Genomic DNA, 144,179 nt, shown 5'->3' with positions numbered 1-144,179 from the left:
GAAATACTTACAGTCTACCAGTATACAATTGAATCTCTGGTATCATTTCACGAATTATATGATGGTGTTTCTACTTACATATAGAATATGTGTGTGTTTGTATTTGTGTTTATATGTAAAACAAAGCTCTTTAAATAATACTGAAGGCAGGCAAGTTTTAAAAGGACATTTTAGGCCTTAAGCCAAAACTGACATTCCCCCTTAATTATGTGAAAATCAAAAGAATGTATTTTAATGACAAATTATGAGAAAATCATGAAAACCATATTTTCTTTCAAAAGCATGAGTTACAAAATTGCTTTTTCCTTTATGAACTGTTCATGTCAATATCTCCAGACAATCATTCCCTTATGCTTTTATAATAAAACTCTGCTTTTTTGAAGCTCGTTCCATTCTACTATATTACTCTCACAATCACATCTGTCAGGATCCCAGCCCTCACATTTGTTGAAATCTTGGCACTTAGCTCACAATTTCTCTATTCATAACAATTTCTGCTGTCACCCTGGGAGATTTTAAAAGCCACATGGACAACTCATCCCGAATCCTGGCCTCTCGATTTCTATAAGTCCTCATTCCCAGCGAACCTCTCTTTGGTCATTCACTCTCCAAGGCAAACACAGGCCCTTGTTATCTCTGAATTCTTCCAACATTCGTATTGATATGTTAAGAATTTTTCTCTCTGATCATCACTGGTTTTTCTTTTATTTATTTTTTATTATTACTTAACTAACTACAAACCTAAAAGTCATTACAATTGAAAAATTTTTTGATTTGTTGATCCTTCCAGCGTCTCTCTATAATTAGTCACTCTGTAACTTCACCTCCCTCCACCAAGTTAAAATCCTGTGGAACATGATTCTAACCAAGGCATCATACCTAACCACCTGTTTCCTCAGTCTTCGCATTTTACCCATTCGAAAGACCCCACATTTAAATGGTCCTAATCACCATCTTTTTACAGCCCTGACTTCTGGCATTTGAGCCCTGCTAGAGAAACACAAACAGCAGGGAATATTGACATCTTTATATAAATTAATAAACCACCAGTCTTAATGGAACACTCAGCACTTCCTGTTAAGGAAGTCGTGCCATAGTCATTGGTCAAGCCACTTTCCTGTCTCCACACAACAATTTCAAACCTTCCGCGTTGTCCTCAAATCACCAGACTATCACGGAAAGCTCATGCTCAGCAGACAGCCTCACCTTGCACGACAAAGCTAACAGGTGAAAGGAGAGAACTGCCATCAAACCCATGACCTTACCTGCACTGGTCCCAGTCTCTTAGTATCTCCTTGCTTTTGTTGATATTAGATCCATTTCCTTTCCACGCTCTCAGACATTTATTATCAATGATCCCTCCTCTAACTCGGGCAATTTCTCCTCTCGGAACACTCCTCTCACCCCTAAACCAATGAACTCTCATAATCCTTTAGATCTCGGTTTCAATGTTTCTTCTTCACTGAAGACTGACCATCCCCTCCAATGTAAATCAGATTCCCCCGCCTTTCGGTCTGATTTTACATCAACTGTATTTCTTATTTCTGCACTTTAACTGACCACTTCTCATAATTCGAAACTCTATTTAAGTGCTTATCGAATTAATGTCTGACCTCCAATACCGTTAGCATTACAAGGTCATCATCATGGCACATAGTAAAAGCTCGATAAATTTTTGATGATGAATAAATCATAATGGAAAAAAACACATAGTTTGCACTGCGTGCCCAGCACTGTATTTACAGACTCGCTTATATAGCAATCTCATCTTCTTCTTATAAGTGAGAGACCTGAGACATAGGGAGGAGTAGACAGAAGAGTTTGGCTCCAGAGTTTATGAGCTAACGACGACATTCAACTGCTCGTGAATGGATAAAGTAAAATCATTATAGTATGTCTACTCAAAAAGGCAAAAAGATTAGAGTATAACTGTGATGAGATTTAGTTCATATTTTTATGATACACAGTATAACTCTGCAGTGGCAAAGCTGAAGCACATCAGAAGTCGAGGCTTTTTCGATTCTCAACATTTGAAGTGTGGAGAGGGTATGTATGTCTTTGCATTCATTTCGTGTGCTTCGGTTGCAGTCTACTTTTTCTTAGTAGATGGACAACATTCTAAGGTTAGGTTAATGGTCATGGTGAAAAAAGGAATTAAAAGAAAAGAAAATTCTAGAATATAGGACGCTGGTCTGTTTGGAAAGTATAGCAAATTATTTTTGGTTGACATGAACCCTTTGAGTTGGAGCAAATGGGTGCACTACAAGAGACATGGGGATGCTGAGGGCTGACTGGCTACTGAGCTATTTAAAAAATGCTGGAAAGAAAGAGTAGTTTAATGGTGGAGGCAGGGAGGTGGCGGAGCAGTTACAGAGAAAGAGAAAAGTCACTTAAATAATATCCTTCTTCCAATCCTGGTTTCGCCCCACTAAATTCTTTAGAGCTGAATCTACATAGGAAATAATCCTACTCATTATATTTCGTTTTTCACCAACATTCTATAAAGTATTGAAGAACTGAATATAATATCTGATTCAATAATCAAGAGAAGAGGAAGCAATTTTCAACAAAGCCATCCTCCATGGGAAAAGAAACACACTTGAGAGAATACAAGAAGGCTTTCAACTCAGTGGGAAAGGGAAGTGAAAGCACTTCATTGAAGCTCATTGTAGTTTGTGCACAGTCTGCCTGCCAAGAAATGCTCATTCAATATAGGGAAATAAATTCCCATTCACTAATAAATATCATCAAATGCAAAGTTGCTTTACACAGGGTACAAATATCTCATAAAACGTTCATGCCTTAATGTAGTTCCCCCAAATTATATTTTATCACAAGTCTTTTTTAGTTATTCTATTGTTTTCTTCGACTTTGACTGTTCGTGGTGCAATCACGTGTTTCTGAATTATTTATATTTCCATGAGAGAAGATCATAATTCTCCATCTACCAAGGTTGTGCAGTGTGGGTATATTTAATTTGACATGTTTTGTACATATGGATAAACAGGAAGCAAGAAGACCGATGACTTGTCATGTTAACCATCAACACCCATCCCCCCGTCAGCCAACGCTCAGGTGTCATCTCTCGACCTGAACACTGACCCAGGAGTCAGAAAAATAGCGCAAGGGTTGTATTTTCCAATAATGTACTGCAGACCTATGACAAGCTCATGGCCGAGTAGTAAAACACTTCTTAACTCTCAGGACCATCAAACAGGATTAAGTGCTTTGAAATCCACAGATAACAGGTGCTCCAAAGGCTGGAGAGCTCACCAGGTCACCTGTTTCCCTCCAGGTCACTCACCTCCTTAACCCTGATGTCAAGAGAATATTGATGAGAGTCGTGACAGAAGGTGCTGCTGATAGCAAAAAAAAAAAGGATGCAAGAGAAGCCTATCGACTTCTCGTATACAGAATTTATGCTGGGATGCTAAAAATTCTATAATGATCTTTAAAAAACATTAGGCATTTTATCACTTGCTGCAATTTTCAAAATTCTTAGAAAATTCTCATCAAATGATAAAAGTTGGTTTGACAAACAGTTCCTTTCACACTAAATTTCTCTTAGTAACATGTTATTAGCCAGTTTTAGGAAGACTCTTTTTTAAAATAGTTTGATGAAGTATAAATAATCACCCAATGAGATAACAGTACATCCAAATAGGGATTTAAAAATACCAAAACTGATCTAAAAATAGCATCTCAATGAGGAAAAAATCCAAGTTGAATTCAGCAAATGGTATGACATTAGTTAATAGAAGTTCACTGATTTATAAAACTTGATTACTTGAAAATCCATAAAAAGTAGTTATGAAATAATCTCATTTTTAATTTAAAAAGACTATCAAATGTTTCTCTGAAATAAAACATGGTAATAAAATAAAATTAGGTTTGAAAATATGACTTCACTAGTTTCAAAAATTCACTTATTTGGCATTGTACAGCAACATGTCTGCACTGTAGCAGATTCCTCTCCCTAGGCAAACAGTCTTCTAGATCAATGGCTTTCAAAATGTATTTTTTAATCCTTAGAAATTTTTTTACAATAAATTCAGATTTCTCCTCTTTCTCCATGACAATCTGAAGTGTACCTTAACTGCAAAACCTCTGCATTACTGATAACTCCACCAGCTGCCCGCCACTCTGCCTGACTCGTGTTTTGGTGAAATAATGGTTCATTTAAAAACTCATTTTCCTCATAGGCATTATAGGAAAGAAGAACAAATAAAAAGATCATGATATTGTAAAAGAGTGTTTGTATCGTTAGCTTATCTTTTAAACAAAATGTAAACATAACGTGGTAGAGTAAAATATTTCGCACAGTGTTGAAATTTTAAGCGTGTTAAAAAAAGGTGGAGCAGACCATTGCCAAAAAAAGAGACACATTGACATTTTCGTCTCGTTATAAAATTAATTTGTATTGTTTGTAAGAAGAAAAATACAAGGACAGAAATTGCCTAAGCAAAATATCTAAATGTGGGAATGAATGTCTTTATATGTTAGCCAAACTAATTTACATGTTTTTTTCTAAATTCAGTTGAAAGGAAAGATAAAATTCCAACTCGATCTTGAAGCAGAGTTATACTGTGCAATGGATAGCAAACGCAACTGAGAAATTCTGACCAAAAAAGAACAGAAAGGCTATACCACACAGCCAGTGCAGTGGAGAATGCTGTGGGGACCTGCCCCGCAGAGGTAGCCCAACAGTAGAGGTACCTGCTGACATTGTTTCTCTCAGGATACCACATGGATGTCCAGCCCCAAGGGCAAGTCAGACCCTCAGCGTTCTTCACTCCGGAAGTTGCAGGAAGAAAGAAAGAAAGAAAGAAAGAAGGGAGGGAGGGAGGAAGGAAGGAAAGGAAGAAAAGAAAAACCTTCTCTCCCTCCTTCCCTTCCTTCCTTTCTGAGGAAAAACCTCAGGTTTATTTTGTACCTCCGCGAAATCCCTGATTACAGTAATGAGATTCGAACACAGATATACTGTTCCTTTAACCCCATGCTGAAGTAATTGCCCAATCCTGTGTATGCTTTGAACTCTGTGACCACATCTGAAGACATCGGGCTTGAGATAATGCTTTAATCTCTACTCCACTATCTAATTTTGAGAAAAGCAGTCATGTTAACTACCTGCATTAGTTTCTTGTGGCTGCTGAAACAAATTACCGCAAACTTGATGACTTCACATCACTTCTACTCCGTTTATGTGTCTTCTCCTCCCTTGTTTCACATCCTCCCTCTTATCAAGGCCCTTGCCATTGTATTCAGGACCTGCCTAATGCTTCAGGATATCCTCCCCATCTCAAGACCTTTTCCAAATAAGATAACGTTGGCAGGTTTCAGGGCTCGGGACTTGATGTCTTTGGGACCATTTTTAGCCTTCCGTACTTCCCATCTGTAAATGTGACACCACCTATATAAGAGACATGTGTCTGGAATACCAAATACGAAGGAACTTTTTCCAGTAAGAAAGTTTGCGGATCTATTGTGAAGCCAGTGCTTGTTCAGCAGTTTGCCCCACACGTTCCCCCATCTACATCTGCGTTTGTACCTCCTATAACCAGACCTGAAGCAAATTATAATAACTAATGCTCATTCGAAGACCAAATCATCATTGAGAGATTAATGAATAGTAATTATTTTTCCAAGATACTGTATAAGTAAAGTGTAAGACTTCTAGGTAAAATTGTAACATAAAATCCAAGTCCCTACTGTCATTTGTGACAACATGGATGGACCTCGAGAGCAATATGCTAAGTGAAATAAGTTAGACAGAGAAAGACAAATACCATCTAGGGGAGAAAAATGACACCAAACTCATAGTTACAAAGAATAGATTGGTGGTTGCCAGAGGCGGGGGGTCAGGATGTGCCAAATGGGTGAAGGGAGCCCAAAGGCGCAAATTTCCAGTGATAAAATAAGTCCTGGGGATGTATGTGCAGCATGGTGGCCACAGGTGACAATACCATATTGCATGTTTGAAAATTGCTAAGAGAATATATCTGAAAAGTTCACATCGCAAGGAAAAAAAACAACCTGTAATTCTATATGATGATAGATGTTCACTAGATGTTAACTAGACTTATTATGGTAATCATTTCACAGTATATATCGAATGATTATGTTGTACACCTGAAACTAATATAATGTTGTATGTCAATTATAATCTCAATTTTTAAACATTACAAAAAAGGACACTCAAAAGATGAACAATAGACAGGTCGATACATTTAGGTAAAAAAATAAATAAATAAATAAACAGGTGATTTAGTATCTGACTTCCTATTCTGTTCCAGGTTACAGGGCAATAGCCTTGTTAGTATAATAATTTTGGCATTTAGAGGTAGTGACCACATGGTGAAAGGAAAGAAAACTTAAGATCCTGAAAGATAGAAAGCTGGGATATATTAAGTCTAGACTCTGAGCTTACCACATCCTCATTAAAGAAATAATCTAGAAAAAAAATTGCCCAATAGTACAGGAATGTAACAAAGAAATTTGATCCTAATAATTGTAATCACAGGCTGCATCTTAAAAATGATCTTGAAATTTAAATTCACATAAATGGCATGGCATGGGACGTCCCACACAGGCTACTGATACTTCTAGTATACATGACAGAAACAAAACAAGCCTATACCATAGAAATATATCCTCAGGATAACCACACACACACACACACACACACACACACACACACACAGCCTCCCTAAAGATAAGAAAACCAAAATAACAAAATACAATAAGAAACACTCAATAAGGAAAAGTAGGTATAAGATACAATGGACAGTACAATTAGCCTCTAGAAAATGCAAAAAAATAAAATGGTATGATAGAGATTGTATAAAATTAAAAATCTTTAAAGTGATTAAAGCATATAGAGGAAACATTACATGATTCCATATAAAAGGACAAGCATATCTGAAAAGAGATCAAATATAATTGTTCTGTTCTTCAAAAACCGAAATATGGAGTTACTTTAATAAAAAAAAAAATGTTGATGAATGGGTTAAACAGGCTTTTAAAAGCAGTTAAAGTGAAAAGTTAGTTTACTGGAAAATAAATCATAGAAAATTACCTGGCATGCACAAAGATCCCAAAAGAATTTTAAAAAGAAAGAGAGAGAGAGAGAAAATTGTGAAGGTAAGAGGCAGAGAGAATATAATTATGAGTTCCAACATACCGTTAATAAGAGTTGCAGTATAAAAGACTAAAGAAAATGGAAAAAAGCATATTAAAGTAATAAAGACTGAAAAATCTCCAGAATAGTAGAAAGAAAGCATATTGAGTCTCTTTCAAGAAAATAAAAATAAATCCACATCTGGACCGACAACAGTAAAACCATAAAACAAAAACTAAGGAGGAAAAAAATCTCAAAAGAAACTATCGAGATAATACATGCTACCTACAAAAAAATGACAATAAGACTTCCACAAGCACCAATAAAAATCATGAATCAATAGAATTGTATATTTAATGTACAGATATAAAATGTATCTACACAAATTTCAATACCCAATCTAAATATCATTCAAAAGTGATGATAAAATATATGTATTCAAAAAAGCAAAAATAACAAAGTATATTAACGAACTTGTTAAAATTTAATGCATAATCACTAAAATAATGGCAATAGCATATTTAAATTTCAAGTCAGACAGATAATAAGAGGAAAAACTAATTTTATCAGTCTAATAAAGGGCACTTAAAGAGAATAAAAAGTAGCAAAATTATAACCTAATTATAACCTAATAAAATAAAATACATTAAACTGAAAAAATTATCAGAAAGGGTAAAATCCACACAGTGGGAAATGTTAACACAATTGTCTCAGTAATTAAAAAGAAGACAAAAAATAGGTAAAAACGTGAAAATTTTGAGTAAGGCAAATTAATAAGCACAATCTAAGTCCTAATAGTACTCAACAACCAACAATGAACAGATACTTTTTCTTGCATGTACATATGTGCAATATAAAGCTGAAGGTGAATTTTAAAAATATTTCTAAATAGCACATGGTGCAAGAAAGAGATCACAATAAATGTTTATAAATATATAAGATTAAATAGTGAGGAAAATATTAGTTATCAATCTTTTAGGAAGAAGCTCAAGTATATTTAGAGGGAAATATATCTCCTTAAACAATAATAATAGAAAATAAATACATAAAGGGAAAAGACAATATTAATGACTTAAAAGTTCACAGTCTGAAAGTTAAAAAAAAAAGACAAGTCAAAGAAACGAAAAGAAAAAAATGTAAGACATGTTATGTCTTTATTTTTATTTAATTTTTATTTATTTTACTTTCTTTGACTTACCTTTTTTATATAAAGAACTTATACAACTCAACTACAATAACAACAAATAATCCAATTTAAAAAATATGCAGAGAACCTGAACAGACACTGCTTCCCAAAAGACATGCAAATGGCCAACAGACATATGCGAAGATGCTCAACTTGACTAACTATTAGGAAAATGTAAATCAAAACCACTATGAGATATCACCTCACACCTGTCGAAATAGTTATTATCAACAAGACAAGAAATAACATGTGCTGGAGTGGAAAAAACCAAAGTACCCTACCATAGATAATTGGATAAAGAAGACTTGGTATATATATATATATCTATATCTATATATATCTATCTATATCTATATCTATATCTATATATAGATATCTATATCTATATCTATATCTATATATAGATATCTATATCTATATCTATATATAGATATCTATATCTATATATAGATATCTATATCTATATCTATATATAGATATCTATATCTATATCTATATATAGATATCTATATCTATATCTATATATAGATATCTATATCTATATCTAGATATAGATATCTATATCTATATATAGATATCTATATCTATCTATCTATATAAAATATATAGATATCTATATCTATATATAGATATCTATATCTATATCTATATCTATATATAGATATCTATATCTATATCTATATATAGATATAGATATAGATATCTATATCTATATCTATATATAGATATCTATATCTATCTATCTATCTATCTATATATATATATATATATACCAAGTCTTCTTTATCCAATTATCTATGGTAGGGTACTTTGGTTTTTTCCACTCCAGCACATGTTATTTCTTGTCTTGTTGATAATAACTATTTCGACAGGTGTGAGGTGATATCTCATAGTGGTTTTGATTTACATTTTCCTAATAGTTAGTCAAGTTGAGCATCTTCGCATATGTCTGTTGGCCATTTGCATGTCTTTTGGGAAGCAGTGTCTGTTCAGGTTCTCTGCATATTTTATATATATATATATATACATACACACACACACATATATATACATAATGGAATAACACTTGACCATAAGAAAGATGAAATACTTCCATTTGCGACAACATGGATGGATCTTCGAAATATTATGCTAAGTGAAATAAGTCAGATGGAAAAAGTCAAGAACCACATAATTTCACTCATATGTGGAATATAAAACTAAAAGCAACAAACAAACAAATAAGACAAACAAAGAAAAACTCAGACAAAAACAACAATATGGGGGTCAATAGAGGAAAAGGGAAAAGAGGGGTGGGAAATTAACGAGGGTCAAGAAGGTCAAATATATGGTGACAAAGAGAGACTTGACCTTGGGTGGTGAACACACGATGCAATATACAGATGATGTGCTATAGAATTGTACACTTGAAACCTATATAATTTTATTAACCAATATCATCCCAATAAATTTAATGGAATTTTATTAACCAATATCATCCCAATAAATTTAATGGAATTAACATAAAAAACATTAATGAAATGAAAAAAAGAGATAGAGAAGTTAGAGAAAATCTATGGCCAGTTATTTGTGGAAAAACCCCATATCTACCTGGAAGAAGGTATTTGCAATCCATACCAATAACACTAAATTACGATCTGAAATATATTCTAAATATACTGCAAATCAATAAGAAAATGAACAACACATATGTACAGACAACTAACAAAAGAGAAATCCAATGCGACCAAACAAAATATACACTTGACTTTAAAAAAATTTATTTGGGCCTCATTTATTATTTAAAAAGAAATCTAAGAGAATCAAAATTCCAAGTTCGGCAGAGAGATCCAAGAAAACAGTACTGAGGAAATAACCACCGAATCTGAGAATCCAGAAGTCAAGGGCGACCTGTATCACAGTATCGGTAAGTAAAATCAGTTTGTAATTCCTTGAAAAACAAGTGTGAAGAAAGGAAATGGAGACAGCGTAATGCCTTTCTTAAAAACCTCAGATGATCCAGAAGGAAGAGAGATGTAGTAATAACCGAAGGCAGATACCTGCTCAAAGCAGGTTGATTTATTAATTTTTTCCACTACATTGTTTTATTGTGGCTGAACTGTGAGCTTGTTATTAAGCTGAGAAGTAGCCACGAGAGAGGAAAAACTCCTTAAAGTAAGAAAATAGATGATAGAACAATACTCTAGAGAAAGCAATCAATTGCACCGACGCAAAGTTTAGCCTTGAGCAAAAGAGTAAGGAGAATGCCTTAATTTTTAAATTAATGTGTTTGGAAGGACACGAGGCATGCATGAAGTTGAAGATATTCAGTAAGAGACAGGGGGTCTAACGTTAGGTGCAGGAGAAATGATTTAGATATGACATTGTGGAGATCTAAGCAAATGCCGGCCAACAACCACATTTATTCACGCAAAAAATATGTTATACAAAAACTAAGTTAAACATGGGCCACCATGCCCATCAGGAGGTCACAGTCTACCAAGAAAAGTGAGTGCTGTTCACACATAACTAAGATAACTAAAACGCCATCCATTCCTTCTATCAATATATACGTAGCATTTTGTTCTTTTCTGCTTTCATTTTATGAGATCACATAGCCTTCTCTGATCCTCTTTCTTCCCAATTCTCTAAAGGGTTACATGAAAGCAGGAATCATTACCAAACTACCAACATTAAGCTCGGGCTCCGTTCCACAGCTAGTGGTCTCTACAGCCGCTCACCAAGGGCTGAGGATGATTTGGGCTAAAGGCATGAAAGAGGAAGAGGAATCGTTAACGTCATTTTATCCCTTCTCCTTCTGGACCCAAACATACTTCACCTGTAGGAAGAGCATTATGAAATGACCTTTGTCACACAACCAAAATATTTAAAGATGGACAAAATCAATCTTATGGACCATTTCTCAAAATCCTGTCCTTGATTATATAACATTAACAATTATGTTTCGGGAAGGTAAAAGTTTCAAATTTTTACTCTTCGACTCCATTGAAGATTATTTGAATGCTGATTAAAACTTTCTTCTTTTAGATTTATTTGAAAATATTTATTATAATTACAGTTTATATCAGCTCTGGTTTTCAGCGATACGTGTAGAAACCAATGAAATTATTAGCAATTATGATGAGAATAATATGTATTTTTCCAAGACAGTATGTTTTTTCATGCAGCTGCTAAAGGAAGCAAATTTTTCACATATTTTGTGTCATTTATTTTAATTTTTCAGAATTAAAATCATTTGCTCAAACTCCAAAGAAATCGTAATATAGCTAAGGTTAATTAAAACTTTCTTTTCTATATTTAATTATGTTTTCTTCTAAAGAATAAGCATCATTCATCAGTTAACTTCATTTTACGGTTGGCACATTACATAAATTCACTGAAGCAGAAGAAAATGTTTAAAGAGTGGGAAAAATAAAAACCCAGAGCACACGGTCTTCAGACATGCCAAGTCTTTTGCTTTTAAAAACCCCGTCACCATTTCATTAACATTCTTCTTTTTAAGCACTGTAGGAAATATAGAGTATATGCCCGATTCCCTCCATTTCTGGACTATGCTCTAACAACGTGTATAAATTCATTTCGCCGCTGAGAGTGACAACTTGAATTTCCTTAATATATAGTTATTTTCTCTGAAATTAAGCAATTAATAAGCCAGCAGCTATGTGAATCATAAATTATTCATACTTACTTTGCCAATGAACATTAATCAATTATAAAGAGATACAGAAATTAAGACCAAGAGAAAGAATCAACCATAGCCTTTTAATATTGAGACTCTGCTAACCCAGTGTCTTTAAACATATTTGATTTGTATAATAACATCAATATGCACAGCTATGCTTGCTTCTCAAGTTTCCAACAAAATAACCAATTTATGAGTATACATATGCTGTCAACCAGTGACAAGAAATACTCATCAAAATTCTGTAGTCTTTGACTAAAAGGGCTTATTAGAGTTCTTTCAAAAGATTGTGCCTCATCAAATATTTAGTATTAGCTCTCTTGGCTTCCCAAAGAATTGGAAGCACACTGAAAAACATCTTTAAATTCTTTCACAGTTTGAATACCAATAACTTTATACTCATACACATGAAATTATAATGATCACAAAAGCAAAACATCCACCTGGACAATGGCCCAAGGCAGTCAGCCGTGAGGCACTGCGTCATTAGCAGACACCGAATCTGCAACAAATTCACCACTTACAGTCAGTCATCTAATGAGACGCTTCGCTGTGCTTATCCCCAACATATATGATATATAGATTAAGTCAGTTTCTATTCTGATTAATTGAGTTAAAATCGGTCGAGGAAAGAGCTACAGTTGCTAGCCTGCATCTTTATGAAGAGTAAAGCCATAAAATAATGTGTCTATGAAGGGCAAATAGAGACTTCGATGGGGAAACAGAATATCCCTGAGTGAGAAAAGTAGAACAGCTATTTGGTTGTGCTGTCAATCAAATGCTGGCATCGAGCGTTAACCAGAAATAGGCTCGAAACTGTTCTTTACTTGATGCTCTGCTTGCTTCTCTAGAACAGGAAAGGGCCACCAGCAGGTATCGCTGGGTGTATGAGCTCGCTTTTCCTTGGAAGCTAGAAGAGATGGAGGAGCTGGGGTCATAACATGGAAAAATTAAGAATATCTGAGTCTTCAGTAAAATTTATTTTTATTTATTGTGCCCTTGAGCATCAGTAAAGATATGGCATCTTTTCCCTGACCTGACGTGATGTGTGGTAAGCCCAACAAGGGAGCCAGAGAAGTATCCCAAAACTCCTCAATAGGGCTGTAGAGACTGTCGCTCTTTGGGGTGAGGGAGGAGCAGACCCAGGACAGCGTTGCTGGTGCTCAGAGAGGTCACTGCTAGTAGCAGTTCTCATTCAGCAGGCATAACACCGCAAACCCCCAGAAACTCATGCCCCACGCAAGAAACCATGTTAGTCCCTTCTCACAAAATCAATCAACAGATAGACGGAGTCCCTAATACACACTATGACTAAGCTAAGTGCTACGAGAAATGTGACAAAAATATATCAGATGTAATTACTATAATGGAAAGGAGCCTGCCGTTTAATTAAGAAGTTAATTTCTATTAAGATGAATAACAATACTCTACAAAAGGATCGGTTGCGTGCAATAGGAGGTGATTTATAAGCACATTCAAGTTTGAGAAGCCTACCTTAGACGTTTTCATAAGAAACATGGTACTTAGGTCAGTTGTTAACCTAATGAGTAGGTCAAGAAAATGAAGACCCGTGGGCTAGGGAATTTCAAACGAGTGGTCAGAAGAGAACGTGGTCTGGGTAGAGCTCAGCTGGTCCACTTAGCGAGGACATAAGATTTTATTCAAGAGTGGCGAAAGGTACATCTTGAAATGTAGAATGGGTCTATGTGAGAGATGGCCGGAAAGTTACATTGAGGAAACCATCACACACAGTTCTCCACACCAGAACCTGTCTTCAAAAAACCACACCTCATATCACTTTCCTCAAAACTTACATCGTCACTAAAACGGTATAATTAGCTCATCTGTATAACCTTATTCTGGTATTTACCTTTGGCTACTTCATTAATGTGCTTTAAGTAGCCGTCTACAATGCACATTTCTTAAAGGCAGGAAATGTGTTATATTCTTGAAAAAAATAATTTCACTAAAAGAAACACAGATTTAGGTATATAATAAATATTAACTCTCACTTTGTGAATTAAAAATGATTTCTTGAAGTTTTTTATATTAAAATTTTTGGACTATGTATAAGAGAAATGAATGAATAATTTCAGAAAACGATTTATGAGCTGAGAAGCCCCTGTCTCCGAGACCGACTTCACCCCAAGGTGTCATCCACCGCAGCGTTTTCCTGGGTCCCCGTGCTGGCACGTGAACTTGACCAGTGTTCAGCAAGGTTGACTTAGTGAACAAACGAGTAACACTCATGCAATGCGTTGCAGTCTACCTAAGCGTCTTCAGTTAATCCTCCAGGGGACTTGTAGGTACTAACCTCAGTCACGACAGACACTAAGCACACGGAGAAACATCTAAGTTTCAAAAAACACAGATTCCCAGGCTCGCCTCGGACTTTCTGAATTAGAATCTCTATGGCTTTTCATTGCGTCTCAAACATAAATGTGTATTAATTTCTATCCAGTTCCAAGTGATGCTGACGGTCCGTGGCCCACAAAATACTAGGAATGAGGTGTCAGTTAGACCAGTGATGGTGTATTGTTACAAAGCTCCTCTGGGCATTCTGAGGTCTGGTTACTGAGATTTTTTTTCCAAGTTATGCTCAGGCCATACTCCCAGAATTCTGTTTCAGTTGGTCCAGGATGGAATACGGGTCCTGACTTTTTCTTCTAATATGCAGCCCAGGTTGAGGACTGAGGCTGCAGCTTTGCTCATGATGCGTATCTACGAAGTAGGAGAAGCAGAATAGCGCTGGGGTCTCGTGCAGTGTCCATGCCTCTTCCAAACCCCCATACTATCTTTCTACAGACTAAATAGATTTTCTGATTGCCTCCCTGACTATCCAAATTAAGTTTGACTCTGTAAGTATCTGAAGTATATAATAACCACTAGGATATAAAATTCTAAAAATTGCATAGTAAAGGACAGGTGCCTGATCAGAATATGAACGTGGAAAACATGAGTAATCGCCCCCAGGATTCATTAGTAACCTCTCTGAATCTTTAACAAAGCCATCCCCTAGAGATTCCAGAAGGTAGTTCTATACATTCTCTGAGAAACCACTTCATCACCTCTGGGAACTGCCCCTTTCCAACCTCTCTCTGTATTTGAAGAACACACAATGCCTCTCACGCCCCAAACCCCCTGCAAAATTCTTTCTAATAGAACTATTAGTGAAATACTTTTCTCTCGCTTACATTTTTACCCTTTTTGTAGATAACCCACAAATATTTCTCCGAAGAATTATAGTCACCCATCATGATGAGAGAAAAAAAAATATAGGGCATCCACAGGTGCACACCATCAGGTTTTCAACATAATACGGCAGGCGGTGAAGCGCAAAGATTTCAGCCGAGGTCTCGGCCACTAGATGCCGCTGATGTGTCTGGAGGCCTAGGAAGTGAATTCTACAGGACCATAAAGGCTCACATCTTGGAAAATAGTAAAATGCTGTTACTATGGTGACCAGCTGAGATTATGGATAATGAGAGTACCATGTTTTCCACTCTCCAAGGAGCTATTGTTCTCCACATATTACTCTACACTGAACATTACTGACCTTCAAAATGTATCAAAATCATTGGTACTTTCTAAAAAAAAAAAAGGGGTATTTCATTCAGTACTTTTGTGTGAGTGAGACGCTGTACACATCAGGTGTTCACACACACACACACACACACACACACACACACACACACACAGGAATGGAACCTATGCATTTTTCTTATTTACACACAGAAGAGTAATCGATAAAATGGCCTTAATAGTACATGATGTCATAGCTTCTACAACTTTATGTTTCCAAATTCTGTAAAAGTCTTCATCTATAAAGACAGAGGAATTGAAGAAACTACTTCAGTACTTATCATTCTGTAATAGCATCAAATATGTAGCTAGAAATAATTGTAGGCAAGGGCACGTTTTCGGCGGAACAGGGATATAAAAAATTTCCAGTTTAGTTTGAGAAAATATTAAAATAGACAGTTATTTTCCTCTTAAATCTAGTAGTGAACAGGAAAATGACTCACGGGAAAGTAAAAATCTTTTAAATAAAACAGTTTGGAACAGGTGTTAAATGATGCTAAAAAGGATCATTGATATCTATTGTTTATTAACTAGTTGTTGATTAATGATGAATCTTTAATATTACTAGCTCCAATAGAAAATCCATGAAATTAAGGTTCATATTTGTATATTTTTAGAAAATTAAATGTAAGTGAAATGTTCACCGGACATTGTTCACTGGTCTATAAGAATATCTCACAAAATTTCCCCCCAAATAATTACTTGAACATGCATAGCCCAAGGAAATAAAAGTTAATTAATATATCTCAAAATTCAAGCAAGGGAAGAATTAATGACCAGATTTTTCATGTCAAAAGACTTTACAGGATAACTAATGAGTCTGAAAAGTAATAAATATGTCATTTTTCATAAGATATGATGGGTTCTCATTATCCCAGAAAAGTTCATCCCGTCATTCCTTTTAAACACTATCGCCAAGCTGCATAAACATAGAGTGGATTTGATATGCCATCTCCGTGGACCTGGTCTCCAGTGGCATTAAGTGGTTCATAGAAATCATAACTTGGTATGTAGTTCTGAACAGCAGTTGCACCATTTAAAAACAAATAGAAGATGGAGCTGACAAGAAATTTCTGGAAATAAATGTCAAGGGACATCGTTAGGATACTAACCTAGTATTCAAGGCATAGATTCCCCAAATGCAGGAAATTCTGAAAGTGAAAGTTTGTGGCCCCTCACATGCAGCTGTCACCTCCATGAAACGTAATAGAGACATGCGACGGACTAAGAACAGAGGTGTGATATACCCCACAATGTATGTTACTCCCTGTGCTAGTTTCACAGGGCTGCCAGGACAGAGCACCACACACTGGGTGGCTTACAACAATGAAAATGTATCGTCTCACAGTTCTGGAGGCCGGAAGTCTGAGATCGAGGTGTCAGCCAGGCCATGCACCCTCTGAAACCCAGAGAGGAACCTTTCCTCGCCTCTTCCAGCTTCTGCTGCTTCGCCAGCAGTGGCTGGCATCTTCCCGATGGCAGCTGAGCACCTCCAGTCTCTGCCTGATCTTCACAGGGCGTTGTCCCTGTGTCTCTTGTCTTCACATGGCTTTCACTGTATGGGGACACCTGTCATACTGGATTAGGAGCCCTCCCTACTCCAGTGTGTCCTCATTTTACCTAATTACATCCACGATGAACCTATGTCCAAATAATGTCACATTCTGAGGTCCTGTGGGTCAGGGCTTCAACGTATTCTACTGTGGAGAAGAGGAGCGCAATTCATCCCGTTCCCAGACTATCAAACTTGTCCAAATACTTACTGAGGACATGGTGAGTCCCCAGTATTAGAAATTAAAGATGAAAGTGAAATGACTATTTTGTCAATTATATTTTGATTAGATTTCCCAACAGCGAAGCTAATGAGATTTTCCTTCGGAGGTCAAGAGGAGCCTCGGATGGCTTTTGCAAGTGTTCACGGGAAGAAAGCAATATGCAGTCACATTTCCAGGAGCCTAATGACAATCAGCTGTGTGGCCTGCCAGTACCACGAACTAAACAGCTTCAACACTGACCCCATCATCTTCGTTTTCCGACCAGACCCGTTTGCGTGCTAGGATGACTCATCGACACCATCGCCCAGGCTCAGAAATCAGCCTTTTCTTACTTCTGTTAACATTCCCTTTATGAGGCTTCTTGTTCACTTTCTCGTTTTATAGTCCCTCTTCATGTCCAGAAACATCACTCTTATTACCTGTCTTAGTACACTAGCTTTTCCAAATGGCCTCTCAACTTCTTTTCAGCATATTTACATCATCGAAGCCCAAATCTGATCAAGATAGCCCCTTAAATAAAAATCTTTTCTTCCTCCCATTGGCCCATGCAGTAAGGTCAAAGCCCTTTGTCTAGTATCCAAGATCTTCCACGACTGGTTTCCTACTTCCATTTCCTGTCTTCATGTTGCTCATCATATTCAGAACACTATTTTCTTTTCAATTTATTTTTTTTATTTTTTATGCCTACAGCACCCGGTCTTCCTAGGTGGTCTCCCTTCCAAGTACTAACCAGGCCCGACCTTGCTTAGCTTTCAAGATCACCATTTTCAAACTAAAGTAACTGCCATTAGCCTGAGCATTCCCCAGTCATGCCATTACTCACACTAGTTCCTTAATGAGAATGCTTTTATATCATATCCAAATTCTGTTATTCAATCATAATAATTACTATGTTATTTAACAATATGAAATGAGAGACTGAGCTGATTTATTGCAGCCAAATTATATACTTCCAAAATCCTCAAAACCTATAGCTTTCTTTACTATCTCCAAGATATATCAGAAATATATTTTCAGAAATCCACAAATTGAATGAGTAATATCTATGTTTTCTATTATTAACAGGAGAAAAGCATGAATGTGGAGATTATTATTTAAAAAACTAGCATGTTCTTCTTTTATAACAAATTATTCACATTCACAATCGCTCTACTCTGAAATATTCCATAGCAAAATTCTTCAAGAAAGTATAGCAAAGAGTAAAACGTGATTTGTTAACAATTAGATTTCCAATTATTATTGTGCTCAGGTAACTATGTTTATTAGTCCACATAATATTTTCATATTTAATATGTTTAATATGATCATGGAATACATACTTGATGTAGATTAAGAGGAAAAATTAAATTTCCAGTTACATGTTGGTAAAAAAAAATTTACAGTTTAGTTTTTCTACAATCAAAATTATTGCTATTCCAAAAATTTTTTTTTAACAAATGTTAATGGTCAAAGTCTGATATATTTCCATTTTAGTATAATTTTTTCGAATCAATCTTTTAAAAAATTGTTTTGTTTTTAATATTAGAAACAATAGAAAACTTTGTTAATTAAAGATGAGAATTTGGTAAGTGATTTTTTTGATGAAATTATATTAATACATAAAAGAAGTGTTTTATTCTTTGGCATTTTGATATTATAGAATGGGAAAAAAAATGGTTTTCACTGAAAAAAACTCTTTGAGACTTCTACTCAAGATGGCAAATAAATATACTTTGGCATATGCACTATGCCCCAAATACATAGTAGTGATTGATAAAATATTAAAAGATAAAATCAAAAATTTATCCAGGCTCAAAACCAAGGTAGACATTTCCATAAACCAGTGTCACCGGGAATCAGGACAGGAGCCCAGGGCAGCTGGACCCCTGGATGGCGCAGGCACAGTGGCAGCTTCTGTTTAAGCTATGGGCTCAGGCAATAGTCCAAAAGAGAATAAGAAACTCAGAAACAGTTGACCTGTATTATACGAGGTTCTATGCAAAGTACGTTTCAGGATCACAGACTCAGAATTAACTTCATCGTATTTTTATCATATTGCTTCTTCGCCATTCACACTTTGGGGCCAGGGATTCATTACCTTCTAAATCGGATTGTTTCACGTTTGGACATCTTTAACTGAGATATATTGAAAGTTTTTCTTTAAAAGCAAAGGAAGGTCCTTGAGTCAGAATTAGTTTTTGTTCTATAAATTAATAAACTTCAGACATAACCTACACTGTTAAATGTTTAAGAAATCAATAACATAACATAACTATAACTTTTTGTGGGTATGATTTGAGAAGCAAAGTTTTCTGCTTTGTGTATTTTTACCTCTGTTTTATAATTGAAAATACATGGAGCCAATTAATTGAAGATAGAAAACTTTGTTGTTGTCGTTCTTTTTGCTTTGTTTTGTTTTTGTTTCGTATTTTTGTTTGGCGATGTTCTGCTTTTATCCTTTCAAAATTTAGAGTAAAAAAAGAAAACAGTCTGATGCAACATGACATCTTTAGAAAGGGCAGTTAAATTTATAGTCTATGAAATTGTATTAGGCTTGGATTTCAACTAAAATGTTCTATAATTGCTTAAATTTGGATGATATATTAGAATAAGCTTCCAAAATAAGCTTCGCTCTTTAAAATATATAACTTCGACAAAAACACACTGGTGGTGACAAAGTATACGCTTGGCTGAGAGACGACTCATATACTTAACAAAAGTCTCTATTTACTCTTTAACTCAAATTGTACAAATATAGAACATATCTCACGTGGGGGACTCAATGAAATCACCAACCAATAGCCAACGTCTTAGGGCCTCGTAAATTAACTAAGCCATATCATATGCTTTTCACATTGCAGTCTTTTGATATTTTACTACATAGTGAAGGTGCAAATACATACTATTTATAAAATTCCATGGTCTGAAATTTAAATACAAAGTGGAAATATTTTATACTATATATTATTTAACTACCCACATTTATTTTGGAAAATAGTTGTGTTTTAAGCAAAACAAAAAACAAAAAACTAACATGGGGCAAAGTTTTGACTTACTTTGAACTCTCCATTATAATAAAAGCTTAGAACAAATTATGAACTAAATACGTTAAACACAGGAAAAAAACCAGAAATTACAAGAAATAAATTTAAAACTTTTACTGTATTATAACCAGAAAAGCTACTGAAACGTTTTCTCCAATTCATTAAGTTTACAACTTTTTTGAACTCTTAGAACTAGCAATACAATATGTGAGCTGGCTCATGATTGGAAATGAATGGATATTTAAATGTGAGCTCGAGGCAACCTGAGGGTACCGTGATGGCCTTACAAATCTAAAAAAACATAAAATTGCGAAGAAGATAGATCTTACCAGTTATTCAATGTAGGTCTCTAAAGCTATGTTTCCCAATTCTTTGTCTTCTTTGAGCTTCCGTAAAAAGATTTCAAAAGGTATTGTGGGCTAACATAAAAAATGTACTATTGTGCTTGAGATTTCTTAAGAATATTATCTCCTTAGAAGACAGAATCGAATACTAAGTTCGGTGAATCTGTACATAGTCACTATTCTAAAAGAGCAGACCTTTGGATCTGTACCACCTGACAATTTCTTTGTCCAAGCCACACTAAAAACAGGTCTGTATATAATGGACATGTTAAGACTGCAGGTATGGCAATGCAAACGAATACAGCTCTAATAAGGATTTCTCATCAGCTCCTGACTTATGTTATATTAACATATGAAAAAGCTATTTAAACATTCAAATTAATACATCATAAAACAATGACAATGCTTCATACAAAATATAGTCTTCTTAGAATCACAACTATGCACAATAGCGGATGACTATCCCCATTCAAATTGCTATCATGAATATTGTATCAAATGAGAAGAATAAACTAAAAGTAAAATTAGAATACTGCTTTATAAATTACACTATGTCAAGCTAACAAATGGTAGACTTGTCATATTGAGCAACTAAATGTCTAAAGGATCATTCGGCACTCATAGGGTAGGAAGAAAAAAAACATTGGCTTTGTTGCCTCTAAAGCAGTTGCTCGATTTTTCATACTGTCATTCTGCTCTATTAGCAAAGCCTAACACAATTAGGTATGAATATGCAGTAATAACATGCAAATTGTTCCTCGCAGTTGCCCTAAGGCAATAGTCTCAGCCTTTCTAAGCTTGATTCCCTCTACATCATTACAGGCTTGGCATAATTCATCAGCATAAAAAATACCTCAGCCTCATTGCATGTGGCCAGCTAGTAAAATCCTCAGTAGTTGTTACCCACTCCCCCTCGATGGGTTTGTTAGCGATGCTGTCCCCAGCTCCCTGCCACTCCTGCACTTGTACATGTTTCCCTTGGGTAATGTTAGACACTACATTTGAGCCTGCCAGAACAATTAACCCTACTGTTAATTAGAATGAAATGTCAGGCGCACAGATGGTACAAGCTGGCACCCTGCCATCCCGCCAACTGCTGCTGAAAGCAGCTACCCCACTGCTGACAGCTGCTCAGCCATGTCCCAAACCAGCAGATGTCAAAACTTTCCAGCTGAGGAAGGTTAAAAAAAGCAAAGAGGAGGGGTTTCTCATCCCAGCAGTGATGATGACTGTTTTACTGCTATTGTATCCATTACCTGGTGTCATACAGTACCAATCAAGAGGAAGTCTGCAAGCAGAGAGACACAAATTTAAAATAATGATGCTAATAATCATAACATAAATAAACACAATATGGCTATCATTCAGTACAAGTTATAAAAATGGCACAGGCAACAAACAAAATCACTGAACTTTTCAGTAAGGTCTCCATAAGTTGAGCAACGTATTTTAACATACGTTTTCAAAATGAAAAAAAAAAAAAAAACATTCTAACATTCCCAAATCGAGTCACTTAAAAGCACACAAAATATTTTCTATCTAATCTTCAGACAAAATGTTCGCTTTATTTTTAGATTTCACATCTAAGAATAAAGTTATTGCTTTTTTTCCTGGTGTCTTCTGTTTGTAATTTATAAATGTAATTTGTGAGATGATAATTTGTTTCCCTTTTATCCTCATACACACCTAGGTAGTCACGAAAAAGAGATAGAACACTATCCATAAAACATATCAAAAACTAAAATATGGTCTAATTAGATAATGAAATCAAAACAATATCATTTTGGTTAGAAAACAGCTTCAGAATTCCAACCTGAATACTGCGTTAATTTTGTGCTTAAAAAAAATAGCGATCTTATGAGTTAGTTGGAAATTTGTTATTCTAAACACAAGAGCACTGGATCATAAACACCTAATGCTGATTTTTTACTTTAGAAAACAACAATTTTATGTCTGCTTGTTACTAAACATGGGAAGTGTGAAAGTAATCTCCTTTCAATTATGCTATTTTGAGTCATTCTCGTTACAGCGTGAATACAGGTGGATATTATAACTTAAATGGCACAGGAAAATTGCCATAAAATTTAAAGTTCATGTTTCTGCTATTTCTACTTCAACCAGACATCATGTATTGATAAAGCTATTCATTCAGCATCATTTAAGTATGCACACATGCAAAAGAAAACGCAGTGTAAAAACTTGTTGAGTATTCGAAAGGAGTGAAAATCACACAGATGCCAACCATTCCCTCTAATTTGGCAAAATAATCATAATACCAACAGATATATGGACCAAGGACCAGCGTTCTTTTGTCATGCATAAACAAAATTAACTTATACTAAGAAGAGATTTATCAAAAAGGTATGAAATGGTTCACAGTACATTAAACATTTTTTTTTTTAAGCCGAAGAACTGACTTGCAAAGTACGGAGACAGCTCAGGGAACTAGGTGGCAGAAACAATGGCCAACGTAAAATACTGAGACGAATCAGCTCAAATCATTTCTTTTTCTAAGAGTTTAAAGTTCAACTGGCCTAGTTTGGTTCACATGCCCAAGGTAGGCCTATGCAGTACAACTTAATTATGATTTGAACAACACCGAAACAAATCCATAGGTTGCCATTTTCAGAAGAAAGCCAAGTGGATTCTATGTGTCGAATACAATAGCGACAAAGGTGACCAGCATACAGTGAAGTCGGTGCTAAAGGAGTCTATGAAGGCACTTGATGCAAGCTTGCTTAATTCTACAGAGATGAAAATAAGCAAGAGGATAGGTAGGTACAAAGTTGAAAATAAATAAGATTTTGCACATGGTGATGAGAAGCCTGGCTGATTTGAGCACTGAACCTCTCACCAAACAAACCGATACCGTTAATGACAGTGACGACTGACACTGCTAAAAATCTACTAATTTCTTCTACTAAGTACTACATTTCTATAGCATCTTACTGTCTATAAAATACTTTTTCAGCAAGATTCTTTTTTGATTCTTACAATAGCCCTGAGAAATTCATGTTATACATATTCAGTGACTGTTATAAAGAATCAGGTGGCATGTAATAGATACATTAGAGTCAACATAAACAAAGGCTTTGTTGCTAACACACACAAATAATTTTATATTTCTCCAAGGCAGGTTTGCAGAAAGCTAGAATACCTTCTAAATGAGTGTTGTTTTCCTAGCAGCAACATAAAAGCAGTCTTTTAAATATTTCCTATTTTATTATTTTATTCCAAAAACATTATTTGTGTAACTAGCAAATGTCAAGTCCAAGTGCAGATATCAGGAGTAGTATGGAAATGAGATATAGCCCTGCCCTCAGTAAACTTAGAATCTAATATGGAGAGACAATTATAAACACGAGTGTAAAGATCGTTCGTAATTTTTAGAACAGAGTCGGAATGAAGTATCATGGATACAAGAGGGTAGTGGTCAGCTCCTACCTGGCGGCCATCAAGGAAAGCTCTTAGGAGTGATATGACGACTGATATATTTGAAAATCAGTCTATTTCAAAAAATTCACAAAATATTACAGCATACAAAAGAGGGCAAGAAAGATATTTGTGAATTAAAATAAATATAAAAACTCATCAAAAATAAAGCTGCTCCTAAAATGCATAAATAATACCTTATCCAAAACAGTGAAATGTTTGTGGTTTGAACTCTTCTTTTTATAAAGTGTCTCTTTGAAAATAACATATTAAAATTAGGATGCCACTAAATTTAGTCTAGATGTTCAACTGGAAAATGTCTCAATTTCAACATGTTGAGTATAGAATGACACATTAAGGAAGCACAGTATATAACCCTAAGTGTTCCTAGACTTCCACAGAACTTCCAATGTTGAAAAATAATATATACAGTACAGATACAAAATAATATATACACGTATACGTATATATGTATATATGTGTATTTCAATTATGTGTGTGTGTGCGTGCGTGTGTGTGTGTGTATATATATATGTGTGTGTGTGTGTGTGTATATATATATATATATATATATATATATATATATATAAATAAATAATTGAAATTATGGATATGGCCAAAATCCTTTTGAATATTTTATTGAACAAAAAGTGAAAATAACACTTGCCCATTCAAAATTAAAGTATATGTAGGTATATATAAAATTGTATAATTTCACTATATTAGAATGTTCACTAAAATTAATCATATTCTATTTATGTACATATATATTTGATTTTCTAGAAAAATGTATAATTACAATGTGGTAATCCCGTGTTTTATGCAATCGATTTAAAATAATTCACAAAATGTCATCACAATAAATTAATTTAAAAAGTAAATAATAATAATTATAATTCACAAAAGGTTACTTTGGACATAAATACCATTAGATACTAGAGCGCTGAACATTTTTAAACTCATAAACATATAGCTAGTTCCAGTCATATCATTCGACCTCAATCAGAAAGCACGTAACATACTTATTCTGGAACTTCTAATTTGGTTGCTTTTCTCTTAATCAACTCTCTTTTACAGACAATGGCTTATTCTTTATCTACACTCACTGGTACTCAGGGTGTAATTTTCAACTTTCACCTTCCATATCCTACCAATATAAAATTTGTACTTTGTCCAAGGTTTAAATATACAAGTGAAATTCATTGGTTATAAGAATTAATAATAACATCCTACATTTTATAGTGTTCGAAGCCTATGAATCGCCTTCACAGATAGTATTTCACATCATCTCTATGACGCTATGACACCGAAGATGCTATCATCCTCACTTTTCAGTGAGTTTCTCTGGATAACACAACTAATAAGTAGCAGAGCTAAGACCAACCCAAGGTCACAACCCAAGTCTAACGCTCTTTCCAATTTAACGTCATCTCCAGGTTGCCGGCCTCTGGCCAGCCACGTGACAAGGAATGGAAGCAAAAGTCCGTTGCTTAGTGTCACAGTATTACCACTGTTTTGTCAGTTAAGCCTATTTTCATTTATTGGAATCAAACGATAGAGACTGGCCTCTCGGAAGCAAAACACACAGTCGTCTATTTTTCTCAGCAGCCACGATCGAAAGTCAAAGACCTCTAGATAGCCTGGAAAAAATGAACCAGAGATTGTTTAGTGAACAGTTGGAAATATATCATGGTGTAGGCATTACGTATTTAAACAGATATAACGTAGCTTCTGTTCCTTGAAGACTTAATAGTGCAAATAAACGATAAATTCTTTATCAGAATAAATAAATTCTTTATCAGAATAAATACAGATAGGCATCAAAAGTTATGCCTATTTAGAAAAATAATAAAAATATCGTCAGATAAAGTAAAATATCCTATTTACACAAATCTTTCCTCTCCAGTCTAGGAACTCATCAGTTGGGAGACAGCAGGAGGGCGAGAGAGAGACAAGTATAGAGAGAATTAAAGGAAACAAACACACAGAGTGTCTCTGTGATCGACTCTCTACCGAAAACATTATTTCCCACAAATACCTAAATTTCATTTACATTTTGTTTCATGAATACATGAGTTTAATTTGTCACATTGTTTTAATTCCACTAAAGGATTATTCTCTTAAAAAAATAAAAGGTGTTTTATAAAAATACCAATACCTCCATGAGCGTTAAAATACTATTATTGCTAGTGGAATCATAGAACAGTATAACTAGGAAAAAAATTAGCTATTGCTTAGCACAAAATCCCCATTTTAAATTTGATGAATGCTGACACCTTGAACTCGAAGCTATTTCCTTAAAATCACAAAATCCAACAATGTCACAACTGAGTACTCAATCTTTTCCTGAAACTCCATTTAAGGAAAATAATAATAATAATGATAATAAACATTTGCAAGTGCTCGCTTGGAACTGCCAGTGCTCTGAGCTAATCCCATATATCATAACATGAAACAGTGTTACCTGCACAGGTTTTTCATCCTGTATTGAACAGAGAGGAGTAAGTAGCCTTTAGACTCCGTTTCAGGAAATGAGAAGGACCAGAGGATGGATTGACCCTAATTCCAATGAGAAGAGGTTCACGCTTATTTGTGTGAGATGCTGGGGTTTTTCCTAAGATTTAAGAGCATTCTTTTACAAGCCTCCTTTTAATGTATCTGTCAATACCATTTATCCCTAACCTCCAGCACCAAGGAAAAATAGAGTGATGCACTTTCTTCTGTGATGAAATAGTATAAGAATCAATGGCTTGAAATCGTTTTACATAATATCCTCGTTATATGTTAGAAGTTCTCGACAATCTGTAATATTACTTATACATGTACTTCATTTTTAAAAATTATTTGTAAGCTTTATTAGATATCATTTTTAGAAAACTCACAATTATTCCAAGTATTCAAATGCGTGAGAAAGGAATAATCTATAATTCATATCTGTGTTAATGCAGACTGCTGCGCCATCCCTCTAGCCAGTCTGGATTACAGTGGTTCACCTTATTTCACGATAAGCAGATGGCTCACGGATTCCATTCTCTCTAGCATGCTCACTTTCCATCTCAGCCTGACAAAGTTCTTTCCAGCCATCAAAGTTCAGACTGAATGCCACTCCATTATAAAGCCTTCCCAAATTACCCTTCTAGAAGTCACTGGCCCCTCTTTAAAGTTTAATTGTAATTTATTTGAGACTCTCAAAGATTTATCTCAGATTTTAGATTAGAACTCTTTATGGACGTGTTTTATCTCTCTTCCCAGACGAGAAGACCTTTGGACAAGGAACACCGTACTCTTATCAGAGAACCAAGGAGAGCGTGTTGCATACATTCTCAATAACTATGTGTTTATTTTTGAAGGAATGAACGCGTGATGAGTGGAATCCAAGGGGAATGTGGAGAAAAAAGAAATAGGGGAGACAGTTTCGAATGGGCTGGAGCAAATGCCTTGAGAGTCTCTTTTCTGTTGCCTCACTTTAGTGAGTTAGTCAAATCACTAAAGATTATTCCCAAAGTCAGACTTTCACATTAAATGCCTACCTATATTTGGATCATCAGAAGACAGAGGTAAAACAAACCTGGCAGAAAGTCTTTAAAGAAATTATCCAAAGATATTACATACGATTTCCATTTGCTGGCCATAGCTATAAACCCTTATATCACGTGAGGAGCAAGGAACTAAAGCAAACACCGAGCAACCACTGATGTAGCATAGAATGAAAACGTTCCACATTCAAATTCAGCTTTCATTAGCGCCTACAACTTTCACTGGCTTTCAAGGGACAGAAACATGGAAGAGATATGCCAGGCTCTGTGGAGAAAACATGGCGGTCCAATGTTATTTATTTGTTTGTTTGTTTGTTTTCTGCAGCTACCTCTTGACTTATGAGATACGCTATTTAGCTTCTATTAAAAGGATCTAAAATATACTTAAACTTTAGAAACAGCAAATAAGCTTACATATTTTAAATACACTTCACTTTCTGAGAGTGAAGCGCTGTGTCAGGCCTACGTAGGGAAGATGCAGAGGTGTGGGCTCTTGTCCTTATGGAGTTTACAGTCCAGAGATTCAACCGCCGTTAATTAAGAAACCATACCATTGAAGCGTTGGTACATAAAGAAAAACAAGAAGCATTTGGGTGAGCATCGAAATGAGGGGTAGGGTATAGACTTGAGGGTCAGGGAAGGTTTCCTCAAAGAACTGACACTGGAGCTTAGTTTTGAAGAATTTTACTATAGGTCTTCTAAAATTACCATTTATAATGTCTATATAAATGAATGAATGATGGATGGTTTAAAGTGGTACAGTTACACATTGATTTCTACTTAACCTCGGCTTTAGAATGTGTTTCCTTCGCTCTAACAGAAAATAAATCAATTGTTGAAAACACATATCAAACAAAATATGCATATTTTCATTAGTTCGTAGACCGGTTACCTAACTGGGATGCTTGTATTTTTGCAGGGTTATTTATGAACAAGTGCAGAGTGTTCGCACTGACATTTAAGCCAAATCATTTTGCTAGGATGTTCTGATATATTAAGAGGAGGTTTAAGGGGCCATAAAGCTACATGTGTAAGTACACCCCAACTGCTGACCTTACAATGCACTTAGTATCTTATACTTCACTAATGCTGTCTCTACTACCACGAGCAATTTATTCTGCCTGGTGTTCCACAAGTGCTCATAAATCAGCATTAGACCCTTTTTACCGAGTTGCTGATTTTAAGCCAGCACAGTAAGAAGGAGCATTTGGATTCAAAGTATAATATTGGCACACGTATTGATTGTAATTAGTCTAATTAGTTCATTACACTAAAATCACACAGATCATTTATTACATCAAACCTAATGGCATGTGATCGAGGATTTAATATGATAATGAAATAGATCAATTATTACTCATAAAGGAAGTCATTAACAAGTGTAAACATTGTCAAGCTGAATACCATTACAAATTATGAAGTCATGGATAAGACAATTTGCATATACACACTAAGATTATTTTATAGTCAATCTCTTTTACAAATAAATATATTTTCATTCTTAAATTCCTTTTCTTGTTATGACTATTTTAAGCTATGCATAACATAGGTTGGAGGTTTACATAGGTTGGAGGTTTAAATACTTATGACTCTACCTGCAGAATTCCAGTGGGGCTGATGTTGCAAAACAAAATGAATATTGTTATCTGAAACTAAAGTCTGTTTAGATTTCTCTTTTTTCTTCGCCTTGAAAACTAAGAATTTGTTTATTTTGGCAGGTGAGTGGTCGCGGCTTAAACATCAATAAACAAACCACTAATGACAGTTCTCGAAATATTTGTGATACCAGAGATATCGTGCAGGCTAATTGATGTGATTTTTTAAAATCTTTAATAATAATAGCAACAAGGAATTGTGCTGAGCAAGGACCAAGATATGTGCAAAAAGGTTTTAGATCACAACACTGCACACTCATTTATTCATGCCTTTTCCAGCTCTAACATTACAAGGACGTCTTAAATGAAAGCGGCCAACAGTGCGCCCTGTTCCCAAGCCAGCGCATTGCGATTTGTCATTATTATTTGTTTGGGTCCCTTCACTCTGTTTTAAATCCATTTGACAGTAGTGCACATTCGAGCCGTTCAGAATTTATTTTTCTGGTGAGATCTGCTAAGGTAGTATATAAAATATTTCCCTGGTAGCCAGATATAATATGATCTAATTGTCATTCCTCAAATGTTAAACTTAAAACAAAACAAAACAAAACAAAACAAAAAAACGCGGGTTCTGGAATTCTACACCACTTCAGCGAGTTCACAGACACACTATGACAACTCGTTATTGACGATGCTGGATACAAAATCTAAATTTTATATCCATTATAAATGTTACTGGGTGGTAAACTCCAGCAGCTAATAAAATAATAAAATAAAATAAAATAAATTCTGCCTAAAATACTACCTTATTCTGTTGTCAAAATAGCAAACCCAGAAACCAGCTTCCATGGATTCATTCCTGGGTCCTCCATTTCACCGCGTGCACCCAGAGACGTGGTGCAAAGAAAAGGTGAGTTAATCCTTATAAAGAACTGAAAACAGTGTCTGGCAGGCACTAGGCACTCAGACACTAGCTCTTATTGTCATGAAGAGGCAGGACTGATATGTCCAGTTGTGACGCTTGCCTGGTGGGGCATTCCCCAGGGTGGGCTGCAGCGAAGTGGGCCGGCCTCTGCTCAGCCTCAGGCTTTGCTCCCCGCATGGGGTAAGGCGAGCATCTCAGCGGTGCAAACTCTGAAAGCTAGTCTCCTACCAGACACTCACCTTGGTGCATCCTTCTTCTAAAAACTAAACTGAATACTTCCTTTCACTGGTTCCTCTCACTGAGGGGAAGAAAGTCAAGGTCGAACTCCTCCTCGTGGCCTTTCTCAGTCTTCCCCCACCCCACATCTCTCTTCAACATCAGAGCGCTGTAGAGGTACCAGGCATTGAGCTCCTAAGCCTCTGGGTCATCCGCATCCTACATCTCTTCCCTTATGGCTTCTCCTGTTCCTCCCAATCGATCCCTAATGATTTTTCCAACATCTACCTTCTCCAAATGCATTCCTTTCGATATGAGCTACAGAGGTCCGCGCAAATTATTTCCTCTCTCTAAACTTTAACTTCTTCTACAAAATGGCTTTATGAAGAGAAGATGAACATAACATAGAATCCAGCACAGAATAGGTGCTCGATTAACCGTACTTGCTGTTGTGTTGTCAGCTTCATTGTTATTCTATCTAGAAAGTGAAAGCCTTTCTTTTTCACCCAAGACACAGTGGAGTATGCTCTGGGATCAAAGCATTTGAGTCCTTGGGTAGTAGGTCCCCAAGTCCTCAGCAATGCGTTGACAGGACACTACGTGTGGGCAATAGGGAGGCGGTGCCTGAAAACTCTGTAGCGGAAGGATTTGCAGATTGCCTTGAGAGAGGGAGCTCAACTGATGATAAAGAGGCTACTCAGTGGAGGGGAGAGCAATTCATTCCAAAGGCCAACAAGGTTGTCAACAAGGTTATCCTGCAAACACACGCACACATGCACGCACTTCACGGGTAACATTTAAATATAGCCAAACCCTATGATCTTAAGAGCTGCGAACACCCTAACCCGTCACTGGCTTCTGAAGCATAAGCAACGTACCTACAGACGCGTCTACTCGTGGACAGCACCGCCACCTCCTTCCAGGATCTGTCACACAAGCACTGCGCTTTCTCTGTCAAGACCACAAGCTCTGGAGAATTAGTCATGGGGTTCTTTGTTTTTAATTCAGATAAGCTGATTGTTGGCTTTTGAAGCGGAGTGCACAGACCTGTTGGCAAGTAGAGAGGAAGCCCCCGAGGAATACGCTGAAGGCCCCGAGCGAGCCCAGCCAGAAGCGGAGCGCTCACTGCATAAACACACGCAGGGCGCCTTAATTAATCCATCATTAACATCGGAGGCCGCTCTGCGCCCACCACACCTGGCTTGACAGCTGGATTGAAAGTGCCGTTGACAGCTGGTGCTTATGCGCTTGGTTGAAGTGCGGGGGCTGACGATGGGCTGGGGGCCGATGATGGGCTGGGGGCCGATGATGGGCGGGGGGCTGGTGATGGGCTGGCAGAGGGAGCGAGCGCCCCGCCGAGAGGTTAGATGCTTGATGAAGGCAATGGCAGTTAATGAGAGTATTTTTTGCTGGAGTTTGGGGACCGGCGTGACAGCATTACAATAAAATGTACCTATTTGACGATCGAATACCTAACACCGCTAAACATTGTCAGGTCATGCAAACATTTGGAAAATGTCTCATGTGTTAAGAAATAAGCTCCCACCGAGCAGTAGTTTTAAAATTCAATGGCCAAATAGAATCACTGCAGGTCCTAGTCGCCAGGGGGGAGGGGTGCCAAATATCCCATAAACATCGAGGCAGTTCTGTCCAGCCCCTGGCCCCCCCTACATGCTCACCGCCGAGCTACCGAAGGATAGAGTACGAGTTTAACCCCGAATGACCTTTCCCTAACTCCACGGTCAGCACTCTATTTTAGGGTCTTAGGTATTTCTAGCTCTCGCGACAACCTAAGACGATTAAGGGACTTAGATTAGTGTGGCGGGATGGTTTTTCCTACAAGTTCACAGCACTCGCATTTACTTGCTACCGTAATATAATACGAACGGCTGGGTCAGCTGCGTCTCCGGGATCAACAGGCTGACAGCGTGGTTTCTCTGTGCCCTGCCCTGGGCCGGGCTCCGCTCAGCAGCTGCAGCGCCTTCACGGGGCCTATGAAATTAAAGTTAACGCTTTCGGGGCGTTTAGATCCTTGGCCGCTTGGCTTCTGCAGTGTTCTTTCAAAACACGCTGCCTTTGTTTTTCTGTCTCCATGATTTCATGCGCATTGTCCCGACCCGTTTTCCACGACTCAAGTCAGATATGACCTCCAGGAGTCCCGAACGTCCTCTGGGCTACATAGAAGAACGTACGTGGCTTCAGTTGCGACTGTGAGTTTCTTAAAGGCAAGGGACTCTGTCGTATTTATCTTTTGCCAAGCACCGGTCAGGAAATCTATTTCGCGAATAAGTTGGCTAGAATAGAACCAGGTCCCAGCTCTCAGGACAGTGTGGCTTCCTTTGTCCCCAACCCTGCCCTGCCCTGTCACAATATTTTACCAGCTAAGAGTCAGGAGAAGAGACTGAAAAGGTAGAAAGAAGAAAGCCAAATCTACCCTTTAATTTTCCTCTCCCTTTATTTATAATAGCAGATACCAGTTTTAAGTCTTTATTAAGCACATTTATTTTTAATTAATGACTCACAATCAACCAAAGAGGTATTATTGCTCCTTGCAGGTATTATTTCCTCACGTGTTTCACAGGTGAGGAAAATGGGACTCAGAAAGGAAAGCGAGTCACTTTTTTTAAGGTCACAATGATAAAAGGTGATAGAGTTTTGATTTTATAGAGCTCGCATTTTTTGAAGAGAGAGCGTGCGGTAGAAACCATTTTAGGCTCTCTCTCCCCGTGAGCCATGTACTCCTCCCTACTCCCCCGTGATGCAGGTGCTAATATCAATGTTACCAAGAAGGAACGTGGGAACAGAAAGGGTCAGCACTGCATGTGACAGCTGGTGGGATCTGGATTTGAACTCGAGCCGTCCAGCCTCGACACTTACCCACCACGCTGGGACAATCCCAGCACCCCCGACATCAAGGTCAAACTTTTTAAGTTCTGCGTGAATTGCCTCAGACAGAGAAATCGCAGCGCTGTGTGCTGCGGTACGCACGTGTGAGCACGTGCTCTAACTCCTCGATGACGCGGACCATGGCTTTCCCGTCACCGTGTCTCGTCACACAGCATCTAACACTAAGTTTTATAGAGTTGGTTCTTGATAAATATTCAAGACATTACACTTATGTGCTTTGCCTCAATGCCACAGAAAGCTGTTGAGGGGCAGTTCTCCATGGATGTCTCGTGTTTCTGCACATCTTAGAGAGGACCGATGTCATTTATTCCACTCTATTCTCATAAACGTTTGCAGAGCAAATGGCCTTGAATGACAGACAACATCTTCCTCTACAGTAAAGCGCAAGCATGCTTGCGGCATTAGAGACACATGCATCTCCTCCATAGCAGAGATCAGGTCTGTGTGCTGCTCGTTATAAAACCTCCGGGTCCTCTTCCTGTGACACAACCCATAGTTACACAAACATCCACCCGGACCCTATGTGGAACTTGGGGGCAAAGTGGCTCATGCTACTTGCTGGCCATGAGTACTGAAGTCCTTTGTTTCTAACTGAAGACTCTTGGGTCTTCTGCCAGCATCCTAGGAACTGGGTCAGGCTAACTTTTTAGCTTGTAAGTAGGGTAAAAATCTCAGACCCTTCAGTTTTGACAAAAACAACCAAGGCCATGGAAATACGTTTCTGCCGGTCTCTATGAGTTATTTCTAAAATTATTTCTAGAGAGATTTAAAAACTTTTTAAATTGTTGATTCATGTGTATTTATCTCCTAGTAAAGAAATTTACTGTCCAAAAGAGTCTATAAATATTATTTAAAATAATATTGATTTTAAAAGACCTCAGGGAACTTTTAAGCTATCAATTGATAAATCATAAGGAATTCAGTAAAAAATAAAATGAAATTTCAATTATCATTGATTAGTAACTACAGCTGGTTAAAATAATGTTTTAAACATATCATAATATATATCGAAAACTATGATTCCATCGATAAATGTCTGTCTGAATGGGTAAAACTCTAGCTTTCCTTTTTCTGTGACATAATATCAAAAGACTTAGGTTAGTACCAAAAGCAGTATTATATTTTGAATAAATTCTTCATTCATTCATTCATTCATTCATTCAACAAATAGAGCTAAGTGCCAGGCACCGTGTTAGGACTCTGAAGATTGATAAGACTCGCTATAGTAGAGCAATCACTATGTATGTCTTAAGCCAAATCTCTTAAATTCTATGGACCTTAAATTCCTTATCTATAAAAATATTGAGTTGCATTTTATAGTCTCCTCATCTTCAAAATCATATAATTTTTCTATAAAAATTTAAAAGACTATGTTTGAAACATGGACCTAAAACCATCATCATAGGCCATGGAGCGCAACTCTAGATCCTAAAAAATTAGAGATGTTCAAATATACTCACAATTTTCAAACAAAAATCTCATATGCATTACCTATGCATTACCCCTTTACTTCAAAAAAGTAAATGGATATCCCATGAGGTTCTATTAGAAGGGACCACTGACACCCTCCTCCTCAAGATTTTAGAAGATAGAGGTATTCTGTTTCGTTTCTAACGGAGAAACGGTAACTTCATTAATTAGTGAATTTAGAAGAAACAGACCTTGCCTGATTCAGTCCCTTCTGAGAACCTGTACCCTTCTGAGGACACTCCCACGTCTGTTTCTCCATCGTGATATATCTACAAAGGCAGAATTTACCCCGAGGGAACTTGCAGTAGTACCAGAGAGGTATCAGTTTGAGGTAGGTATGTGCAAAAGGAGAATTATTAGGAAAACAAATTGGCTCAGATTTCAGCCGTATTCCCCCAACAACTTTTAAATACTAAAGCCGACATATCCATCTTCATCCATATGTCTTATTTTTCATTTGTTTCACAACTCACACAAAAGCAACGTGTGGATTTTAGCAGCCTCAAACTCCAACAAAAACATGTTTTTTTTTCAAAGTGTACATGGTTTTGCCCTCCACTGTGAGAAATGCGTGAGTTCAGAAACAATTGTTACAAACCATCTAAGAGCCTCAGAGGCCATCTCTGCTACAGATTTACCGGAAAGGCATCTATTGCATTTCATCTTAATGCCTGCATTTCTATAGTTATTGTTTCATAATTGCTTAACTACAGTGAAAGCATATTTAGATATTTTAAAAGTACCAGTCATTCGACTGAACTCGACCCCTCGAGCAAGCGCACATCAGATAAATGCTGGATGAGAAAATGTTACCGTTGAATTAATGATTCAAATAGTCAATGAACGAGGAGTCATTTACGGAATTCCACGTTTTCAGAGAATAAGAACCCGCCTGTTTCAGAAAATCTTGTATTTCGCACATCACTCAGAACAGAATGTTTTACATACAGAGATAAATATTCAATAGATGCTTGTTGACTATGCATTGAAGTAGGTAAAATAATACATAAGCTTATTCTCTCCTCATTGTTTTCCTCAACGGGTCACTTTTTTAATGGAACATGCTATACATTTTGGACATGTCTTCGAGTCTATATACACCACATTTTTTTCTTTTAGAGTAAACGTTAGGAGAACAATCAACATGCACAAGTGACTTTGTTAGAGATGACGATCTATAACTCGGTAATACTACTGTTGTGGCCACAATAAAAATAAAAATAGGTTAAAGGAATAGTGCTTCACTATTGAGAACATCCTTGTATTTAAATAAACTCTGTGAAATGTCTCTCTGACAGAGGAAGAAACTGAGGTTCAGAGAGATTAAACGATCAGTATTTCATGGCAGGTTGATTCTTCAGCCTACTTCATTTGATGTCAAATTCTCATTATTCAACACCGTGACTGCGTAAAAATAGATTTGTAATTAAAGAACTTTTATAACTGCAAATAATTATCTATCAGATGCCTGTCAGATCTTACATTTTTTTGCATTTGTTGAACTTCTGTGCTGGAGGGGGAGAACAGGGTGACTGTAGGTGATGTCTGAGTACAGCGCAAATTAAAAGGACCAGGAAGAATCTTGCTGACAAAAATTCAATACAAATGAAATGGAACTAATTCAGAAAAATAAAGGAATCATTTTCAGCAATGCTTTAAATAATAATAAACCACCCTTAAGGATGTTTGATCTTTAGAACTAAAGTTCTCAATTGTAGAACTCTTTTTAGAATGCAATTAGCATGTCATCAGGATGTTTCGATTATGCCCAAGAGTTCACTGCAGACTATACAGAGAACAGACAAGAGAAATGCGAATTTTTTTTCTTTCAACAAAAAATACACGGATCATCTACTTGATTAAAAGTTTTAATCAAAAAAAAAAAAATCTTTAGCAAATAAATAGAACACATCCTGAATAGATTAAAACAATGCCTCACCTAGTTTACCATCCGAATAGTTTCCAACAGTATAATCACATCTCATTTACTGGGTACTTAAGGATATGATAAATTAATTAAGATTATTTGTTTAAAACTATGCCCAAAATATACATTAATCTTACTGTATTGATACATTTAGTTCAGTTTTTTGCTTTTAATGTTGAAATTTTATTGAAAATTTCCACATAGAGAAAAAGTAAATGTAATTCTATCAAATAAAGAATGGAATAGAAAGATATTGGGCAAAAAAGAATTGATATTTTCCTTGCAGAGAGGAATTATATATTACAAATATATTTACCCACAATTGGATAGTGGGTTTGTTTTTTTTTTTGCCATTTACAATACATTATTTTCCTCTTTCCTTCATTTATTCATATTAAACCAACATTTACTGAACATCCATTAGTAAGCAATAATGAGTAAAAGGAAAGAGAGACAAAGTAGAAGAGAGGGTTTTAAAAAAATCTAATGTGCCAAAGGAATAGGAGAAAGACATATATCAATAATGAAGAATTAATAGGAAACCAGGGCTCCTAATATTATTTTTTAAGTGATGTAGTAGCTAAAATGAGAAAATACTTGACTGCACAGGAAAATCACCAAGAAAATGATATGTGAACATAATCTTGATCAGTAAATATGAGTTCTCAGCAGGGAATAGGGATCAGTAGGTCACAAGCACAGAAAGACCATATATAAAGGCACCAGGCAGGTTCAGGGAAGAAGTAAATCAGTGTTGTGTTATATATATATACTGTGCAAAGTCAGGGTTAGCGAGAATGAAAGTAGGTAAAGTAGAAAGAGCCTCATTTAGGATTACATGGTCTATCCAGCTGAAAATCACAGGAGCTTTTGAAATAAACTAAGATCAACACCGTGTTTTAGGAAAATCACTCTAAAGATGATGGAGATAGAGACATAGCAGAGACAAGATCTCAGATCTCAAAGGCCACTTAGAAAGTTATTTGTTCTAGAAGATGAGAGAACTGGGACCCAAACTAATACAGTAGCTTCGAGCTGGAGATGGGCTCTGAGATATATTTAAAAAGAGAATAGAGTTGGGGTACGGATATGGCATATAAGGAACAGAGAAGCATCTGAGATAATGGCAAACTCTTGAATTTAGATGATTCTGTGGTACCGTTTTCAGCAATAGAAAATATAGAAGGCCAAAGAAGCGTGCTAAACTGGTAACGAGCTCCATCTGAGGCCGCATTTAGGAAGGCCTTGGGCTAAGCACGGAGATACATGGAGAAGGCAGATGGATAGACTGGAGGAATCTGGGAGAGCGAAGATGATGCTGTGTATTTCCTGGGCCTCCTACATGAGCGGAACTGGTGACAGTCCATGAGACCATCCAGCACAAGTATCCGGAAGGATGATTACCTAATCACGGGGCATCTCCAGTTTTAAGGCATGCGTGAAGAAGAGCCCATGAGAAAAACGGAAGGAACCTCAAGAGGAAGCAGATTCAAAGACAGAGAGACGTTCAGACACATTGAGACCAACGTGTCCAGTATTGCAGGACAATGAAGAGATTGGCACTGGAGAGCCTCCAGTTAAGTTACATTCCACAAAAAAAAAAAAAAAAAAAAATGCAGTTGACGGAAATTCAGAGTAGGAGGGTCCATTTGGCACATGGATCCCAAAGTAGCCCTGAAAATATAAACAGGACATAGAACATCTGAAACCCGAAAAGAAATTCTTCCAGCATCTTCATTTCTTTCACATTCATCTTTTCAGCAAGGTTTCTGATGACCGGAGTAAATCAGAACCATATTTTTATTTTCCATTTTCCTGTTGATGCCTTAGTCCTCACGTGATGTTTTTGAGTCAATTCCCAATATTGCTTATCCTAAAATCAATTTCAAAAACTTTTCCCAAATCAGTAAGAATGTGTAATTTCCTCCATAACGGCACTAAATACATTAATAATGATACCAACTTAAATTTTATGAGATGTTATAAACTACAAAACCTCTTCGTGAATGACGTCATCTGATATCTTCAGCAACTTAAGAAAACAAATGAGCCAAATATGTGTCTTGAAGGTACTAAGTCCGACTTCGATGCTGAAGCTATTTGTTGAAAATCACATGGTTGAAAAGGACCTGGGCTTGTGCTCGACCAAACTGCCTCATAGATATCTTTAGCCCAGAATATAAAACTCCTCAGCAAATTATAACTTGTGAATTTTTACTGTAAAATAGTCTTATTTTTATATTCTCAAAGAGAAAATATATTGATCGATTTTCTCTTTAATAATCAATATATTAACCTTTGCTAAATAGCATGTTAGATATATGAGAAGTGTAACACTTCTTTACACAGCAAATCTATTTTATTGTGAGGAAGCCCAGGGCATAGGGATTAAGAGTCACCCCTGAAGCCACACAGATGACTTTCAAATCCTAGCTGTGCCCCCGTATAGCTTTAATCATGTCACTTAAGTCCTCTGTTCTTCAATTTCCTCATTTGTAAGATATGATAATGCCAGTAACAGTACCTACATCATAAGTCCGATGCATAAGGTATTGCACCTACAGCACCATGTAGGCATTAGCTATTAGCTGTTATTATTCTTTAATGAAGTCACACCTTTCCTAATGAAGTCACACCTTCTCTTAAAGAGAACACGTTTTGGCCTTGTGACAATTTGTGATTCTAATGGGACTGTAAACATCTACTGAGCAGACCTAGGGAATGAAAGAATCAGGAATCAGAATAGTAAGTTTCTGCCATCATTATCAACACAGTTGAAAGGACTTGAAAGTACTTGGCTATGGATTACTTGGAGGTATAAGCCTAAATCTCAAATTTTTGTTTACTTCTGTTCTTACGAATCAGATACATTTTTAAAGGCAAACACATACATTTACAAGAGCAAAGGACATGAATGAACACTGTGTCGAAGAATAAAAAGAAAAGAATATAAATGACTAATGAAAGAAATAATGTTGAACCGTGACTAAGCTTTGGGGACTGTGACCCCAGGTGGGCTGTGAGACCTTGGCTGGAAGACCCCACAGACCTTCCCACTTAGGGTGTTGCTTTTAACATCATTCTGCTGCCGACGATGCCGGTCAGGCTGTCTCCCTTTTCAGTATTGCAAATTCTTGGGAAATCTCTGCTCTGCTTTCCATTAGATGTCCGCCTTGAGCAACTAAGCGACCTAGGAGAAGCAAGGTGATGCAGGCATTTTCAGGATGCTGGAAACCCCACTATAAGCATGATGGGCAATTCCATATAAAGGGAGGTAGAATGGAGAAAGACAGACAACTCTCCCCCAAAATTCACTTTAATTCGTTACACAGAATTATTTGAGTCCATCTGCTTATTTGCATAGATTAGTAGCATAAAATCACTTGCTCAGAGAATATTTTTAATCCCCTTCAAAGTGTTGTCAATTTGCTTTGCAGAAACTTGTTTTACTAGCACTCCACTCCCCTGCGACACCACAAAACACCAACCGAGGTTGTCTCTTTCATCACGCTCTTGCCAACATTAAATAGTATAATTTAGGAAAAAAAGCAATTTCAATTTGACAGGTTAAAAAATGATAGCCATTATTTTAACTTTAATTTTATGAATGTTAGATACCCCACAACCTTCTAATAATTTCTTCTACCATCCACTCTCCCACTGTGGCCTTAGGCAAGCTTAAGTCGGTTTCTTATACTTACAAACAAAATTTGAATAAGAAAGTTAAAAAATGTAAAAACATCAATCTCGGTATTAGTTTAACTAGTGAAAATTTGGAGACAGGAAGTATGCATCAATAGGAAAATGGCTAAATACAGTTTTTTAATGTATACAAAGAAATGATATATTTAAAAGTACATTTTTGAATAATATTTAATGGTATGAAATATGCTCGTGGTGCCATCCTACCTCAGTAAAGACAGAACCCCGAATGTCTGTCTCTCTCCCTTCCCTCCAACTTCCCTGTGTGACCTCTGGACATGCTGCATATCCTCCAGAACCCATGAGTAATATTTTTTCTTTTTCAAATTTCCCTGATGTTTGTTGCTCAGTGAGTTCCACAATCACAGCAAATACCACTCCAGTCATGAAACTGACTCTAGGCTCCCACAAGTCCTAGGGGCCCAGATGAGATGGCCCCAGGCCATCTCAGATGATAGCATCACTATCTAAAGTCTAAGACTTACAGAAAACAAGCCCATACATTAGAACAACAGGAGTCCGGGGCAGGGTGGGGGTGGGTTAGGACAACAAAAACGCAATAGCGTAAAATAGCCTTTGAAGAAAATTTCTCTGAGATGAAGAATGTCCTCGGTCTGCAGACCCACTGACTCATTCACATCTAGAGTATACTGAGGAGAACAGATAACCTCCTAGGCATAGAGTCGCAACATTTGCAAACTCTACAGATAGCAAGAAAATCTCACACACTGCCGAGAAGAAACACAAGATGAGTACAGCTGAGAAAAATACAGCTGAATGATTCTAGGCTTTTGAATGATGCCTGGCATTTTGCAGGTTAACAGACAGTAGAATAACAACCACAGAAAATCCCCAAAGAAAAGACTACAGGTAACACAAATCAACACGTCATTCATCTTTGAAGTAAAAGTGAAATGCTTGAGGATACACAAAAATCCAAAGTATACACCGACGAACTCCATATAGGCAAAAAAATATATTAACCAACTTATAAATGAACCCAATTAAAGACATCATCATGAGGGGCAGTGAAGCCTAAGGGATATAGCAGTGAGAAAGGACTTTCACATCTATTATTATACATATATTATATACACGATTATGTCTATACATATTTTACCTCAAATATTAAATCTAAATGGGTAAGGGTAGACTGAAAAGTATAATATAAATACTAATTAAATGCTCGTAATGATAAAGGATATACAATAAAAAGCACTCATCTATCTCAGGCAAAGACGTCAATTACAGGCATTGAGATGGAGGGAGAAGTAAGTTTCCTATAGAGCTTCGTTTATTTGTGTGGTTTGAGAGGAAAAAAAAGGAAATAAAACATGTGGAAACCAAGTGTTACGAGCTGAATCGTATTTTCCTAAATTTCATATGTCGAAGTCTTAACCCCCCATCCAATGTAACTTTTTTCAGAAATAGTGTTGTTGCAGATGTAACCAGTTAAGATGAGGTCATCTTATAGGGTGGGCTCCCTATCCCAAATAACTGATGTTCTTATAAAAAGGAAATGCTGACACAGACCTGGAAACAGAGGAGGAAGGCAGAGAGCGAGGCCATGCATCTCCAGCAGAGCAGAGGCTCCCAGCAACCCCAGAAGCAAGGCCTGAGCAGTGGGTAGAACCTCTCTCGCAACCTCAGAAGGGACCAGCTCTGCCAACACCTTGATTTCAGACTTCCAGACTCCAGAACTAAAACTCCGTTGTTTGAGCCACCTAGTTAGTGATCCTCTGTGACAGCAGTCCTAGCAAACTAACATACCAAGTGAGACACTGGAGAAGAATAAATCGGTATCATGTTTTCCACTAATAGCAGAAATATGTGTTCCTGATTATATATATAAAGAGAGAAAGGAAAGAGTAAAGATTAATGGAATTGGAAGGAACAAAAAAAAAGAAAAAAGATAAAAAAGGAAGAAAAAAATGACGACTTGATTAACAAGAAATAATAAGGAAGAGGGAACAAAAATGCTGAATAAAATCAATTATATCATTCACAGAATGAAATTCTTTCATAAAAGATAGAAATTCTACTTAACTTTTTCAAAAAATAGCTGTACTTTATTTATAAGAAACATGTTTGCATAGACATTAGAAGTATTCAATATCATTGGGTTCTTCTCCTTCTCTTGGCCAGCCCCAGGCCTCTTGCTGCTCAGTGGGTCACATGACCAGTTCCAGCCAACCTCCTGTGAACACGGGCCCAGCTTTCTCTTCTGCCACAGGGAACACTGACACCCCGAGTTGAGATGGCAGAACCGCAAGATTGAAACGAGCCTGGATTATAGAGAAGACGGATGGAGGGCAATTCAGTGGGAAAGTCAAAAAAAAATTTTTTTTAATTGGCCTAAGAGCCCAAAATACACTCTTTTTAAAAGTCTCCGAAATGTCAGGGTTAATGTGCTACTGAAACATAGTTTTTCGTATCTAGACTGATAACACACAAATAAAATCCAGCAATTAAAAAAAGATTGAAAATAAAAGGATGGACGAAGGCTACCAGGCAAATGTAGATAAAAGAAAGCAAGAATGGATATGTGACGAGGTGGATTATGAGCCCCATAAAGGAAAAAGAATGGCATTGTATAATAATAAGAAATCACAGTTAATGAAGGAGATAGAAGCAGATTTAAATAAACACATACATCAATAACATGTTGATATCATACATTAACAATATGGTAGTTTAAAAATATAAAATAAAAACTCTTGACAGTGTGATAAAGTGTTGAATAAAAGAGTATGAAACTTTTGCATATCTCTCAGAATTTGACATATCTAGTAGACAAAATGTAAGTAAGATCCATAGAACTGGATAATAATTGATTTAATAGGTATATCCCTTGACTGGAAACTATACTTTTCCTTTACATGTTTAATTTGGTCACAACCTAAAGCTTAACACGTTTTAAAAGGTTACATTCTCTTTTAATAATCTATTGAAATTAAAAACTAATAAAATGATAACAAAAATCATATTAAGAATTTGTTGAAATAAATTGTAGGAGGGAAAATAAAAAAGCCGTAGCTTGTGAGAAGCTCTTCTCTCATCATGAATATCAACAGAGCATTAGCCCATGAAATGAAGATACTACCAATACCGCAATACATCCTATCTTCGAATTATCTTCTACATTTCCACAACATCTAAGATAGATGGTGGCTTAATTTCTTTCTAAATGGAAGAGGAAAGAGTTTGTTTCCTTGCAAAGCCCTGTAATAGCCTAGCTGAGAAAAGAAAACTTACATACAGACAACACAAGATACTTTAACTCGGAAAAAATCCCAAACCAAGTTACATTCTAAGCCTGAAAGATCTCGTCCATACATCATTGTCCTGTCTCGATGTAATAGGATGACCATACATCTCGGTTTGCTCAGGACGGTTGTGGTTTATACCTGTTGTCCAGGGGTAATTATTAATAGCACTCCCTTTTGCTTTCAAAAGTGTCTCCATTCGGACAATAAATTTTATAGTACCCCTATGCCGCAGTGATACAGCCCATTGCTTAACAGAATAGGGGGCTCTGGGCCTTTTCTATACAAAGATTTGTGAGGACACTTAGGCCATCTATGAGCCTCTTTTAACTGTCCTGAATGAAAGCACTGGAAGTAGTATTTACGACCATGACCCAATTAAAAATATCTTTATTAAAAAGACGGTAAGGAAAAGTTATGTTCTGCTACACAGATTTGATTGTTCTAGAGAAAATGATAATAACGTAACAGGGAAAATATAATATGTCTTTATTATATATAGAAAGCATATTTTTCTAAACAAACAAAAGCTCATCCATTCAAAATCAACTAGGTATAAATTGGAATATAGTTCATGTCATTGTGATAAAAAGGATCAATATCAGTTAGGTCACCTTATGTATATTAAAAAAATTATAGTAGATAAGTTGTGAAAGCTATTGATAATATCTTAGGTAATATGGTACCTTCTTGATTCTATTTTACACCATACTGGCCATCATTTTTTGGTACATATATTGACTTCTACAGTTTACTTCTATGAATAAACCTCAACTGATAGATTTATATCATAATCATCCCTATGCTGTCAAAGTTCATATGCTAATGTAAAATAAATTTATTCATTATTCTATTCTCAACACACGGTCAATATACCACGAGCTTAGAATACAAGCCATATCTTTCTGTCTACTTTCCTTTGACCTAAGAAACTATAACTTAAGCTGATGCCTAGGCTATGGCTGACTATCTAATATTTCTATTGTTTAACATACACTATCTGCTTTCCACTTCACTTTCACAATGCCTACTATTACTTAAGTTGTCTTTTCATTCTCAACCCCCAATGCAAATCTCTCTATTTAAAATAATTAAATAAATGCAATTATTTTCCTTGTCGGTTATTAGATAACCTATAATATTGGGATTGTAGTTGACAGTCATTTGGCATTTCCTCATTTTTCTTTATCTGCATTGAATTGATTAGATAGCTTTAGATACCTGTCAATTTGTATAGATAGATGAATTTGTCTTGAATCTCTGTCAAATCAATGCTTAGTCACAGAATCTCGCTTTATTTATTTGTCACAGAAATCTATATAACATCTTTCCTGAGAGATTCAGTTAATTAGCAAGCATGGGGATGATTATTAAGTATTGAACTTGAAGTCTATCATTGCTCCTTGTCTCCTTCTGGTGGTCCAATTGACCGTCAAAGTAACTCTGATAGCAATAGAAATTGTAATTATAGATTATTCTCAGAGGAGTAGGAGAGCTTTCAAGGAATATAAGAAATTTTATAGATTTTTTAAATATGCAATTTCTAGAATTCAAAAATAAAAGTTAGATTCTGTCCATGGAAATTTGAGAAAATACAATAAATTTAATTTTTAAAAAATCAAGTGATCTTTTTAATAATTAAGAAGTTGTAGATAAGATTAAATATAATTTCAAAAATATTGAACTTCAGATTTAAAGAAGTCAGTATGCCAGAAATTGAAAAATCGACCAAATTCAAAGCATCCAGTGCCAACATTAAAAGTATACCCAAATGAAAGAAAGAAAGAATGAATGAATGAATATATGTATTCATTTACATATATATACCTTCAATATTCTGTAACTGGCTGAAAACTTTTCACTCTAAATGAGAGATTAAGTAATTTTCTAATATTTCTAATACAAATAATTCTTTGTAGAATTATTTCTGTATTGCATTCATAACATTAAAGCAAATGACCTTTAAAAACTTTAATATTTTTAGATATTTAATTTCTTTCGGTCATAAGGTTTTTGAGATTCATGTCTCGTATCTCCAGTGACATCAGTAGAAAGGAACATTTATTTACTGTACTAACGTGTAGCAGAGGGCCTGCAAGAACAATCTAGAAGCTGGAAGTATTGAAAAATTAGAATGTTAAATTATAAAATTTCAAACCTTCAACTGTAAATCATTCATATTAACATATTTTTTTAATTTCGGCAAAAGTTCAAACATATTCTTGCATCACAGACATTCTATGATGATGATTTTTGGCCTCCACCTTAGTTTTAGCCAAATACTGATTTCAATATCCAGCCATGTGACATGGGGTCAGCAAAGTAACTTCCTTCAGAGAATAGCAAGTTCTGCCAAGCAGATGACTAACCGATGCTGATTGGGCCATTCCCGGTGTAAGATGCCATTGCTGGGAGAGTGAACCATAATTAAGTCTATTTGGCAACATGGGGCTTAACATAAGCAACTCCATTTTGGGCCTGTTGTCTTTTTTTTTTTTACAAGTTACCTTTTGCATAGCATACGAATGTTCCACTATGTGAACATGAAGGAGAAGCATCAGAGAGTTGCTTCCACATACAGATTGTGCCAAAGACAAAAGTTTCTTAAGTTACCTTAATAATTAAAGTATCTTAAATTATATCTCAGGTGTAAAACTTTAAAAAGCAGTACGTACAATTTCTATTACAAAGCAAAAAGAAATAGTTGATAGAAACTCAAGAAAAGCAAACCGAAAACTGTGATTTAAGGTCGTAGAAATAAATATAAGGAAAGAGAAAAGCAAGAATACTTAGCATTAATTTAAATTTAAAGGGAAAAGATAAAGCAAGATAAAGGACTGGCCATAAGAATAAGCAACAAAATGGAATTTCACAAACACTCCGTGAAAGGATAATTGAGAAAAAATAGACCTAATAAACCAAGAGGGACACGAAATTTATTATAACTAGAAAATGGCTAAAATAGTGTGAAAAGCATTTCGTATCAGTCTTTAGGTAGAAAAAATTGAAGAAATTACATCTGTAGTATTAGAAAGAATTGAAAAACTAACACCAAAAAAAGGCTATGAAGTCAGATAGTGAAATATTTTTAAATTTTGAGAACATATAAATCACCCAGCTATCACATATTACCAGGAGGATGACATGTAATCTAAGATAGAGGAAAATTTAATAATGTTTCCATGGGACTAAATTTTTATTGTTATAATCATCATATAATATGTCTGAGCATCAACAATATATTAAGGCTGTACTTCAGGTAGAAATAGCCGCTTCTGTACAAATTTACGATTCAAGCTGAAAAACAAAGCACAAGAGAATAAAATACATTTGGGGGAAAATCTAGAATATACCACGTAAAGGTGATATTGTTATATTAGTCCTTAGAAAATATTATGAAAAATGAAGGCTCTATGTGTAGAAATTTTGAATTGAAAATAAGCTAATGAAATATGATCATTTCATTCTCATTTAGTTCAGATCTGAAATATTTTCTTACTACTCAGTAACCCAGGATAACCAAATGTAAGAAAACCATCCATTATGAACACAGAGGAGTAAATGAAGTACTTTGGGAGGGAGCTGCCCTCCAGATCGCCGAGGCTCTATTGGTTTAATTGCACCCCATTGTCCTAAGTGGTCCTTTAACAGGAGGGAGGATGTAACACAACTACAAGGCACTTGACATGACAGGAAGCATTTTACTCATCTGAGAGGACACTTACAGATTCTGCAATGATAACAGTCGTCTAGTATCACTTCACACAAACACCTCTCTACATTCTATGTATTTCTTCACTTTTAAATTTGTCACTGGAAGAAAGGGTGATTTTGGCACACTTCAGAAATGTTCAGAGAGCAAAAGGTATTTTAAAATGAAATTAAACTTTAAGCTAACAGAGTTGTTCAAACTGCTTGAAAGCAACGATATCTTCTGTGGGCATGGTAGTGTCCAATGTGAAACTGTGTGTGTGTGTGTGTGTGTGTGTGCATTTTGAGATAGAATGGGAAAAGTGATCTGTGTCTATGAGAATTTACATACATTGGGAGTAGCAGATGTGCATGAAAAAAAAAATGCCTTGTCCCTGTCCCTCGGTCATTAAGAAGCAAGACACTTTGAAGTTCTAACCTCTTTTTGATCACAATAACTCTTGGCTCAGAATCCCTTCCAGGGCACAACTGAGCCGCCTCTGCTGGAGGACGCTGCCCCGTTTGGGACCAGGTGGGCTGTTTCTACCTGCGCTGCCTGGAAAGGCTTAATGAACACTATTCAAAGCAGCAACCAGCACCTGTCCATGGAACTCTCTAGCCCCTGGGACTCTACCTCTAAAACTCCTTGTGCATATGCGTGGAGCATGCGTTTTAAAGTGTTATTTACATTAGCAAAGATGTAGAAATGAAAATATGTGAAAATAGTCGAGGACCAATGAACTATGATATATTCTTACAGTTAAATGCTAAGTAGCCATTATACATAGTGATATAGAAAAACATGTAATGGCATTGAAAGTATCTTTAAGTGGATAAAACTAATTATCAGTTAATTTGCTGAGTATTATTCCATTTTGTTATATCTGCATATATAAATGGGCAAAATAAATTATAGGAAAAGAATGAAACATACTGACAAGTTAAAATATTATAATCTACCTGAGAATAGTAAAATCAGAGATGATCTTTATTCTTTGTGCTTTTCTCTATTTTTCATATTTTAGAAAAGAAATACATGTAATTCATCAAAATATTATGTATAGATCTTAAAACTTGGTATCACAGTTCTTCCCAAGCAGGGTACATTTTTGAGAAAATAATTTGATGAGCCAAAGGAGGTAGAGGGTGAGAGCTTTCCAGAAGCCCAGGACACCATGTCATGAGCATTCAAGATCGCGAAGGCAAATGCAGGTCACGAAGAGAGAGCTTTGGTTTGTTCTTGAGAGGCAGGGGGAGAAGAGGCAGACAAGTGGTATGTGGAGGCCGCCATGTCAGAAACTGGCTAGTGGAAACCCTCCCGAAGTGCACCAGCTCAGGGACATTTTAATAATAAGATGGCTAGTGTTCAAGTCGATGGCTTACGTGCATTGCATCCGTTCCTTCCCAAAATCTTCGGGAAAGGTCAACATGCTTGTGACTACTATGTGCAAGAGTCAGTGTGTCAGGGTGACTTCAGAAAGAGCGAGTTTCCTCTCTGACAGTGTGGTAAGGGCAAACCAAAGCTGGCACCCCGCTGCCCATCCCCCACTCCCCCCTCCCCCAGGGTGGAGGGAGAGAGATCACAGGTAGAGGGAACTGTGAGAGCCTAAGCCGGAGAAATTCACAAGCACTCTGCGTGTGCTCTGTATTGCTTGGAAACGGAGTGCGATGGGTGAGCAAATTAACCTTGTTGGCCGTTAGGGACCGCCAGCCCAGTGGATCCAGAAGGTGGAGCATCAAACCAGAGAGGATGACTCTCTAGCCTAAAAGATCTAATGGAATTTGCCCAGCTAGGCTTTGGACTTGGACTTGCTGGGGACCCACTGCGCTGTCCTTTCTTATTTCTCCCTTTCAGAATGGGAATGTCTATTGTATGTCGGTCCTACCGCAGTACTTTGGAAGAATTAACTTGTCTAGTTTCAGATCCGCAGCTGGGGAGTAATTTTGCCTCAGGTCTCACTCAGATCTGATTTAGACGATATGCAGATATGATTTTGGACTTTAGAGTCTAGAATTAATGCTGGAATGAGTTATGACTTTTAGGGATCTTGGGATGGGATAAGCATATTTTGCATGGGAGAAAGACATGCATTTTGGAGGGCCAGGGATAGAATGCTATGGATTGAATCGTGCCTCCCCAAAATTCATATACTGAAGCCCTAATGCCGACTGGGATGATATTTGGAGATAGAGCCTTTAGGAGATAATTAGGTTTAGGTGAGGTCATGAGGGGGTGCCCACGACTTTCTCAAGTGAGAAATGAGAAGCTTCAGCAAAGATCGGTTACTCAGTTTGAGTAACAGCGACCTGAGTTTATATGTAAGAAACTTGATAATCCACAAACTCTTGATCTTGATAATAACTGGAGTAAGAAATGGGCTTGACTATTTTTTTGGAGGAGGTTTATAGAATATTTTGAATTCTTCCCGTCACTACTGATGTGTAATTAAGTGACACACCAATGTAAAATTAGTCTTTCAATACAATTTCCCAAGAGTAATTATATATAATTTAAGAGAAATAAGAGTTGCTTCTACTTTAAGGTGGTGATATATCATACCATCACTTATGATTCATATGATAATCATACCCACTGCATAATAACATCAAAATGTGTGTTTCTAAGCAAGAATGCTAAGTGGCATGGTATACCGAGCAATTAAAATGGAAACAGTTTCCAGTAAAATGTCTGATGTTTGCAAAGAAAAGTGAATTTTTAGAGTCTGATAGAAGATGCTTCTCCGTAGGTTTGTCACATTTCTGCAGGTCTCGTGAAGTGAGGCACCAACTGCCCTTTGCTCCAGGTCATCTTCTCAAGGACGTATGTATAACAAACAACCTTGGAAGATGCAGCATCCCCATTCAGAGCAAAAGACAGATTTGCTTGCAATCTTGAGGGCTAAAGATGTGTCTCCCTTCAGAGCAAAGGGTTCATGAGATGGCCCATTATAAGGATTTGGGTTTCCTAAACTGAGGGTGCCTCGCAGAGTCACATGTAACGTATATGACACATATAGGCATCTCTCTGGACCATTCACACTGTACCCGTGGAACCAGGGGGCAAGGAACTGATGCAAACATGCCAGTGCCCATGTCGCTTACTGTCTATGAGCAGCAAAGGTCTGTGCCCGACCCAGGACTTCTGGCCTCCACGAAACTGCCACAGGCTAACCTATTAGATTCCAAGGAGAATAAAATCTCAGACCTTCCACACTTTCAACAGAGTCAAAGGGTCAAGAGAATCTATGACCACTCGTGTATAATATTTTAATTGAGGTGGGTCTCTTAGCATTAACCACTTGATAATAATCGTATTAAAATGTGTCATATGTCACATCATGCTAAGGAAACTGGGTTTGTAGTAGCCAAGGAGAATGGCCCGCTGGCTCAGGCTCTCCTTATTCGGTGAGGATTACCAGAAAATTGATATGAGAGATATTTCTCTAGAAGGACCATACTTTTCTCTGATTCAGCACCAATCAGAGAAGACCCCTTGCTCCTTCAGTATGTTTCGTGGGGGTAATACACATAGAATCTGCAAGGAAGGTCGAAAGTTTGATTCGTTATAGCTCTGTCACTTTCAACTCTGTGCTCTAAACCAGCTACATCTCTCTTGTGGCCTGTTTTCTACCCTCCAAAAAAATTAAAACGATGCCTGCCTTGCATAGTTCTTATGAAGAATATACATATAAAGATGATATATATGAATGTAGGTATGTATAGATAGATCGAGAAATATGTATATTATATATACATAAGTGTCATTTAACTCAAGATGGTCGTCTTTATCCCTATCGCTTTTATTAATTAATACAAATCATACCTACAAAAATTTGAATTCAGATTCAGGGGATTAATCAGTCTATAATCTTATTTACATTACCATAGGGGTTAATAGTCAAGAGTAAGCACTAAGTTTAAGCTGATGATGGTTTCTTAGAGTTTGTTGTGCTGAGTTTCCTGGAAGTCTCTTATACATGTGACAGATTTCTCATCATGTTCACAAATTGCAACTTAAAAAATAATTTAACTCATTTATTCAGTACACATGCAGCAACTGAGGGGAAAAATATGACATACATCTTTGCTGTCAACTGTGCCAAATAGACACAAATAATTACGATAAAATGTGGCGACTTTAATCCATCTGCCTCTCTATTTGCATAAGGCCAGGATATAAATAAATAAGTAATTTGTAAAGCTCAGACATGAGGATAATGACATAATGGAGGGAGACACAGATTGCTGTCGAAGCACAGGGAAAAGGATGACTCTCTCTGTTTAAGGTAGAAACCCATGAAATGATGGGCTTGGGAGATTCCAACCCCTATGTTCTTACAATTGGAAAAAAGTCCCAATCGACTCTTCATCCCTCTATCTACAGAGTTGATTTAGAACTACTCAGAAAGTAGATGTATGTATGGTAAGGGTCATCTCTTCACTGTTCTAAAAGCCCTTATGTTTCTAAGAAATAATTATGGTAGCCTTTCCCTCCAATACAACATGCCTCACCCTTGTCCTTCTATTTTTTTTGCTTTTTTATTTTTATTTTTTATTTTATTAATTTCAAGTATACAGCACATTGGTTAGACATTTACATAGTTTATGAAACGATCCCGCTGATAGTTCTTTCTCTCCTCTGGCCCTCCACCTAGCCAATACTTTAATGCTAACTCTTGTTCTTGATCCCAATCTCTCCCTCTGTCTCAAGCACCTTGGTCCATTATTTATTTTCTCTCTTGGTTGCAAAGGCTCTTAACCTAGAAACAATTCTCTTTTTAGGACACCAGTACTTTCCTCAAACGGCATGCAAACTTTGGTGAGTACATGTAATACGTATTTTTCTGGAAGTGAAGAAATTTCATTAGGTAATCAAAGAATATGTGACACGCACACAAAGTGAAAGTTCGTTCTGGTATATGTTTAATTTCTCCCTCTCTCTGGCCCTTTCTTTTCAGCACATTTTATGAGAGCATAGCCCTCCTCTATCTACTACTCTCTTTTTCGCCTTAACTTCCTGCAAAGCTTTTTGGAAAAGGAGTAAGTGCTCACTGCAATTATTTATTATTTGCAACTCATGCTTCGGCCCACTACTTTCTGGCTTCTGGTACCATAGCTGTTTGCTCAAAATGCTCTTGTTAAAGCTACATGTTATTTAAGTGACCAAAGAAAAGAAAAAGAATGTTTATGCAGTCTTATCTTATTTGATAACCGTGTGATATTATTTACTACCCTCTACTCTTTAAGACACTCTGATGCTCTGACTTTCAGGCACCACCGATCTTGGTACTTTCCCACCTTTGTGAGTGTCTTACCTCAAGGTACTTTTGTTATTCGTGATCCATCCTTGAAGCACACAACTTTCATTCTTACAGTCTTTCTGGACAAACTCCTACAAACCCAATCACTTCAATCACTTGTAATCCTGATATCAGCTTAGTGAGCCTTTCCCCATATTACAAAGGAAGTCCAATGCCTTATATAAGATCTGTGAATTCTTAGGGGGTTAGGTTTTCATGGGAACATCTGGCTGTGAGCTCCTGGTTCTGCTTGATTTAATCTCATTCATATTTCATATTCTTCAGTTATTCTAATCTCACTGTTTTAGATGTGAAACTTAGCTGTTTTGCTCCCCTTGATTTTGCCCAAAGTGATTTACAAGGGCAGATGCGAGCAGCAGTTTTATCGGACGTTGTTATGTAAGCTGTGTGTGTGTGTGGTGGGGGGCGGTGGTACTATTTCTCACTGGTCACCTTTCTGTGCAGGCTCTGGTTTTACACCATATTCCTGAGAGCACACTCTCATCCTCAAGATCATCTCCTCATCTCTCTTCTTCTCTGTTTCAGGCCATCTCACTGTACTAGACAAAGTAACTTAACTTTCTATCCCAAAGTAACTTAACTTTCTATCCCACAGTCAGTTGTGAGTTTAATTTAGCCTAAGAGAAGATGAGTAAATTGGAAGGGAGCTCAAGAGAAAATATCCAGACCGAAGCATGGAGGGAAATCAGGAAGAAAATGCAGAAATAAGCGTAGTGTTATAAATAACATTGAAATGAGCCATATATCAAATGGCAGGATCTTAGATATTATAACATATTCAAGGGGCTACGAAATAATTTTTCATCGAACAGGATCAGACTGAGCAATCTCGACTGGAATAACTCAAAAAGATTTTTTTAAAGTTCTTACGTCATATAAAGTAATAATAAGCATAAAGTATATAGCTGGCAAATATAACAACTATGGGAAATAATCTCATAAGAATTATTTGTAATGAAAGATATAATTTTAATATGTCTTAAACGCCTTATAACCTTACGTAGTTACTTCTTGTTCTTCCCAGTATTTAGGCTCTGTAAAGTCGCCATAAAATCTGAATTAGCAAATACTGAATCATTTCCTCAGGACGAAGCTCAGGGTTGGGTTTCTGTGAGCCTCTGCTCACATTTTTATCAACCTACCAATATATAACCTTTGTTTTATGTGTGTTTACATTTAAAGGCATTTTATTTGATATACGTTGTCAATTAATTAACAGCCCACAGCTCTATAACTTTCGCCTTAATGAAGCTAATCTAACAAGCATATTTTCTCCACAAGGCACATTATGGTGTTTAGGCACACTGCACAAAACTTCGTCACTATGCCGGGGGCCATCTTAAGCAGAAAAGTCACCAACAAAAAGGACAAAGTGGTGGAAAACATGGCACTAAATATATTACCGTAAAAGGACACTTACTGATAGCATGAGAGCTGAAGTAAGAAGGCGGTGTCGCCTGGCTCCACCTCAACTGACGACGTGCACTTCGGGTGACTAAAATTTTTTGCTGCTCTGTATATGTGCATGTCTGCAATTGACTAGTGGGTATTGAGTTGGGGTTTGAATAAATTTTAGCAAGTAGGGGAATCCACAAATACAGAATCTGTGAATAAGGAGAATCAAACACATGTGCATGACTATACACACACACATATATATGTGTACACACATATATAATTTATATTTATATAATTTATCTTTAAATTGTTATAATTTGTATTTATTATGTATATTGTAATGAGGCAGGTAGAGATTGACTCACTTTCCTAAACGAAAGAAGAAAGAAACTTTGGCAAGGGTGCTCTGTCCCACACCTCCATCCCAGCACCCCAGTCCCCGAGGCTCTGATTTTCTTTGTTTCTACAGAATTTACCTTTTAACAAACTCTATTCATTAGCTCACTCGTCCATTCATTCATTATGTTTATTATTCAGTTTCTGTCTTCCTCTGCTATGCTATAAATTTCACGAAGACGGGCCTTTGTTCTGTTCACCGATGTATCCCAAGCAAAGAACTAGAAAGAAGGAAATTAGCTTTAATCTGCCTTTCCACTCAGCGGCTCCTGATGTCTGCAGCCAGTGCCGCTCTGCACAGAGCACAGTTAACACAGGAGCAGTAAAGCAGCGGGCAGGGCCTGGAAAAGTAGTTAGAGACTCTGGTGCTGAGTCTTATTTCCGCTCTTCAAGCAATCTCACTGCTCTAAGCCCTTGTTAACTCTACTGAAGAACAGAAGCGACGCACATCCTGTGCACATCACAGAGTCACCACTTATCAACGAACAAGGCCACGCAGGTTGAGAAACTCCTAGAAAATGCTCCAGGTAAAGTCTTATTCTTTTAAGAGGTATCAAAAACGACCGTACGATAAAATATACTAAATTAGAAATTCTTAGATATGTCTGTTTAGGCTCAACGAAAATACCCGTTTTCATATGTGCTTCCCTACCTTTACCTTATGTTTTGTTTTCAAGTAATATATGCTTTAGCTGTCTGTTTTGATTCGACATAATTCTACAGAAGAGTCTAATGATTTCAAATATTATGCTAAAAAATAGTCAAAATCGAGAAAATAACAAAGATACAAATTGTTTGAAAAACTCAGGTAAAAACAAGATATATAGGGAGGTACTGATTAACTTGAACTAGCACATCAGACAAATTAGTTTCTTACAACAAATGCACCAGAAAAATTTAAAACATAGATTTGATACATATTCCTCTATAACACGAATGTGGGTACAATAAGGGAAAAACTGATTCCATAAAAACCCCTTTATGGAATCAGGGCACTACCCTTAATTTTTCTCTTTCGATGATGGGATTGTTTTTCTCATGAGATTTTGTCAGGCCCTTAAAATTGATGTCATTTTTGATTAATTCTTTTTGTGCTCTGCTGACAGCTAATGGAATGATTTGAAAGCTATTTGCTTTACAAAAAAAGATCCAATATAGCTGCCTTTTGTGCCCATTCTTAAAGCTTTTACTTCTTTTTTTGAAATAATTAGTAAAAGAGAAGGAAGATTGCTGTAATTACTAAGCATTATAAAATATTTCTGGGTGCCTGATGCTAACAGGAGCTGTCATTAAAATTAGATCACTTGTCTCACATTAAGGAAATGTTACTTTTTCCTATTTTGATGATATAATCTGAAAAATATCTTGACAGGATACTAATTCTGAAAACAGAATACAGGCCTTTCAATATATACTTATTTTTTCCCTATTCGAAAATCTATAATGTGATTACAGTTGTGTCTTCAAGTATATCAAGTTATTATGATTGGCATTATAAAAATAGATCAAAGCTATCAATTATTTCATAAAAACCAGCAGAGTTTAAGGATTATCATTGTAAGTCAATTTTAAAGACAGGCCAAAAAGCAAAATTAAGAATATCCTTTAAATCCTATTCAAGTAATTAACTGATTTGTTTAGGGGCAAGACTGAGTAAAAGTTTTAATATGCACAATGGTCTTTAGTGTTCCATTTTCCCTGGTAAAGTTAACACTTGTGTACTGCAACATTTTTTCATCAGTCTCTTGTTTATTGGTGTTATAGTAAATACTATTGCATATAGAATAATTGTTCCTGATTACATAGCATTTTCTCATATTATCAATAAATGCATTAATCTTTGTTAACAAATATGATCAGAATACTGTCATATGCAAGTAGCAGAAATACGTAAGAGATGAAGGAAAAAAATAAGTAGCGTGAGTAATAAAAACCTAAGTCAAAACATTATCGATGGAAATCCAGACTATTTCTTCTGACACAAAAATATGTAACGACCTAAGTTACATCCTGAAAGGATCAAAGATTTTAAATTACTTTAATTAAATATTCTTAGAGTGGCAAGAAAATTCGCAAGCTAGACAATCAAATGGTTTTAATATGTTGAATAATTAAACAGTCTTTAGCAGCAAAATTTTATGTCATGCATCTTATATTTCCTTGCTACATAGGGCATATAATTATGGTAACTATGAAAACCAATAATAGAAACATGTAAAATTAATGGTACCTAAAGTTATCCTTGGAAATGAATGCTTTTCCCCACCCTGAAACAACAAAGTTGATTCTATTAAATGTGATAAATGAAATGTAAATTACAGTTTTAATAAGGTACTTGTTAATCCATTTGTTCACAGCTAACCTGAACTCAGTTAAACTGGCTCCTTGTGATGAGCACTAGAGATGATTTCTTCTAAATCTCAAGGGCAAATAAGTGTTAGAGGACTACTGGTCCCACGATAGCTCCATAAATTGTTATTAAAATTATTCACTAGACACTTTTTCTGCGATGCATTTCATTTAAAAAATCAATTCTGTGTTGTTAAAGATAGCGAAAGTCCTATACGAGCAATCACAATACCAGATACAAAGGTAAAATATCATTGTCTTGATCATTTCATGTCCATGATTTGTAAAATATCATATGGTTTCTGAGACACAGGATTTCTCCTGGAATGTTTGGAAATTTTTAGATATCTGGTAAATGTTCTCCTTAACCTCCAGGCTAGTGTTTCTCAACTTGGACACCTGCAGACAGATCATGGAGTTATGCAGTGTGTCTAGCGTGTGTCTAATGTGTCTAGTACATATACATGTTTGTGTGTGTGTGTCTGTGTGTGTGTATATATACACATAATTGACATTTGTATATATCAATTAAATAGCATTAAGAGTCCAGAAATAAATCCGTATATCTATGGTTAATTGATTTTGAACAAGGGTGTCAAGATAAGTCGATGAGGATACTATAGTCTTTTCATCAAATGGTGGTAGGTAACTGGATATCTTCATTCAAAAGAAAGAATGAAGCTGGACCTTGATCTCATATACAAAAATTAATTCAAAATGGATCATAGAAGTAAATGTAAGAGCTAACACTATAAAATTCTTAGATGAAATCATGAGTGTAAATATTTGTAAATTTTGATTAGGCAATGAGTTCTTAGAAATAATACCAAAAGCATATTGGACAAAATAAAACATAGATAACAGGGAGGCTGTCCCAAAAAAACAAAAACAAAAACAAAACTTTGTGTTTTAAAAGAAACTATAAGAAAGTAAAAAGATAACCAACAGAAGAAAATATTTACAGTCATATATCTTACATCTAGAATATATAAGAAACTCATAACCTAAGAATGGAAAGGCAACCCAGTTTAAAAATTGGGCACAGGATTTGAATTTCTCCAAAGAATATACACAAATGTCCAATAAGTATAAGAAAAATTCTCAATATCATTCGTCACTAGGTAAAAGCAAATCAAAACCAAAATAAGGCATCATTTCTAGGCTGGCTAAGGTAAAAAAAAAAAAAAAAAAAAGGGGCGGATGATAATAAGTGTTGCTGAAGATAAGAAGAAACTGGTACCCTCGTTGCTGGTTAAATTATAAAATATTTCAGCCACTTTGGAAAACAGCTTGACAGTTACTCTAAATGTTAAACAGAGTTTTCACATGACTCAGCATATGATATAGCATAATCCTAGGTATATAATCAAGAGAAATAAAAACACATGTCCTCAAAAATTTGGACACAAATGTTCAGAGCAACATTATTCATAATAGCCAAAATAGTAGAAACAACCTGTCTAATGATTGATGAAAGGATAAATGAGAAATGGTGTCCTCATACAACGGGATACTATCCAGCCATTAAAAGGAATAAATTGGGGACACATGCTACAACATAAACTTTGAAAACATACTCTAAATGAAGGAAGAAAGGTACAAAAGACCATATTTTGCATGATTCATTTATATGAAATGTCCAGAATAAGCAAATCAATTGCCACCAACTAAGAGGAGAAGGAAAATGGGGAATAATTGCTAATGAAGATGGAGTTTCTTTTGGAGATGATGAAATATTCTAAAATTAGTGAAGATGGTTGATCAACTTTGCGAGTATGCTAAAAATGACTTAATTATATATTTTAAAGGGTGGATTTTATGGTAGATAAATTATATTTCGAAAAACTTTAAAAATTGATAAGTACGTGATAGAATTGTACATAAACCATAATAAATCTAGCATATGTCTCCTTAGTATTTTATCCAAAAGTAAGTACTTTTAGTGGTAGGAAACATTTTTTTTCCAAATCCTCATTTTATACATGAAGAAAGGTAGAGGCAGTGATATAACTTATTCACTATTAGTCCACATTTCATTAGGATTCTAGAAGAAATTAAAAATGCTTTTTAGTAACAAGACGCTTTCAGGTTATACTAAATCTGCATGGAAGAATTCAAACAAAATTGAGTGGCAAACAAAGAAATCTCTGTCTGCAAATAAAATGGAGTTGAACAGGAAGGCAGTCGGCAGATTTAAAATCTACATAAAATGGAATGAAAATGTCAAATGGTTTTGTCAAGATTCTGGAATCATGGAGTTATAATTGCCAAATGTGTGTAAAAACACAAAAACAATAGGGTCTTGCTCAGGCTGGAGTGAAATCAAAGCACATTTCTTCAGAAGTTAGCTGAAAAGATGAAAATAGCTTCCAAATAACCATGGAAAGAGAGGCTGTAATGGAAGACTAACAAAAATGTAAAAGGAGTGAGCGTGTTAAAGTATTCAATGATTCATACCCAAGAAATGGATAAGAAATTCAAAAATAATCCTTTAATTTCTGATCATAACTAAATATACTGAGAGTTTAAATTATCTGGCATTACATTGTTTATTCAAGAAAAGGTAATAGTTATTTCTCACAGATTTTCTTAATATGTAGAGATATAAGATTTAAAATTGAAATTACTAATAGAATGATAAGCCCTGAAAAAAAATAAAACTAAGCAGAATAAGCGAGATAAAACAAGCATGTGAAATGGGGAAACAGAACCATAGATTTTGAAAATGGCATTATTTTGAATTTTTATTAATAATCTTGGTGGTAGATTGGAGGGATTATAAAAAGAGAAAATAAAAAGAGAGATTCCATTACAGCTTCATTTTCTTGGCCAGTATATACAATGGAACAATGCGCTCTTGATAACCTGACAAAATTAGAGACAAGATGACAATATACAGCCAAAATATAGCGATATGGAAGATTTCACCTTCTTAGTCATCAGCTGGAATTTCTATTGGTTGTCAGTCAAGCGATTTAAAACTTTCCTTGCCTTGCTAACAATTTCATCTGTCCCAAAGATAACGAAAGTAGATAAGACAGGTGGCATGGAAGATACTGTTAGGAAAATATTTCTTATCAAAAGGATGGCAGAGGGTAATTGGGTGGCAACGTGGAAGGACAGAAACCTGAGAAGGTTTCCATGTCATCTCAGAAAAGAAACCGAGCAGAGTCGGATGCGAAGCTGTTTCTAAGTGTCACTGAAGGCAAAACTTCTCTTTGTCTTCGTTTATTTATTTTTTTAATTCATGTGTCATTTCTTCTGTTGTTTTGGTATCTTTCAAAAACAGAAGTTGAAAAAGAATGCTTTTAATAGATGTACCACACATGGATAGGTGGGAGGAAAAGGGAAGAAGAAAAAAAGGAAGCTAAAATGATTATGTTTATCTAAGAAAATAACTTAAACCAACAAAAAAAATTAATGAGAAAAAACGCAATGATTTCTATCTTAAAATAACAGGTTCAAAATGCTCAAATAATAGCTGATTTGTTTTCAGTAAATGGACATAAAACTTTTTAGTAGTTAAAATATTTCTTAACTCATGTTAGACTTAATAAGAAATTGATTAATAAAAATAGACTAAGACACGTTAAAATAAATGTAATAAGCACCATATGAATGTCTGAGGCCCTGAGATGGCATGACTTACGTGACTCCTCTATGCTCACGCTGTCTGAGTGACTGGTTATTTCCGGTTCAATCTGCTTTAATAACAAAACGCAAGCTCCACAGTCTCATAGTCTCATTCTCATCCTCTTCGGTTTTATTGCAAGTGCATTGCTTTTCTTCCTTTTTTCATGCCATGAAATTAAAGAGCCAATAATTAGAAATTGAGCCAAAATATTTTATGATATTTAAAAATTATTCAGATATTTGCCATCCAAACCATGGTCTGGTAGGATTAATGAATAATGAAATATTAATATTATATGTCTCTAATTAAATTAAAAATTTCTCACCAATAATACACATTTAAACACTTGTAAGAAAGCGTTTGAATGTGTAAGATATTTTTCCAGTTTTGTTAGGGTCTGAGATAGAGAGCAAATGAAATGAGAACTATTTGGGAATATTTATTTTTCATGAGTAGGGTGTCCATTTGAGAAATAGATAGATAAACCCAGGGTCTGACTCTAGATTAGAACTTGAGTCCTTTCTGTTCAAACCATTTGGATGTGCTATTGTAATATATTCACTGCCAAGAGATACATTACTGAGCAAATGATGGAATCTATCATGTACAGAAAAATTGACTTCCCATCAACTGCATAATATGAAAAGAAAAACTGTAATGAGAAGCAGTGTCAAAATGTGAAATAGTATGAAATATATTCATCATTCACATATGAAAAAGAAAGAGCATCACCTACCCATTGCAGACACTTAAAGGTAAATGAACAATGAGAGAAGGGAGTTAGCACCTCCAGTCTGTATGCCAACATTCACATTTACCTTGTGCTATATTTATTGGCTATTTTTTAACTTTAATAAAACCTAAAAAATGAGGCTGTGAGGTGTAGAGAAGTTTGGCCAAGAAGCAATAATTATAATACAGCATAGGTCAGAAAGCCACAGGCTATTATAGTTTAAATTACCATTCATTCCAACCCCAGTTAAATCTGGTATTACAACTAAAAGGAAGAATCTAAGCATTGATAAATATTTATGCATTTTGTATTGACAGTTCACACATTTTTTTGAAGACCAAAAAAATAAAATCTTCAAAATGCTTTCGCAGAAATGGAAACACATATTTACTCTTTATTCATCTAGTCACACTGGAATATAAATTTAATGTTATTAATTATTAACCAACTATATAGCAACCAAAGCCAATAAAATCACAATGAGGAAAACCAATGAATACTTCAAGTGAGTTCATCCATAGCCCTAAAGTTCCATAAATATTCTCAAGAAAAAAAATAGGAATTTGGAGAATTATCATTTTATCTAATTTCCGTATTTGTATTTTAAAATATAAACAGATGACAGACTTGAGATTTGAATATGTAATTTGAGGAGCTTCTGTAGGACGGAGCTCCGCCCACCCCTTGTGTTCTCGCTGCTACTCAGTGCTGACTTGATGGGGAAAATGGCTTCTTGCCCTAAATTGCAGATAGTCAGATTACCCCCACCCCCAATTTTAATTGATAAACTTCTAATGTTTGGCTTCCTTAAAACTCTACCTTATGTTATGTAAATGCATCCAGGTTATATGTAAAAACTACCCAACTTGTAAAACTTACCAGTAACACTTAGTAAAAAGGAACAAAAGGAAGTTTGGGGGTGATTTATTAAACTTCAGTCCACGGAAACAGAATCTCATAATTTTAAAATTCTGCTAAAAATTTTAAATACCCAATTTCCAGAAACGGGTAACTGACAGGAAACACACTCACGTTAGAGACTCTCTTTTGACACCACTGACGTGAAATCAACAGTGGGAAACGAGCTGCGTTGCCTCAGAAATAAGTCTGATCTGTTCTGTTGAAATTTCGAAAGACTAGGTTTTTAGCCAAGACAAGAAAAATATTTTAATAATTTAAAATACCTAATTATTTATTTGTTCAAGGTAAATCTTGTTCTGTTTCAACAAGAGTATCACTAAAAATTATGCTAGCTATCTGTCAGGGTTGCTATATAGTTCTTCATTAATCGTGAGGTGGAAAAGAAAGGCTATTGTCCTTTAAAATTCTGAATCTTGTGATTTAAAAATAATACCTGTATAAAAATGGCTTCCTGTCTGATTTTTCCTTTTCTTTCTCCTTTGAATTAAGAAAATTGAGTAGACAGGTCTCTCTGATAACTCATAAGAGATTTTAAGTGATTAAGATATGTTTGAAATGATTTAAACACTGAAGAACAAAACAGTATTGATGGGAAAGTAAATTATTCTAAACATTCTGCCAGATCTTAGGATTGTGTGTGAGCATTGCTTGGGCCAACCATCACATTCCCAGGAATTCTCATCTAAACAGATACCACACAAGGCTATCTCAAAGTTATACACTGGAGGATGTTCATGTTCGTCTTATTTACAATGGCTATAAATTCTGAACAACTTAATGTTAACCGATAATTAAATAAATTATACTATATTAAAAAGTTATAGTATAGAGAATATCAGGCAGTCATTAAAATTAATGATGTAAAAGTATTTTATTTACACAAAAAGATGAGAATGTCCATCTATGTGAAACAAAATCTTTCTGTGATCAATACACATCAATAAACATACATTTAGACTCACGGTTAAATATGGGTGCTGATTTTTGTTTTTTTTTTTTAAATTATATTTCTCTGTATTGGTAATTCTGTTAAAAATACATGTATAAGTTTTAATAAATTAATTAATTTTACGAATTCTTTTTAAATTTCATGATAGTTTCTTTTCTGGGAAAGAAATCTAAGAAAAGAAAGAGTAAAGGAAAAGCTTTTATTGATATACCAAAAAATCAGCATACAAGATCGACACACAAAAAACAATTGTATTTCTAACATATGAGCAATGAACGACCTGAAAATGAACTTGAGAACAATTCCATTCATAATAGCATGGATACGCAAGGCAGATCAGATCGAAATCCTGGCCTCATGGAGCTTCTATGCAGGTGATTTACATTTTTAAAATATTCCAGATAATGCTGCAATGAATTTCTTTTACAAGTCATTCTGTATACTTAAACAAGTGTTCCATTAGATGGTTTTCTAGAATTGCTGTCTTACAGGGCGAGCAAGTTTTAAAATTGTCATTAATAGAGCTAATTGCCCTGTGCAAATATAGTGCCAACGACAGCCCTGCCGGCAGACTTTGAGAGGGCATTGATAGGCTGAACAGCAGAAAACTGAGCTTATAACTCTATTTAAATCTAATGATTCTTAAGTAGTTCATATTGTGGGGTAAAATCGATATCAAAGGAAATGATATATCTTCTTATTTTAAAGAACTTTTAAAAAACTGTACTACAATTATTGTTCAAATAAGATATTGCAAGAAGTAAAGATGTTCCTTGTTGAAAGCTAAAAATAATTACATTTGCTTCTGAATCTTCCAGTAATCATTCCTCATGTATCAAATGAGAAAGGTTGAGTCATGTTTCTTTTCAAAACTCAATCAAGTTAAAAAACTAAATCAGATCCTTAAAAGAAAACCGCCCACCAAAAAGGAAATTGCCTTCCCTCACTTGAAAATACAGCAGTATGTTAGCTCATTAAAATGCCAATATGTAAGGTATATGTGGTTAGTAAAGAAGAAATAAAAACTCCTGTCAACCCTGAGGTTAGCAGGCTTTGTGAAGTGACGTACTCTAAAAATAAAGGATTATTTAGTGCGCGAAAGGTAAAAGAAAGGACATCAAAAATAAAACCTGCCTGTTAAACATGAATCAAATCCCCAACTGAATGTACAATTAAGCGAGCTTCAAAATGTGCAAGAAAAAAATCAAAGTCTACTATAGAAAAATCTGTAAACACTTATTGAAACATCATGTATACGACATAATATTGCTTAAGTCCCCAAAGATTCGGTTTAATATATTTTCCTATATTACTGCTTGTAAATATAGGGGGAAGTAATGTGTTTTCATATTGCCTTTGGAATTATTCCCAATTACTGCACAGTGATTTTTTTGTGTTCTAGAAATTAACCTTAAAATACATGCACCCTGAAATTATTATTCCAAAAATTATCCTTACAGGATTTCTTTTGTGTAGATCGTCCACAAAAATTAACCGACGTTTCTGTAGCAAACCAAGTTGACTTCTCCCCCAACGACCCATTCCAACTGGTGTCTACATAAGCATAAACACAATGATAACACGGAGCACAAAAAACACCCAACAATCCTGCCATTTTCTTACCAAACAAACTGACGTGAATTGCCCAAGAAGTTACATGTCGCCACTATCTATTAATAAGTTAGCCCCTCTAGGCTTCTACCTACGGACTCCAATCCTGTCTACAAATCCCTATTACTCCATTTCCCGATTGCCACTTCTGAACGCCCTCCTATGCTGTCTTTTAGAATCAAGAATTAGGTCTCTTCATTAAAGGGCATCAGCCCCTCAAAAGTAGAAAAAGCACTGGAATTGGTGTCAAGGCTTCAATTTTAACATCCTTCCCCTTCCATGAAGTTATGTACGAGGCATAAATTTTTATTGGGTGTTGGTTTTCTCATCAGCACTATATGTTCCCTGCCTGAACTACCTGTCTCTCTGAACAGACTGTGAAGACAAATTGATACACTCTATGTAAATGCATGCTCTTTAAAAACAAAAAGGTAACTATATACACATAAAGCTATATATAACACTATAAATATAGCTATATATATTATATATATATGTAGTTATAAACTATATATAAAAACACATCAAACTTTATGCTTAAATTCGGCTCATTTTTGTTGTGTAAATTATGCCTTAATAAAGTTGATTTTAAAAGTCAGCCAAGAAAAATAAATAGGAAAAGGACTCTGCCTTCTCACGATGTGCCCAAAGTAGGACGGCTTCTGTTTTGTTATTTTTGCCTCCAGTGATGTTTCAGGTTTAATTTGCTCTAGGACCCACTTGTCCATCTTCCCGGTGGCCCAGGGTGTCCACAGAGCCCTCCTCCAACACCGTATTTCAGGTGAATCAATTGTTTTCCTATCAGCCTTCACTGTCCAACGCCCGTGTCCCTGCATGGGGACTGGGAATGGGAAAGTGTGGACCATCTCAGCCTTGGTCTCTAACGATGCATCTTTGCTCTCGGTGATCTTTCCCAATTCCTCTGCCACTGCCCTTCAGAGTCTCAGCCTTCTCGTGATTTCTTGGCTGCCGTCTCCATTTGCATTGGCGACTGGGCCAAGGTCAGCAAAATCTTTAGCAATTTCAGTGTTTTTATTTTCTGTGTTAAAGTCGTGGGTCTCTCCTGTAATCGTGATTTTTGTCTTCTTGATGTTCAAGTGCCTGCTTTTGCACTTGCTTTCATTTTCATCAGAAGTCATTTCAAATCATTTGTACTTTCTGCCAGTAAGATGGTGTCATCCGCATATCTTAAGTTATTGATATTTATTCCACCAATTTTCATTTCTCCTTCCTCTGCATCTAGCAATATTATGTATACAGAATATAATATGAAAAACTGGGCCTACTTGACTCACATACTTTCTCCAACTATGAAGGTACAGTTTGCTTGTAGGCTTTTTTTCTTTTTTACCCTTTTCCTTTGCTGCCAAATGGGTGTTTTACCTACAGCCTCTCGCCTTTAGAACTCTCTTGTCTAGAAGCAGACACCAGTCCCTAAACTTCAGGTATGCAAGTAAACACTGAAGTTCTACTCACTGGCTTTAGGTAAGAGTAAAGCTTCCCGATAGAGACTTTTAAAATAAGAAATGGGAGAGGACAGTTGTCACACTGTAGACCTCTCCCTACCTGGACACTTCAGCTGTCAATCCTGAACCACTGCGTAGTGCTTCAGAAAAGAGAAATCAAATCAAATTATAATGGTTTTTAGGTTAAAATCTGGATCTGAAAGAGGATATAACTGATCTTAGACCAAAATACAATGGCAGATTTATTTATTACATCAAAACCAAATGATTTGTAAATGCAAATATCAAACTCTTAGACACTTTTGTCAAGGAATTTACATGATTTTTGAGAAGAAAAAAAATACGTATCTAAGACTATGTTCCTATTTTGTGTTGACAATTTTGCTAAATGAGAGAAAGGGGGTCTTTAAAGGCTCAAAAAAAAAAAAAGGAAAAATTCGCTGTCAGAAAATTTCATGAAAGAGGTGGGATTTAGTTGGACTAAAGAATGACAAAAAAGGACTAAAATTCAGAGCAGTATTAATGATATGTGTTAGCATTCTAAGTAAAACAAATCTGTGGGCAAAGGTCAAGGAAATTAAACCTAAGTCATATGGAGGCATTACAAATAAATTATTGTAATTGGAAAGAGGGAGTAGTACACGATCTTTGGGAAAAGATGGGACGAGGCCAGAAGACATGAGATTGTAAGTGACAAGTAAAAAGTGTGGACTCCAAGCCATGAGACAGAGGAAGTCACTGGTGGTGTTGATCAGACAGCTATATGCATGCAAAACATTCTGGAAGAGTCATCGGCAATGTCCTAGGGAAGGCTGTGGACAGAGGAGAGAAGAGAGGCTTCAGGTGGCAAATCTGCTGGTGAATCAGAATTAACAGTCAATAGATGAGGTGAGATAAAGCAAAGACTGTTAGGAGACAGCATATCTAAGAGAAATGATAAAAGCAACCTGATAACAGCCTTTGTGGAACCAGAAAAGAACATGTTAAAGAGATTGCAAAAATAATGCCCTTGTCACTGGCAATGATATAGGTTAAAATCTATATCTCTGGGGGATGAAGCCTATTAATTTGAGGTAAGAGTGAAACATCCCCAAAACTGTCAGGCCGGTGCTTTAAATGTAGGGTCGAAGAGAGCAAAGCAGATGTGGATTCATCTGTAAAGAAGCTATGAATCGTGGTCATATCATGGAGGAAAATAAGTAAAAAGTGCAGTGTCAAGCTCATGAAACAGAAGGTATAGCCAATGAAGATGCCAGAGCACCCAAAAGATAAAATAAAACCAAACCAAACCAAAACAAAACAAAAATTATCATCTTGGACCATCTGGAGCCAGAGCCTGAGGGAAGAGGTTGGCTTGCTAGGGAGTGCGTGCCTGGGGCAGTTCGTAACAACGCTAATGAGACCAGGCTACAAGCCAGTTACAGCAAGTCCTCACTTCCCCTCGTCAACAGGTTCTGCAGCTTTATAAGTAAGGACCGTGACTGTGGCTTTCATCAAAGTTACAAGGAAACGATGTTATCTGAGGACCCGCTGCACTATGGGTCAAAGCGCCAAAGCCGTCATCCAGCAGGTGAGTGGTGGAGGCGAGAGCCAATCAGAACACCTGGAGGCTCGGCGGTGCACATTCCCACTGCAATGCCGGGGTAGACTTCCAATGGTGCCACAGACTCTGGAAGAGGTGAATGTCCAAGAAGGAGACGATGCTTAACAGTGCTAAGGAATTAACGACACGAGGGAAGATGGCCTACTGATGATTCTTCTAAGTAAAATTATTACATACAGAGAAGCGATGCCAAATTATTTCAACTTTGTTCCATTAATTAGCTTAATGTTTCTGTCATGATGCGCTATTTGCCATTCGCAAAACTTTTGTGAGCCTCATCCAGGTCCCGGTCAAACCATCAGAAATGCCGCGTCAGTGAAGCAGAAATTCATGACAATTTGTTGAGACAGAAGTAGAGCATAACTTCGGTGGAGTTTCACTTGAGTAACAATTTCAATATTTAGACAGTTACTAAACCAGCATTTTAAAGGAAGAAATGCATTTATTAACATGATATCTTTCAATTTTTTGGAAAATTTAATACATACCTTAATAAATAGGTGTCAGAATGTATCAACTACGGGATTAAATATGCTATCAAATACCATCAACATAAAATTGAATGACGCGTTTCCTAATTGTTTTTATAATTCCATAAAGTGTCAAATCCTACCGAATAGAGGAAGGAATGTATTGCTTTTCTCTCTTTCTCTGCCCAAGGACCGTATAATAATAATGAGTTGGATAGTGTAGACAGATGATCTGATTGATTAGGTTTTGCTATGTATGAATGACCACAGAAAATCTTTACCATTATACCTTAAAATTTTCATTTTGTTTTTTTTTTTCTGGATTCAGTATAAATTCATAGGGGTTACTTGATCTTCCTTTCAGAATATTTGAATTTACCAAGATGGTTCTATGTGCATGGCTCTCACCTAAGAATAAGCACTTTATAATTTTTAGAAGAATATGGCCTTAAATAGTAATAAAACCCAAGACTTACGAGAAAGATATTTAAAATTAGGTGAACTATTATCAAGTATCATAAATTAATATCACCATAACATGAATTCTAAACATAAGAAAATAATGGCCACCCCTTGACCAAGTTGATAGACAAGTTACTTAAGCAATTAATTCTCATAAAACAGAAAGATTCAGACAGTGGTATCTGTGTTATATGTGGGGGAAAAAACATTATGTAGAGAATTTAGACATATAAAAAACCAAACTTTCATGTATACAGGAAAAATATATTTATTGAGAATGAGTGAATATTAATATTGGAGACTATATGTACAACTAAAAAATGTCTACTGGAATCAATGATAAACATGTTTTACCTAGTGTGATGGTTAATTTTATGTGTCACCCTGACTGAGTCATGAGGTGCCCAGATATTAGGTTAACCATTATTCTAGGTGTGTTTGCGAGGGTGTTTCTGGATGAGGTTAACTTTGAACGAGTAGACTGAAGCAAACTGCACTCCCCAATGTGAGTGGGCCTCATTCAATCCCCCGAAGGCTTGAATAAAACAAAGCCTGAACAAGAGAGCATTTGGTCTTCCAGCTAGGATGCTGGTCTTCTCCCTCCTTCAAACTTGGACTGGAACTTACACTATCAGCTCTTCTGGTTCTCATGCCCTCAGACTCGGACTGGAACTATGTCATCAGTCTCCCTGGGATTCCAGACTGCTGACTGTAGATCCTTCTTAGCCTCCATAAGCCCGTGAGCTGATAATACATACATACATACATACATACATAGATGATTGATAGATAATAGATGATAGGTGATAGATGACAGATAGATGATAGATATGGATAATAGATGATAGATAAACAGACAGATGATAGATTAGATAGATGATAGATAGATGATAGACAGATGACAGATGATAGATTAGATAGATAGATGACAGATAGATAGATAGATAGATAGATAGATAGATAGATAGATAGATAGATAGATGATAGATAGATAGATAGATGATAGATAAATATAAATAGATATACATGTAGATATGCATCTCCTATTGGTTTTCTCTGGAGAACCCAGACTAACCCGCATATACTAATACATATACTAGTATTATTTTTCCCTCACTTTTTTAGTAGTTTTTAAAATAAATTTTAGAAAAACAATTCTGATTAGCACATATTTCAAGAAAAAACTGCAGATGTCATCTCACTTCCTGAAGTCATGTGATTAAGATGGAAACTAAAGCGCAGCCCAAAATGCCACAGTGCTGATGTCACATAACTTGAAGTCGGGATTCTGTGGACCTGGATTCCAGTCCTGCCCGCTTCTCTAGTCACCCCCTGAGCTTCGACTACTGCTTCTGCTAGTTAATGAGGTTGGACTAATGAGGATGTTTTCCGAGCTTCTCTTAGCAACACAGCTCTTTCTTCGAATGAAAATTCATGTGGAAAAGCAATATATTTTGCATGCCCATAAACAAATAAAACAGAGAGAGAGTGTCCATCCAATAATCAAGCACCATGGGAGGCAAATTGGAAAGCACTGAACCAGCTGGTGCCACCCAGTTCTACCACTGGGAAATCCTTAAAGCGGTAATGTTTTATTAATCATAAGAGCAACATTTATTAACATCTGGGCTGCACGCTTTATATGCTTTATTTCATGTATTCATCCAACACTAGATGGAAAATGAGGTCCAGTTCATTAATTTGCCCAGTGGTCATACAGCTGGGAAATGACAAGAGGCAGAATTCAAACCCAGGACAATTTGACTCCAGAGTTCATACTGATTTTTACCAGTGTTACCATTCGTTAAATATCTACTAGGTCCTAGGCACTGTGCTTAATTAAAACTCATAATTATCCTGTAAGCTGAGTGTTACTATCCTTACTTTAAAGACGTAGGAACTGACTTAGATAAGTCAGGTAACCTCTTCATGACTACGCTTTCAAAAGTGTCTCTTTTCTGACATCAATAAGCTATTTCCCAGCAATTTTGAAAGTCTGAAGTCCACCTACAGTCAATCATTGTTAGTAATAAATGTTGACTATTCCCAGAGGTTGGAAATGCATTGTAAAAATCTGGTCACACACGTGTGTGTGTGCGTGTATATGTGTGTCTGTGTTTGTGTGTGAGAGAGAGATGAGACAGTCTCATTTCTTTATAACAATATTTATACACTGCTCAAGAGTTCAAAGATATCATTATTATTACTCTGAGTCTGTAATTAATTTAATTTCACTAAGAATACAAAATGATCACCTAACCAATGGAAACATTTAATATGAATTATCATATTTTTACAATTAGCATTTAAATTTTATACATTTTCTATAAATATTGCAAGAATAATCCTCATCTTCAATATTCTAAACACTGAGTATTAATATCCTAAACCTACATGCAATCAATAGTCTGAATAAAGAATATTTGAGCCTCCAAGAGTAAACAAACATGTCAGACATTCAGAGAAATTATGTTTAGAATTCATAAATCAAAGAATACTTTGTTTCAGGCTTTTCCTGACTTAGAGCCTCTACAGTTTCTCACGATGAGAACATAAAGGAAAAGCGATTTTTAAAAAAAGATACTGAGCTTCATGTATTACAAATAAAGTGCTGGATTTCATCCAGAAGCAAACCGGTAACAGTGTTAGAATGTGGATGCTGAAATCTCCGCCTGTGCTGCCTCTTGAAGTTGACCAGGTCATGCCTGTGTCTGCCAAAATTCCAAAATTTGCACTTCTTCTTAAATCAGTGAATAGGGGTTGGCCAGCTGGAAAATTGCCTGAGGAGTTCCAATAATTTGAAAATCATCAACATAAATTTTCTCCCTAAAAAGAATGCTTCTTCTGGGGAAAACTGAACCACTATTCTAGAAGGCTGTTGACACATAGATACTTTACCCGACTGCACATCCAAGAACTGGCCTGAATCTATGCTTATGGGGCCAAAATTGACACTGACTTGGAAAGAATAAAATGAGCACAGCCCCAGTTTCAGCAAATAAAGAGTATCAGTAAAAAAAAAAAAAAAAAAAGACATATCAATGTTTGATACAGAGCTTAATTTTGAGTAAAAATATTTAATCTGTGCAAGAATCTCTCACCAATAGTTCTTAATCACAACAGTCTCTGGCATAATTGAGAGTGGAATTGAGTAATTCACTAGTTTTGCCTAATAAACTTGCCATTAACTCTGATAAAAAGACGTTAGCAAAAGTAACTTCATGTTACCTGACCAAATTACACTATGCAGTATATGGAACACTGAAGCAAAAACATCTTTATAAGGCCCACTGACAGGAGCCAATATCTTTATCATTCAACTAGGGGCATGCTCTATCTCTAAAATCAAGTTATGTATGCTATTTATGGAACAAAATTTCAGGGCAACCTTTGACCAGCTCATTTCCTCCCATTGGAGAATTTTAACATAAAGATGGCCACTTTTTTTATTATTTGTTTTGTGATCTTTTCAAGCCCAAGAATTCATATTCATGAAGAGGAAGATAATCATCAAAATTTTCTAAAACACTTCCATAAACAACACAGTCAGCCAAAGTAATGATAATCAGCTAAGGAGATGAAAAATTTCTGAGAATTATCATTCCTAATCACTCACAAACTACATTTTAAGGAATCATAGGAAATAAGTTTTTACTTAATGCTTAGGTATCCATGTAATTAACCAGACGTGCAATTTTTTTCCTATGAAAAAAATGATGAAGAATGTCATCAACATACCTGTTTGATAAATTATGGCACCAGTGCATTATAAGGTTCTACAAAACTAAAAAAAAAAAAAAATCATAAAATAACGCTTTACGATAACCGCATTTTCACATAAATCATGACAATTGATTCTTACATCAGTCCTCTGAATGACAAGAAACTGTTAGTCCAATTTTATAGATGAGGAGACAGGTACAGCTGTTTAAATGTTAATGTGGTGGAGTGAGCTACATGGATGAAGTCGCCAGGAATGAGAACACAGGAAGGGAGCGGGGCGGGTGTCGAAGCAATCGGAGACGTGGGGGCGAGCGGCCAGGAGAGGCCACACATTTACATCTGCGGCTAATTTTAAGTACTCCATTTACAATAAAAAGCTCTACTTCTTTTGAAAATGTCTAGTTCTGTTAAAAAGCTGACAGATTGAGGGGGGTCGTTCTGCCTGATGTCCAGACATAACTTGATTTAGATCATGAAAATCCTTTGTGTGTGGATTTAGAGTTATTCGAGTTATTTAAAACATTTTGCTTTTGACTTCATGGTGTAAAATGCATTTAAAGATGAACCAAAAAATATATAAGTAAACACATGCATTCAGCAAACATTTATTGAGTGTTCTTTGCAAACTTGCCCCTCTCGTCCTGAGTCTCTAGCTCATTAACCTGTTTAATGACATTCACAGCACTTATCCAAATCTGAATTATCTTATTTAGTTGTTTATGTGTTTATTTTCTGTCCCCTGCTTGGCATACACCCCCAACCAGCTCTTTGAAAGCAGGGACTGTGTCCATCTTCATCAATGCCACCATCCCCAGTGCCTTGGACAGTATCTGAGTGCTGTAAATGCTCAATTTATATTTGAGAAAAGAATAAAGCTTTCCCAAATTTTACATAATATTTTATACAAAATAGTAATTTTGCACATAACACTGCAGTTGATTCTCAGAAAAATACTATGAAGCGGCTACACTTAGAATATATGTGTGAGAAACATCCTCCTATAATTCCCAAGCCCATAGTTTATATAACATAAAATCAGTGTTCACAGGCTGTAATAATTGTTGAAAGACACCCGTGTTCTCAAGATGTCTTCAGTACCATGGCCTCGCCAGACTGAGTTCCATCTGCTTTGCTCATTCTACGTTCCAGATGGAGGAGTGAGCACCAAGCCCACATAAACTTTCAGTGAAGCTTTGTTTCCTAAACAGTATAAAGCACTGAGAACGACTAGACGATCCACCCACTTAGCTTCTCCAGTTAGCCCGGCTGTGCACAAACACTAAGCCACGTTTCTACACACACCATCGGCTAAAAACAATTAGTTTTTCTCTGCAAGATAATATTCTTCAACCAATGAGGGGAAAACCCACTTATATTTTAAAAAGCATTGATAACCCTTAGTTAATTATATTGTTAGTTTTCTTTAAGACAGATACAGTGATGCCCATTATATATTTTAGAATTTTTCTTTCTAATCATAAAAGTGTTGCCAGATTGCTGTTTTATCAAAATGCATTTCCTTTTTTTTTTCCAGTGTACACAGCTAGATTTCATTTTCTAGCTCAACAAACAGCTGAGACTACATGTCTGAGATCTGGCCTGTGGTGATGTACATCTATGGGCGAATGCATTAAGAAGCAACTCTAACAGGTAGGACTCAACCTGGATTCCTGAATGATCACAAAAAGGCTCATCCCACAAGGTACACCCCGTTGCACTGGAACATAAAAGATATATGAGTTCCTATTATATTAAGCCAGTGAGGTCTTAGGGATATTCTATTACTCAGCTAATGTTATTTTTCATTATATTATTCCTGGTAGAAATTTGAAAAATATAAAAATATATTGCCTATTCCCACATATTTATTATTCTAGGTGAACTTCAGAATTATTCTGTTGAGCTTTTAATTGCAATTACAAGTATGTAAGTTAATTAGACTAATTTTGTCATGGTTATAATACTATGTATTGTTATCCAGAGTAAGGTATATATAGCCATTTATTCATATCTCGTTCTTTTTTTAGGAACTGTATATTGATGGTATATTGTTACATTTATTCTGAGGTATTTGGTTTATTATTATGTTTTTATTATTTGCAATTATATTTGGAATAGTTTTCCCTATATCATTTGCTTGCTTATATTTTTATCAAAGCCATTTTACATATTTTGTGACCAGTCACGTTATTGGATTCTTTCTAAACATACTTTTTCCTATTGGTTCTTTTGAGAGTCTGTAAATAACAATATTGTCCCATGCTTTCCGATGATTGTAACCATTATTTCAATCCTTTGTCTAATTTAATTATATATAACATTTCCAGAAAAATATCAAATAATAATGGGGCAAGTAGGCATACCTGCCTTGTTTCTGACTTTGGTACTGCTAGCAATTAGTTTGAGAAAGGTATATGATTTTATTCAAGAAATATAATTCCTTCCTTATCTTATAAAGGATTTTTCCTCGTTGAACTGTAGTCATTTGTACCAGGAGATTCCATATGGTTAAACATTCTTGTATTCCTGAAATAAACCCCACTTGGTCATGGCATCTGATTTTTTTTAACATAATGCTGGATTTTATTTACTGTTTTGCATTAGTATTCATAAGTGAGATGATTTATCATTTTCTTTTTTGTAGTGTCAGATTTGGGCTTTTTAAAAAAGAATTGGAATGCTTTATTTCCTATGCCGGAAACAATTTAAATTGCATAGGAATTACCTGTTCTTTGAAGGTTTGAAAACTTCATCTGTGAAATTTTTTGCTATTTTTAAAGGCAAAGCCTTAAATTAACATAATGAATTCCTTCCACGTTCATTGTTTTATTTAGTATATATCTTTTGAGTCGATTTTTGTTATTTGCGATTTCTTGGAAAATTTAGAAACATGTTCCTGAATTTTTAGTTGGCTATGTGATGCATAATATTGGTCTGAAAAGTAGAAATCCAGTATTTTCAAGAAGACTTTGAAAGGGATATTCCCAAAGTTGTGTTTGTGGACGTTAATAAGATAACATAAAAGAGGATCAGTGTTCAATTTCATTAGGAAAGGCTTTGAAACGAATATTAAAGATTTCTTTTCTGTGGTACTTCTAAAAGTCCTTAATACTCTATCAGCACCCTGATTCTTTAAGGGGGGACCGCTGTGTATGATCTTTTCCATACTTAATTGTATAAGGCCCCTTTTCCTTCAAGGAACATCTCATGGGACGTGTGTACACACTTTAGGAAAGAGGCTAAGAAATCCAGAGAGCCAGGTTATTATTGCAGAAACAGTTTCAGGATTGATGTGACTGGAACGTTCTGGAAGACAATCCCTTCTAGAAAACGCATAACAACACAACAAAAATACATAAACTTCAAAGGCTCAGGAAGATACTCAGTGTCACTTGACTCAAACATTTTTCATGCTCAAACCTTAATTGTGTATCACTCTGAAAAATTCCAAAGATCTTAAATATTACATAAAGGATGAAGCCGCAACCATTTGGATATTTTAAAATATTCAAACAAACTTCAGCTTAAGTAACTAGGGACTTTGCACAATTTTTATAGCAGCTGAAATACTGCCTATTTTATCAGTGGTATTTTACATATTACAGATATTAACCATAAAACCAAGGTCGTTTCTCTCCACAACATTACATTCTATCAACCTACGGATGAAGAAATGTCATATTCTATCTCAGCAAAGCCTTTCTGCAACTCTTCAGAAAGTTGATCTTTAGAAACTAGCCTATCATGGCATCTGGAAAGGTTTCAAAAAGCTGAAGAAAAAAAGGAAGCACTAAATGCGTGACTACACCTTGTAAATCAAGGTTATCTGCCTCACATATAATGGCTTCTTTTATCATTTTATTAAAAAAAGTATCTAAATCAAAACCGAGTTTACCGGACACCCACAGAAGCAGAGGAGTTTGGCAGCAGCCCCAGGGCTGGCTTGCAGTTCGCAGGCCCAGCTGTGCGCTTCTCCCCCTAACTCTGTTCTGTAACCGCACATTGGTGGCTTGAAAGTGGCTGTGATAAGAGCATTTACACCATGGAAATTGGCAAACATGCAAATCAGAACTTCCCCGAGAAAGCTGTTTATTAAACATTTACCAGCGCGCTACTGCTAATATCCCAATATCGATGTCTCTGATATCGATAACTATAAATTGTTGTTTATAAATGTAAATTATGTAATAAACCATAAATTCACTCATTCTGAGTCCCCAAGAATTACATGTGCACACAATTCATTTTATTACTTTATTTATTTATCCACCTCTTTCTGCACACGCACGCACACACACACACACACACACACACAACTACAATCGCTGTATGTATATCTTAATTACAATAGATTAGACCATAGACCTGTTTCATTATTATTCATAAAACTCTGAAAAACATCCTAATATTTAACACAATTAGATAGCTGTTTTTGTTGTGAAAACCAAATTTACCAAACTTTAGGACTTCTGTGAGTGGTTTGGCATGTGTTTTTGTAGTTATTCTTTTTCTGTATTTGTACATCTCGATGTTTTTCCCTAAATTTTTCAAAAATCTAGATCATGGACCTTAAACTTTAGTGTTTAACTCAAAACTATTTATGTATTTGATCTAAACGTCTGACTAGATATTTGCAAGAGCCATAGATGACATTCGTGTCAAGAAATTTACTTAAAGTTTACGTAATCAAATGTTACAGATATTCATATTTCTGTACACTGATTTTAATCATTAATATCAAAAACAAGGAAATTTGCTCTTTTGGTGCTGGAATACTTTTTTCATGTGCAAATTTTCTTTCATGTGAAATGGTAATCTTAATTATTTTACAGTATGTAGAAAAATTTGATAATCTGGAATAACCATAAGCATAAAAAAGTGCCAATCAAAATATTGCTATTTTCTGAAATAGTAGGTTTTGAAATTATTTATCCACCTCTTTCTGCACACGCACGCACATACACACACATGAACTTATTTTTTTTTTTTAAATCACATCTCAAGTTAATCATGTAAAATCCTAGATAGAGGAAAATAAAGAATTCAAATACACCACCAATGAGGGTCAAGATAACTAATAGCTTTTGTTCTCATACTTAACCCTGTGCTCCCACTAGCCAGAGAAGTAGGCAAGGAATGGGGATAAAAGTTGCATATGCCTTACTCTTAGAAAAAGAAAAACTTTTAATTTTCAGCCAATAAATATTTATTAATTGCCTATTACATGTTAGGTACTGCGCCATTGCTGAGCCCACAATGGTTAAGTAGCCATGGAATACAGACACAAAAATCAAATAAGTGGAAACGAGTATAATGTAATGGATATGGAACACTGCAGGACATCCAGTGAGTGAGTAAGATTTAGTCTAGGGAGGTGATCATGAAAGCTTTAATAGAGACTTTTCCAAGAAAGACTTTAAAATTAAATGTATCTTCGTCTGACAGGTATTTCAAGCAGAGAGTGGCACAAGCAAAGGAACAAAATCTTGTACCGGCAGGGAACATTCAGGAAACATCTAGGACTCTCAGTTCCGGTGGCATGTGGAGTCTGGGGAGGTGGACAGAGACTGAAGGTCACGGTGCACAGAGAGCAACAGACAACAGGAGAGAGCTGGGTTTATCGACGGTGTCTCCCCTGAGAGAAAGTCCGCCTACACCACAGGCGGTGGACAAAGGAGGCTAACGGGTAGAACAAACAGAATCCAAGAGGCGGACTTCTCAGTGAGTGAGTGAGGGGACTAAGAGACGGGAACTGGAAATGAGAAGCTCAGGGAGTCGAGTCTCGGGTCTGGTGGGAACGCCCAGGTGCCAGGGAAGGAACCGGGCAGAAAGGCACTGATTTTTAAAACATTGCAAATCATTTTACTAGTTAAATTCTTTACCTTTTCCTTAGAAACTTTTGAGAAAAATTGGTGTTGGAGGATGATGTGCCTTATTTAGATTCTGACTTCTCGCTTATGGTGAACTGCCACATGCCTGTGTGTGCGTGTGCATGTGTGTGCGTGCGTGTGTGTGCATGTGTGTGTATTAGAGTGTGCAGGTGTGCTCCAGCTTAAAATACACAAAGCATGAATAGAAAGAAGCAGCTTGGTATTCGCAGTCAGGCACACGCAAGCGCTTGCTACTGGCCAGGCATGTGTTTAGATACTATTACTATTACACATTTTCCGATGAGGAAAACAGGACTCAGCAAGATTAATTAAACTAGTATGAAGCGGAGCTGGGACCAAAACCCACACTCGCCGAAAAAGCCTCCGCTCTTACATTACACCGGGCCCATGACTTAATCATTTAAATGACACCTAACAGAAGTAGAATTAAAGATTAGCAGTAAATATCAGCAGTGGTTGAGTGGTGTTCACTCAGGTCAGATGTCCGATCATGAGTGTGTGTATGCATTTATGTTTCCATGTCATCATTTCTTTGCTAACTCATTCTAGAAAAAACTTCATGAGTGTGTAGTCCATTGAACTATAGTGACATTTTGATAATGCACAGGCACAAAATAATTACATTCAGGAGGATAAACTTTCAAAAAGCACTTTCCGTGTAGGCAGCAACGGTCTAAGCAAATTACGCATTACTTCATTAACCATTAATATTCATTACAATAAACATTAGTTTTATCAAAGAATCAAGTGAGTATGAATAAAAAGGGCCCTCGAACATTTTTTTTTTAGATAAGAATTGTCTCTGCTGTTTAGCTGGAGTTGTACAGCTGACAACAAGAGGGATGAAGAGAATGGAAAAGTTAGATTTGCTAATCATTAGCGGAGACGTTCGGATCGCGGGGGGAGGTTTATAGAAAAGGGAACATACGTTACGTTGACAAATTATTCAATGTTTGCAATAAGATCTAATCCAGCAAACAATATCCTATTCAATATCTGCTTTTTTCCATTCAGAGACATGATTAACACTTCACACTTTAACCCAAAGCTGGTTCCTTATTCTAACTAGTTGGGCAACCTTGAGCAAATCACGTCTTCTCCCTGGGACCTGAGCCTTCTTACCTGTAAGATGATTGAAATGAACTTGATCCCTAAGTCTGTCTGTTCTAAGGGTCCATGATTCTGTGACTCAACAGAGAATCAAATTAAAATAACGATTTCATATTATATCCTACTTTGCTCAGATATTATTTTTTCTTTAACTATGTACCTGATTCTAACTCTGTATTATCCCTACATAATGAAATCAATGAGAAGAAAACAAGAAGAAAGCATAAACACTGGTATTTTGCAGGGTTTAATTCTTGATTCGGTATTGTTTTCATGAAAATATGAACTGTACATAAGTTACCTAAATAAAAGATATTCATTCTCTATGGAAACAACCCAAGCATGTTTCTTCATTTTTATTGCTAGTTTATGCTAGAATTGGCTATCTAAACTTAAAACCATAATAAATTCTACACCAATTAGATCTGATTCAGAAAAGTTTATTAAACACTTATCCCAATGAAAAATAATTTACATTACCACCCAAACTGGGTTTCTTTGGGTCTCATGCTTAGCACTTTGGCCTGCACATTAAACAGTCAATAAACGTTTGTTAAATTAAATTAAATTAAAGGAGTTCTTTTATTGCAGCTCGCATGCCCTTCCACGATTAATGAATCATCACTAAGTGAGAAATTAATGAGGGTGCTTTGCTTATGAGGGGGAAAAAAAAAAAAGAGTGTTCTGTTTTGGAGAGGGACAATTTTACAGCAGCGAAAAAAGAAAGGCAAATTAAGAATTAACAAGAAAGAAGCTCACAACCACACTACTGACATATGGATAAATTCAAAATAACTGCCCAAATCACTACCTGTGAGCTTCAAGTTAAGCAAAAGGCTTCACAGATCCCTTCTCCATACAATCAGAAGGAGACCGAGGAAAAGAAGGATCCATCCAAGACAGTGCCACAGCAGAGACCCCTCCAAGGCTCCGATTTGTCACTGCTGCTATTTCTCATCCCTTTGCCCATGTTCGCCTTCTTCCTTCCCATAAGCAATGGACCAGAGACACAGGGAAGGCTGGACAGTAAAACTGGGCTGGCCGAAGGAAAAGAGGAGGTAAAACAGGCTGGATCCCCAAGTAGGAAAAGGGGGTAATTCTGAATCCATATGTGGCATGTTTGGGTTTTATCACAAATAGAGACCTAAGCAGTCAGACAATTGACGGCGGGAAGAGCCCAAGGTGGAGCAGCTGCAGCTGAATGTGGGACATAATCATCAGCAGGGAGCAGCCACAGGCAACGCAAAGGCAGGGTTCGCAGGCGAACGGGACAGGATGCAGAAGCATCCAGGAGTCCGGCGTTAGGGAACATTGGGTGAGATTCAGAGAGAGAAACAGGTCACGTAGAAATTAAGTAGAAGAGAAAGGTCAGAGTTTTGGTCAAAGGCTTGACAACACCCCTTATTGCAACTAGAGCACAAGCAAGGGGCAAGACCTTGCGTATGGGTGGCTTGTGCCAAGTTACTGTTCCAAGGCATGTGTCAGTGTTTCTCAGCTATGAGCAGAACTGATCGTGGGCCTGGACTGGTGGGAAATGATGGAGGTGATGTGTGCCAGACGTTGACAGAGAGGAGACACTTCACCAGCACCTCTTCCTCTTTTATTAGTTCAGTTCTTTTGTTTAGGGGCCAGATGAGGAAAAATCACACGACTAAAACGCCCACATACCTTCTGTGACAGCCAGCCAGTCCCATCAACATCTGACCACTCGGATTTTTAGAGAGCATTTCCATGATCTGTTTTGCTGTTGCTGATAGCACCGTGCTCATATGAAATATTATGTGCTGCAAACAGATAATAAATACAGAATTTAGTGGCCTTGGAAATAATGAGTAGAGTTAATGGAAGCAAGAATCGGCCAAGAGACCCTGGATTTCCGAATCCTGGAAAAGTGGTTCAAGGGCCCTCTCAGAAGACAGAATAGGCTCCACACGCAGGAAGGGTCCACCACGCCTTCTCTTGAAACCCCTGGACGCCGCTGAACGTAGTCCCTGGAGACGGGCACTTTGGTTTTCATTCAGAATGACTCAATTTACAATACATGTGGAAAGTAAATGAACTGGCTAGAAATTTATATCAACATCTCCTTTATCACTTTTCTCTTTCAGAATCACTCTTTCACTAATACTCTCCCATCCTTCTCCCCTTTTGGGTCTGAAAAAACACAGAGCTCCATACTTTCCTCTAGCAGACTGTCCTTATGTGGTATCAATGACCAATGAACACAAGTGGTCGCATTTTTTGGAAAAGGGACATACGGGGGTGGAATATAGTTTTCAGATTTGACATTGACTAACACTGTGGCATGATAATGTCATGGCACTTAAATATAATTCTAAGATAGAGAGAATAATGGTTGACTGAAGTAAACCCTCCTACCCTTGTCAATTAATGATATTCTCATAAGTTTCTCTTTCGGTACGAACTTGTGTTTAACCACAGCAGCCCTCACGGGTTTCTTAGTATTTAAAAGTTTAAAAATCCAAATAAACAATTTTTCTTTAATTATGCTGGGATTACTTATCCTTTATAGTCAGATATAGTCATCATAATATTTTTAAAGGTCGTAATCTTCATTCTTGCCTGATTCGGACATGACACCGTCACAAGGATTTGATATGGTTAAAGTTATTATGACACATGTTAATTTTCAAACTCTTAACTCTAAAAATGATGCAGATATTTTAAATCCAGACTTGATACGGGATGAAAGAAAACTTGTTAAATTTTACATCAGAATAACTGTTAAAAAGAAACTATGAACACATTTAATGTAGGACATTGTAACAATTAGTGTTTAATCCTGCCAACAGGTTATTTTCTCCATTTATGATTTAAGGTTTTACAATGTAATCATCAGGCCAGTAATAGCTAATCAGGGCATAAAATAAAGTTAAAATGTTTTACCAGCCTTATAAACATTTGTGCTGCTCAATTTTTCACTAGTTGAAAGCAACGAGACAGCCTGTTAGGTAGCTGAACAGAGTATATTGGGATTGCACCATATGCTATTTCAAAGCAACATCTGACTTAGCCAAGAACACACTTTTGATTTATTAGTTGACTTCTGTGCAGACATATGTGATTTCTTGATTCTTTTATTCGTGTCGCACTTTTGGTGCAATCAACCCTCATGTTCTTTTCTTCCATTCCTGGGGGAAAATACAGTCAACCACTGAGGAGGTGCAGTAGGGAAACGGCCCTTCTTCTCGAAGTTTTCCTGTTTTATCCTACTGTTTTAAAATATATATTTTTGAAAGGTAAATTAAATGAGGTGATTTAGTGGTAATATCCCTCTCTGCACATTTTCAAATTTGGGTTTGCCTTGATTTGTCGATTTGGGTATTGGAAATTCACAGGAAGTGATAAAATTCTTCTTTTATACTAATTTGTTCCTAAAGAAATTATAGTTTGTTGCATTTTCCAGTAACTAGAATTCCAAAATAAAAATGGAGTTTGAAAGACCAGACAGGCGATTGATATCTGCTTCAGATGCAAGTGGCGAGGGCAATTGTAAAGGTTAAAAAAAATGCATTTTATTATGAGTTAATACTCATTGCATATATACTACATGCTGATGAATATTACACATTTTACCTGGATCGTGATAGGGATTGTTCCCAACAATACATAATTCAAATATTGGCCCCGGCCCCATAGTGCAGCGAAAATAACTTTGTCTTGGGACTGAAGTCACTGTCCAAGGTCACACAGCTAGTAAGTTACAGAATGGTGATTCATACATCAGCCACCTGGCTTCACAGCTTGGAATACTAAGTTCTCTCATCAACCAGCATCGTCCTGGTGGCTTTGGTGAATGGTCCCACAAGCCCTCTTGCGGCAGATAATGTCAGGGTGAGTTTTCTGGTCTTACCTAATATATCCACTCCAACGAGCCCACTTCTGTCAAGAATTTTTCTTCCCTTCCTCCACCACCCACCAGGCCAACTCAGGAGTTGGCCATTGTTTTTCTAGGTTATCTAGAAGCCACCACAGTAGCACATGTGCCGTAGGCCTAGTCTTTGCGAGGGCGTTGATCTTTATTACTTAAGAAAGTGCCCTGAGTTAATAAACCCCTGCTTATTTAGACCTACTCTCTGGCTCCTGGGTGAGTCACTCGTAGAAAGCCAGTCCCTGGTAACTGGCCTGGCATCCAGCAGAGGCGATGAGGGCATGGGGCTCGCAGCGACCGGACACCTTAACATCAAGGCCAGTTCTGTAACCGGCAGCTGGTTTCTGTGACCCAGAGAAAACCAGGAGCAATGTTTAGTCGTTAGGTCCTTCTAAAATGGGTCACAAGGAGGTCAGTGCATGAATTCAGAAGCTCGAGAATAATCGGGACTCCTGGACACTTTCTAGACTGTTCGGAAAGCAAGTGAAACCCCTGTATAAACCATTATTCCACGCCCCGCGTTTCGAGGGAGACATGCGTATTGACAGCAGGCCAGTCCCAAAGCCCTGATGCAATGAGCGGGTGGCTCATTCAAAACGCCTGACCATGGTTTCAAAGGCTTCTTTTGGAAGCAAGTCCCTTTGAGAGTCCCCGCCATCCTCCAGGGTTGAGAGTTGAGGGCTGGGGATGAAACTAGGCTTGGATGCTGAGTTTGCTAAGGTCAATGACATCAGGTCCAATTATTGCCATATTTTTTTTTTTCTTTTCCTGACTTCCTCTGTTACAGCAGTTAAGATATACAGTACGAATACTTAAGTACACGTGGAAAACGGAGATACTTTATAGAGATGACTTCGTGCTTGTTCCTCTAGGGCAGGTACAGAATCTGTCTGCCTGAGGGGTGCAGGGCGTGGTCTCTCCTAAATTATGAGATCAAAAGGACCAAGAAGAGGAGCCGGATTCCGGGGAGGCCAAGAATTTAGGACTTAGCCTTTCTTACGGACGTAAATGACGTTATTGCAGAAAACCTGCAGACGGAGAAGAGGCCGTTTCAAAAACCACAGACGGCACAGAGGCCCTTATGTTTAAGTGCAGAATTGGGTTAAAACCAGTACACGGAATTGGCCTTTAGGATCATAATCCATTAAAGCAAAAAGGAATCTTAGAGGACAGGACAAATCTATGAGAGATTAAGAAATGGAGGCTCATGACAGTGAAGGGACCTTCTGACGGTCACATGACTGTCAGAGACCAATCAAAGGCAGGCCTCTGGATGTAGTTCGTATTTGCAATGGCCTGCTCAGTACTGTTGGGAAGCAGTTCGGTCCCTACATTTAAGAATCAGAAGGGACATGGCTTGCGTCTGTGGGCTGGAGAGTTCGGGGCATGTGAAGAACGCAGAGCCTGCGGGGAAAAGGGTTACATACTTCCCTTTGTCATCACGCAGCGAGCCCGGTTCCTGCACAGCAGCTCCTCCTGGCGAGGTGTGACCCGTGGAAACATTTCTCCTGCCTCAACTGGTCCCTGGAAAGGAAATGCGATCTGGCTTGAGAGGAAAAAGCTCCTCTCCAAGTAATGATAAATTGTCTAAATTGAAAGCGCACACCATAAACAAATTTGAAGAGTTCAGACATCTTACAAAATTAAATTTCCATCTAGTGAATTTGAATGATGGCTTGAGAAAAAGAGAGGATATTTTAAGCCCTGCTTTTTTCCACAGCTCTGTGTTTAACGTTCACTCCCAGGTAACTGAAACACAATCATATTTTCCTTCATCTCGATAGGTTCTATTTTTAGTGAAATACTTAATGTGCTTTGAATGTAACCACTAATATTATTGTTTTTACGAGGACATAAAAAGTCCTGCAAATTTTGATATTCACGTAGTTTTATTGAAACTAAATATAAACTGAACACATCTTTGACTGTTAAGAAATTGAACCACGCCAAACGCTCTGTATGCATTATTATCCTTTTGCACTTCACTGAAACTAAATTTCATATTTTCGTACAATTCGTATGATCAGATCCCATTCCAAATTCACCGGAATATTATCTCTATAATAGTTCCATTGTATAGTTTAAGATGTAGTTGATTTAAACTACTAGTCAAAAAACTCAAGAACCAATTTTTTAACAAAAAATATTCATAATCTTGTGCATAGCTATAATCAGGCTCCAAACTATTTTCTAATATTACCTTCCACTGGTCCCCTCCTGCCCCAGCCCTAGACACTGAGCTGGTGTTTCCTCCTCTGTGCCTCATGCTCAGCTGACACGTCCTCCCCCTGGCAGCCACGTGCCCACGCCCTGCCCAGCCTTCGTGGGTCGCATCGGGTGCCTTCCTAGTTCCGCTGGGTCGATCTCAGCTGCCTCCAAACTCCTGAAACCCTCCCTCCCTTCCTGCTGCACCCATCACCTTTTGCCCCGAAGTGCGCATTTTCAGGGGACCATTTATTATAGTGGTTGAGTGAAAACCCCAGTCACATAAACGACGTCAGTCCTGCCAATGAGCAGACTAACTGGAGACCTTGGGCGTGTCCTTTTAATCTTAGCTCCAACTTCATTATTTGTAAAATGGAGTCGTGACAGTACCTACTGCAGAGTTGTAATCATCTAAGATAATCTATAAAATGATCTGAAAGGTGACTACCACCTAGTAAGCACTCAATAAATGTAAGCCACTACCAAAATCCTAATTTTAGTATTATCATCATTACTTGCAGTGGAAAGAGCTTTTGCTAATAACTGGGAGACCTACAAAGTCGCATCACCATTTCAAGATTTCATTTGCACTAAAATATTGTCTTAGTATTAGTTACCTATTGCTGCGTAACAAATTACTCCAAACTCAGTAGCTTTTAAAAATATTTATTATCTCATCAGCTCTCTGGCTTAAGGTTTCTCACAACGCTGCGATCGAGGTGCCCGCTGGGGCCGCTGTCATTGAAGGCTCACCTGGAGAGCGCGGCTTCCACGGTCACGCTCTGGTCGTTGGCAGGTCCCAGAAAGGATGCCCTATCTCTATGGTCCTGTGCCATTCACTGGGGGTCATCGGGTCAAGCCCACGTCCAAAGGGACGAGACTCCACAGGGCGTGAATACTGTGTGGTAGGGACCACTGATGGTCATCTCCCTATTAAACGTTACAAAGTTGTTGTAGAAATTAAATGGGAATAATGAATGTGAAATTCACTGTAGACACTTGGCCCACAGCAGATACTCAACTAAAATGAGCTTATTCTCCCCTCCTTACTAGCATCACAGATCACGCAGACAAGGACAGGGATCAGTGAGCCCTGCACTACCTTGGCGCTCTGCTAAGCAGATGTGACTCTGACCAACCACTGAGGAATACATGGTACACGATATCGATATGACTGTTCACAATTAGTTCACACTGCCTCCATTTTCAGAAAGTACCAGCTAGGTGCCCTTCAGCAGCAATTCATTTACAGCATAAGACTGTGGCAGGGAGACTAAAAGTCCCTCAAAGAGTCTCTTACCTGAACCCTAGAACCTCTGAATAAATAATATGGCGAAAGGGCCTCTCCAGATGTAATTAAGTTAAGGATCTTGAGCTGGGAGACTGACCAAGATTAGATTACTCGGCTGGGCCTGAGCTATCACCAGACTCCTTAAAAGTTGAGGACCTTCCCTGTCTGTCGTCAGAGAGACACAACATAGCTGGTGTTGAAGGTGGAGGCGGCGGCCATGAGCCAAGGAATGTGAGCGCCTCCTGGGAGCTGGGAAAGACAAGGACATAGTCCTCTCCTAGAGTGTCCAGGAAGGGATGCGGCTCTGCTGACGGCGTGCTCTTAGCCCAGCGAGGTCAGGTGCTGCACTGCTCACATCTAGGACTGTAACATAATCAACTTCTGCTGTTTTAAGCCGTAAGTTTGCGGTAATTTGTTATATTACAGCAGATTACAGAAAAATAAAACAGAGAAAATATGTCATAGTACTAATGAGAGGGATCAGAACAAGTACTCTCTAAATGTTTAATGACTATATGTGGTCATTCTATAACGTACAATATTAAAAATCATTGAGAGCTAAAAATCTCTAATCATCATCACGATTTAAAAAACCTGAGCTATTTCTATTCACAGTACTATAAGGACATTAGCTACCATCAAAAGCAATGAGAATATAAACTGTTGTGTTTTACTTAACACAGAATATTTACTATGAGGTAGAAACTGTTACAGACGCTTTGTAAATGTTAACTCAATTGGATCTATTAACGCTAAGAGATAGTTCCTATTATCATCCCTGTTTTAAAGAGAAAGAACAGACACAGGGGCCACTGGCCCGCCCAGGAGTGCCCAGGTGGTAAGTGGCAGAGCCAGGATTCAAAGCCAGGCGCTCTGGCGCCAGAAGCCACGCTTTTAAGCACCAGGTATGCTTCTTCTAAAATCACGACCTTATATATTCCAATTAAGTTGCTTCAGATCCCTTTTTAGACTTAGGCAGAATTTTTTCAACTGGATGTTGGGCTCTTTCCTATTCATTTATTCCTTCCTTCCTTCCTTCAACAATTACTAAGCATCTCCCACGTATTGGGCACAGAGGAAAAACAGAAAAATGAATAAAACTACGAGGCTCTCCTTAAAGAGTTCAGAGTTTAGTGACAAGCGGCAGACATGTAAACGGATAATGACAAAATGGTATAATTAATTCTTTCACGCGAAACCATCTCATATGCCCTATCAACGAATTCATGATTTAGAAGGAAAGACAACTGCTTAAACAAAACAACTGTGATAGCTTAAATGCTACAATGGAAGCATGTAAGGCGCTAAGAGACATATAAAATGGAAAAATTATTTGCAGGAACTGGGGTCGGGTCGGGGGGCACTGAAGGGTTCGAAGAAGGAGAGTGACAGGAACGTGTGGCGTCCGTACTTCAGAAAGGTCGCTCTGACGAGCAGCGGGGAGAGAAAGCCTGGGCAGTGAGGCCGGAGGCCACGAACCTCTTTGATTACTCACCATGCAGAGGTGACGAGGGTCTGCTGGAAGGCACTGGCAGCACAGGTTCTCAGGAGAGAGGGTGAGGTTGGGGGAGCCGGGATATGCCCTGGGCCTCTCTCAACAAAATCATAATAGCAAAAGGGAACGGAAAGATGTCGGGGATGATGGCTGTGTGGGCGTCAGGCGCAGGAGTGGCACGGGGAGTATGTGGAATTTGTATCCTGGTACCTTCTAAGGAGTTCAGATGGTGCCCTGGGGTGAGCAGAGCCTGGACAAAGTGTGGAAGGCCCACGAGCGGGCAGCACTGGGCTCCAAAGACGGAGGCCAGACCGGAGCGGGGAGAAATCGAGGCTGAGAAAGGAGAGAGCATTGTGGCGTGTGAAAAGGAAAATTTTAGTTTCCAGATTTTATTTCATAAAGGACTGAATTTATCTAAAGAAAACATTTATTTTTACAATAAACTTTTTAAAAGCTAAATTGCCGCCAATAATGGCAGCTAGCACTAGCTTACTATGTGGAGACATTGTTCTAAGTGCTTCACGTGTAGTGGCTCATTTAATCCTCAAGTGTTATTATTAATTCAGTTCATTACCAATTTAGACTCGGAGAGGTTAAGTAACTTGTCCCAGGTCATCCAGTAACTGGTGAAGGTAGAATTTAAATCCCGATACTGTGATGCCAGAGCCTGAACTCACAGTCACTGCATCACTAAAGCATGTTTCGTAAATCCTCACATCCAGAAATGAGTTTTACCGTGTCGTGGCTCACAGCACGCACAGGCCCTAAAACCAGACTGTGTAGGTTCAAACCCTCACCCCACTCCTCAGTGGCTGCGGGAGAGCAGCCAGGTGAGCTGCTCCCCGCTCCGTTTCTGTTTCCCTCCCTCTAAGTGGGCATAAGAAGTGCTCGCCCCCGGGACATTTGTGAGGACTGAATCAGTAAATGCAGGAAAAGGATTTACAGTAGCGCCTGCAACGTGCTGTATTACACATCCAATAAAATGGACATGTTATTAGCCACATCATCACTGTCTAAAGTGCTGAGAAGCCTGGTGCCTAAGGCCGGACATACTGCGCGGCCCTAGCTGAGATCTGCGGCAGGCAGAGTAATGGCCCCTAAAAGGCCCATGCTATGATCTCTGGAAGCTGGGAACAGGTACCTCGCCACAGCAAGAGGGAGTCAGCAGCTGTGCTAGGTTACGGACCCGGAGACGGGGAGCTGGTCCCGGACTGTCTGGCAGGCCCAACCCACTCGGCGTCCTCAAAACCGCGCGTGGATCGGTGAAACGACAGAAGAGGGGAGAGAATCCGAAGGCTGAGAAGGTCTCGACTCAGCACCGCTGCCTGTGAAGATGGAGAAACAGGGCCGCGCCCAGGGAACGTCGATGGCTTCTAGAAGCCGGAACGTCCCTCAGCCGACAGGGACCTCGATACGGCCGCAGCAAGGAACTGAATTTAGTTAACGGCCTGAATGGGCAAAAAGAAAAAGCAGAGATTCTTCCCCGGACCAGCCCCTCCAGAAGCAGCCCAGACCTGGAGACGACGGGATTATGGTGGCCCCGTGAGACCTGAGTGGGACTCCTGACTACGGAGCTGTAAGAGAATCCACTGGTGGCCTCTGAGGGGCTAACTCTGTGGAACTGTAACATCGGCAGTAGTAACTACCAGAAGATCTGTTCACTTCTTTCCTAAAAGACTCAAATATATTGATTTAACAACTATGTAATATGCTAAAATAAATTTAACTTTTTTTAAGTCAGCAATTTTACACTATGTTAGCGGCGTAAATCAATGTCTCCTTTACATTCCATTATGAAATTCCTGAGAACCTAAAAGTCGCTGAAGGGCTAAAAGGAAGTATTATAAATAAGATGCTATTATAACCTTTTTTCATCTTTTTTATATTGAAAGGTAAAGAAATATTCTAACCTAAAATTTTTATTCTTTAGGTTCTCATAATTAATACATGAATTAAGTATACTTTATTCTTTCCTAATATTTAAGCCCGGTCAAATCCTAATAAGGCTCTTTCTTAACGTGTCCGCAGGAATATATAAATTCTAGGTTTAAAACAATTAACTTGTTGGATTTACAGAGGTACAGCACCCGCTTAAAGGCAAAATACAGTATACCGTGGTCATTATATACTTTTTCGCTGTCTGAATTGACACTCATTATCTCTGAGGGATTAAGGGCCGTGTCTGCGTTGTTCACCTTCATAATGGCACTCTCCAGCTACACTGCCGGCCCTACAGCAGGCTTCGGTTAAACGAGGGAATGAAAAATAAATATAAAGCAAATATAAACAACCAGAAACAAAGCTCCCCTAAAACCTCAGCTTACTAGTTCACTGGAAATCTCAAAAAAAAAAGGTATACTGTATCTAGAGATTCAATGATAAAGCCAGAACCTATTTTAAATATTTTCAACAAAAAGCTTAAATGTTCTACGTTTCATTATATTCTTAACCAGATTCATTAAACATAACTCAAATTTTTTGATAGCTTGGTATCTTTATTACCAGCAGATACTGTCATGTTCGTGCGACTTACATAGGGCTCCCTGAACTGGAACTTGCTTTCTGAAAATGTCAGTCTTTTATCTGGTCTTTTTCTTCCCCTTTCCATAAAAATTAAGTGATGCACAGCACACCTGTAGGCCTACCTGAGACGTGCAACCTGGCCTCTTGCTTCACAATTACAAGATGAAGGACTCGGTCCTCTTTCCTAGAAGACAGATTATAGTCACATGCTGCATCACCACGTTTTGGTCGACGACAGACCGCAAGACAGTGGTCCTATAAGACATAATGGAACTAAAAATTCCTACCGCCTAGTGACACGGCAGCCACCGTGATGACCGGTGAAACGCATTACCCAAGTGTTTGTGGTGATGCTGACGTCAACAAACCTACTGTTCTGTCGTATGAAAATGTAGCACACACATGTATAGCACATAATGCTTGATAATGATAATAAATGGCAGTGGTACTCGTTTATGTATTTGCTGTATATACTTTTTATCGTTAGTGTACACTCTACTCATGAAAAAATCGTCCGCTGTATGCCATGCTGGGGCCCCGCTGTGTCACACACCTTGTGTTTATGTCTCTTGATTGCATCATTTTCTCTTGCGCTTGATTTAATTGTATGTTGTAGAGTCACATGCTGTACAGGTTTGGAGCCCAAAGCAACAGCCTATGCCACAAGGCCTAGGTGTGCGGCTATTCCATCTAGGTTTGTGTGAGTGCATTCGACGACAAGACGCATTTCTCAGACCGGGTCCCCATCATTAAGTCACGCATGACTGTATTTAAAAAGGCAACCCGGAAGATTTAGCTGGTAAGACCAGCCTCAAGCAATAAAAGGATGAGAACCACGTATGTGATTTCAAATTTTCCGAAACATTCTCATTTCAATACATAATCAATACGAAATGAAATCGTTTACATTCTTTTCACGCTGTATCTTAGAAACCCAGTGCACATTTGACACCTACAAGGACCTCAATCTGGACTGGCCACATTTCAGGCGGCCAGGGGCTACTATCTTCCTGTGGCTGGTTCACAGGCGGGCAGGCCTTCCACTCACTCAGGGAACCATGCTTCGGGCCTGTTTTATCCAACATCGCCTTAGAGGGTGGAAGACAAAATTCCAGGTATAAATGATGCTAACTGTGCACGTTTCATGTGAAAGTGACCTTGAACAGGATTAGAATCCGTTAGAAAGTGTTCTTTTACCTTGTCCATGTGTCACGTTCTGGGTAACGACTCTGTTCCACAATTAGAAACCAAACAGAAAGCTCCCTTGAAGCCCTGCTTTACAGCTGTCGTGGGGCTGGGCGGGCCTGTTGGAGTGAACTGCAAGCGCTAAGGCGTCCTGAAGACCTACTGTGCGCAGGAAGCTTACCTACCTGACGTCGGGCCTCAGAGCGAACGGGGCAGGCGGGCGGGCACACACCGCCAGCAACACTGAGTGGGAGGGCAGAAGCGATGCGAGCCCCGGCCACAGACACGGTCCCGGGGCCGGCCTGGAGACCCCGCCTGCTCCCGGGGCCACCCGCGCTTCTCGGAGCCCCGCGGGGAGTCACACCCGCCCGCCGCTGGCCGCCACCCCGCAGGCCTCGGACCGGACCGGGACAGCCGCCTTGCGGGAACAGTGGAGGCCCCCGGGCTCCCCTGCCTCGGCCGCCACGCGCCGCCGCGCAGGCCCCGCCCGCCCGAGGGGCCCGCCCCACGAGGCACCCCACGCCGGGCCCTGCACCCGGGGCGGGCGCCGAGCCGGGGGTGCAGAGGCGCCCCGCCGCCACCCCGTGGCGCTTGTCCCGGCGCGCCGCCGCCGCCGCCTCTGACGACAGGGAAAGCCCTGCCCCCGGAGAGCCCCGGCCTCCCCGCCGCCCCTCGATCCCGGGCCCTCTGAACGCGCGGTCCCCGACCCGGGGCTGACGGGGTCGCGACTCTCCTGCCAATCAGACGCGGCCTTCCTCCGAGCGGCCAGCGGGCCAATCAGCGCGCGCGCTGTCTTCGTCGGCCCTTCGGCTCTTCGGCCCTTCGGCTCTTCGGCCCTTCGGCTCCTCGGCCCTTCGGCCCTTCAGCTCGTCCGCTTTCGCTGCTCCTGGGCCTTCCCCGCCTTCCGCCTCGCGCGAAAGCGCAGTTCTCGTTGGTTTAGGTTGTTTTTTTTTTTCTCCCCTGACACTTCCGGGTCCTGCGTCGCTCCGGAAGCCCGCGGTTCCGGAAGCTCGGGCGGCCCCGGCTTCTGCTAGGAAAGGTCGCGCTTCCCAGAGAATGTTTCAGAGAAAGTTACGTGGAGCGGGGGCGCTTCGCGGGCTCCTAAGGTCAGTGTCCGCCCAGGGAGCCGCGGTGCGAAGCCGAGGGCTTGCTGACAGCTGGGAGGGCGTGGACTGCGTCACGACCGTGTAACTGTCGCCCTTTGCTGGAGCGTCCCTGGGGACGGGCTTCCTGTCTTCCTGGAAAAGGCAGATCCAAGTGTGATTTGGGGAGAGGCAATGAAGCAAACTTGAACTCCCCAAAATAGTCTCAGCATCGCACCATTAGAAAGAAAATTTTTTTAAAAAACAGCCGGACTTGAGCTCTTGGCATTTCACGAAGTGACTTTATAGAGACAAAACTTCTAAATCTTTTCCTCGCACTTGGCGATGGTGAGATTTACCTATTATGAACAACTTAATTATGAAGGGTCCAAACTTAATAGCAGATGGCTCCTATAAAGTATTATATTTGTTACAAAAAAGAAAAACCGTGCTGAAGTTCTCAACGCTTTTGAAAGCCTATGAACTTGAAAGTCGTTTTAATTTTCTTGTGAAAGAAGTCCTACCGAGAATTTCCTTATAACATTGCTCGCAGTGAGTGTGTCATATGTAACGTGGATTTCTGATGAATACGAGAATGTTTGAGAATCATGAGCCTTTTTCTTCTGGGGCCTTAAGTTAAAAGTTATTGTTTGTTTACATTATTTTTTGAGGTTCCGTTTTCCAAAAATACATTTTGCGAATGAAAGGGCTTTTCACAGAATGAGAACAAGTTGTTGAACGTTCGTTCACATCTAACGTGTTAGTATTCCACGATGCCCCTTGAAAATGTTTAATCTTAACGATTTCAAGCAATTACAGAGAGACGGAGGCTCTGTCCACACCACAGCTCGTAGTCTAAACACCTTCCCCTAACACGTTAACCTTCAGTTAAACCTGAGCGTAACAAACTTTCTATGCTCTCCGATCTTATTCATATTATCAATTACTTGTATCCAAAGAGTTTGGAGTTGAATGATCTTGACCTAGACGAGATTTGAAAGAAGAGAGCGTAGAATTACTTACAAAGTCGAAGAGAACCCCACATTCTTTTTTCTTAAAAGCAGGGGTGAAAATAGAAGTAACAGGACTTAGTAGAGAGGATGCTACACGAAGTCAAGAAAATTGAGTTGTAGACCTCCTGGTTTTCCTCTGACCAGCGACACGTCTTGGTCTTATTTTCTTCATTTTTAGAAATTAAGGGTAGCACCCAACCTGTGGTTTTAAAACTGTGCTTTAGAAGAACTGTAGAAACGTCCTGGACCTATGCTCGGGAGAGACAAAGTAAGCACCCCCTCAGCAGTATTTTTTATAAGAGCAGCTATTTCAGGCGTTCTGCCTGAAAAACAGGGTTCCAGTTAGGAAAATTAAATTCACATCTTAGACTAGACGACCTGTGTTTCCTTTTAACGTTAAAATTGTTTCTTAGGATAATGATTCATTTTTATTCGATGTGCATTTATTAGTTTTTCTAATAATAAAAGATATATATATATTCACAGCTAATTCATTACTAAAAGCCAGAAACACATCTATATTCAATCTCATTTGTTAAATAGATGCAGATTTCAAATTTAATTCTTTCATTATGAGCAGAATCATAATTTTCTTTTTTTTTCTTTTTTTTTCCCCACTACCCTTTTATTTTAGCCGTAACTTTTTACTTATTTTTGAAGCTCATAGTAGTTGTTGCAGTAGGGATGGCAGGTCCCTTCCATTTGACACATTTGGCCGCTGACCCTTGAAGATGCTGGCAGTCTCGCCCAGTGTCGCATTGCTAGTAAAGTTCTGAGCCCCAGTCCCATGCGTCCCTCACAGCGTCAAATAATTTTAAAGTCTCTCTCCCTGTTGCACTCCACTGTGCTCAGGGAACATTTATGCCACGCGGACAACCCCTGTTCCTGGAGAAAAGTTCTGTTCTGAGTCACTTGCTCCTCTTTTTTTCCTCCCTCGATTGGGTCGGGCAACCTCGAAGCAAATCGGATGTCCCCTTTACCTCCTTTCCTGTGAGATGACAGCAGTCTCAACATCCCGTGTTCCTCTCCAGTTCCTTGAGCGTGTGGCAGCAACCTCGGGAGGAAGGCCCTAACGTCTTCCTCTTGCCCTAGTCTGTAAGCCCCGTGCCGCAAACGCCACGCGAGGCCCGGAGGGAGGAGGGGGGTGGTTGGCACCTCAGCCCTGCCCGTCGTGGGCTGTCACTCAGCTTCTTCCCAGCCTTGCCCGCCTGCACAACCAAAATGCCCTTTTCTATATTGCTTTTGATTCTATTTAATATATTTTTAGCAGAGCACCCCCTTCTTACCTGCCGGTCACCAAGGTGAGATAAAATGTCTACCATGATGTCTTTTCTTTCTTTTTACTGTTAAAACATAAAACCCGAAATGTTTTCCCATACATAACCGTTCCCTTTCCAGGGCTAGGTCGACGACTTGGCCTGGCCTCTCCCTTGCGTATAGCACGTGTCCATGAGTTAAACGAATACTCACGCCTCATTTTTTTACCCATTTCTTTGTGCCGATTTGACAGTCTTCTTTGAATGGTTCTCCGACGACATAACGTACAGGCAGGGAGAAGGGACATGCAGGACATGCCTCCCAGGCAACGCGGGCGACTTGACCACATTCCTTTCATTTCTTTCCCCCTCTACGGTCCTGAGAGGGACTGGCTGTCTGGTCTTGAGGGAAAACATTGTGCTTTGAGCTCTGCGGCATTGAATTTGAGCCAGGCTTACCATGTAGCCATACTACTAACTTTCCTTGGCACGTCCCACAGCTTCTCTAGTGCTTACCAGATATTTGCTTATTTCCAGCTTGACCTTAAACAGGTGAGTTCATCTTCTCAAGCCTTAACTTCTGTCTTCTTGAAATGGACACGATGATAATTACTATGCTATGAGAATTAAGTGGGATAAAGACTGTAAAGAAAACACACCGTGCCTCACACGTAATGGGTATCGTATGGTACGTCCTCCTCTTCTATTGCTAACACCTCCGTCCCTTTGTGGATATTTCCACATTCCCTGAGTGCCATAAAATGTGCAGTTAAATGCGCATGCCTGCAGTTTCCAAATCATTTAGAATTCTCTTCTGAGGCAATTAGATCCTAAAGCCTTTCTAGAAATTCAGAGAGTATGGAAGATCTAGTTGCTTCCTGTGTCATGTGGCTCGTTTGTTCATCCTTGAATTGGAATTTTTGCTGTAGTTCACGCCTCTCTTCTTCATCTCTTAGTATTTAGCCCCTTAAAACAGCCCCATCTGCGTGTCCTGTGGTACCATCCTGCAGTGTTCACGTTTGCCTTTGTACCACCGTGTCAGTTTAAGACACTGGGTCAGGGCATAGCTCTGCCACTTCTAGCTCTGTGGTTTTACACTGGTCAGCTTATCTCTCTGTGCCTCAGTTTCCTTGTTTTAAAACAAATGATAGAAGAACCTCTTTCATCATATGTAAGGATTAAACCATTTAATATTAACTTATTAACGCTCGGTAACTGGTAAGTTTGTGGTATACGCTGACCGCAGCGGTAAAGTGACAAGCTGGTGGGGATTGTCTTCCATGATGAAATCCTCACGCCTTTTTTTCCCATGAGGATTGTGTCGGTGTGACATGTTATGTTCTCATTTCTCTACTTTCTTTAGCCTTTTCCAAACTCAGGTTCAACATTACCGTTTCTGCCATTGGAAATGGCTGTTTTATTTTTCCTCTTCCCAAGTTTCCTAAAACAATTTTTATAAAGATTCTAGAGAGATAGGCTTTTTTACAGTTGCTTTTTTTTTTTAACTACTGAGAAGACTTGTAAAATGACTTGTCCAGGGTCACACAGCCTGTTGAACATGGGCTAGAATGTAGAACTGGTCAGAACCAGTTTAACGCTCTTTCCCCCCAAATCCATTCAAACATCTGTTCTTTATTTTCACAACGTTTTCTCTGATAAAGACTCAGAGTATCAGCTTTCCGAAAGAAAAGATCATGAGTGCCATGCTTTCCTCTTCAAAATGTATTTGTGAAGGTAGGCCAAGGTATTGGAGATTCTGTTTTAAGGTTTAAAAAAGTATTTGTTAGTTTTAGATACTCGGATAAATATACCGTAAATGAGTTATGTAAGGTGCTCAGTTGTGTTAAGACTGATCATCTTCTTGAAGATTGTAGTATTTGAGTTGAGTTCCCTCTTTTCTTCAAATAAAGAAAAAACACATCCCCTCTGCTAGGCCAAGTTACTTATTATTGTTCATCTTTTTGAGAAATTTATGATATTTTAAAGTTTATCCTTCAGATGTAATTTAGAAACATTTTGTTGTATACCCACTACCACCCCCAACAGAAAAATCCTCTTTGGATTTTGATGAGGATTGCATATAAGACTAATTCAGAGGTCTAATGCCCGTAATTTTAAAAATTCCACGTCTTGTCTATAGCCAGATGAGCACAATTGAAATATCTAACATCAGATATCTATAAACTACTGCAACTTTGTTTATATTCGATGAAAGAGCAGCAAAACAGTAGTGACAAGTCACTTAGCAAGCCTGTGGCAGACGGATTTGAGCTTCCTGTCGTTGATTTCTAGGCCAGTTCACAGTGCCAGAGATCGCCGAGTTCTAATGGGTCCAGCCATAGCTTTTTTCCTTTCGCTCATGTTTGAGATGTGTTCTGGGAACCGGTGTCCTGTTAAATCCCTCTTTGATGCATGTCCCATTTATTAGTATTGATTTCAATACAATGGACAGTAAATCTATCTGACTACACAAAGGAAATAGTAGGGTACAGGTTCAAAGCTTAAGATCCCAGGTTTAAGAACTTTACTCACATAACCGCATGACGTAAAATGTTAGTTTAAATTTTTTTTAAACCTAAAGAAGAAAGAATATACGGTCTTGTCCATTTCAATTACTAGAACCCTTCAGATAGTGAGGCAGCAAATTATCATAGTGAACATTAGTTGATTATTGTGGATCTGTAGCCTGGTAGGGGTGCGTAGATGAGTTGGAGGCCTTAGAGATTCCTTGGGAATCACATGTTCCTGCTGATGAGGTTTACAGGGCTGTAAATTTAAAAGTAGGACTTTTGCGGGCAGCACGCATTGACACATATGCCTGATGGTAATACATCTAGTACCGAGAGTCCCGGAGCAGGTCAATACTAACGTGTGTATCGACAGCAGCTGTGTAGGAGATGTTACTTGGTATTATAGCTAAAAATCCATGTTATCCCTTTAATCATAATTACATTAATATCGGCAGGCCCTTGACAATACCTACATTATTATTGATAGATTTCTGTCAATAACAGGTTTTTAAATAAAATATATTCATTCATAATTTGTGCTATACTCAATAAAAGCCCCGAAATACATCCTGAAAAAGTCTTCTGTCTTTAGTGAGGTAGAGTCATTAGTTTTGGTTTCAGAATGTGATATAGATGACAGAGTATTATTTTGGGGAATGAAAAGCATAAAAGGAAAGCATGAGTTATTTAAGGGATAAGGTTATTATATATCGCTGCTCTTAGAAAACGAATTTCTGTGGTTTTTTTTCTTTTCTGTGAAAGAAAAGCAGTGTGACATGTGTAGTGATAAAATGTCAGCGGGAGACCTTCTTAATAGTTTTTAGTGCTAGATCATTTTGTCTTAAACATATTTATGTGACAAGTTAATCACACTAACCCTAGTAGTTGCTATACTTTTTATCTGGTCTCAATTTTGCCTTAAGCATCGTTTTCACATATTCCATCCTTCACTAATCACTAATATTACCTAGTGTCAATTATACTTTTAATTAATTATTGTTTTATAAATCTCTTTGCTTGATAGAAATGTTTTTCCTGTGTTAGCCTTTTAGAATCTTAACTTAGTATAGTTTAGGAAGCGGGAAGGGAGAAGGTGGTAGGCTTGTGTATTAAAAGAATGAGGTTTCCTGGCAACATAGGAAAAAGCGTTACCTGTTTCTGGCATCCTGGAAAAACCAAACTGAATTAAATCCACTGGTGTTTGTTTCTGCTCAGAACAATCGCAACTTTTCTAATAAAGATTGACTTGTATTAAGTATTCAAATTTGAGCCAACTTTCATGGAAGTAGATACTAACCTACAGGAACCGATACTTTGAGGATTGTTAAAGCTTAAGGTAAATTCTTGAAAGTCACGCAGAGCTAGACTGACCGGTGCTTGAGCATGGAGGGTGACCAGGATGCCAGATCAGTAGACTGCTGGTTTACAAAAGACTTGAGTTGGGGGGTTTTCATTCGAAACCAATGTCACCATAATCTGCTTTTTGATGTTCGTAGTTCTTAGTGTAGGAAGTTACGTTACTTGGACTTTTTCAGAAGGTTATTCGCACCTTAGCTCAGTCCCGTGAATTGATGCAGAGGTCTGGTGATCGGTCTCCCTGAACTGCAGGCTTCCTTTGCTTCCGGCATCAGATTCACTGTCTAAAATTGATCCCCTGTTACGTCTCCTGTCCTCAGTGATGACTCATGCCTACAGAATCAGTGCCATTAAAAAGGGGTCTCTTTACGGTGGCCGACTCTTGGGCTAGTCTCTCCTGCCAAGCCAGGCAGCTCTGGCCACTGCGGATGGCTTGTTTCTTCACGTCCACATGCCAAGCGCAGGCACATCAATGGGGATTAAACAACCAGACACACAGCTCGCGAGGACCCGTCCCCTCGTGTCGCAGGTAGGCCTGGCCGCCCGTGGCTCGCACGCTCCTGGGGCTGGCACATCCCCTCCACTGGCCATAACACCGGGTTTGTCCTTCCCTGGGGAGTCGGTGATCCTTCACAGTGCTTTCACATTTCAACATCCATTCTTTGCTCAGAGATCAATGGCTAGTCCTGATTACAGTGGCATCTTATTTCTTTAAAAATGCTTGAATAAAAGTAAGTTAACTGTGTTAAGTATTTGGATCGAGCGCCTGGTACCTAGGAGAATGCCTGGCATTTGGTAGGTGCTCAGTAAATTTTGGTTCAGTCGAGTAGCCGTTTGTCAGAGAATTAGAATTCACTAAAACACAAACTGCTTACCTTATATCTAGAGGAACTTGATGCGATTTAAAGGCATTCATGGCATTTTCCTGTGATCCACACCTTAGGGGCAAATACTATTACACCAATGGAGGGAAGAGGTTCCATAATCGGATTAGCTGATTTCACAGTTATTTTGATTTCATCAGTTTCTTCTACTCTCCTGGGCGCTGCCCTTCTCTAAGGCCGGTATTCTAGAATAACTACCTAGGGTACCAGAAAGCGGGGCGGGGAGGAGGAGGAACCGGACGTCAGGAGTTGGCGATGAAGCCCTATCAGTCGGGTGCTCGTCTGGGACTGTCCCCACGGCACCCTGTTCAGAGTCAGCTGTTGTCGGTGCGCATCCTGAGATTTCTTTGCTCCCAGGCGGCAAGCACAGCCATGTCGATGGAGTTTAATAACCATGGGAACCGGCCCTCGTGGGACCCAACCCCTTCGCTCAGGGCCCGGCTCCGCAGATGCGAGCTGAGTGCACCGAGTCCCGAGCCGGCCTGCGCCCCTTCCCGCCAGCGCCCGGTCGCTGTCCGACTGCCGCGGTTACACTTCCATGGTGGGGCCGGTACCTCCCGGAGAAAAGCGTGGTTTGCCACAGCTTGGTCCGAGCGTTAGCGTGAGTCATAACGAAGACTTCAGTCTTTTGAAAGCAGATTTGCCAAAATCAACCCGAAGTCTTTTTCTGCGTACGCCCGTCTCTAGCCGCAGCAGAAATGATATCATGATGATACACGTTCCAGTTTCCAACCCGTTTCCTGACATTACCTGGTTTAATCTCAGCAGCTTTGTGAAGGAGCTGTTTTTTCCAGCTTTTGAAGAGTCTGAGGCTAATGACTTTCTCTCAGGTCACACAGCAAGTAAATGTCAGGGCTAGAACCTGAGCCCGGGCCTGCTTGGTTTTAGATCCACTTTTTCCACTCTTAGTGCAGTCGCCTGAGTAGGCACGTAGAGCCCAGGAGGCCAGGCCCTCTCCAACGAACTGCCGCGTGTAATGGACAGTGTCTGCTGTTTGCAACTAAAAGTCACCAAAAAAAAAAAAAAAACCGTAAAATGTTGGAAAGTAAAACCTAAAACAAAAAGTAGGGAACCAGATTATTCATCTGGAAGAGGACGGGCGAAGAGCGGCGTAGTAACAGTCAAGGTCCCACGTGGGGGGATCGGGCCCAGCTGTTCTTAATCTACACCGAGGCAGGGCCCAGGCAGAGGAGGGAAGAAGACATGTCGAGCTGTGACAGGGATGAGAAGGAATTCTCTGAGAACAGGGATTGGTGAGTGTTGGGCTGGGCGGAGAGTGTGTTAAGCCTTCTCTTCTGGCAGCTGTCAAGAATTCCTGTCTTTACTCAGTGTTCTTAAGTATGATTTCTCCAGAAACGGGGGATTTGAAATACACGGTTTCTCCAAGAAACCACTCCCTCTGAGGAGTTTTTCACCAAATGTGAGTGAGGTTCATGTAGATGCTTTCAGTGTTCGGTTATGCGCCCGTCATTGTAGTAAATTCTGTAAGACGATAAGATAATCATCAGCCGCAATCTGAAACTGACTGCGACTCTACTAGTTAAAGACACGTAAATTGGTGCAACTGGCCTCCAACGCAAGCCAAATACCCCGGCTGAGACTCAAGCGAAAATAGATAGCCATCCATCCAGCTCAGCGTGGGGGTGTGAAGAGAGGGAACTGTCATGTTGGACTTAATATCCGTGTCCAGTGCGGTCGGGGCTTTTCAAGAGCTTTGACCGATCGTCCCTCATCTTGCTGACCACAGAATATTAATACTGGGCAAGAAGCAGATGTGTGGACACTATTCCAGTAGAAGGCTTACAAATACCATATTCTCGCATGCCATGAATAACTGGAGTGTTGCGTGACAAAAACTAAACTAGGTATCAAAGTCACTTTGTAGGTGGCAGGTGCTTTGAGAAGTAAGTATAAGATGAGGCTCTTCCCTTAACTAGTTCATGGTCAAGTTAGGGAAAGATGTACCAACGTGACTGAAATCACAGTACAGATGGTTGAGGGCTCAAGCGGGTGGCACAGACACTTGCCGTCAGAGTTAAAAGTGGTGATGGTGGGAGCTGGGGATGGTTCTGAAGGTTCGGTGCAGAATGCTGACAGTTGGAATGGGAAGGGCAGATAGATAGTCGAGCGTGGTGGGAGTCGGTGGTGGGAGAGATAAGTGTTTTAGGGGTGTGAGAGAAGACGGGCAGGACCGAAGGGTGCTCTGGAATTTAAGGCTCTCTGGGGAGTGACAGGTGAGATGGTCGCAGAGATGGAGACAGTTGGCCTACGATTGTACCTGAGAAGTTTGTGCTTTATCCCAGGGGTAATCATGAGGTGAGGAAGAGCTGATTTAGGATGTCAGGGGAAATAATTTTGTAGATTTGGGTTCGCTTACGAGATTTTTAAAATAACGTTTTAGGTTTTTTTCTCTTAATTATATAAATGTTATAGGTTAATTAGAGAAAATTTGTGAACTGCAGGAAAGTGGGGAAATCTTACTCATCGATAATGTTTTTGCACGAACTTTGAAATGTTTGCCCTACGGGACAGTTTTGGAATTCTGGGAATTGGCTCCGAGACCCCGTGGCGCCATCTACCTCTGGCATTGCTCCAGTTGTCCATTTACCCGCCTTTCTCCCTTGCAGCCCTTGGCCGGGGTCCTTAAGTGAGAACCAGGACAAGTTTTTATCTGTGTCGCAAGCACCTCGCAGGGCTGGGATGTACTGATGCGCACAGAGTTCGTGGATTCCGTGAATGGTCCCTGGTCTCACAAGGACCACTTAACAGAAGGAAGGGGGAGGCCTGAGTCCACGCGAGGCTCGAATAGCCTCTCGATGCAGGGACGAGAACTAACCAGACATAGGGAGGAGGGCTGGCATGCAGCTTTGAGCTGGTTGGGTGATAGGCCAAAAACTTACCAATTTTGCTTTGAAATGAACTAGCCCAGTCATTCTCAACATGACCAGAGAACTTCTTAGAACTGCAGCTTCTTGGCCCCAGTTCTGGGCCTACGTTCAGATTCGAAAACCACTCAACTGGAAGGACGGGGACCACGGGACTGCAGTGTTGAGGACCACAGCACAAGATAGTGGAGAGCCCGGGTGTGCAGTGTCAGTGAACATGGCCGTGAGGCGCCGCGGTAGCTGAAATAGGAAACACAAAATTCCGAGAGGAAAACTACGAATGTGAGATTATGTCATTGGAAAGAAAATTAAACGCGTTGTAAGTGGGCAAGATCCATTGATCTTGTTCCGATCACTGCCTTCCTGAGCTTAACGTTTAACTTGATTTGAGATAGATTAGTCCCATGAGATGCTCAACACCCCCTCAGATTTTCTGTCCCATATCCACATAACTGCCCGCCGAACTGTCCACTTAGCCGGCTCATACCTCGAATCTCCAAAACTACGTGTATATATTATCTTTCCCTTCAAACCCACATCTCAGCATTTCCTATTTCAGAGAACTGGATTGTCATCCACTCAATTACTGATGCCAGTTATTCTTGGCTTAAATCTCACGAAATCAGGTCCGTTCTACCACATCATGGCATCCAGAGGCCCCTATTTCTCTCCATCTCCGCTGATGCCTTTCCAACGTAGACCGTCAGTTTCTCACTAGATCATTTAACACTCCTTTAACAATCACCTTACTTGGTCTCCATGTCACCGATCTCGAAGCCTCAAATCCACTCCGTCAGTTCTTAGCATGGCCAGAGCAAGCTGCGTAAAATGAAAATTTGATTAATTCTTTGCTTACAACTACTCAGCGGCTCCGTGTTGCATCTCGGTGAAGTGCAGCCTTCTTCACGTGGCGCCCAGGGCCTAAGGGGTCGGTCGGTCTCCTGCTTTCTTTTCCAGCCTTATCTTTTGTCCTTGCACCTGCTCTTGCCTCTGCCCGGAATAGCATTCTGCCCTTTCTTCACCAGCCTGATGACACTGCCGACCCCACGGGTGGCTGCTGAGACTGCCTCTCCGTGACGCTGTCCCTGACCTAAGCTCCGGCTGAGAGCACTGGGCATGAATTTCCCCTTGCGTATCGCCGGTCACATCTCCCCGTAATTGCCCGTTTGTTATTTTATATAGCATATTCTCACCCCAACCGTCACCCCACTACAATATTGTTCCAAATGGGTTGAGACTGTGTGGTCTACCTTTCTATATCGCTGGCTCTGGCACATTAACTGGTCAGTAGCAGATGCCCAACAAACCGATGTTGAAATAAGTAATAATCCACAGTCTGGTCCTTTGGAATAGTTTCAATGCATGGGAATTTCTATTTTGTATCCTTCGCCCACCCGAGACACTTTTCTCTTCACTGACCCATTCACCTAGTGTTTGTAGGATGCATTCTGTGTGCCAGGCGCCGTGCTGGTTGCTAAGATTCAACTGTGACGAGTCTCAGTGTTTGCAACAGGGCTTATCGTCTAGCGAAGGAAATAGACAATTAAAAAGTAGTTTATGTACCGTACATAATACATCGAAATAATTTACCACAGTATGTAAAGGCGTAGAAGGAGGAAGAACAGAGTACTAAGAGATCAGCCAGAAGAGACTGCTAACTTACATTTAGAGAGGAGGAAACGATGCCTCAATCAGTACTTAAACACCTAGCATGCGTCTTTCAGTTAAAGAATGGGAACATACTTTTCCAGGCGAAGGGAGCGGGCAGTAAAATGCCACTACTATACCAGAGAAGGGCACTTATGCCTAGAGGTCAGAGCATCGGGCAGGAAAGCGAGCTGCGGGGAGGTCTGGAGAGGCCCGTGTTTTCGGAAGGCTGCATCGTGGGGAGGGCGCAAAGGTAGGATGGGATCTGGGGAAGACAGAGAGCGAGGGGTTCAGGGAGAGGCTTGCGGGGCACGGGGGTGTGAATGGCTTAGAGAAATATTTTCGACCAAGCACGGACCCTGGGGATTAATTAGCTTTGTGGAGAGAGGAAGGAGAACTCTGTCCTGACGCCCTTCTTTCTCCCCTGCAGCTCCTGGCTGGTGTGAGGCGAGGGACCTGGAGCCAGGACCACCTGCTGTGGGCCGTGATGTCTTGAGGGAGCTGCAGGCAGGGGAGGAAGGGGACACCGGCCCAGAAGGCGCCGCACGCACGGTGAGAAGCACTGAGGGCGCTCGGCCTGCTATTCAGTAGTCATTCTTGTTTCCTGTACTGGAACTTGTTATCCATGTAGTCTGCTGCCACTAAGTCATCTAGGCGCCATGGGTGATTTTAAATCTCCCCTCTTGAAAAGCTCTGATTGTCATAGATATTCCAGTTTCAAGAAGGACAGCTTTATTTTAGGATACACTTTCCGGTCCTTTTGCCTTCTAACGGATTGCATTTAACATCTTTTTAGTATAAATCATAAAGGAATAGAATTTGAAAGGACTCGAAGGTCATGTTGTCTCCAGTCCTCGCTTTAGAAGCGAAGGAACCGCGGCAGAGGTCAGGTGAGATGGCTCGTGCGAGACCGCAGAGCCGGCGGTGGCCGTGAGCGCCAGCGGGCCCCTGCCGCTGCGGCTAGCTTTTCTTTCTGTCATGCCTCGGGCCTTTCGAAGGCCTGGAGGTCACGATCAAGTTTAGATTCGAAGGCCTAGCGGTCACGATGGAGTTCAGGTTCAAAGGCCTGGAGGTCACGATCAAGTTCAGGTTCGAAGGCTTAGAGGTCACGATCGAGTTCCGCACATTGAGGGCCCATTTTAGAAACAATGTAAATAGATCTCAGTGTAGTTTGCATCTTCCAGCTCATTAATAAACGGTGAAACGTCTAACTGGTCTGTACCCTCCATGACAGCAGAGGCCACTGCGTGTTCTCGTCATACTGGCTCGCCCATATAGGCATTTCATAAATGTGTTTTGAATCGGCCGGTCATACTTAGCTAACAACCAACTTTTTCCATTTTATTTCAAAAGATTTTTGTCCCTGTAGCACCACTTTTTTTCCTTAGTGTATTTGTGAAATGATCTTAGGATACGTTTTTACGTCATGGTTTTCTTGGAAAGTGTATGAGGTATACCTTTTTATTAATAAAGACATTTCTGCGTTCATGGTGCCTCGCGCTAGTATTTCTGCAGTCGCTGATAGAATAATAAACACTTGTCATTCATTATGTGTTTCTCCTACCATCCTTTATAAATACAGAGGAGAGTCAGAGACTAGGTGAAAAATATAACTTTGGGTCGGTAGAAGTACCAGAAATGAAGCCGAGGTCTTGACGCCCCGCCCGCTGCTTGTGCCATGAGGTTTATTGTATGTATTCAGCTCATGCATTTTTCTCTGTTGTTCACGTGGCTCTTCAGCCTCAGAATTGTCAGCTTCGGAGTTTCATTGTCTCCCTGCTACGGCATCTGTCTGAGGAGGATTACGTGGCGGTGCATCTGTGACTGTAGGATGCAACTTGCCAAAACCTGTTACTCCTTTGATGAGGAGGGCCAAGAAGAAAGAAAGGGAGGGAGGGAGGCGGGGAGGAAGGAAGGAGGAAGGAGGGAGGGAGAGAAGAGAAAAGAAAGAAGTTCCCAGTAAGAAGTGACCGTTTACTGTGCCGTGTCGACACTTCTGAAAGGCCCCTCTTCTGGTTGTGCCGTGTCACTGTGCGTCACCATTTTCCAGGGGTAGGTTGAGGAGGTGGCACAAGATCGCCGCTGTCTGACGTTTGCTGATTGTCCTTTCCCCTAGAGACCTTGGGAGAAGGCATGGCTTCCGGAGAGGAGAGTAAGACCACGCACAGGGTGCTGAGAATAAATCAGCTGGATGCACTTGAACTCAACAAGGCCCTGGAGCAGCTGGTTTGGGCCCAGTTCACTCAGTGCTTCCACGGATTTAAGCCCGGGCTGTTCGCGCGCTTCGAACCAGAGGTGAAAGCGTTATTGTGGCTTTTCTTGTGGAGATTCACCATTTACTCTAAAAATGCCACTGTGGGCCAGTCCGTTTTGAATATTCGGTACAAAAACGATTTCTCCTCGAACCCGAGGTATCAGCCACCGAGCGCGAATCAGAAGGTCTGGTACGCCGTCTGCACCATCGGGGGGAGGTGGCTGGAGGAGCGATGCTATGACTTACTTCGGAACCGTCACTTAGCGTCGTTCGGAAAAGCCAAACAGTGTGTGAATTTTATGGTTGGACTTTTGAAATTAGGCGGGTTGATGAATTTCTTGATTTTCCTTCAAAGGGGCAAGTTTGCAACTTTGACAGAGCGTCTCCTAGGCATCCGTTCAGTATTCTGCAAGCCCCAGAGCGCGCGTGAAGTTGGCTTCGAGTATATGAACAGGGAACTTCTCTGGCATGGTTTCGCCGAGTTTCTCATTTTCCTCTTACCACTCATCAATATCCAGAAGTTGAAAGCCAGGTTATCTTCGTGGTGTAGCCCTCTTCGTGGTGCCCCTAACAGCGACAGCACAGTAGCCGCCAGAGGCAAGCAGTGCTCCCTGTGTGGGGAGTGGCCCACCATGCCCCACACCGTAGGGTGTGAGCACGTCTTCTGCTATTACTGCGTGAAGAGCAGCTTCTTATTCGACATGTCTTTTACATGTCCTGCGTGTGGCACAGAGGCACACGGCGTGCAGGCGCTGAAATCGGGCATCGAGATGTCCGAAGTGAATGCTGTTTAGAAAGTAAAATTGTTTCTTCTGAGGAAAACTGTATTATGTTGAAATTCTTAATAATAGTCATCCTGAGTACACCGTTTGGGTGTCTCTGAGTGCCTGTGCTCCTCTGTCCTCTGTGCCTTGCCAGGCGTGACTAAATCCCCATCACCGGGATCCACGTGAGTCTAAATATATTCTGTATTTTTCTTAATTATTGCATCCATTATTCTTTAATTTAATTTAATTCATTATCCTTTAATGTCAAGAATAATGGACAGTTTTGTCAGGTGACTACTAAGAATGTTCCCTCATTTTGCTCCTTCGTAGAAAAAGGTTAGACTAAAAGTAAACGATTTTGGAGACTCTGGGATGAGTGTGCATTTATTCTCGGAGATGGTGTTACAGCATCATAGTCTCACAGTGATGAGATCTGTCATTTTAAACCTTACGATCCGGTGGCCTGGTTGTAATTCTGAGCTTTTCTCTGGAGCCAGTTCGTGACGGGCTCTGTGGGCTCCGTTCTCAGGCAGAACGATGTCACCGGAAGCTGATGACATGTGTCCTGCCAGCCTTCTGCCCCCTGGAGTCCGAGCTTCTTGCCCAGAATTCGGCGGAGTCCAGATGCCCCCTCCCCACGGCTGGGCGGCAGGGTCATCCCCGGAGGAGAAGCTGGGTGGCTGTCTTCACGCGTGTCACCTTTAGTGCTCTCTCCCCATTGTTTTTCTGTATAGTTTCTCTTTTTTGGTTTTCCTTGCTCATGAGAATAGTTGGCAGGCGACACGCCAGCAAAGCTCTACTCGCGAGCTGGCCCCTCCAGTCCCCGTTGACAGGCCGCTTCACTTGGAATAGAGTTCCGGTGAACTGTCACCAGCCAGTTAAAAGTAACAGGTAAGAGAGAGGCAGAAAACTAGGTTAAGCAGGTGTGTTTACAGTAATAAGAAATAATAAAACCTGGTATCAACTAAAAAGAACTAAAAAAGGAAAACTATAATCTGGTGACATTTAGAGTAGGGACACCAGGCTCTGAAGACTAACAGAACAGTAATTGTGGTTTAAAAAGTGATTTCAGATCATCAGTCTGTATCATTTGGTTAAGAAGGCGGGGACATTAATATATTCAAGGAAGCCTTCAAAATGAGTCGGCAATTAAGGACAAAAACTGGTTCATTTGGGACATTTGCTTTTAACAAAAAGCTATTTTTCTTAACAGCACTCGTAAGTGAAGTGTTACTGTATTACGAAAAGGTATTTTCAGCAACAGAGCACTTCCAGACGTACTTTTTAGGCACACAGATCAACTGTATTGTCTGTAGAACTGGCTCTCGACGGCCCGCTGCAGAGAAACCGAATGCGTAGTGTGCATATTCACCACGGCGAGCCGGCAAGTATTTCGCTTGTATGTCTGCTGTTTTTTTCCTTCAAAGAGCACATAAATCATGAAACAACACAATATGCCTTCAGGTTTCTAGGCTGTCTCTTATTTTCTCCTAAAATTTTTGAGAAAAAGCTTATGGTTTTAAAATGTCATCTACAAAAACCAAGTGAGCACCATTTTGCACAACGGCCTTCATGGAGTCCCGCCTGGAGCTGTCATCTTGGCAATGAAAACAAGTCCAACGAGGTGGAACCAGGTCCTGCCCGAGGCAGGAAATGCAGTCCAGAACCCAGCACGTGGGTCACTTTCCTTCTCAGTAGCAGGAGGCTAACGTGTCTTCAACGGGGTCACCTCCTTCCTTTGCCGAAATCCCCAAAGGCAATAAAACATAAATGTACTTAGTTAAGCTGATTTTAAAAGCAGATGGGTGTGGAAATGTTTGTATCTATGGACCTTAAGAACTTATCTCAAGGAGATGGTAAGAATTTGGATATGGAATTACCGAAGTGTTCAATATGGCACTGTCTGTAATAAAGATATGTTTCAACAATAGGGGAATAAACAAAGTAGGACAGCTATTTAATTGACTCAAGAATGTTATATAAATGCCATGGAAAATAATGTTATGCAAAAATATATGTGAATAATTTTAATGCAAAAGTGCGCAATAGAATATTTAAAAGAAGTAGTATATTACATACTATATGATCTGAACTATGAGATAAACAGGCATGTGTTCATATTTAATAAAATGTTTCTGGGTAATTCAACTTTGATTTTTTTCTTTATACTTTTCTATATTTCTCAAATTTTCTACAACGAGCATATCATACTTTTTAATTACACCAAAACAAGTTATTTGTCTCTTTAAAATCTTGTGGCCGATTTTGTTTCAATTCAATTCAGAGAAAACATCTGCATAGTTAGTAAACAAATCTCAGGTATATGAATTTGGGAGCTGTAAGATGCTAAAAACCAGAGAGCACCTATTTTTGCATTACAATAAATAAAGCCTGCCTTTATGGCCAACCACAATTATTGAAAAAGTCTGAATTATTTCATACAGTTCAAATTACATATTAAGTCTGACTCCATATAGCAGATACATTTTTTTAACCACTCAGATGCATGTAGGCATCAGAAAGATAAACCACACCTTCAAAAAGCACTTGTACAGTATTTGTAAATGTAGTTTAGTTAACTTTAAAATATCTAGAACTAGTACACCAGATCAAAGCAATTGACACAAATACTTTATATTATCAGTTCACCTAAACCTATAAGATAACAGTATTTTCTGAACTAGAGATCAAGACACAAGGTCTGACCCAGGATTTTGTATTTCTTCCAGATGTGGTCGTGAAAATGCTGACATTTCTGAGGTATTTTATGTTTCGGTTGCCAATAAGACTTAATGCAAACTTGAACTTCAGCTGAGACTTTATCTAAATAGTCACAATTCTGAATCGGAGGAGCCAGGGGCTTTACTGTTCCGAGGGGTGCAGGATGGTCCCCCGTAAATGTCTCACTAACCCATCAGGAAATAGCATCCTCTTCTGACAGCCTCTGTTCTTTAAAATCCACACCAATTCAAGTGCTTTTTCAGTCAACCAAAATTATAAAAAACTACACTGTGGTTAATTACTTTAAAAAGGCTTAACGCCGGACCAAATGCAAAGGGCAAATAAAGCAAGAAACCCCATGCAATATTGCATGTGGTGTTCCTTAATGCCCCTTCTCAAACCTACTAGGTTATTCCTTAGTTTAGATGACCATCTTGCTCAAACGGCAAAATAGATCGTGAGCTCCGTGAGAACAGAGGCTATAGCTAGCTTGCTCTCTCTTTTTTTTTTTTTCCTTTTGGTGTCATTATTGCCAAAAACAGTGACTGGCATAATTCAGATGCTTAGCTGGAGAAACGAGAGTTTGGGGTTTGATAGGAAGGCCGCCCCCAATATTGAACAGAGCAACCGATAGCATCGTTGTAGAAGACTCCCACATGCATTTCCGTGGCAGCTTGGAGAGGCCAGCGCCCCCAATTTGTCTTCGTAGTGTGTCTTAGGGGTGCCATTTTTAATTTAAAATGTTCTGTGGCATTCTTGCTTTGAGGGAAAACGCAGTTGGAATTCAGGAGCACAATAAGAGAATAACTTTTTTGAAAATACATGCCATTTTGGAGCTGTCAGTTTCAGCTATGTCTCTTTAAATACTTTTTCTTCTAGAACCCAACTGGGTAGATGAGATTTTTTTTTTTTAATTCTATTATAGAAGTAATAGCCCTGTTTTGGTGTTTTGTAAGCAGATAATATTCTGCTAGTGACTGTCTTGCAGTAATGCATTGCTCTGAATTCTGAATTCTATTATTTTACATCTACAGCAGCTTAAAGTGTATTTTTTATAAACAGCAAACTTCACCTCATAAAAATTCATTACATACGGGTATAAACAAGTGTTCTTCCTTCTAGTCATTGGCAGTAAGTGATTCATCAGTTTTCCACAGAAAACCAATTTCATTGCAGATGTTCTGTAATTTCCAATCTCCATGAATCGTGAACCCAAATCACACAATCCCAATGCAAGGAATATAAGGATTTTTTTTTTTAAGGTCTGTGCTTACTTAGTCTCTTTACTAGGACTGAATATCATTTGTTGTCTCATCAGTTTAATTTTTAAAAAATTAATTAATAGTCTCCCATTTGTTTCTTTCTTGCTTTTGTTGATCCCACACATGAATGGGTAGCTGGTATAAAATTCAAAGCCTACAGATGACTTGATGTAGGAAGACAATAAATTCACTCCTTTTCCCCCAAGTCAAACTAGAAATATTAAGAGAAACGAAATTTTCCCAAGTCTAAATCGTTTTTTCTTACTAACGTTTATTTTCACTCTTTTCAACCCCACGGTGAAGGAAGGGTGTAGGGGGCTGTGGAAAACAGAACGGTCCATCTTTCTGTCAGCTACTAAGGATGATCCTTGTGAAAATTACCTCCACTGACACTTGTGGTTTTGTCCACTGTTTCAAAGTCAACTAAGGGAAAATGGGCATTTAAATATGAAATATGGAGTTAAAAAAGGAAGAAATGCCTGCAGATTCAGTGATGGTCGAAGGCCGTATATGATAAATGAAAATTTCTCAGAAACGCTGACAAGAAAGAGGTTAAACGTCTGCTAAAAGCCCTAGGAAATTAAAGTCCAGTCTTTTAAAAAACACCTTACTCACTGGATTGAGAGGTTGAATCGAAAGCATGATAATTGAATTTACTAATACTGCAAAGTTATGGGGTATTGCAAGGGCGAAGTGACAGATTTTCAAGATAACCCATTAGATTCTGAAGCTGGTCCTTATTTACCCCTCCGCCTTCCACTGCAGCTCTGGTTACCCACATATTTCTTTTAATGAGTTACATAAGGAAGACCGTGGACTTGTCTCAGCAGGACTGTTCGTACACAGAGGCCTCCGAGTGCGTTTGGAGAAGTATAAACATCTGCCCGGGAGTCCGCCGTGGTGGCTGGAATTCTGTCGTCCGTGGAGGGTAGTATATCTCTAAGGGCAGAGCGTTGTCTCTCCTACGCTAAGTTACGTGCCTTGTGCTGCCACCTCTAGTGGCTTCCCTGCTGGCACTAGGCAGAGAGTAGAAGCCACCAAAGAAAGGGAGAATCGGCCCCTTAGATACGCCCATGAACTGTGGAGCCACCAATTAAAACCTATCCCATCTGCCTATCCCAATTATTGCACATTGCCTCGTTTTTCTCACTTTCCTTCAAGTATTTTTCAAACTGGCTTCTCCTTTATACAAAACTTAAAGTCACAGGAATGATGACACGTAGCTTCACTCTCTTCCTTCCATTTCAGACAAACGATTTTCAAATACATAAGTATGTGGAGCACTAGGAATCCAAAGATAAATAAGAGCTCACACTCCACCACAGGAAAGCATGGTGAGAGTAAATAGATAAATGCTTGGAGAGCATCTAGAAGTGAGTGATTATCCCATTGGGGACCTATAGAAAGCCTCCTAGGGAAAGTGACATTTGGGTACAGTCTTGATAGCTATGTAGGACATCTGCAGGTGAAACAAAAGAAGGACATCAAAATGAGAAAGAAAAAATACTCTTGAGATGTCACACATGAGCCATTAATACCCAAGTCAAATGAACAGTCATTTAGCAGATGATCATTGAGGACCCGCAGAGTACCGGACACTGGGCGAGCTCAGACCACAGAGGAAAAGGCAGGTAAATCAGAAGACATGTTTTAAGCCCATAAGGATCTCACGGTTTTCCCAAAAACTAGTAACCGCTGTGGAAAACGGCTGGTCAGAACACCGGTCTGTACGTAAGCACGGCACAAGCAGGCTCAGAACGTGAGGCATCATTTCGAGAAGAAAGCGTGAGCTGGTCATCTCAAGCGGAGACCCATGCTTCCCAGGGCCAGCGGGAGAGGCGCCCTCAGCTGTTTTGCTTACCCATGGTCAAGAGTGGTCCGAATATATTAAGTGAAAAGTTACAGAAATAAACAATTCTTACGTTTTAAGTTGCATGCTGTTCTCAGTAGAATGATGAAATCTTGCGATATCCCACCTGGAGGCAACTCACCATTTTGTCGAGTGTCTCCGTGCTCGCATGATTGTGGAGGCTGCGAAGTCCAAAATCTGCAGAGCAGGTGAGCAGGCCGGAGTCCCCGGAGAGCGATGCTGCAGTTCCAGTCTGAAGCCAGCAGGCTGGAGAATTCTCCCTTGCTCGGGGGAGGCTGGTCTTTTTATCCTATTGAGGCCTTCAACTGATTGGATGAGGCCCACCCACATTAGGAAGAGCAATCTGCTTTACTCACAGCCTTCAGATTTAAATGTCGGTCTCATCCAAAACACACTCACAGAAACACCAGAATAATGTTTTTCCAACTATCTGGGCCCCAAATTGACACATGAAATTAACCCACACCCCCCGTGACGAAGGGGCTTCCAGCAGAAGATACAGAAACTGTTCTCAGAAAGATTCCTCTTAGTCATAGGCATGTGCAACACTGCTCTGGGCCCTGAGGGACAAACCCTGGCCAGAAAGGAGAGAGGCTTTCTTCTTGTCTGTAAGGAAAACAGCAAGGCGTTGATGCCATGAATGCTTTAAGTGTCAGCACCATTTTGATACCTCATGTGTTTTCAGCTCTGCGAACCTGCAAACGAGGCCCCACCTTCAAGAGGTCATTTGTTACACAGCGATAGATATTGAATCTGATTTTAGCCTATACTCATGCCAAACGGCAACAAACTGTGAAAAGTTGCCATATAAGGCAGAGCAAGTATTATTTTGACTTACCTTCTGCATGTTGACTTGAAGTCCTTTTAATTAAGTAGCAATGATAGTATCCTAAATTCAATAAACAGTTGGTGTACCATAAAGATGCACAGTTCTAGTCATCTTTATGGTACACCAACTGTTTATTGAATTTAGGATACTAAATTAATAAGTTAATTTCTTAATTTCTGTGCTAAAAACACTCTTAGACACTCTGATCTGTTAGAACCCGTTTCTCACCTCCAGCGAAGGCCACAGTTGGAAGGTAAGATATGTTCCAATATGGGCAGCAACCTTCTGAACCAGGAAAGCAGATTTTTCTCTTCCTGATCTACTTATTCTGTGAAGAGACAGAAGCAACATTTGCTGCGTAACTGACCTGCTGGCTCGGGTTCCTCTTTGTCCTCAGTCGCTTGTTTTCCCACTTTCTATGTTCTCCCCTGCTGAAGTGTTTGGGAAAACAAAACAACAACAACAAAAACTTAATTTTTAATCAACTTACATTTAAAAAAAAAAAAGTATATTTCCCTTAAATTAGTTGGCCAATGAAGTTAACATTAAATGAAAGCAAAATCTTTGATATTTATTATTCTTACTCTCTTATTTCAGTTAAGCATAGGTACATCATACCCGTACATTTATTTATAATCGGGTCATACTGAAGACCTCTGTTTTGAAATAAAATTGATGTCCTAGATGTACACCAAATCAAAAACCAGTTGAATTCGGAAACACAAACGAACACTAGCTATTCAATTATGTCCATTAGAAAATCTAGGAAATGAAGAAGACTCATAATCTAGCAAAAGAAAAATCAGGATTTCACCTATGACAACTTTTAACTAAAATCATCTATCAACTCAGGTAGGAGTTTTAGGATAAAACTCACCTGGTACCTATAGTAAAATCACAGTCAACTATAGCAAACATCTCACAACTATACATATATTAAAAATTAAGTGTTTTGGAGGGCTGTTACATTTCTTCCCTAAATCTTTGTATTTGAGGAAATATTCCTCTTACTATAAACAAACCAAGCTCTGCCTCTTCCATTCCAGCCATGCTCAGCTCTCCTCTGTGATCACAGTCTTACTGGCCATCACACTCATTTGGCAAGGAATCCTCAAAGCACAGGCTTGAAAGGATCTTTAGACTTCCTCTATAAAATATTTATCGATTAGGTGTCCAGATTCCATTTTATTACTTCCAATGGCTGAATTCACCATCTCCCAAGAAAGTCGGTCATGCTTTTGAGCCGTTTTAGTTACTTAAAACGTTTACCTGTCACTTCAAAATAGTTGTCTGCTGATCATAATTCTGCCCTGTAAACTCTTAGAAAAAGTCTGATCTTCCTTCCCAAACTTTTATCTAACAAAACATGGATCTCTTCCTTTTTTCTTATCTAGCCAAAGGCCACCAGGCCTATCTACCCTCCCTTGGGCACCCACACTGCAAGGGAAATCTGGGTCAGAGGGGTGAATGGGAGCGAGAATCAGGCCACACCTACCTGCTAAGACAGCCACTCATAGGAGGAGGTGTCTTTGATAATGTTCACGAAGATAACTGCCTATTAGGTCTCCTTGCCAAGCTTTCCACCTGCGGGACTTAATTTATCTGGGGAAGTTACCATCTTATTATTTAGACACAGATGGCATTTAGGATGGGGGACCTGTGTTCCTTACATGACATGATGTCAAATCTCCCCTCCGAGGGGTCCTTTGCTGAATTTCTCTCTTGCTATCATCATGCCTGCATCACTAGCTTCTCAAAGATGGATTTTTTCTTATCTATTTTTTCCTTCTTAAAAGTTATATATAGCTAAATAATAAATTAAACTCTAGCACCGTCCTTATTATTCCATAATTCGCTCTTCAACAGCCCTTGTCTAACTCCTGCATCAAAGTGGAACTCTGACCTCGGTTTCAAAGACCATCATATATTGGGTCTAATTGAAACCAAAAATTTAACTGAACAGATTTCAAACTGAACTGATTGTCATTATTTCCAAAACCTGCATCTTTACTGTCCTAATTTTATCACCGTGAAAGGAAACTCGAGCTCGTTCCTTGATGCCCGCGTGGCCCTCTCTCTCAGTCAGCTGGCCACCCCCGAGCTCTGGTCCTTCTGCATGCTCGTGCTCACCTCTGCTTTCTCCTTGCTACTCTTCATTTCCACGTCCCTGCCTGAGCTTAAGCTGTTATCTCGGACTTCCTCGCCTCCAGTCCGGCCACTCGATCCATCTTTTACAATAAGGATTACCATCTAAATTTCAAATTAATCAGGTCTCTCTGTTGCTTTAAAGCCTCTTTGATGATTTCCCCTTTATGGAAAGAAAAAATATCAACTCGAGTCTTGGATTCTGTCCTCCTTTTGCTCCCCATGATGGAAACACTGTCCATTTGTCTGGTTGCTCACTTCAGCGGATTCCCGCTCCTTTGTAATCCCGTGCTGCTTACTTCTTCCCAAATGTCAGTAGCCATCGTGGCTCTAATAACCTCATCGTCTTTGCTTCTAGCTTGTGGCAGTCGTCAGTGGCCTTGAACAATAATCACATTTTATAATCAAGGTAGGAACTAGTAGTAGGAATTAAGTTATTATGGCTACAATAAATCTCCGCGGAACAGCACTTTAAATTTTACCGTGATTTCTGTGTTTTTTTTGGTTTTGTTTTTCTGTTTTTTTTTTTTGAATAGTTGACATAACTGTATCATTTCCGCTTTTAGCAAACTTTGCCTTGTAATTGGCAATATCGCAGGTGAGCGCTAATTTTTTGTACCTTCAGTTTGTTATCTAGAACTTTGTGATTTTTTTTTCACGCAGTTGTGCAACCGTCACCACAATGAACTTTAGAATTTTTGTCTCACCCTTAAGAGAAACCTGTACCCATGAGCAGTCACTCCTCAATTCCTCCCAAGGGGTGTCCCCACCCCACCCCACCCTAGGCAACCACTAATCTTCTTTTCTATATAGATTTTCCTATTTTAGATATTTCTTAAAGATAGAATCATATAATGTGCGGTTTTTTGCAACAGGTTTCTTTCACTTAGCAAATATTTTGAATGTTCATCCATTTCACAGCATTAAATGAAAGATTTTGCTTTCATTTCATGTTAACTTCATTTATTTAGGATATTATTTTTATTCCTAAATAATATCCAGGAATGGCTATACCAATTTTATTAATTCCATCATCGGTTGGTGAACATTTAGGTTGTTTCTATGTTTTAGCCATTATGAATAATGCTGCTGGAACACTTGTGTACAAGTTTTTGGGTGAACATATGTTTTCACGTTCTTCAGTATAAACCAGGTGTAGCGTTACTGTGTCATATTGTATCTCTGTATTTAACATTTGAGAAACTGTTAGACAGTTTTCCGAAGTGGCTGCACCGTTTAACAGTCTACCAGAAGTATCTGAGGGGCCCGTTTCTTCACATCTTTGTCAATACTTGCTATTTCATTTTATTATAGAACTTTGTGATTTTTATATGCTTTCTTGCTGCAAACACACTTCTCTTCCTGTGCTGCAAGTCCACAGAATATGGAATCTTCACGTAACAGCTTTTAACTATGTTGGCAAAAACATTTACTAATTGTTTTTTCCTCAAACCAAGTGACATCAGAGGATTTTAACCTGTGAAGAAGTTAGGTCTGAATCTGGTTTTAATTTGCTCCTAATATGTTTTGTTGAAATACAACAATAGTTTAATGAAAAAAAATTAAAAATAAAAGTTCTTATCAGCAAAAAGCTTACTTGGATCCTTGTCATGTAACTGTCTTGACAGTTCAAATAGAAACAGGATAAACAAAAAAAAATCTCCTTAGGGTTTAAGATAATTTGAAGCCCACAGTTAGGAGGGTGGGCTATGACGAATCTAAACCTAGGATACACTAGGATATCCGGACTGCCTATATTTTTCAAAAATGGTGGAAACCTTCTCTTGATCAACGTAGTACTTAAAAATAAAAATAAAAAAAGAATCAAAATCAACTAAAAGGGTGAGGCAGCTACACTGACCACCAACATCCTTCTCGTTGAGAACCGTTTCAAAGTTTCATAAAACAGTTCCGTGTGCTCACGAACACAGGGAGCCGAGGTCTCGCTACACGGTGACACATCTAGAGAGCGAAAACCTCTCTCAGAGAAAGATTAAGTATTTGAGTCAATTAATAGATCAACACCTAACCGATTTTGCGTTTCTCCCAGAGGATTCAGGCCTCATGGACGAAGAGCAGCTGACAGGTCACAGCTCCTAGGGATGCGCCACAGCCAGACCACGCTAGGAAGCTGTGGGTGAAAAGTGACAGGTTGGGAAGCCTGGTTTGAAGAAGACAGTGTATAAAAATGAGAGCCAGTAAGGCAGTCTGAGCCGCCACAGATCGAAGAAAACACAATCATTTCAAAATCGGTATCTCGTTGCTTTGGTCCTTTCTATGGAGCATGTCAATGGTATTTGCCTCATTTTGAAAGACAAGTCTCTCGAGCTGGTTTTCGTTATTAGCAGTCGATGAGAAGACTGGGGTAGGATTTTAGCTACCCAAGAAGGTAATGGAATAGCTAACTGTGATCAGTCTGAACCAGAGCTCCAAAGTCTTTAAGAATATGAGTCCGTGCATCTGTTTTCATGGCAAGCATCCCATTACCTTATGCAAACTCTAGCATTGTTTGAAAGGGTGATTTTCAAACAACACATCAGGACCCATTAGGGGTCATTAAATAGTTTCAGAGGTTACGAGCAGCATTTCTGAAAACTAAAATAAAATAGAATTAAGCAGAATAGAAAACAAATTTCCTCACACAAGGAAAGGTGTCAAAATAAGCTAACCTATTCCTATTATTTAAGTGACTTTCAAGCAATAAAAAAAAAATGTTCCTTTGCACTCACACAAAGCCAGTTGAGGTTAGGTAGATCTCCTCTACCTTGTGACTTCAAAATGTGCAACACGTGGTCTTATGCCTTCACCGAGTCATCTCTTTGTTACTTACTTCTCCGCTTTCCACCGTCTCTGCCCCTTGAACCCTTTCAGCTTGCTTTGTCCCAGATTCTTAACCCATTGTCATCTATCTACATGATTGAAGTTGACACCTCGATTAAAACAATGCAGTATTGTAATCTTGAGTGCCTCTATACTTAATTATTTATCAACACTTTTCTTAATGTGCTAGTTATTGTAATGTAGCTAATGGATCAACTTAATTAGATAGAAACAAGTTTGTCCTGTTTTCTTTTTTAAAAAACTATGATCTGATTCTCTTTTTTATTGTATTTATTTCTACAAAATAATAAGCTAAGTTCTTAAATCCTTTAGGTTTATGTTATCAGGTATAGAAATGTTTGCCATCACAAATCTTTAATTACTTTCCAACTCATAGGCACTCAAAAATCATATATAACATGAATTTCTTAAACTATTGCAAAATAAATAAGAACAAAACATCAGGTTCCTCAAAAACCTGACCATCATCATATTTCTTATTCAAACAAGGAAAAGCAATAGAAATAGATTAATACAGATTAAGAGTGATTCATATGTATCCCCTGGTGTACCTGGCGTCACTAAAGAAAGCCATTAAAGGCTAAAAGAAGCCCTTGTAGCTGAAGGTTTAAATATGCTTTTTTAAAACAAGTGCTTTATTTAAATTTGATTGAGTCATTTTGGGTTGAATGCAACCCACAGCAAGCCGTATTGGCTGTAAAAAGTACATTGAAACTAATACTAGTAATAACCCATCTATTATTCTCAAGATGAGTCTTCTCCTGATCACTGGAAACGTTGTTTGCCTTACTCTTTGAGTTACCGTCTTTATTTATTAAAAGATCTCCAAGTTTTAGCTCTAAGACGTTCTCAGTCCAGGGTTCCGAATAAGTTAATAGCCTGTTATAAGAACCGTGGGAACTAGATGGTATAACGCGGAGCCACCATTCCAATTAATCTGTGCCCAATTCTAGCTTTTATTTTTACCCAGACTCTGGGATCAGGTGTTTCGTGGGGAAGAAAATCAAAACCCCCAAATTGCCAAACTGCCCTACCAAATATACTCACTATACTTGCATATACCAAAAGAGTTTCATGAGGTAAGATAAACTTCTAATGCGGTATGATATTAAATGATGACAGCCTAGATCCATTGATTCCATTGTGAAAAAGGAAAAAGAAAAAAAAAAAAAGAATGAGTCCAAAGGGCCGAGCATTGTTATCGACCTCTATTTATTTTTATAAGGGTTATTAATCCCAGGCCAGTCACCCCTTAATTGCTCAGCAAGATCTTGGGTGGCTTTCTGCTCAACTTGTGTGTTCCCATGGCATGCACTGTGATTGTAAGTTTTGGCTATCCATGAATCATGTAAATCTCATTCCACGGAAAGCCACATACGAGCTTCCCCCGCTAGGAGCACATTAATCCCATGACCTGTTGTTATTCTAGATTATTCACACTGCTGCCCATGTTCAGTGATTCAGCGTATGTCTGTTGTGTGTCTACCAGGTGACCGCCGTGTCGAGCACAGGAGAAACAAAGTGAGAAGCCGTAGTCCCCGCCACCAGCAGCCACACAGGACGGCGAACGGTTGGGAGTATTTTGTTTCTTGCCTTAGGACAACTGCCTTGTGAGATAGGTGTCGTCATCCCCATTCACAGAGCGGAACAAGGCAAAAATAATCCTGGGTCTCAGAAACGTTAAGGATTAAGTCCAAGGTCAAAGAGTGAGTATGTTACAGAACTCGTGTTCACAGCAGAGATACTTCTATCCCGATCCAAAACCTATGGTCTTCACTATTGTTTTCTGCCTTCCTTCATTAGTTTAAATGTGCAAATATTTACTGGATTTATTTCGTTTGTAGATCTTCCACAAACCATTCGTATTTACCATGCTTAAAAAATGACATTTTACTATCTCATATGCTAAAACTGTAATACTTTTAACTTCTTTAACAAAATAATACTATTTTTTTTTTAACATTTTAAGCACTAAAATACCCTTCCAGGTCTTGTGCCATACATATGGTTTTACTTCCCCGACGTGCAGAGAGCCCAGGTCTGCAGGGACCACCCCAGAATGAGCCCCCTTCCTCGGGCCAGTCGCGGGTGTGACGCGGCTGGATTAGAAAGAGAGAGTGGTCACAAAGAAGCATGGCCTGACGTCCAGAGCCAAAAAGGACTCGCAGTCATCCTAGAATCTGAGCAGTGATTTTTAACACGCCAGGAAGAGGTGAGTCAACAAGGAAGAATGTAAATCAAAAGGGTAGAGTAAAAGGAAAAACACGGTCACTTTTATGTAAATTGAGAGACCTGCTTTTGCCAAAAGGAAATTCTGGGAAAGATCTCGCCTGCACATCAGCAAAATGCAGCAAGTTCCCATTTGTTCTCATCCCTCTGTCAGAAACGATTTCCCCAGACCAGCGGGGCCCGTAGGACTAGAATGGAAACAGGATGGGCTGACACGCATCTCTGCTATGAAATCAAGGAAGGTGCAAGAGGCCGTTTTTAAGTTTTCTTTTCTTTTTCTGATGCAGTTTTCAAGACTGACATTTGAGCTGTGTATGCTCCACAGCTAGGACTAAGTCGTTTTTAGATCTTTCTAGATTTAAGGAGCAGATTGGAAGCCGAGAGGTGAGTCATTTTCTTTTAATTTTTTTTTTATTTTGGGGAAATGAACCCCATTTTAGTGATTCCTCTGATAGATCTGGGCAAAGTCCATCAAAAACCTTCTGAAAAGGATTCACCATTCTAGATGTCATTAAGAACATTCATGATTCATGGGACGAGGTCAAAATATCAACAATAACAGGAGTTTGGAAGAAGTTGATTTCGCCCCTCGTGGATGGTTTTGAGGGGTTCAAGACCTCAGTGGAGGAAGCGACTGCCAGATGTGGTGGAAATAGCAGGAGAACTAGAATTCAAAGCGGAGCCTGAAGGTGTGACAGTTGCTGCAATCTTGTGATAAAACTTTAATGGATGAGGCGTTGCTCCTTATGGATGAGCAAACAACATAGTTTTTTGAGATGGAAGGTACTCCTGGTGAAGATGCCGTGAAGACTATTGTGATAACAACAATGGATTTAGAATATTATGTAAATTACTCAGTTGATAAAGCAGTGGCAGAGTTCGGAAGAAGTTCTCCTTTGGTTAAAATGCTACCAACCAACATCAATTGCTACAGAGAAATCGTTCTTGAAAGGAAGAGTCAACCAATGCCGCAAACTTCTTTGTTGTCTTATTTTAAGAAATGGCCACAGCCACCCCAGCCTTCAGCAACCCCCACCCCGATCAGCCAGCAGCCATCGACATCAAGGCGAGACCCTCCACCAGGAAAAAAAAGATTACGGCTTAGTAAAAGCTCAGATGATGGTTATTGTTTTTAGCAATAACTATTTTTTAAATCAGGGAAGGTACTTTTATAGACATGATGCTATTACATACTTAATAGACTACAGAGTAGTATAAATGTAATTTTCATATGCACAGGGAAATAAAAAAAAATGCATGACTTTATTACGATATCTGCTTTATCTCGGGGTCTGGAGCATCTCCAAGGTGTGTATGTCACGGAAAAGGATCAGGGTCGCCAGGTGCAAGTTCTCTCAATGTTTACCGCTTATTCCCTTTCAAACATACTTATAATGGTGGTGCCTACGTTTTAGGCAAACTCTGCTCCCCACTTTAACCCCCTTTACGGACACTGCTGCTTCCCAGGTGTTGTGATACTCTCTCCATTAGTTACCTGCTCTCCCCTGCATCTTTCATGTCTCCTGTGCCATTGGCTATAATTCTAATACAAACTGGTCCATTTATTTCTTTCCATCACTACTAAATTTTTTAGGAAAATATTCATTACTTACAAACTGTACTTTCTCATATCTCACCGTTAAGCCCTTCTGACCGCCCATAAAATATGATGGTGACAATTATCTAACAGATCATTTAGGATCTATCGGTCACGTCTCAGTTCTCTCGTAGCCTGACCTCTCTATGAAAAGATACTATTAATAATTCTGCTAATTTCGAAAGTCTCCCCTGGCTTTCATGAGTGTACGGTCTCACCGACTGCTCACCTGAGCAGCACGCCACACTTATGAGTTCTCTGTGTCCCATTGGCTGAGTCCTCTCTCTCTCTCTGCCTGTCCCACGTCCAGTCCTCCATGACTTCTCCGTCAGCTCTTGGTCCAGAGGAGACCCCCTCCCCCGTATCTACAGTGTCGGTGAACACCTCTATGCTGATTACTCTTGAGTCTCTGTCTCCAGGCCTGGTACCTTAACAGATGCCCCATGTTAAATATAGTCGATTCTTCTCACCTGACAAATACGCATCAATAAATATCTGAAAGGCTGGGTTCAAATTTAAATTGCTCAGATTTTCTTCCGAGAGCATAACAGAAGGGAGAACCATCCCAGATCCGTCTCCTCTCCCTTTCTCCTTCCCCTCTGTCTCTATCCAGCACCGCGTGGGGCCTCATGTGTGGATATGTAGAACCCTGATAGGTGGAACCCCAAGCCTCAGGTGCAGGCTGCATCGAAGCCCTTGCGGATGGCTGTCCTTTGGGCCTAAGGGAGGCACATCAGAAGATGGACCAATGAAGCGAACTGCACCGATCCCAGAAGTGGACTTGGGGCCATTTGGGCATGATATCCAGGGTCTCAGGGACCCAGAGCAGATCTAGCAATAGGTAGTTGACTCCAGGGCACATCCCTCTTGGACCTGTGGATTCCTTCTCCCCTCCAAGAGGAAGCGTATCCAGAACAGGGACAAAGTTGAGCCCTCTAAATTGTAGGTTCTAGGGCAAGGGTTCCTTTCCTGGCCTCCAAGGGCTGGATCGCAATTATTAACTGCCAATCATCTCCACAGTAATGCAATGCTACTTTATCGGATTTTCATTTATTCCCATTTGAATTCATTTCATAGAGATTATTCTTCCTAATCCTTGTCCTTCGCCTATGGTTCTAGATACGTACCATCTACCTAGTCACACAAGTTCGAGAAATCGAGATCACCTTTGATTTCATCATTTTTACCCTCCCTCGTTCAAATGGTTACCCGGAACTGTTGGTTCATCCTCTGAAATGTATTTAGCCCTTTTCTCCTTTCCAAGTCTGCTTTCCCTGCCCTAGCTGAGCTGTCCATTCTCTCTCCTGAGTAGCCTCTCAACGAGTTTTTCTCTTTCCAACTTCTTGACTCTAGTTCATCCTTCAAATTCAACTTATCTTTTAACAGGTCAGATAAAGACACTTCTCTCCTCCAAATCTTCATGGGTTTCCTACCACCTACCAAATAAATTCTTATGTGTCCTTATATGCCCTTTCTATGCCTCGCAGACTTCCTACTCTAGCCACTCAGGCTAAGTTATCATACCAAAAACATCTAACAACTTTTATACATTTTCACTTTTTAAATCTTTTCTCCCCTTAACCTACAAAAGCTTTCCCCTATTTCTCAATCTGTTACATTCAACTCAAAAGCTATTACCTCAAGAAAGCTAACCTGATCTTACTCTCAAAATTAAATAAACTCTCCCTCTACTTTTAATTCATCATGATTATTCCTCTCCTCATTCATCTATGTTTTCCTCCATTTCCCATTTATTCATTCATCCAGCTAATGTTTGTCAGAAGCTAGTATGAACCGGGTCCTCTGCTCTGTCCTGTGAGAATTTCTGCTTTCATGGAGCTTAGATTAGTGGGGAAGACAGATATCAAATAATGACCCTAAGATAGGAGGTAGAACTGACATGAACTAAGAAAGATCTCTGCAAGAACAGGAAATGTTTTATGAGGACGCATAAGTAGATTTTTTTCTGTGTGATTGGGATGTGATTTTCTGAGGAATTGTCAGGCAAACTGCGATCTGAAGGACCAGGAGGAATTTTCTAGATAAAGAGGGGGCCGAGGATGCAGAAACTTTGTGGCAGGAGTGACCTTGGCTTATTTAAGGAGATGAAAGAAAGCCAGAGAGGCCGAAGGGCAAAAAGAAAGGTCCGAATGATGAGAGAGGACCTGTGACAGGAAGTATCCAGATTTTGTCTTTGTTCAACGAGAAATGGAAAACATCTGATGAGTTTTAAGCAGGAGAGGTGACATGGTCTTGTAAAGAACTTTCTGGTTGTAGCGTGGGGAGTTACCTGAGGCTCACAAAAGTGGCTGCAGATTAACCCGTTCCCAGACTATCGCACATTGGTGGCTTGAGTCACGGTGGTGTCAGTGGTGATAAAGAGAAGTGTACAGATTTGAGAAACGCTTCCATCATAAAGCCATCCGGACATGGCAACGGTTTGATGTGGAGGGCGAGAGAGGGAGATATCAGTGTTTCAGGACTGTGCGTAATGAGCGGCAGTACCGTCCCACCAAGACAGTAAGCAGCTCTGGAAGAAGGCCGGGTCTGGAGAGAAAATCCTTTCAGTTTTGGGAAGTGTGTGTTTAAGGTTTACTTAAGATCAAGGAAATTTGTGTTGATGTAAATTTGAGACTCACTAGCCTGAAGAAAATATGGAGCGTAAGAGGGGCAAAGAACCGACAATCCATCCTTGGAGAACATCGACATAGAAAAAATCTTTAAGGTGTGAGTTTGTTTTTACTTCCGGGGGAAGAGGGGTGCCGGCCGGCATGGAGGGGGTTGCAACTGCAAAGGAGTCTGGGAATTTGTTCTATTTTGACTTACACTTATTTATGCTCTATATGTCTCCCCCCACTGAAAGTTCCATAAAGATAGAGAGCTTATCTTACTTATAGTCCCTTAGTATCTAGGGACACTGTATTTATGATATAATACTGGGATTGCATGTTGGTGACTCTGTCAACTGTTATTTTCTTCCTGTGGAAAAACATGTTGTTTACAATTTGGAGTAATTTCTATTCATTTAACATTTTTCGACTTAATTCAAAACTTCTTGGGCTACAGTGTAGGATAATTACTTCCAAAAGAAAAGTTATGCTTTTCATTCTGCCCATAAGATAATGAAGATAAGGTCATATCTTTGCATATAACTTTTCTGTTGGAGGAAGTGATATCTTCCTCCAACAGAGATAAGTGATATCTTTTTCTTTGTTTTGTTCATGAGCAAAAAGCAGTTTTCTGTACTGATTTTTAATGTGGCTGTCACCAAAATTTGAAATTATCGTAAACTAAAAATATAAAAAAATCTAACCAGATTAATTTTCCAGAAGTCATAACCTTCATTCTAGATCAGTTTCGTTCCAGAATAACTCAGAAAGGTAATCATTTTTTAACATTTTCAATAACAAAATAGTTTAAAGCTTAAATAGTTTTAAGCTTTGTGTATCTTCTGTTATGTCATTTTTTTCAGACAAATAGGAATTTTCCAACTGTGGAGGCACTGCCTGTATGTCAAGCTAAGTCTAGGAAAATATATTTCGAAATTAATAATGTCTGCTTAAAATATTCTCTTGTCACCTCAATCTCTTTTCACGGTTTTCAAACTCTGGTCTTAATACGTTTTCTTCTCTATTTCTAATTCTATTTTTTGACTCCTTCCTCCAACAGAAAAATTATATGCAAAAGGAGATGCCTATTTGAAATCTCTAAAACAGAATAACATGAATAATACTTTGTAAAATACTCTGTTGAAGCCAAAGATTGAGAATAACATACATACATACATATATATATATGTTCTTTGGGTGGTGCTGAAAATTTCTTGGAAATTCTTGATCAGATGTGTGGAAGAATGTGAGTTGTGGGTATTCACTTTTAACGTGAACAGAGCAGATCATTGACAAGTGAAGTCAGTGTTTATTACTACGTCCCTGGCAGAAATTGGTAATCACTTACATCTAGTAAGTAAGTGTCTATCTGCAATAATGGTAAGATTTAAAAGTTCAGTCTCCGAGAATCTGTCTTATCTGTTCTTTATTCCATTTCTGTATGCTTCTTATATTTTCAAGTCACTAAATGCAGGCCAGTGACCTCATGGCACATACATTTTAATGTTTTGTCTAGAGACTCCCCGTGTGTGAGAATATCATTTAATCATAACAAATTTTTAAAAAGAGGAAAAATCGAGAAACTACACTAGTTTCATTATCTGTGGCACATCTAACTGAAGAAAAAGGACAGAGATTTTAATAGTTAGTAAATATTGACCTTAAATCACTGAATCACAAATTAGATAATAATTAGAGCTTTCCACTCATATTTTGCTTATATTTCATTTTATAAGACATGAATGGCTCATTGGTTCTTCCTGCATGAAATAGTAAACATCTTGACAACAATGTGATTATTCCAAGCTGTTCTGGTCTAAAAAAAGGACCAGTCCTGCCTTTTCGTAGAATCTCTGACTGTCTCTATCACTCCAGGCCCTCAAGAGATGAATCTCATTACACAGATTAAAGGAAAACTGGAGCGAAGCAAAAAAAAAAAAAAAATGGTAAGAAAATTATTAAACAAAAAATTACATAATATATGATATTCATAAATAGTAATAAAACAGTACTTTCCACAGTACCTGACAAGTCGTGGGCTCTCCGAGGCAGCGGAGCAAGTACCGAGACTCAGAGGGTTCTGGATCCAAATGTCTTCTCTGCCTTTTACCAGATGCTGTGTCTTGGACGAATCACTTTGCCTCTTTGAGTCTTTCTTCCCTCATCTGCAACATGGTGATAAGAGTATTCCTGAGAATTTATGACAAAATCTATGATCGTTTCGAAGGTTAAAGAAAGAATGAAAATAAGCATAGCCAAAGATATTAATAACAAAGCTATCATACTAATCAAAAATGCCAATCCCAATAAACAACAACATAGATTTTAAGACAACTATTAATGACTACGACAAAAAAAGACTATAATTTTCCCTTTAAGGAGTAAGTGGCTATTATACCGAAAATAGATTTTTGGTGAGAATAGGCTGATAGTAGCAAGTTTACTTCTCTCTCATTTGAAAAAAAATCCAGAGGTATCATGAGGTTGCTTTGGGGGTCTCATAAGACATCAGAGACCCAAGTACCTTCTGTTATCCAAAGCGACTTTAGGATTTTGAACTTCTCCCAGCTTATATATGAGATTCCACCAAATATATGAGATTACCATTTGATCTCATCCTTATCAACAGTCATTAATTTTAATTTCACCTTCCTAGTGGATGTGTTATTTCATTGTAGATTTAGTTTGCATTTCTCTGATGACCGAAGATGTTGAACATCTTTTCATGTACTTAGTGGTTATTTGTATATCTTCTTTTTTCGAAGTGCTAGTATTTCTTTCTTTCCTTTTGTTTGTCTTTTTGATATCAAATATAAGAGTTCTTTCAAAATTTGGGGTACAAGTTCTTAGCCAAATATATGTTTTGCAATCAAGAGTTTGTTGAATAAAGCTTTCCATTTGTACACTCATAGACACATACAAATACCTACTGTCAAAAATTAATTGATGAAAGTGTTCAAATACCTTTTGGTACTTGTGCCAAATTTAAAATTTGATTTTAACATACAGTTCACCTAAAACTTTTGTTTGAAATGAAAACATGGACATTCTTCGATGAGACTCTTGTTTTGTCATGAAGATCTTGTAATAGAGGGAAAACACTAATGTTTGAACAAGTTCGATTGTTTATATATATATAATTTCTTCTCTTACTGTGCTATAGCATACGGTTTCTTGATGCTGTTATATAATTTTTTAATACCCATTCTACATTAATATTAATAGTATTAGAGACATGTAGATATATATATATAATTGCACAGAATGAAGGCCTGAAGAGATTATCAGGCAAAACCCAAGGACAAATACTTGTGCCCAATAATTTAGATGTTATAGGAGGAAATTCTATGGGAGCTTGGATCATTTGCATAATTCAATTTTCTCCTTTGCTTTGCTATTATTAAATTAGTTTATAAACATTTTAAACTTTTATCTTAAGATTAATTATCTGTGAGAAATGTGAGTTAATCACGAATGCTTCACTTCTTGTATCCAGACAATTATGTAACCTCTGTGTTTTGTTTTCTATATCTAGGACATTCTACAGAGTCCTGTAATGCTAATAGTGTTGCAACTGAATATATTCAGACTATTTTCCCAATATTGAGAGGACCTCATAAGGCTGGAGTCTATTTTTTTTTTCAGATGTTATTTATTTACTTTTAAAATCTACTCTATCGATCCCAAGTATTTTTTTCAAATACAAGTTAGCAAATTATCTTTTTATGAAATTGTCTAACTTTTTTAAAATGCATCCTAATTTTAAGGTAAACATTATGCATACGCATGGCTAGACATTTCAGTCGTGAACTGGAGCCCTGAATAGGTAAGACGTAGAAACTCAGCAAGTGAAGATACTCATTAACCAATCTATCTTCTCTTTTAAAGGAGATGCTAAATTTTAACCACTTTAGAGTTGGGTTCTAGAACTATTCTATTTTTATTCACAGACAGAAAACAGACCTGAACCAGGGATTAGGAAAGCTTACAGGTTATTAGGAAAGTCCTTTTAAGGAGAATCATAGCTATTAGTCTGCTGCTGAGAAAGTTGGGGTCTGTGCAAAGAATCTCTTAATTACCTCTTCTACTTCTGAAGCCGCAGTTAACTTATAGAAAAGAGTGTTCTTCCCTTTAATGAATTCCCAAATGCTATGGCATTTATTAAAGAAATATTTAAGCAGAGCCATTGTTCAGAAGATACTTTATTCTTTCCTTACTACCATGGTCCCTGCCTCAACTTATTAACTGCCTAGTGGGAGGTTAAGAGAAACCTCCAGAATACATTGTACTCTCCATCTGGTCTTATTCCTTACTTAACTTTGTACTTAACTGGTACAAAAATAAAAATAACATCAGACCCTATGGGTGCTGATTAAGAAAACTCTTAAGCAGGATACAAGGCATTGATTGAGCTCTACTAAGATTCTATTTCTTTTCTCAGCCCTTTTCACTTAATCATTAATAAAAGGAAAATTAAAGTTCATGAGTATCCATTTTTTTCAGTGTGTATTTATAGAATATTCAGTATGAGTGAGGTTCGGTGTTCGGTTCTGAGACACAAAGGTAAATAACACTGATTTGGATCCTGGCCGCATAAATTTACAATGTAGTTAGAGAGGAAGATAAACATGTGTTTATACATTGTACTAAGCTCTATACTAAGAAGAATATATCTGGTGAGCACGTATGCAGGCTTGGGAGACCGGCCTGCTTCCAGGAGGACATGCGTGGATCTGCCTTTGGGGGAGACTGCGTGAATATGTGTCACTGAAGAACAGTAAACATTTCGTGTAGCTAGACCTTAAGAATCTGTGGGGAAGTGAGAGAAAGCAAGAGGATAAATAACGTCCTGCTACTACAATAGCAGGGATACTGCTAAAATACAAGCAGATAGTTAAATTAATCCAGGCCCGAGCTACATTTGCAAAAGAAATATTGAGCAAAGAAATTACGAATATTGGTAAGAAAGTGGTCCACATAGGGTGTTCAGCCTGGATCCCTGACCCCAGGTAGCACCCTTGGTCTTAAGAGATAACCTCCTCCCAGACTGAAACAGATCTAATGACTGCCAGTGCCCAATAAGAGGCACTACTTGACTGTTTTTCTCATTCTCATGATGCCTACCAGGTTCAATGTCATGTGAGATGATCAAGACCCTATATCTTGTTATACTGATACCTGAACTTGGGGTATTTATCACTGGGAAGTTATAGAGAGAGCAAAAAAGAAATCGAATTTAACCTAAGAGAAGGAGGCAAAATTAAATACAAATAAACTATAATGACATAAAATTTAGTTCTGATAATAATGCCATATTCTTCCTAAATAAATAAAACTCCTTATCCAGAGAGGTTGGCAAAAGAGCAGGATCTCCTTTTGGGCAGTCTACATCCCTTTTCTCTTTTTATGTTTAGTTATATTTAGATACACAAATACTTAGCATCGTGTTACAGTTGCCTGTAGTATTCAGTATAGTAACATGCTGTACAGGTTTGTAGCTCAGAAAGCTACAATATAAATAGTAATAGGCTATTTTATATGTATATGAATATATGTGTGTGTGTGTGTGTGTCTCTCTCTCTCTCTCTCTATATATATATATATATATATAGACACATACAAATACCTACTGTCAAAAATTAATTGATGAAAGTGTTCAAATACCTTTTGGTACTTGTGCCAAAAGGGATTTGAACACTTGGTATTTGGTACTTTTTAACCGTATTGTTACTGTACCATATATATATATACATATGGTACAGTAACAATACGGTTAAAAAAATAAAGAATGGTACAGGGCACTTACTACAAATGAAGCTCGCAGGACCGGAAGTTGCTCTGGGTGATCCTGAGAGCGAGCCTGTCACTCCCGGCTGTCCTTGGAAAGTGCTTCATGTGACCCCTAACAGCTCGGATCACGTTACATGGTAACCTTTGTTTCTACATCTGCTTCTTCCATTAGATTGTTTCCTCTTCGAAGATCAGGCGATATAGTCTCTTTTTTAATCCCATTACCACGTACGCTATCCACCATAGTGTTTGTTCTCAAAATTTATTTCAATGAGGAAAAATATGAATAAAATGTAACTGGCTCAGCTGACTCTCAGGGCATATTTACGTGTAGAAAGAACTTCCAACATCTGATGAGAACTCAGGTGGGAAGTGCTATCCCAGTTCAAAACTTGCATCTGCAAGCACACCAGCACGCGGGCTGCAAAATGCCCTGGGGCCGTGAAGACAATGCCTCTAGGATTAAGACTGGCACCTAAAGCGTTGCCTGCTCATTCTTGGCAGTGTACAGACACTTGCTCTGTCCCTCAGTATGAGCTGACCCCTGAAGATGGCATGAGTGTCCCTAGGCTATTAGCAATTCCGTGGAGGGAAGCTGTAGAGTTTTTCACTGAGCAGTGTAGGAAGATAAAATTAAGTGACAAAGGCTGAAGGACTTGCCTGCGGCTAAAGAAACAGTTGCGGTCCACGAGCTCCGGCCCCACCTGCATATTCGGAAGAGAACTCTCTTTCCTTCAGCGAGGCTGCCCATAGTTTCGACACTTTCGGTAATAAAGCAGGAAAGAAAACAAGCCTTTCCTCCAGTAATAGGCCTTTTCCTGGGGCACCCATTCTCTGCTGAAGCTCTTCAAAAAAGCTGGGAGAATTAAGGAAAGATGTTCTCCCGACACGATACTCCTAGTTCTAAAGCTGATCCCCGTACACCGGCCAAATGGCGAGTCTCACGCTTCCGATCCGAGATTTATAGCCAATTTGGAATGTGCTGCTGTGGCTGGTTGCTTCCCATCCTAGTCTCTGGGCTGACACACCTGCAAGTAGTTTACGTGAGGGTTCAAGGTTTTAGTCTGATTTCCTCGTCGAATTCTCAGGCTTCGAACCTTCTGCAATGACAGAAGCCATCAGAATCGGACTTCGGCAGTGAGGACCGGGGCTCAGCAAAGGTGTCACTGGATGCTTCTTTCCCATTGTCTTATTCTTTCCCTTTATCACCAGATTTTCTGCACTAAAAACTTGTTGGCCTCACAGAAACAGAGCGGCCCTCTACCCGCATTATAGGGGATCTGCTTAGCAGCCCCACCTTGTGTAACGACCCAGTCAGTTCCTGAGTTTATTTCATTTCTGTTGCAGTCAAAACTGTCGTCGTATCTGCTTAAATGTAATGGTTTTCTCCTGGGACTCAAGTAATTCATATTTTATGTGAAGTAACTTAATTTTCAGATGTGTCTGGTATAAATAGATTTTTTTTCTTCTTTACTCCTCAAAGACAATGAAAATTTGATTTTCCTTGTATGGTAACGTTAATGTAATCTAGAGTTTAAGCATATCATTTCTGTCTTGTTTCTAACACAATCTCATTGGCCATGCAGGGTTTAATACAGACCTAGCACCACCAGCATGGAGGACCCCAAAGACGAAACGGGGAGCTCCAAAACCTGGGGACGGCCTCTCATCTTTGTCATGTTTCCGGGCGATAAACCACCACCCACTTAGTTTCAAAAAATTTGTGAAACTGCTTCCGCACACAGATGTCATGGCGCGTGTTAGATTTCCATTTGAAGTTCTATGAATGTCATCTGGGGAAACTCACCCGCTATGAGTCTCTTATAAACACACACACACACACACACACCTGAAAGTTTCCACCGCTTGTCATGAATGACACCTGTAAACGTCTCCCCACTGCCAGGATTGCTGTCAATCAGGGAAATTCGAGCTAAGGAAAGCGCTGTGCTCAAACAAGGTGGAGGGGGGCGGAAAGGCTTCCTCCCTCCCGTTCTGCTGTTCCCGGGTACCACACTCTTTTGACACAGCAGCCATGACGCTAAATCTGACGTCGAGCGTTTTAACTAGGATATCTTGACATTCTGTTTTACTTCTTCCTTTTGACGTCCAAAGGAGAAAAAAGAGGACACTTTCTAGTGTGCACAGGGAAGAATACCAATTTTTTGGAAGTCCCTTTAAAAAGAGTCAAATTCCATTATAGGGGATCGTATACACCTCCCCCCTGCCAAAAAAAAAAAAATGCCCCAGAAAGTCATGAACTATGTTAGTTCAGAGTTTTTATTTCAACTCTTCCTTCCAGCCGAGATCAAGCCATCTTTCCCACTGACTCTGTAAAATACCTCTCCCAAATTTCTTTGGGTATTCCTGTGAAAATCAGGCTGGGCACAAGGAACTTCTGAATTTTGATTCGAACTATTTATGATTTCTTAATGCAAATGTTGGCATATCATCAGAACGCTAGAGGGGCTCTGCACTGTGTCTTTGTTCCGTCTGCTCTGACGGCGAGCATTAGAGCTTGCTCAGTGCCTGGCTGAGCTGAGGACTCACACGAAAGCCTGCTGGCCGAGTTTCAAGCCAAATAAAACAGAGGTGAGGATGCTGGGGGTGAGGGGTTTGGAAGGACATTACTTAGAGAAGGTTTAAGCCTAGAGAGATTTTACTTACAACTGTGCTCCAAAAACCTTAGAACTCGGTGAGGATCATGCCCTGTGCTTGACCTAGAGAATGTCACCAGTCATCGTGACCTTGTGAAGCCAGCCGAGACCATGGCGGTTTCTCCCGAGCATGCCTTGTCCGTACTCTCATTACCTGTGAATTATCCTGTTTCCAGCGATGCCACCACCGGAATGTGAACTTCTTGAAGGTTGGGTCCCCGGTGTTCGCTTCTGCATCTCTGGAGCTTAGTAGAAGGCCTGGCGGCCTTTTCATTCAGACAGGCAACCCAGGCTGCCCTACAGCACCCATAGCCTCGAGGCAAAAGCGAATTGTGATTTTGACATGAGCTTGTAAAAGCCTGGCTCTGAGGTTACTAAGATTTAGCTCACTCTGGCGAGGCCAGAGTCAGCCCTTCGCTCTGCTCCCTGAGACCACATCCTCCCCAGATTCAGAAGACAGTCAGCAACAAAGCCAGGGGCTTCTCTGAGCACCTGCAGGGTGCTGAGAAGGGCTGAGGGAACCCCGAGCCTTTACAGCACCCACCGCTGCACCTTCACTTGGACAAGCGTGACAACATCTTGATAAACCAGAAGAGAAAGCAGAGGCGGCCCGTAGCTCTCGTCTAGGGAGGAGAAGGAATTTCAGAGTAAAACGACTTCAGAGGCTATCTAGGTCAGAAGTCACAAGGGGCACCTGTGGTAGGCAGAGTTAACCCCCTCCCCAAAGTTGTCCCAAATCCTAATCCCCGGAATCTGTCAATACGTTCATTTACATGGCAAAAGAGAACTTCCAGGTGTGATTAAAGCAAAGGGCCTGGAGATGAGGCGATTATCCTGAATTATCCACAGGAGTCGCTTCTAATCACTGGAATCCTGCAAATAGGATAACCTTTCCCAGCTGTGCTCAGAGAGAGCTGGACGGCTGATACGGGGACAGGGACATCGCTGGCTTTAAAGATTGGGGGAGAGGGCCATGAGCCAAGGAAGATGGGTGACCTCTAGAAGTGGGAAAAGCAAGGAAGCAGAACCTTCCCGAGAATCTTCAGAAAGAAACACGGCCTGTCACACGTCGATTCCAGCCCAGCGAGATCCGTGTCAGACCCGCGACCTACTAAACCCTGACATAATAAATCTGCATTGTTTTAAGCTACTAGATTTGAGATTACATATTATGACAGCAATGGAAAACGAATACAGCCATCCACAGGCCAGATACAGCCTGCTCCTAGGAAATGTCACGTAGAACCTCATTTCCGCTTTTTTGAAAACCAGACGATTTGTGAACATCGGTCCACACGGGCACAGAGAAGCTATCCGCTGGAGCCAGAGAATGGTCCCCGCTTCCAAAGGGACGGCTTGTTCTCCAGTCATCACAGGCCCTACTACCCGGCCATCTTGGCTGTCTATTTACCCATCCAGCTCCTCCAGGTATTCGATTTACAACACAGGTCTCGGCATACGGAATGGACATGGCCTCGCAGAACCGACCAGGCCCTCGGCGTTACGTAAGAACAGTGGAATAAATCCGACATGGCCAAAGAATATCTGGGAGATGCTAATGCACGGTGGTCCCGTGCGTTCCCACGCCAGCGGGGGAGAGGCGAGCCGGGGGCAGCTGAAGACAGCGGGAAAGAGCACATCTCGCCGGGCGCCCGCAGCTGCCCTTTCCCCGCACTTTGGCGATGCTTAATTAAACTGCCCAGCATTTAGGGTTCACATCGCCAGGGAAGAGGGGAACCCTAAATTGACTGAGATTAATTTTACTCTAGCTCGATGAAGGAGAGTATAGTAAATGCCTTAAAAAAAAAAACTATGAGTGGGGTCCATAAAATGCAATCATGTCAATGAAGGAGCTGCATTAAACGAGGCTTAATAAAAATAGTTTCGGGTTCGTCTGTTACATCAAAAAATAAAGCAGGAGAATAATGGTGGTGACAATTATAGAGTAAACCACTGCACTGAACTGAGAAGTCCCATATGTCGCCACGAGACAGTTACACTCTCTCTCAGATCCACTTATAAAAGGGAATATAACAAATGTAAAACTTTAGCCCACTCCTTCCTACCCTGAGATCGGAAACAGGGCAGAAGGCAGGAGACAATCACCAACCGTAATAAATCTGAATTCATCTGATGGCAGGAAGCATTATAGTGTCATTTTAATATTAGAAATGTTCGGTTATTGCTGCAAAACATTTCTATTTCCTGAATGCTTACATTTGCAACAGAATTTCATGAAAGTAAGATCAATTTCGTATCAGAGACAATGTATGTACACATTCCAAGGGTGCAATTTGATGAACTTGACAAATGCGGAGCCCCATGGACGATACGGAACAATTCATAAAGTCCCCTCGTGCCCACCTGGAGTCGACATCAGCCCCTCGCCCTAGCCAACTGTTGCTCTGATTTCTATCATTAGGTTTGCTCCTCTAGAAGGTCACAGAAATGGAGTGACACAGCAGGGCGTCTTTTCTGTGTGGCGTCTTTCACTCAGGACAATGCTTGAAAAACCCAGTCGTGTTATCGTGTGAGTTTGTTCTTGCACATTGCTGGGTAGTATTCCATTCACTGCGTGAGCGGAAAACAGTTTACATGTTTACCTCGTGATGGATTTGGCTTGTTTCCGGCTGGGGCTATTATGAATCAACCTCCCGTGAACTTGTGGGTGTGAGATTTTGTGACTACGTGTTCTCTTCTCTTGTGCTAACACCTAGCAGTAAAACTGCATGGTCTCGCGGTAAGCATATGATTCACTTTGTCAAGAGTCGCCAGACCATTTTTTAAAGTGGTCGTACCGCTTTTCACAACTTATTCTTAAAACAGTGAACTATGTGTGTTTCTGCCCCTCGGGAGTCACGGTCTAATTCTAAAATTTCTAAAATTCCTCTACCGACTTCTAAAAACTGATATAGAGTGATTACCACCTATTTATACTTTACTTAAAATCAAAAGAACTGATATAGAGTGATTACCACCTATTTACACTTTACTTAAAATCAAAGGACAAAATCAAAGGACCAAATCCGATCTTTAGGTATGCGTATACGTGTAATACGTGGCATTAGATTGCTATGGTACAGGTATCACTTCGTTAAAATCTATAACGTCTGGCTAAAGCAAGAGATGGAGATTTCAAATGTGGACCGCAACTCAGTAACACACACTAAGCAGCATCGCTGAGTGTTACCGTGGGCTGTTTGTTAGCCTTTCCCACTGGACCGAAAACTCGCTGCGGGCCGCGGCCGCATCCACTGCAACGGAGTTGCTGTCTAACGCGTGGCAGCATTAGATAAATATCTGGTGAAGGAATGAACGCAACGGCTGCCAAAACTGAAAGCTACCAGCTCAAGTTCCGAGAGAAACTGCTTGTGCTTTTTCAATTTAATGCCAAAAGAAAGAGCCCGAACGTAAGAACACATGCTGGGGAGCGGGACATCTTTCTATCAGATGCTTTATTTATCCCTACATCTTTCACACAGGCGGGGGAGTGTCCTCCAGGAAGGAGAGCGAGATGCTGGGTGTCAAGTCTCCGGGGTTTAATTCCCAGCTCCGACTCTCACCGGCTTCAAGGCCTTGGGCAAGTCACTTAACCTCTGTTCCAAACAGAAATAATACCCCCTCCTCCCAGGAGCACACCAAGGCAACTTTGATTGATGGCTAAGCTTTTAGAGGCTTTGATGAAATGTGCTGAACTGCTGCCAAGTATTACTACTGCTAATAATAATAATGTTTTTCTAACACAGTCCCAAAGAGCAATATAAATCGGTAACAAGGGACAGATTGCTCCAACAAAGCAAATTGTGACCGATTCTTTTTGAAAGGATGATAGGCTTAATTCCACAGTGGTATCATTTTCTGTGCTCTGTTCTTTCCTTATTTATAAGGAGAACGAGTTGTCATATGTTTGCACGAGATGTTTAGGCTTCTTTAGGAAGGAGAAATGAACGGGAAAGATTGGAACCAAGCACAGATACAGTCATATTACAGAAACATAAGGTTTCTTGGGTAAGGTGATCACCTATACAAAAATATAAAAATAAAAGGGTGGTTAGTAAGGCAGAAATGTTGTCATTTGTTATTTCATCGGTCGCATGGTTTTATTTTATCCCATAAGGAAATTTAAGGAAATTCTAATCTATCAATTTAGCTTCAGAATATCTACTCCTTGAAATAGAAATATTATTCTACACAACTTAGGAGCTTTTTTCTTTTCCCTTACAATATTTAACGTGCTTTAAAAATAAGATGTATTAGATAATTTTCCTGACGATAAAATAAACCATGTTTACTCTCAAATATTGAGACAAAGATATAAAGCATAAATGAATAAAAATTGGAATGTTGTATAGCGTAGTGTTTAAAAATCTGTTCTTTGCATAGCCTGCCGAGGTTCAACTCCATGTCTGCCATTGTTAGATTGATCAAACGTCTTAATTTGTGTACTTTAGTTTCTTCATTTCCCAAGTGGTACAGTAACGCTTATCTTCCCGCCTGCCATGAGAGTCGAATTAAATTAAACGGTTCACGTGAAGCACTTAGCAGAGTGCCTAGAACAGAGACCATTGTTCAGTAAAACATTCTTGTTAGCATATAACTACTCACAATCTGTAAATTCATAGACAGTTTTTCTGAAGTCCTTCCTATGAATATAAAATTGTATATTAAGTATATAGCTTTTTGAAAATTGAAGTCTGTTTGTGTCCCCCCCACCCCGCCTCCAAATTCACGTGCTGAAGTCTAATTCTCAATGGAACAGTAGTTGGAGGTGGATCTTTCGGAAGTGAGTAGGTCAGCGGGGTGGAGCCCTTATAAATGAAATGAGTGTCCTTATAAATGAGCCCCAGAGAGCACCCTCATGCTTCAGACACATGGGGGCACCGTGAGAAGACAACCGTCTATGAACTCGGCCGGAGCCTTGATCTTGGACTTCCTAGTCTCTGAAACTGTGAGAAATAAGCATTCGTTGTTTCAGCCACGTGGTCTGTGGTACTTCCTTATAGCAGCCCAACAGACTGAGATCATGCTGTACAGTGTCTAACCTGCTTTTCATCACTCAGTACATGATAACAATTTTCTCATGTCGTTAGATTTTTTTCCCTACATTTATGGCACAATCACTTAGGAGTATAAATTATTCTGTTGATGGATTTGAAAGAACCGACCTCTTATTGTCAGCCATTTACACTGGTCCACATTTTTGTTTTTATAAAAAATGTTGCAGTGACTAACATTTCGTGCAAGTGGGCTTTGGTATAGACCTCTAGAAGTAGAATTTCTGAGGAACGAAGGATATACATATTTTTAAAGCTTTTGACATTCAAGTGTCTTCCAGAAAGACAGTAGTATTAAGGTCCTATTGATGCAACGTTGTCCTGTTAAATCCCCATAAACACGTGTTATTTATTCCTGCGTGAGAGATGCCTGGGGACCTCTTTCTTGGAAGTCAAGGGACCAAGGAATAAATGAAGTGTGAGGAACACAGGTTAAATGAGTGTGGATGACTTTTGCATTTTTCCAGGATCGGTTTCTACCCGGACAATGTATAGGTGGGCAACTCAGGTTTACGAGCCTTGGTCAAAACTGACAAACATAAATAATACCCCTCGACCCTATTTAGAAGAATTTATTTTCAAGCCTCTCTCATTTCTTTCTCTGTTTTCTTGTAACACATGATATTAGAGCCATTCTGAAATAGCCACATGCCCGTATAACCTTCTTATAATTTATTCACTTGAACGTATCAGTTATGAGAAAGTCGAGTGCTCCTCCGACATTTTTCTCAACCTAGTGAGATGTAAATTATCTACGGAAGTACTGAAGCGAGTCGAAGGCAGCGTCTGGTCTACACTGGAGCCCGAGGTCGGTTTTTCCTTTTCACTCACTCACTCATACTTGCCAGACAATCGGCCTCTTGACCTTTTTGACCTTGCTCTTTGTTGTCTGAACCGCCCTCCAAAAGGAAGGCACTCATTTTAAACTAAGGTTATATTCATTGCATCTAAAAAGTAAACAGTGTACGGGTTCGGTTTGGCAGGAGGAGAAAAGGGAATCGAGGTTCAGTTCTTCGAACCGAGACCCACCCCCTGGCGTTGATGCATCTGCCACATACATATAACAGGGACATCCCTCATGTACCGCAACGAAGAATGTACATCTAAATTCTCTACATAAAGCTATCATTTCATTGAAGGATTCTAGTGACATTGATCAGTGATGTCACTGGTAAGCTGTGCTTGAATTACAACTTTAATTATTTACACCTAGGTCTACATTATTCCTACATTATACCTGTCATAGTGCTGTCTGGTCCCGGGCCCGCTAACAGGACCGTGGCGATAAATGATTCCAACAGCGGGTCGGGTGGAATGGCGCGGCAGCATCCGTCAGCCGCGTCACACAAAGGAGAGGAAGGCAGGACAGCTCAGACTGTGAGGGGCAGGGTTTACACAGAAGCACCCTGCACACTCTCTTACCAGGGAGAAGAGGGATTCCTGGGGTCTTGCAGGAGCAGCCTCTTGAAAATAAAAACACTCTCTGTTGTATTCTCTCTCTTTCTGTCTCTCTCGCTCTCTCTCTCTCTGTCTCTCTGTCTCTCTCTCTCTCTCTCAGTTTATAGGTACCTCTGAGACTGTTTTGATAACAGTAGGGAATCCAGAGGATTTTCGAAAGATATTTTCATTTGGAACTGATATGTGCCTGTGAGTAGGCCCTAGTCCCTTTTAGCAAAATCATCTCGTTTGTATCAAACGTCCCAGGAAAAAGTCATCTGGTCTGGGCACAAAAAGGTGATTAAGAGATTTTGGGGTCCATTTCATTTACCCAATATTTCATGTAAAGGAACTCTTCAGGTAGAAGCTGTTTTTATCCATGAAAGAATAATTGTGTGGCACCAATGAAATTGAGCGTGATGTTTTGACGTGAGTTTGTAAATGGTAAAGCTCAGAGCTGGACAATGCATTGTTGAGAAAGTGTCCTTTCTGGTGGGAATGTTTATCTGTCTTTGCAAATACCCTTCCGTGAGGAAGAAAGAGATGGCGTGGGAAGGGCTCTACTGGACATTAATCAAAATGAGCATCTGAGGTTCCCAAGGAGCCCGTGCAATTCAAGTGACAGTCTGAACGGAGAGAAGTTTCTCTAGTCAAAAAGGTAGACATGAGTCATATGAGATCCTACCGGGCACATATAAGGGACCCTACCGGTCATATATAAGTGACAAATGTTTTGGAATCAGCTTGTGTAAACTCTAATGGCTACAGATAATGATGCATATATATATTTGTGAACAGTTTCCCACTCAGCCTCTTACTCCATGCACACGCACGCACACACACACACACACACACACAAGGAGAGAGAGAGAGAGAAAGAGAGAGAGGGGAGAGAGAGAGAAACATAATACAGTTAGAGTCTAGAAGGGGAAATACAAAAATAATTGAGTTCTAAAGGCATAGCCCACTTACCTAAAAAGGGTTAATCTCTTACCAGGACAGTGAAAACTTCAGAAGCAGATGAGATACTCCAAAGTTGCCATGTGCCCATTCCTCTGCCTTTAGAACTAGGTTTGATTTATTAGGGGGAAAAAAAAAAGCCACTGTACAAAACTCGAAACTTACAGAAAACGATATCATACTTCTGTACGATATCCTCTAGTTTTCAAAACACTTTCAAGAAAAATTTCAAAAACGTTACACATGAATTGAATTCTTACTAAAACATGCTGGAAAAGGTATTCTTAAAAGTCCTGTGGATCTATTTTCTAACCTTGACTTAAAACTCTGCAGTTTATCAAGTGAGATAAGTCTTAGGGATGGGCAAGAAGGGACATCAACGTTAGCTCTAGATGATCAGCATGATTTATTGTCCAGGCTACAAACTCCGCATCATTGAACAAATGGTTATCCTGCCTTTAGCCACATCGTTTGCATTTACTAACTGGAGCAGAATCCCTGGGGATTCGCGAACATCTCCCCATCCGGCTTCTCGGCTCCCTAATATCCAGGCAACCCTTTAAAAGCCAAGTCTAAAGTGTTGACCTGGACTCAGGATCCTAAAAGGGAACTTATAGACTGGTGCCTGTGGCCTTTTCCCCTCCCTCACTGACCAAAGCATTTTCCGGCTGGCAAGCTGGAAGAACTCACGGTAATTCTACGTTCTCCTTTTGAAGCTGTCTGCCCAAAGAAAGTTGCTGGTCCGGTCTGTGCTTGGGTCAGGAGGCTCCTACAGGGTTGTCCTGTGGTGACTTTGCTCAGTGTGACCATGTGGCTAGGTGTAGAGATGGAGCGAGGAATTAGGAAAAGGCACACCTAAGCCATACCTTCCAGCTCAGCCTTCATCAGGAAGAAAGTGAATATTTTGATCTTCATTTTCTTATGGCTACAGAGTGTGATTTAACACTGCATGTTTCAAGAGAAAAAAAAAGTGACACACAGTCTATTAACCTTGAAAGATGGACACAAGGACCGATATTTGGGAACAAAATAACACGTGGCGATCTTTACTTCTGATGACATAGCTAGAAGGCATATATTTAGTGCTTTGTAGATCCGGGTCTCCTGGAACTTGTCTTGGTATTTTGAGACAGCGTGCGTGTGGCTGTTTTTCCAGTGGGGCAGCTCGTCGTTAGCTGGGACAGAACCCTCACTGAGCTGGCTGTCCAGGTATCGTGTGTGTGCCATGAATGGGCATCTTGTTTTGATATTTCAGGTGAGGCCCAGAGAAGGATTGGAAAATTATGGGAAAAAAAGAGTCCTTTTGTCAGATATCACTGGGCAGGCTCTTCAGACACTGGTTGTATGGAATGATTTCAGCTTCCTCGTTTTTTTTGTTTCGTTTTGTTTTATTTTGTTTGTTTTTCGTCAAGGCTTTCAGGCTGGTACTTTAAATTTCAGAAGCAGGTTCTGAGTCAGTCTTCTTCCTGGTCTGCATCTAGTGTCAACGGGACGAAGTATGGAAGTCTCACACCCTGTGTTCATTTGCTTTGTCTCAAGAGAGCTCTGCCCAACCTGCTGGCTTCTGATTGGATTCAGGCTCAGGATAGAGCTCGCCTCACTGGACAGCCCCGAGGAGAGGCGCCTCATCGAATCAGGGATAGGCCAGCTCGACTCGAGGTCGAGAAGCAACCTAAGGACATTCATTCGAACGCCAAAGCTAAGAAGGCCAGTTCCTATGCCAGGAATACTCGGTCCCCAAACGCCAGGTTTGTTCAGGTGACGAGGAGGAACGAATTGGTGTAGCAGCTGTCAGCCCTTGATCACTGAGAGAACAGAAGAGAAAGAGTTTGGCTCAGTGGGGGCAGGGAGAGAGTTTCTTAGGAGCAAGGCTGAGCTGTGGAAGGAAAGAGCAGATCAATATGATCGGGAGAAGGAGGTCGTGGGGTTCAGGCTGGGCGAATAAGAAAGGGGAAGGCGACACGCCAGGCTTAGCTGTCCTTACAGGTAAGAGTATTTTAGTTAGCGCTGGTCAGAAAGGGTGATCGAAGTTCAAAGAAAACTCTCAGAGGAAGAGCAGCTAGATCTCCAGAAGCTCATCGGATCGACTCTCCCGGAAAACCAGGCAGAGGCACATCCTTAGAGCCGCGAACGGTCACCTCCTGAAGGCCTGACTCAGCTGTCGACGAGTGATGTCGCAGAAGTTGCATACATATCAGAAGGCTAGAGTGTCGTGGTTACAGCCCGGTAGGGCTGTGTGAAGGCTCACCAGTGCTTGTAGGTGGTATTCTCGCTCTCCCAAGGTAAAATGCCCGGGAAATGTACGAAGACAAGGCCCAGGGAGGAAAACACATAATACCTATGCTGTGCCTCATGTACTAATCTCAGAATTTTACGAATGAGCTTATTTAATATTTATAAATAATCACACAAGGGGGTGTGAAGAATCCTATTTTACATCCGAGGAAACTGAAACACAATAATTTAAGTACTTCGCCCAAGGATATATAACTAGTGAGTGAAGTATCTCGAATTCAAGATT

General features: G+C 39.1%; 1 protein-coding gene and 3 long non-coding RNA genes across 22 annotated transcripts; 2 read left to right on the top strand and 2 right to left on the bottom strand.

The window, feature by feature from the left end:
* Positions 1–42,511: 42,511 nt before the first annotated feature.
* Positions 42,512–92,443, bottom strand: LOC120585522 (uncharacterized). Of its 17 annotated transcripts, none has more exons than XR_005648377.1 (8): positions 89,437–92,178; positions 88,296–88,628; positions 86,263–86,439; positions 83,507–84,828; positions 81,081–81,196; positions 60,489–60,628; positions 54,117–54,711; positions 42,512–42,704 (listed from the first exon to the last, which is right to left on the bottom strand). It is a non-coding gene; the product is annotated as an uncharacterized LOC120585522 (long non-coding RNA). The 17 variants fall into 17 exon arrangements; XR_005648378.1 differs by having other exon boundaries at positions 42,522–42,704; positions 54,571–54,711; XR_005648390.1 differs by lacking the exons at positions 42,512–42,704; positions 54,117–54,711 and adding exons at positions 59,370–60,144; positions 92,185–92,443 and having other exon boundaries at positions 89,437–91,002.
* A 512-nt stretch (positions 92,444–92,955) lies between these two features.
* On the top strand, positions 92,956–109,805 carry PEX2 (peroxisomal biogenesis factor 2). Of its 3 annotated transcripts, none has more exons than XM_039841912.1 (3): positions 92,956–93,109; positions 105,067–105,188; positions 106,755–109,805. In XM_039841912.1, the coding sequence occupies exon 3, from the start codon at positions 106,770–106,772 to the stop codon at positions 107,682–107,684; it is 915 nt and encodes a 304-aa protein (XP_039697846.1). In that variant the 5' UTR covers positions 92,956–93,109; positions 105,067–105,188; positions 106,755–106,769; the 3' UTR covers positions 107,685–109,805. The 3 variants fall into 3 exon arrangements, with proteins under 3 accessions (XP_039697846.1, XP_039697844.1, XP_039697845.1); XM_039841910.1 differs by lacking the exon at positions 92,956–93,109 and adding an exon at positions 93,116–93,433 and having other exon boundaries at positions 106,753–109,805; XM_039841911.1 differs by lacking the exon at positions 92,956–93,109 and adding an exon at positions 93,443–93,637 and having other exon boundaries at positions 106,753–109,805.
* LOC120585521 (uncharacterized) lies at positions 92,961–95,717 on the bottom strand. Its single transcript, XR_005648375.1, has 2 exons — positions 95,569–95,717; positions 92,961–94,068 (listed from the first exon to the last, which is right to left on the bottom strand). It is a non-coding gene; the product is annotated as an uncharacterized LOC120585521 (long non-coding RNA).
* Positions 109,806–121,298: 11,493 nt separating the features above from the next.
* LOC120585519 (uncharacterized) lies at positions 121,299–127,704 on the top strand. Its single transcript, XR_005648374.1, has 2 exons — positions 121,299–125,876; positions 127,636–127,704. It is a non-coding gene; the product is annotated as an uncharacterized LOC120585519 (long non-coding RNA).
* Positions 127,705–144,179: the final 16,475 nt, after the last annotated feature.

This window comes from Pteropus medius, unplaced genomic scaffold (assembly GCF_902729225.1).
Source record: "Pteropus medius unplaced genomic scaffold, Ma_sr-lr_union100, whole genome shotgun sequence".
Lineage (NCBI taxonomy): Eukaryota > Metazoa > Chordata > Mammalia > Chiroptera > Pteropodidae > Pteropus > Pteropus medius.
This window is presented reverse-complemented; position numbering and strand designations above follow the sequence as displayed.

Coding starts and splice junctions, on each gene's coding strand:
- PEX2 (XM_039841912.1), top strand. CDS start 106,770: ATGGCTTCCGGAGAGGAGAGTAAGACCACGCACAGGGTGCTGAGAATA.